Below are 118,638 nucleotides of genomic sequence, written 5' to 3' on the forward strand. Positions count from 1 at the left end.
TCTCCTAACCTCCTGACTAACTTTATCCACTTTTAACTATTTTTTTAGTCCTAATAAATATAAAAAAGATCTGCTCATTTTAAACCCTTCATCTCTTTACATGATATATTCCCCTAAATTTCTATCTCTAACATTCACCTTCTTTGTCTCTCTAACAGGGAGAGAGAGTGAGAGACACAGGAGAGAGAGAGTGTGAAAATAGGTAGAAAGAGATTTAGGAGAAAATCAGGTGAAAAGAGAGAAATGATGGTGTTTAGAAAGTTAGTTTGTTTGGCGCAAAAAGTTAGGTTTAAAAGAAATAAAGTTAGCTTAGGGGGTTAAAATATATAAAACTTAGAATTTTTATGATCCAAGATATATTTTGAAACCTTGGGCTTATTGAGATATAAAACATAAAAATAAAGGGTATGGAGATATTTTCCCAAGAAAATATACCTGCTCTATTGTTGGAGAATTAATACAAATGTTGGAGAATTAATGGAAAAGAAAAAGCAAAAAGAAAGAGAGAGAAAACGTACCGAGAGATTTTTGGATGTAGGAGGAATTAGTATTAGGGTGCGTGAATTAGAGAAATTGTAGAGAGTAAAGAAAGAAAGAGAGTGAGATTTTAGGAAAGGTGTGTGAGAGATTTTTGGAAAGAGTGAGAAAGATAGGAAAGGGGTTGAGTCTGATTTGAAGAAAGAGTAAGAGAGAAAAGATTGAGTTCATTGGAGAGCGAGAGAGAAATAGAGAGAGGCCGTTTGGAAAGAAAGAGAGACATATTTTAGAAAAGAGAGTGTACGTGAATTAGAGAAAATGTAGAACGTAAAGAAAGAGAGTGTGTGAATTAGAGAAAATGTAGAAAGTAAAGGAAGAGAGATTTTAAGAAAGAGGTGAGAGAGATAGGAAAGAGGGCGTGTGAGAGATTTGAGGAAAGAGTGAGAGAAAAAAATTTGAGTTCATTTCCATATTATTGAGAGAGAGCAAGGGAGAGACTGATTTAAGAAAAGAGGGAGATTTAATTTTGAGGAAGAGATTTAAAGAAAGAAAGAATGAGAGAGAGGCAGAGAGATATTATTGAGAGAAAATGAATTAAGGAAAAAAGAGAATGAGAGAGTGTTGGGATATATATATATATATATATATATATATTATTGAGAGAGAATGGGAGATAATGATTTAAGGAAAGAGAGATATTTTTTTTTAGGAGAGAGATTTAAAGAAAGAAGAGAGGGTGAGAGAAATATAACGTTGGGAAAGATAGGGAGAAAAAGAATGGAGAGAGAAAGATAGAAGATAATTATGGAAAAAAAAAAAAAAAGACATGTGACGCAAGGATAACAAACTATTCTTTTCGCTTAATATATAATAAATACAAAGAGGTTACAATTACTTCTAACCATTACATGTGAAATTCGATACCTTGAGTGTGTTACAAAGTTCGAAAAAATTAATTTTAAAATTTGAGCTTGATCAATAGAAAAAATACAACCATATAATTTCACATATAATAGTCACGACCTCTCTTAAATTGCATCTAAAAGTACTTAAAATCTTGCCCAAGGTAAAAGGTGAGAGAAATTAGTTACTTCTAGAGAAAAAAATAATAACGGAAAAAAAAATTAGAGAAAGGGATGGAAAAGTTAGGTCAATTGCATGGGGAATTTATTCACGTGGAAGGCGTCCCATCTCGATTTCACGAATCTTTCCATTTCCGACGAGTCAGAATTCTTGGCATCTTCCTTACGCTATCGCATATGATTCATATAACTATACAGAAGTGAGCTAAAATTACAAAAAAAAAAAGAAAAAAAGAAAAAGAAAAACAGGACTACATTTTTTTTGATGCAAATTACCTTCAATCTAACTTTTTTTTCAAAATATTCTTTTTATGCAAATACCTCCCAACTAAATAAATAAATAAAAAAAACCTAAACTACCCTCCCTTACTTTTATTTTACCAACGCCTGTCTCTCCTCTATCCCATCAAAATAGGGGCCCCGGCACCGTGCAAGTTTGGTCTGGCAATAGGGCTCCGATACTGTGTAAAATGAGGTCCGGCAGTAGGGTTTCGACACTGTGTAAAGTGCTGTCCGGCAGTATGGCTCTAGCATTGTGTAAAATGCGATTCGACAGTTGCACAGGGCGGTTCGGCAATTGCAAAAGGCGGTCCGACAGTTGCAAAGCGCAATCGGGCAGTACATTTTACTGGATTCCAGGACTCCGGCACTATGTAAAGTGTGGTTTGACAGTACTCAGTTTCGATCCGGTAGTTGTTTTAAGGAGGTTCAACACTTGTGGGCTCCAACAATGTCATAGTGCATCCTGCAATTTGCTACTGGGTCCAAAAGTCAACTTCAAATTTGGCCAAAATGATTTTTGTATATGAAAAAAGCATTTCCGTCTAAAAAAAGGAATTGTTTCTCTTGGGGATATTTGCATGTAAAGTTTATTTAGAAAAAAAAGTGAAAAAAAATTAAATGAGGTAAATTACATAAAAAGGATGATTTTGAGGTTTTTTGTAATTTTCCATGTAAGTAACCCCCTCTCTCTCCCCATTCATAGAACCCTTCTTTCTCTCATTTGATTCATCGAACCCTTCTCTTTCTCTCCCGTTTGATTCTAGGGGGGGCCAATGGACCCAAGAAGACATGGGACCCAATGGGTAGACCCAACCTCGGGTCCAAGTATAAATCCAAATTTTTAGACACGAAAGGTCGGGTTCACTCCTGGGTCCTGCTGGACCCAACCCGAATAATATGGTGTAAGTGGGTATTCCTAATTGTTGACAATAGGTTGATTATTTTAAAAATTTTCAGTTCTTACGTAAAATAGTAAGGAATGTTGGGATACAAGGGTATTCATAAAAGTTGTGCAATAGTATAAATGTTGCCAATAATACGGCATATAATGTAAAAAAAAAAAAGGCCAAAAAAAAGAAGAAGAAGTCTATAGTGATAGCCCACGTGTCTCACATAAACAATAAGTTGGCAATGGACCTATCCACACTCGGGAATAGACGGGTAGACATGACCTCGGGTATGGATATGAGTCCACATTTTGGATCCAAAAGATTGGGTCTGGTTCCAAAACCTGGACTTAAATACTATTCGGGTTGGGGTCCCAATCAAGATCCGGGACCCAACCCGTTGCCACCGTATTTGATTCGTATATCTCTCTCTCTCTCTCTCTTTTGGGATAAGTTGTACCACAGCCAAACATCCAGAGAGAAAAAATAATAAAAGAACTAAGAAATGGCAAAACCAACGACATTATTTACTATAAAAATTCTTCACTCCTCACTATACATGAAAGGATCAGCAATCACACCAAGCTCTTCAAATTGTAGGTCTTATTCCATAAGTCAAACCAAGCATCACTCTAGTAATTGAGAGAGAGAGAGAGAGAGAGAGAGAGAGAGAGAGTAGAAAACAGTTGGTTTTTAGTGAGAGAGACGAGAGTTAGTGCCTCAGTGGGTGGAATCGATTCTAGAGTGCGAAAAGAGGTAGGGTCTGGTTCACAGAAAGGAAAAGAATCAAGATGGTTTTGACAGAGAAAGAGCCACATTAAGATGGAGTCAAGCTAATATTAGATACATAAAAATTGGGAAATGGCTTAGAAAGAGAGAGGCAATCAAGCTGGTTTAGAGAGAGAGAGACACAGAATCAAGCTAGCTTTTGCAGAGTGCACAGCCAGTTAGGATGAACTGCGAGCTAAAATTGTAGAGAGAGAGAAGAAAACCACTTTTGGATGGATTTGGAGCTAAGATATGAGAGAGAGAGAGAGAGAGAGAGAGAGAGAAAGAGAGAGAGAGAGAGAAGCGAGCTAGTTTTGGATGGATTGGCACAGAGAATGAGATGTGTGAGAGACAGACACAGGGAGAGACAATCAAGCTAGTTTTGGATGGATTGGAGCTTAGATAAGAGAAAGAGAGAGATAGAGAGAGAGAGAGAGAGCGAGCGAGAGAGAGAGAGAGACTCAAGCAGATTGGTGCTAAGATGAAAGAGTGTGTGTGGTTTAGACTTTAGACGGAGAGAGAGAGAGATTCATCCAACCCCATTTCACCTCAACTTTCTCTCACTTCAAAGGAGCTCCGGTTCTTGACCACAATATCAAACATATGCACTGACTTGAACCTGCTAAAATCCCTTGGCAAAGAAATGAGGTGAGAAGAGCAAGCCTTATGAAACTGAATCTTATCAGGGTCCTCATACCACCTCTCCCACCCCAAGCCCCTGAGCTTGCTCTCCAAAAAGGCATATGAGGTTATGACCTCATCACTTGGGGTATAGACAAGGACCCTCCTCTTGGTGCAGGCAAGCTCGGACCCATCAATGGACTCGACTGCTGGGTTCGAGACGAGGCGAGCCACCCCATTCTTGAAGACCCAAACCCCTGACATTTTCGAACCCACTTGGCTCCTAAGAGAAGCTCGAGGTCTTCGGACCCACTTTTGGCTCGTGGTGCGCTAGCGTAGAAGAAGCTCAAGCCCTTCGAACCCACTTTTGGCTCGTGATGTGCAAGCTTAGAAGCTCAAGGGGCATATGGGCACTAGAGCCACCATTCCCATGGGTTTTTATAAGGTGGGTTTCTTGGGTTCTTTTCTTTCAACTTATATTTTATATTGTTTGGGTTCTTCTCTTTCTTGGGTTTGTATAAGGTGGGTCTCTTGGGTTCTTTTCTTTCAACTCATATGTTATATGGTTGCGCTTTGGATCATGAGACGGAAAAGTATGTAAAGAGATGTATATAAAGAGATTATTTATATTTGGTATAAATGAGAATGACTTTTGTGAGTTAGACTTCAAATCCGGTGGTTGTAATGGTGTTATTGAAAAAAAATATCTATAAAACTTCATAAGTCATTTTTTTTTTACATTTAATGGCTATGAGTAATTATAACTTTATTATAACCCACATAAATAGTCCCATAGTATACAATCCGGTAAAGGAAAAAAAAAGTGAAAGAGAGAGATTTTTTTTTTGTTATTTTTGTTTTTTTGGACTTTGGATAATGAAAAAGAAGATCGAGAGGGAGACGATTTTTTTTTTGTGGTTCTTTTATTTTTTGTGTTTTTTGAGCTTTGGATTATGAAAAAGGAGAGATAGAGAGAGGGGGGTAGGAAAGGTCCGGCCACATTGATGTTAACACACGCGGCACCAAAAGGGAGAAATCTCCAGGTGTTGGTTTTCTCCTCAAAGCACGAATCTTTTTCTCCTTTCTGGGGATTACTGTTCATACTTTTATGTTTTCGGGTGCGGTCTAAGTGAGACTGCGGGCTTATATTATTTTGTAAAGTTGCACCTCCAAACCCTGTGGAAAAATGATATTTTGGTGTAAGAAATCTTAGAGGTAGTATGAAATCTATTTTCGCCCTTGGTTATGGATTTTGAAACTCAAACCATAACCATTTGGCGGATCTATGAACATTTGGAATAGACTATCTAAAGAATATTTGACAAGTATTTTATTTTTTAAAACTGAAATCTGATATTTTTTTTTCTCTAGATCTATAATTTTTAAGGTTCTGTTGATCAGTTTGCAAGTACTTGGTGCCCGACTATATATTCTTTAGGTCAAAACTCCGGCCCCAAAACGATATTGCCCCCAAATTTGGTGGAGGTTTGGCCCAATTTAAAGGATTTTTTAGGTTTAGGTTTAGGTTCTTTTCGCTTGGCTGGAGTCCGAACTTCGAATTTCGCGAAATTTGGGCAATGATTCGGCAACTAGTTCACTCAAAAGAATGGCCCAAATGAATGTACAATTGGGCCTCAATTCTGGCCAAACAATAATATTCCCATCAAATTTAGTGGAGCATGGGATTGAGCGAAGCTAAATTTAGAGCTGATCTATTTTTCCGAATTCAACAGAAATTTGTTGAATTTTTAGGACCTAGAAGTAGGGCATTGTTTGAACATACTCATTATCACTAACAATTTAATGTTTCAATGAATTTAATTGTGATGATGCATATATTTGTTGTTTGACTGTGTGTATTGTATAGTCATATGAGATAAATTTATTAGCAATTTTATATATAAGTTTAACTTTTTGAAATGTTGTTTCTAATTTAGACAAAGTAATTTGTTGGAAAACATATTTTTTTAGCCAAAAGTAGCTAAAAATCGCCAAAAAAAAAAGTTATATAAGTTTAATAAAATTATATCTAATCTAAAGTACATACCAAACATCTAACAAAATAACAAAGAAATTCATCACATTATTTGTTGTTTGACTATACGTATTGTAAAGTTTATTAGCAGTTTTATTTTATAGGTTTATCTTTTTATAATGTTGTTTTTAATTTATACAAAATAATTTGTTGGAAAATATATTTTTTAGCTAAAAAGAGCTAAAAGTAGCTAAAAATCGCCCAAAAAAATTATATAATTTAAATAATATTATATATAATTTAAAATAGGTACCAAACAACTAATAAATAATAGAAAATTTTATCCAAATACCAACAAGAGATTAACTATTCAACACTTTACCCATTTGGAACTATTCCAATACAAAATCATGTATTTTGTTTTATGAGTATTTTGACGTTAAATCAAAAGATATAGGGACAATGACAAGAGATTAACTATTCAACATTTTACCCATTTGGAACTATTCCAATACAAAATCATGTATTTTGTTTTATGGGTATTTTGAAGTTAAATCAAAAGATATAGGTACAAGGACAAGAGATTAACTATTCAACATTTTACCCATTTGGAACTATTCCAATACAAAATCATGTATTTTGTTTTATGGGTATTTTGAAGTTAAATCAAAAGATATAAGTACAATGATAAATTGTTTATCTCTTATGGATAATTTAATAAAAAATTTAAAGCAATAATATCCAAAGTATATTAATTTCGGATAAGATAGTCTACTTTTGATAAAATGAATTATCTTTACTCATTCCTCATTAGCATAGTCTAAGATAACACCTCGGAACATGCAAAATATTGGCCATATTTTTCAAGGGATTGTCCACCCAAGAGGTCATTTATCTTTTGTACATGGAGGTCACAATCATTCTTGTCCCTTGACTTTCAAAATGGGTGGTTATAAGAATGTCATTGAATAGAGGCGAAGTTCCAAAAAAGAAATCTCGGACGTTTGACTTACCTCAAGTCATCCAATTTAACATCTAATGAGTGAGAATGATTGTGACTCCATGTATAAAAGATAAAGAAAAGTATATAATTAGACCATTAACATTTGGTACAAGGTGGTCGCAATTAATCTTGACCATTATATGTGAAATTGAGTGGCTGCATTTATTTCATTGACCCATTTCAAAGTTCAAAAGAAATTTTCTCGAATTTTGTGATGCACCCAAGCTATTAGATTTCACATCTAATGGTTATAAGTAATTATAACCTCCATATACCAAAGGAAAATCGTCTCATTGAATACAATCTCAAAAAATAAATGGTCTCTTTGTAGATAATCCCATTATTTAAAGAATAAGATGGTGATGGTTTAGGTTATATAGCCAAAATCACAAGATATGGTCAAATACCAATAATTTTAAAGTTTATAGTTGACGTGAAATGTTGTTTTTTGAAGGTTGAAAAAAAGAAAGAAAGAAAGAAAGGGTGATATAAGCCCCATTATTTTCATTGTTTTAAAAAACAATGGCTGAAAACAATTGCGATTGTTTTGAATTGTCACCACTATTTAGGGAAAAGTTTATATAGAGCCTAGGCCCTAAATAATCAAATTGGAGCCTACGTCAAAACTTTCATTAGAAGAGGTTGTTATGATACCCAAATATCATCAAATTGATCATCTCGACATCAAGATGTATGAATATGATAAATTTCAAGTTTTCTAAATAGTGCATTTTGTAATACATTTTTTTACCGTCAATTTTCAAGATTTTCAAGTTTTCATAGATTGCTCTATCTACACTATTTTTGAAGATTTAAATTTTATAACTAAAGATAAAATACAATTTAATTTTATCACAAAAATTTCAATTATTGAAACCATATTACTCGATACTATTTGAAGGTAGGCTCTAATTTGATTGTTTAGAGCCTCCTCTATACAAACCGCACCCTTATATTTATTAGGGAAATTTATCACAATGCATCTTACATTTGGACTATTTAATATTTTTCTAGGTGCATTTTGATAAATTTCAAAATTCATTTTGATGTGTCATTTAATGGGGGGAAAAGTTTATATAGAGCTGAGGCTCTAAACAATCAAATTAGAGCCCACACCAAAAATTTCACGAGAAAAGGTTGTTTTGATGCTCCTAAATATCCTCAAATTGATCATCTTGACATCGAGATACATGGACAAGAGAAAAAATGGATTTCAAGTTTTGGAAATAGTGCATCTTGTAACGTATTTTTGGACCGTCAATTTTCAAGATGTTTAAGTTCTCATAGATCTGTTCAATCTACACTATTTTTGAAGTTTTAAATTTTATAACTAAAGATGAGAATATATTTTAAGGGTATCACGAAGATTTCTAGTATTAAAACCACATTTTTCTATGCTATTTGAAGGTGCGCTTTACTTGGATTGTTTTGAACCTTGGCTCTATACAAACTGCACCCGAGTTATTTGAAATTTGATCAAATGGACAATATGAAATAAAAAATGTGGGTAAGATGTAAAATAGTTCAAATCATGGCATAGTTTAATAAATTTTCCTCTTTGTTATTACTCATGTCATATAATGATAGTTTTCAAAATATATTTTAAGACCTTTTTCTTTGGTAACGAGGCTACAATCACTCTAAATCGTTAGATTACAAATCCTAGGGCTGAGGATGTGTTGCAAAGATCGTGAATTTTTCTTTGGAACTTTGAGCTTTGTCGATGGCATATCCCCAACCATCAAATTTTAAATCTAACAACTATCGGTAATTGTGACTTTCTTGTACCAAAAATAAATGATCTTATTATATATTTTCTTTCATATAATATCCATTAACTTGTTATGTTTAATAAAATCATTTATTTTAAACCTTGACATATCAAGGACTACCATATCGTCTTGGTTGCGGACCCGATGTTACAAATCTATATATTAATTTTTAAAAAACTTCAATTTTTTTTTTTGTAGGTGAGTCGGTGGGAAAATACCCTTACCCTCGATAGAAATTGAGAAATTGAGTTTAAGACATAGCGTTGTAAATTGCCAAGCACTAACCAATTAAGCCTATGCCCTTCCTAGAAAACTTTAATATTCAACAATGAATGTTGTGAAATAATCCATGCATCTGGTTTTTATACATTAGATGATATAATTATTGGACTACGTCCCAATATATTGACCGTCCATTTACAATAAACAATTGAGACTGCATACTATTGCAAATAGATGGTGGATGTGACTGAAGAGAGACAGCCTGACAAATACTAGATGTTAAAAAATTTTCTTTTCAGTAGATGGTAGGTACATGGATTCGACGTATCCTCGTCTTTCTGCATCCCTTTCTTTCTTACACAAATGTCAAGAGATTCTTAGATTCATGATTTTGTTGTCTCACCTTCTTAATTATAAATTATGATAATATTCTTGCTTGGGATAAGTAATGTTATGATTATGTGTTCATGTAAGGAGATGTATTTGGTGTAGTCGCCGCTTTATACAACACATCAATTTTTACCGGAAAAGACAGTATCAATATAGGAAAATTTTCAAATTAATCATCTCTGCTTTGATGATCATGGATGTCAAAAAAAAAGTACCTCTAACCCTAGGCCCAACCCAACCTAGCCTAGCCCTGCCTTAGTCCCCTTAGGGCTGGCTCGGCCTTGGCAGTGGCAAAGAGGCCATGGTCCCTGTCAAGGCATGGCCGGGTCAGGCCAAAGAGCATTACCCTGGATTCTCATGGCCCTGGATTCTGCCTGGCCCGGCCTTACCCTTAAGCCATGATGGATGGGCGTTAGCCTTAGCTATGCCCTCGGGCCACATTTTGTAACCCATGCCTTAATTTTTTAGGGCTAGGCTGTACAATGTTGGGTGTCGGCGCCCATTGCTAGCCCTATTCAAACTCTAAAAATGATCTATTTTGAAACCTTTACCAGGTCATCAATTCTCACAAATCCACAAAATCTGCAGCATGTATCTTGGATTTCAAAAATCTATTATTAGGGTTTCCAGGCCGGATCTAGTTTTTGCCAACTGGATGGGTTTTTAGATGCAGCCACATCCTCATCAAAACTTCATCACATAAAGAAAAATAATTGGAAAATGGTTTGCTAGCCCAATCAAAATAAGTAAAGCCTCAACTCATAACTCATCGAAAATTATAATTCTAAGTGTTGGAAAGCCTTTACATCGATCATCTCGACTTGAACATTATAATTGTCGAGAAAAATATGATTTTATGCTTTAAAATTTTATTGCCAATGTACATTTTTTTAGTTTCAAATTCTATTGCCGATGTTGAAAATTGAGTTTGTAGGCATCATGGAGATTTTCATTGTTGAAAGTGCTTTTTGGATGAAGATTTAAGATGAGGTTTTATTTTGTTTTCTTAAAGCCTAGGTTTTATAAAAATTTCACCCAAAATCATTTGTAAAACAATAATTTTTTACAACATACATCCGTACCTCTTGTTCCTCAAGCTTCAACTCAGTGATAATTAGGTGGGAGAGTTCAAGACTCTAAATCTGTTAACAATAAAATAAACGACAAATTGACCTACCTTTTTCTTTTCTTTTCATGTCGGCACCTCAAATCTCCCATGAAAATGCAGCCGCACTGAAAAATAATGCAACTGCTGCAATTTAACTTAAAAATGAAGGTTTTACCTTTCTAGAAATCGAATCAATTGTACCTGTGATACGACACGTGCATGAAATTAACGAAGAAGAGACAACGACGAATTCTCGGCCGAATATTTCGCTGGACCCAACGAAATGTATTGCTAATTTGGGAATCAAACCGATCTCTCAATCGACACCGAGTTCAAAATTCTGATTTCTCATATGGGGGCCAATAGAAATCCCAATATTTATATTTATTGGGTGGGGTTTGTACAAGGTGCCCACCATATATTATACACGCAAGGTACACTTTTTAATTTCGTCGGAACGTGTGGCTTCGGTATCAGAAACTTTACGATGATTTGAAAATTCATGTTCAATTCTAATAATAAAATTTAAAATTTTAATAGATCTATAAACATTTGAAAATTACAAAAATAAATGATCTGAAAACTTTGTTACAAGATGCTATATTTTTAATACTTGAAATTGCTTTTCTCATTATATCCATACATCTCGAAGTTGGGTTGATCAATTGGAATGTAATCCATCTTGATAACTCTCTTTTCTACTTAATTTTTGATGTGCACCTTATTTCGATAATATAAAACTGCAATCATATATAGACTTTGTCCTTCATTGAAATATTGATATTTTATTTCTTTTTCTTTTTCTTTTTTAATGTTAAGGTTACTATCATTAATAAAACGATCATAGCTCCAAAAGTACAATAAGTAAAAAAAAAAGAAAAATACTCCCTACATCCAGCGATGATGAATAATAAGTACTGAACACATTATAAACCTATCGTCAAAAGGATCCTATATCAAACATTTGATCACAAATTTGGAATCAAGACATTAGACGCAGACAAAGAGGACAAGGAGCCTCCATATTTGGCTAAACAATCAGCTATATAATTGGCCTCTCAGTGGACATGGGAAAAAGAAATCTGAAACGTAAATATCATGGCTTTTTCGTCAAAAGACATGAAAAAACCACGAGATTCTTTGCTCTTGCTTACACCATTTTATAAAGCCACAAATTTTAAACTATGCTAGTTAAGCAGCAATAAACAACCTCCAAATCGATGCTCCTCGAAGACTTTTACAACCCGAACCGAACCGAACTGCTGACTCAGACACGAGTCGATCCCCATTGCAATCACCTCAAAAGCCAGGGAACTACCACAAAAGAAATACCATAGCGGTACACCATCATCGCCAAGTAGACATTTCGTTGAGGAACCGTTCGTTCATCGCTACTGTCCTTTCTTGAGAACCGACGGTTAGGATCTACATGTGGTGCATAGAATCTAGGTCACTAAGTCCCGTGTAGAAAGAACCAACGTGGTACGGCACAGACATTCTGAGACTAGCCACGTTTCGTTAGTAGAGGGGGTTTCTTGCTGTCCCAACCCTACTCTTTGCATATTTCACACTACGAGAATGCTGGGTCCCACGCCCTAAGAATCTCTCCCCCTCCTTTTGAGCACATGCATGGTGCCCCGGCGGGAGCACAAATTTATTATTATTATTATTAATGTTTTGGGTAAGTCATTTGGGGGAGAAGGCCCCTACCCATTTTTCATTAAATAAAAATAGAAAAAACACGCATTGTAGTGTTAGAGTCATATCATAGGGCAATTGAGCCAAATCATGAGTTAAAGACAGGAAAATGAAATATCTCGCTGTCTAGCATGCCAAATAATAGCAATAGAGAGAGAGATTCCTTTCTTGACAAGTGTATCTGCTACTATGTTGCCTCACGGTAGATGTGTGGGAAATGCCCCACCTACTCTATGAGAGTTTGTGACCGGCAGTTGGTTGCTACCGTGTGAAGTGCCCATAGAATCATGCACTGCCTTTGAATAGCATTTAGAAACAACGACATATCACTTCCAATTTGGAGAAAAAAACATTTGAGTTAAAGAGCCACAAATCAATGCTTACTTCGACATCATAAAATTCCGCATAATTGTTTGATGCAATGCCAAATGATGCAGTAAAAGCAGCAATGAAAGCACCATTGCTATTCCTAATATTTCTACCATCACATGCTATCCTCGAGTTCTCGAAAGAAGCCCCATCGACGTTAATCTTGAAATATTGGGGATGAGGGAGCGATCAAGTGACCGCGGTGGAGGCTTTGATTATTTGTCGACCAACATTGGAAAGACTTTTTCGATAAGTATACGATTACTTTTTTTTAAAAAAAAAATTGAGCTCCTAAATATTTGAAGGGAAATTTATCAAAATACACCTAATTTTTCAACAATCTAATAGTTTACCTTTTTTTCAACTATTTCAACTCATGGACATGTAGATTTTGACCAGTATTTTGAAAATAAGTCGAATGATCTTACATCTATTTTGATGTATTCCCCATATTCTAACCTGGAAAATAGAAATAGATGTCTCTATTTAATCTTAGAATGTCATTTTTATGGAAAATGTTTATACAAGGTGCCAACCTTATACTTTGGAAGTAAGATGCACCTGAAAATTCCATTGCAAAATGTTGTTTGGGTGCTGGAAAAACCTCCAATTGGTAATCTAAACTCAATGTGTATGGCTATGGAAAAAAAAGGATTTCAAGTTTTAAGAGTAATGAATTTTATAATACATTATTTGAACCGTTCATTTTCAAGATTTTGAATTGTTCATAGAGCTACTTGATCTGCACTATTTTTGAAACTTTAAATTTTATAACTAGGGGTGGAAATAGATTTTTAGGCCACGTAAAGTTTCAAGCACTAGAGCTGCATCCATTGAAGGTGCCCTTTACTTTATGTGTTTAAGGTAGATGTCTTATATAAACCTCACCCTATTTCTTTAGGAAAAAGTTTATATAGAGCCGATGCTCTAAACAATCAAATTAGAACCCACCTCAAAAATTTCACTAGAAGAGGATGTTTTGATGTTCAAATATCTTGAAACTGATGATCTTGACATCAAGATGCATGGACATGAGAAAAAAATGGATTTCAAGTTTTGAAAATAGTGCATCTTGTAATGCATTTTTGGGCCACCAATTTTCAAGATTTCCAAGTTTTCATAGATCTACTTGATCTATACTATTTTTTAAGCTTTAAATTTTATAATTAAAGATGAAAATATATTTTAAGGCTATCACAAAGATTTCCAATATAGAAACCATATTTCTTGATACTATTTGAAGGTGAGCTCTACTTTTATTGTTTGGAGCCTCGGTTTAAGGCACTGATAGTGGTAATGAAAAAAAATGGATACTTGTTTGGGATGTGAGGTCCACATCATTAAGGGTCCCAAAAATACTTCTAGATGATTTTACCCAAGGAAGTGAATTGACCATACATTCCGAAGGAGCATGTGATATTTTCAGGTATGGATATGAAAATAAATAAAAATTTCAAGTCTTGAAAATAGTACGTTTTATACAAATTATCTGGATCGTCTAATTTTTAAATTTCTAAAATTCCAAAAAAATACTATCTTTTTGGTTTTTTAAATTCTTTTTCTTTTTCTTTTAAATATCTCTCTCCCCTCCCTCCTCTCTAGGCCACAACCTCGCACACCCCCGGTAAAAAAAAAAAACAAAAAGAATGGAAAAAAAAAAAGCCCAAGAAATTCTCCTCACTCAAAAAGCCCTACGAACAAAAGCTAATGGACAAAAGCATAAATACCATTCCTTAGAATGATTTAAAGGGCCAAAAATCATGTATTTAGAGTATTCCCTTTCATAAGTAAACTAGAAATAGAAGCTCAAAGAATATGAATGCAAACCCAAGAATAAACACCAAAGGAATGATTGGTGTGAGGGAGACCCCAAAAGTAGCTAAGTCGACTTTGTTTTGGAAGTGGGTATCATTGTTAGGGCATTATGGAACATAAATTGATTAAATATTGAGATTTTGAGGGTTGAAAAATATTGAATATTATTGTTTGGGGGTTAAGAGAACGAGGAGATAGAAAGTTAATATTCGGATTAAGCTCGTATTAGTAAGGGAATTAGAATTAGATACCAAACCAAGCATTTTTAGGTAAGGAAATAAGGAGAGTCGAGGAAAAAAAAATTGCAAAAAAAGAAAGAGAATAGTAGGAAAAGGAGAGGAATTGGAGGGGTTATTCGCCTAAATGCATAGATAAAAAGGAAAAAGGGAGGGTCTCTTTATTGGTGGTGTTACTGTTGATGCATTCGCATTTTAGCGTACTCCTAAGAGAGCATACTGTACATTTACTTTCTTGAGCAAAAGACTTGCTTGGGAGGATCTTTTTGATATGAAATATAGAGATCTCTTTTAGAATCAACAGATGAGTATCTGATTTGTTTTAAAAAAAGGGGACTTTTTTTGTTTTTAAATGTTTATATATCTGATAATCCAAAAGTTGAGAGGCTTATGATCATTCTTCGGATTTTTGTTTTGGGTTGTCTACAAAGAGACTATTTAACTTTTGTGCATGGACGTTACAATTATTTTTGCCCCTTAAGTCTCAAAATGGGTAGTTTTAAGAATGTCATTCAGAGACACGAAGTTTTAAAAAACAATTTATTGAACTTCATGACTTACTCGAAGCTATCCAATTTGATATCTAAGGAGTGAGAATGATTGTGACCTCTATGTAAAAAAGATAAATGATCTATTTATTGATAATCCCTTTAGTTCTTCTTGATAAACATAGAATGTGACTCTTAATTTTATTTTTGCCTTTTTTTTTTAAGGCTGGTTTTTAGTTCTAGGAGGTTATATCCCCAAAATTAGGGTCATTAAAATACTCCAAGACAGGGTTTTGACATGACCATATGATCTTTTTGATTTTTCTAAAGGAAAGTATAATTTAATACTGTTTCTATGGTATAAGAATGTATTTATGATATCAAGTGGCTCGTGGTAAGGGTGGCAATCCGGTTTGCGTCAACCTGCCAACCATGGGTTGGGTCAGGGTACAAATAATTTGGACCCGACTCGGGTTAGGTTTGGGTCTGGGTCCAACTTGGACCCTTATTGGGTAGCTTAGGGTCCGGGTTGGGATTGACTTGACCTGATACAAAATATATAAAAAATATATTATAATACAAAAATCATTTTTTAATTTCTAGAATACAGTTCGCGTTAGGTTCGGGTTCAAATGACTGACCCGGGTCCTAATCCATGTGGGACCTTGTCGGGTCGGGTCCAAGTTCGGCCGACCATGACCTGACCCAATGACACCCATAGCTGGGCGATGTGCTATTGACCACACTAAGTAACCAAGTAACTTATTTTGAATTTTGTACGGCGAAGTGTACACAGCATCTGGATTTCACAGATGACATCTACGAGTAGGGCTGTGAACGGGCTGGGTTTTGGCCAACTAACCAGGCGTAAGACCAAAACTAAATTTAGGGTAGGACCCAGCTTAGCCCAGTCCAACTCGAAATCTTACCTATGACGCCCAAACCTTAAAAATCAAATTGGACCGGGTAGGGCCTTCTATAATTTAAGAAATTTTTTAATTTTAAAGCTTATGCAAAATTTTGGGCTGAGACCTGGCTAGCCCAGGCCCAAGAATTGGAGCCAACCCGATTCCTAGCCCCATACCCCTAGCGAGAGGTGGCGGTTAATTTTTTGTACCAAAGATAAATGAGCTTGTTAAATCCTTCCCTTAGAATTATGATGCATACACATCAACATTAAAGTTTGTGTGATTTTTGTACGGACAAAGTTAAATTTACATAATTTTCCTTTGGTCCATATTTTTGAAACTTTAAGGTAAGATCCTTTTTTTTTTTTTTTTTTTTTTCATTTTTTATTTATTTATTTTTATTTTTAATTTTTTTCTGGTCTGATATTGCAAACATCAAACTACACTTTCTATTAATTTTTTATTTTGTGCGCAAAAATATCAAAACGGCCCATTGTTATGGTAGTCCGATATAAGATATATCGAACCGACCTATTGCTATTATATGGTTGAATGGGGCTATCTAATATCTGAAACATGAGACCAATTTTGATGGGGCATTTGTCTGGGTAATTTTTGAGTCACTTGGAACTAAAATAAATCTCCAGTAGAGTTCCTCACAATTTAGTCTATTTTTTTTTTGACCAAGATTCAAAATTTTATTGAAATGTTGAAAGGAGATGTCTAATTTTTTTTGACCAAGATTCAAAATTTTATTAAAATGTTAAAAGGAGATTACATCATCAGAGATAACAAAAGAATCAAGCCCAACTCCCCTTTTTAGCCAGAGCATCAGCTATTCCATTGGCCTCTCGAAAGACATGAGAGAACGTAACAAATAAAGAAGCAGAGACATCCAAAATCTGTAGCCATAATAATCGAAGATCCCAAAGAACCGTTTGTTCCTTTCTACACCATCTAATAGTATTTAAAGAGTCACATTCAACAATACAATTGATAACCAGGTTATGGTGTTTGAAAAGCAACAGCCTTCTAAGTAAAGCACACATTTCTGCTCGGTTCGAAGTTGCCGTCCCAATTGGTCATGTATAGGAAAGTACCGTGTTTCCAAAACAGTCTTGAATAATTCCCCCAATACCAGCAGGACCTGGATTACCCATAAAACTACCATCGAAATTAATATTAAGGCAACCAAGAGGGGGAGCAAGCCATAAACTCGTTGGCCTGTACTTCCTTACTCCAAGAATAAAGAGACTAGAGAGATTGGCCATGACGTCCACCTTTGTAATACCCTAACCTTCCTTGGATACAGCTAAACAGGACCATATCGACAGTTTGTTTAGGTGAATCACCTTGTGGGGGGGTAGAGTTATACTTTCAAAGGTCCTTCTATTCCTCTCTTTCCACACTTCCCACATGAGCATTCCTACCGTAATCTTCCAAATAACTCTCCCAATTTTGGTAAAAAATGAAGAGAGAAACTCATAAACCGTCTGTGGAATTACTATGGAAATTCCTACTACCCCAAACAACCAATGCCAAATCTGAGAAGAGTATGAGCAGTGCAACAATAGATATGCAACAGATTCACCATCTTGTTTGCAAAGTAGACAAATATTAGGCATAATTTTACCATTCTTCATCAAATTGTCTACCGTTAAAATCTTGTGTTGTGCCGCTAACCATATAAAAATTTGAACTTTATGAGGAATAGGTCATTTCCATATCTGGACAATCTCAGGAATAGACCATATGTAACGATCATAGAAGAACAAATTATAGCAGGACTTAACTGAGAAAATACCACCACTCTCAATTTCCCAAACCAACTCATCTTCCGCATCATTTGAGATATAAACCTTGTCTAGCAACTCTATCAAAGCACACCATTGAGAGAATACCACATCATTTAGCCTGCGATATCTAAGATTGACATTCCAAGAAAAACTTTTACCTCGTCTTTCTACATCATCCCCAATGAGCAAATCTACTTCAGCAGCCACACGAAAAAGGTCAGGGAAGGCAATTTTCAGTGGGAACTCTCCAATCCACTTATGGTGCCAAAATAAAACATGTCTGCCATTTCCAACATTCCATTTAAAATATCCTGAGATCATAGGCCTACAGTTATAAATGGCTTTCCAGGTGAAAGAAATTTCCTTCCCTCTCCTACCACTAAGCCATACATTATGATTATCCATCCCATACTTTGATCGTAACACCATAAATCAAAGATGATCTTTGAATTGTGCACTGCACCACCACCATTTGCACAGAAGAGCCTCATTAAATTTTCTAATATTCTGAATCCTCAGGCCCCTTCTCATTTGGGAGTACACACCCGATCCCAACTAGCCAAGTGAAACTTTCTATGCTCTTCAGTCGATCCCCAAAGGAAATCTCTTATCATCTTCTTTAATCTTCTCCCAACCGAGGCAGGAATTTGGACCAAAGACATTTGGTATATTGAGAGATTTGCCAAGCAAGACCGCACCAATGTAGCCCTATCCCCAAGAGATAGGTATTTATGTTTTCATAAATCAAGTTTCACTTGCAGTCTCTCAATTACCTTATCCCAAACAGCAATAGGGAATTTAGAGTCAGAAATAAGTAGGCCCAAGTAAGATATAGGAAAGGATCCCACTTCACAGCCCACCACTCATGCCAGGCTCTCAGCCACACTTACACCACAATTAATGGTAACCAAAGAAGACTTGTGCAAGTTTACTTTGATCCCCACTACGACTTTGCAAATTTCTAAAAATGTGGTAATATTTTCCAATTGTGTGGCCTGCGTATCACAAAACACGAGCGTATCATCCGCATACTGAACATGAGATACTGTGATATCTGAATTTGTAAATTTGAATCCCGAGAAAGGCCCACTCCTTTCCACCTTACTCAACATGAGGTTAAAACACTCTGCATAAATGGTATAAAGAAAAGGCGATAGAGGATCACCTTGGCGAAGTTCCCTAGAGGCATTAAAAAAACCAATGGGACTTCCTTTGAACAGAATGGAGAAGTGTGCAGAAGAGAGACACCCATAAATCCAACTCCTCCATCTAGCACCAAATCCCATCAGCTTCATGATCTCTAACAAAATCCCTCATTCCACTCTATCATAAGCCTTTTCCGTATCTAACTTCAAAATAACCCCCTCCTTCTTACTCAGTACACGGAAGTGAATACATTCCTACGTAACCAACACATTATCTGTGATCTGCCGATCCTTAATAAAAGCTGACCATGACTTTGAAGTAAGGAACGGTAAAACTTCTTTGAGTCGCTCAACAAGTATTTTAGTAATGATTTTGTAGACACTCGTAAGCAAGCTGATAGGTCTCACATCAAAGAGTTCACTAATACTTGATTTTTTAAGAATTAAGGGAAAAAATGTGGAGTTAATACCTTTAAAGACCTAACTCCTAATAAAGAACTCTCGAACCATAACAAGAAGGTCACCTTTCAAAATTGGCCAAAACAGCAAATGAAACCCATCAAGACTAGGCGCATTATCACCAGTCAAAGCGAAAACAGCCTTTTTTAACTCTTCCATACATATAGGCTTCTCTAAAAGAATAGCTTGTTCCCCTTGCAACACCTTAAAGGAACATTAGAAAAATTAGGATTGAAAAACACCTTCCTAGAGAAAGCTTTTTTGAAATGATTCACAACTCGCTCTTCCATGGTTGGGCTGTCCTCAGGATCAATCTCAGGGATAGTCAATTGTCTAGACGAAGCAATGGCATGAAAAAAATTTGGTGTTAAGGTCACCATCTTTTAACCACTTATTCCTCGAACGTTGCTTCCAATAAATTTCTTTTACCCTCCTTAATTCCTCAAGCTCCTTCAATTTAACATTATGCTCAATAACCATAGCCTCAGTCATTTCACCCATATTTTGAATATTTTCTTCTAAATTCTCAATATGAGCTGAGACCACATCAATTTTCACCTTTATGTCCACCTTGTTAATATGCTTCCATTCTAACAACCCTTGCTTAACATTCAACAGTTTTTTATGAATCTAAAAGTCCATCTGGCCAACCACCACCGTATTTAGTCATGTTCTTTTTATTATCTCAGCGACCTCTTTTTCTGCCAGTCATCCCACCTCTAGTCTGAATGGCTTAGGCCCACCCCTTAGACTTCTCGTACTGAGAACAATGGGAACATGGTCCGAGGAAAGACGCACCATTGACTTCACAGAGGCAAGTGGAAAAGCTTCCAACCAACCTGCGGCCACAAGAAATCTGTCCAGTTTGGACATATCAAGATTCTGTACACTATTATTGGACCAAGTAAACTTAGTACCAATAATAGGTAAATCGAAAAGAGCATTATCTTCAATGAATTTGTTAAACTTCCTCATAAACAAATTTATTGGGTTGCCGACAAGATATTCATCAGGCCACCTAATAAGGTTAAAATCCCCCCCAAGAACAATTGGATACGGCACATATTGTACAATAGCATGCATATTATAAATAAAGCCATATTTTAAGGAAGAGGCATTTGGTCCATAAACATTCATAAAACCCCATAAAAACCTCAAATTAGAACCTCTAAACCCCAACAAAAAAAAATTGTCTCTAACAATGGTTTCAAAGGAAACAAGAACAGTTGGATCCCAAAGAATCTAGAGACCCCCAAAACTACCCACAGCATCAATACCAGCAAAAGAAATTGCCCCATGGCCCCAAACTTCCCTCACCCTCGCAATAGTTGGGCTAGAAAGTTTGGTCTCCTGTAAAACCTACATGATGGGTTTAAACTTAGAAACTAAAAGTAAAATATCTCTTTTCCTACTGAAGTCCCCCAACCCCCTCATATTCCAAGACAAAATATTCATTAAAAAGGAGAAGTGGAGGAAGAGGAACATGGCTCTGACGGACCACCACCATCGAAATGAGCATCTTCAAGCAATAAGATTTGAAAGTCCTCTTCATTAGTAGAGGAAGACGAGGAAGAGGACTCTGAATTAACGTCAATGTGGGTATCTTAATTCAGAGGTGGTTATAGATACCCACATTATTCCGGTTAGGAACGGGTCGGGTCTGGCTGGATCCAGACCTGGCCTCGACCTTTTAGGTAAAAAATTTGGACCCATACTCGAACCTGAGGTCGGGTGTATCTGTCGAGTCTCGGGTCTGGTCAGGTCCATTGCCAACACTTTAACATAATATTTAAATGTATATTTTTTATTATTTTGGGTCGGGTCCAACAGGGTTCAGTTGGGTCAAGCTCCAGGTTTGATAATTTCGGATCCGAGTCTAGATCCAGATCCCATAATGTTTTTGGGGTCCAGTTCCGAGTTTTTGTTTATGGTTGGCTTTGTTTGTAGTTGATATATGAAAATTTCAAATTTTATAATATATTTTTTTCTATGTTTTAGCTTTGTTCTAAATTGGTTTTTTTTTTATATATATATACTTTCAGGTCATCTCAAATTTTGATTGTCGAGTGGGTCACAAATTTACAATGTAACTGGGAAACAAGTTGATTTGGGAAGGAATCATGGGACATGCCCAAATCCTTTGGTGATCAAATGAAATTAATTTTAAAAGCGTCTACTCCTACGAAATTAATAGATTTAAGAAGTATTTGGCCAAGATAAAAGGAGATGTTGCACCTTGCACTCAAGTCTCATTACAGGTTAGGAATAAGATGTTGGGACTTCTTGAAGTGTTCAAAAACAAGAAAGCAGAGGGATAAAAAAAAAGAAAAAGGGTGCAGCTGGCATACGGATGTATCGACCTTCAAATTTTATCATGGTATATCATTTTGATGTAAAATGTTCTTAGGATTATCTTGAAATCTATTTTTATATCTAATTATAAAATTTTAAATTTCAAAAATAGTTAAAATCAAGTAGATCTATAAACATATGAAAATCTTGAAAATGGACAGTGTAGATAATATGTTGTAAAATGCATTATTTTTTAGACTTAAAATCTTTTTATTTTTCATGGTCATTCATCTCGATATCAAGATGATCAATCAAAGGGTTTTTCAACATTAAAACTACATTTTTCTGATGGATTTTTGAAGTACATCTGTAGTTCTACATTATAAGGTTACATCCTTATATAAACTTTTTCCAAAAAAACAAGGCATGAGGTCGGGAGAACAATACATATTTGGGAAGAGGAATATGAAAGAAGGGTTAGGCCAATGGTGGAAGTGGAGATTAGGCATACTACGCCGATCCCAATCCTGCGGTTGTGGCTCGATGAAGGGTCAAACAACAATTGATAGCCCATTAAAAAAGAATAAAAAATAAAGAGTAGATCAACATGTAAGTAGGTTGATTTTTCAAACGGTACCACTACCTTGAAGACCTTTCAATCCATGATGGAAGCAATAAGGCAATTTGGGCATGAATGTTCGGCTCCTACCCCACACGAGCTCAATGGACCTCTCGTTCGAAAAAATGTTGAACTGACTAATGAGCATTTCAAGACTCATAGGGCTGTAGGAGGTAGGCTTTTGGTTATCATAACAACTAATGGATGATCAGATCAAAGGGGTAGGGGTAGGAGCATTATGATAAATTGTCTAATAAGGACAATATTTTTTAGGTCAACTGATGCAATTGATAAAGCACATGATTCAAAATTCATTTTGAAGTTGGTTAAAAAGTGCATAGAGGTGGTGGAAGAGCATTTGAAATGCTTTTAAAAACCAAAGTAAAAGGAGGGGTTTTGAAAAGCTTTTAAAAATAGAGGAATAAATACTAGAGAAATAAAAGGAATAAAATACAAGAAATACCAGGGAACGCCTTCAGGCCTGGCATTTAGGGTTAGGGCCGATATCAGATGTCTTGTTCCTTTTCTTTCAAGGTTTTGTTGAGCCGGAAAGTTGATGTTGCACTCCGGGGAAATATTTGTGCGTAGAAATATTCTTCTAAGTTTTAGGGTTAGGAGGAATGTTATTTTCTGCTTGATTTTAGTTATGAGTTATACGTAGTGTTATATAGACATTTTGTAATTTTTTTTAGTGTCACATATCAACATGTATTTATATTTAAACATGTATAGGCACGAGCAGATATGCCGTCGACACTTGATAGCGATAAGATAACTTTATTGAGTACATATAAACAAATTTTATAAGAGTGTATGCACTTTTTTAACACCAGCGTAAGAGGCTTTAGTGGCAGAGCTGTAGTTAAAAAGCATGAGGTGACTAGGTCAAAATCTTGTTCATGAGTGATTTTTCTTTTTTTTTTGGGAAAACTTTATACAGGCTCTAAACAATCAAATTGAAGTTTTTCTTAAAAATTTCATTAGAAGAGGTTGTTTTGATGTCCAAATATCCTCAAATTGATTATCTCAGCATCAAGATGAATGCACATGAGGAAAAAATAAATGGATTTCAAGTTTTGGAAATAGTGTATTTTGTAACGCGTTTTTGGGTCGTCAATTTTCAATATTTTCAAGTTTTCATAGATCTCTTGATCTACACTACTTTTGAAGTTTTAACTTTATAAATAAAGATGAAAATATATTTAAGGCTATCACAAATATTTCTAGTATTGAAACCAAATTTTTCAACACTATTTGAAGGTAGGCTCTAATTTGATTGTTTAGAGCCTAGGATCTATACAAACCCCACCCTTCTTTTTTAAATTCAATTTTGTGCTTTTTATTATGGAAAATTGTTTCGTGTGGGCTGGACCGTATTTCTACAATATTCGGTTCAGAGGTATAAAGCATCCATCTTAAAAATGGACGCAAATAGGTGATTCATTTAAAAACAAGCAGTCCAAATGTTTTTTAAATACGATTATTATTTTTAGTTATCAAATTTTTATTTTTTTTCATATTCTTGATGTCCATGTTAAAGATTATATATTCTCTAAAATATAAGATCAAATTATATTTAAAAAATATATTTATTACCAAACCCGTGCTTCTACAATATGCAGGCTGGCTGCATAAAACTGTGTCCTTTTGTTATAACAAAAATACAAAATCCATCCTTTACCACCTGCAAGGCTTGAACCTAGGAAATCTTCTAGCGCTACCGAAAAGCCAGTTTGAGTTAATAGCAATAAGTTGGCATTCTTTTATAAACAAAAATGTTTTGTCAGGGCTACAACCCTTTACCTCAAACCTTCACGAAAAATTGCAGTCTTGGCTATGAAAAACCTTTAAATCTATCAACTCACCTTGGAAAACCTTCAAATCTATGGTTGTCAAAAGAAATAAGATTTCAATCTTAAAAATAGTATATAGTATATCACACTATCTAGACTGTTCATTTTTCCCTACAAATAAATATTCATGAATCCACAAGATCTATACCATTTTTTGAACTTCAAGATTGATTTCAAGTCTTAAAAATAGTATATACCATATCACACTATCTAGACCGTCCATTTTGCCATAAAAATAAATGTTAACGAATCCGATGTACACTATTTTTTGAACTTCAAATTTCATATTGATTTTAGAGCCATTATGGAGATTTTCGACACAAAACAAGCAGCTGATAAGATTTGCAGTGGATGTTGAAAATGGAGGAAGTTATATTATATGTATTATATTTTTCAACATATTGGCCACAGACGTGTTGAGAAGTAATGGCTTCATGTACTAGATACTCCAACACATACTATATTCTGAGACCCACATCCGTATCCATGTGGTTAGAGGGTTTAACGATTTGGTCACCCAAATGCTTTTCTCAGGCTTTTGCTAGAATGGGTAGGGAGATTAAGAGTTGGGGAAATACAACGCTAGGGTTTCGTCTGCAAAATGGTCCTCAAATTACAGAAAATCCTGTTTTTAATTTCTGCAATTTTTCATAAGGTTTGGTGCTTTGATGGGATACGGTGATTTCAGCATCCGTACGGACTCCGGTCTCAAATATTTTCTTCCTAAAAATAGGTTTTGGCGAATATATTTGGTGGTTGGACAGTAATATGTGATGTTAACTATGGTTTGGTGGTCCTATGGTTTATGAAGTTTAGGGTTGCAATTTTTTTGAAATCCTTTTAGCCAAAATTTGGGGAGGGGTGTCTACAAAACCTAATAAACCTAGAAAAGTCATTAAAAATTCGGCTTAGTGGTAGACATATCGGTTTTTGGTGAAGGAGATAAATGGTTCAAACCATCGAAGTTTGTCCCAAAAAGCAAGGTTTAGCTTTATTTTCAATAAACTTATATAAAACAAGAGAAAGTATAGAACAAGACCATTTACCTTTGATACAAAGTGATCACATTAATCTTGACAATTGAATGCGAAATTGGGTCCTTACAACAATTTGATGTGAAATTTGATAGCTTGAATATGTCACAAAATTCGAGAAAATTTCTTTTGAGGATAGAACTTGGTCACTTGAATAATTGCAGCCACCCGATTTCACATCTAATAGTTAAGATTATTGTGATTACCTTGTATCAAATGTAAATGATCTCATACTATACAATTCCTATAAACAATGTCTCTTGTCTCCAAATTTTTGATGCTATTATGGACTCTTGTCACATTATCTCTTTTAGGGTTAGAAAAGCATGGATTCCAAGACAAGATACCAAGAACTCCAAATATTTCTTACTCCCAAGCTAACCACCGGTGGCCATCGCTCTAGTAGCTACCTTTTTTAGCAAAAAGTCCACATCCCAATGGGTAGACTGAAAACATGAGTCCATCAAGAATTTTGGCTCTTAAATATTTCGTGAAAATAGAAACAACGACACTGAAACACATAAAACTAGGATACAAGAAACGGATTTACATTCTTTGTGTAATTATAAGTTATTTGGATCCTTAACATAATTTCACAGGCTATAGCTTTTTAAAACACCTCAAATCCAAGTGAAAAAACACAGTTTGTGTTAGAAAACTTGTAAATTGATCATCTCCACCTAGATGATCATGGACTTGAAAAGAAAGAGCATTTTAAGAGCTAAAATGGTCGATATTGCAGCATGTTTTTTGGATATTTAAATTCCATAATCAGGGGCAGAATTAGATTTGCAGATCATCACAAGGGTTTCCAACAAAGCAATTGTGACTTTCGACAAGGTTTCAGGGTGTGGACTAGCCAGATTTCGTAGATCCACAGCAAACCGCACTCTCCTTACAACTTTAGGTTTATTCAAAATTAAATTAAGGACATCAAGTGTGAATCAGATATATGAATTGTATGATCTTCTGGCTTTCAAGGAAACTATGGGAATAAGAATAAGCCAGGACATGTATCACACAGTCATTAAAACTCACCCCTTAAGAGCATTGGTTTGCTTAACATAGGCTGCACCATCACCAACAACAGGGATACTTAAATGTTTTTTTGCTTTGATAAGTTAGAGATGACACTAATGAATCTAAAGCAGCTAAAGAGCTATATAGAAGGTAATTACACCAAGAGCCAGGTTTCATGATGAATTAAGCCAAGAGCCAGGTTTCATGATGAAATTTTACAAACCCGGAGTTTTGCCTCTTGGCTTAAAGCTACAAGCGCAAGGGCGACCTCACTGAACTGCAAATTTCGAGTCCCTGATAACCGCCCTGAAAATAAAATTCACCAAACCAACAATCTTTACTGTATTGTTATATAGATAAACATATCTTTCACACAAGTTATGGGCAAATACTTCGATCATTCAACCATCAAGTGATAACGAAACCCCTGCACAATGCAAAATTTATCAATGCACACCCCTGGTCACATTCCTTGCATGCCCAATCTCCAATGCCGAGAGTCCGAAAGACCTCCTAACCACTCTCTCTAACAAACCAGAATCTGACATAAATATACCATCACTAAAGCTCACAACCCCAGGATTTTGGCAATTAAACACCGATATAGAAGTCGCAGGTCCAAACCCAGCATTTACACTGAAGTGCAACAGACCCCTTGGGTACACAAACACGTCCCCTTGCTTGAGAATTTGCTGAAAAACTTTGTTTTTGGCCACAAATCCAGCGATAATTATGCCGTCGATCACATAGAGCATCTCAGAGGCCCTAGGGTGAACATGGGGTGTAACCATTCCATAAATGGAATAATCTATCCTAGCTATCGATAAGCCCTGTGTGTTAAGCCCTGAGAAAACTTCAGCAGTTAAGAGATTTACTGAAGATCCAACATAATTATCAGTGTCTCCTGCTTCGTTAAGCTTAGAACTCTTGAAATCTGATGCTAAAACAGTGGTTGGAGCCTTGCAAAAATGGCCATTAATAAATATAGATTGGTTGGGCATCAATGTTGGGCAGAGGTCTTGAAGAGGATTTTGGTCTCCATTGCATGGTATAGTAATAAATTTCATACAAATGGAGATAGAGAGGAAGAAAGAGAAACAATGATTGAAGCCCCTCATCCTTTTCGAGCCGCTTTCAGATGTGTCATGCATCTAACCTGCCATTGATGGCTGATATATAGAAACATGAGGATTGCAAGAAAAGGAAAAAGGTTGATTGGCGTTTAATTCTGGTTTGGTCTGGATTATGTTGCAAGGCTCAGCTGTGTATTTCATATTTGGTTTTGTGTTGCGTTCAAGGGAGAAGTTGGATTTTTACTTACCATTATTGGTGGGAAAAGATTGATCACATTAATAATGGTCACATTGCAAAACAATAATATATTTCACAATATGGAGTATCAGCTGATATACATGGTCTGGGCTCCACATGACATGACATATAATGCTATTACAAAACCCAATTTGTAAAAGTGCAAATCGCTCAATGTGGCCAAATATCGGTGGCTTCTGGAAAATATTGACCATTACATATCGACATGATTGCCAATATGTATCTATTTTTTTTTACAAATCCAATATACCCAAAAAGAACAAATATCAATCCCATTAGACCTACATCGATTTCAAAAAAATATTCATTTTATCCTTTGCATTTCCATTATTTTCAACCCCAACTAGCCTATTGTTATATCTAATATATTCCTACGATCATCCGTTATACGGTTTTTTTAAAAAATAATTAATTCTTTTATGTTCCTGGTTTCTTAATTGAATACATCGTATATATATGGGGAGATTTTGACGTCAGCATAGCTGATAGCTACAATAAATGTCCAAAGGTCCAGGCTGAATCAAAGCCGATTAAATGGCCATGATTATATTTCATATTTAAATTTCAATTTTTTTATATACAAATCCAGATGACTTGAAATTTAAAACGTCTATTCTTTAAAACTAGGAAAATCTAACAAAACATAAAAAATAATTCATAAAATATAAATTGATCAAAATACCTCTGAAACTTTCATAGGTATTTCGGTCAATTTATTTTTTACGAATTAATTTTTTAATATTTTTATTAGGTATGCCCTGGTGAGAAAAATTCACGTGATTTGAATTTATAAAAGATATATTACGAAATGAGGTCGTAACCATCAGATCACGTTTACACAATTTTATCAGCCCATGGATTGACATGATAGTTAGTTTCTTATATATATATATATATATATATATATATATATATATATATATATATATATATATATATATATATATTTATTTATTTATTTATTTATATATATGGAAGATACTACAAAACGCATATAAGCGAAAATGACTAGTGATTTTGCCTATCCTCATCACCATCCAAAATTCATCGCACGACCACGATTGTCCAGTAGTGTTTCATTTTTCATTTTTTTTTCTACAAATCGTAATGACATGAAATTTGAAGTGTGTGTTCATAAAAAATAATCGAATCTACGAAAAAATATCAAAAAGATATTTTTCATAAAAAAAATTGGCCAAAATACCCCCAAAATGCTTCTAGGGTATTTTAGTCAATTTTTTTCGCGAATTATTTTTGTTATATTTTTATTAGGTGCGTTTCAGTAAGATGTACACACGCTTCAAATTTCAGATCATTCCGATTTGTAGAAAACAAATGAAAAATAAAAAACTACCAAACAGTTGTGACTGTACGATGAACTTTAGACAGTGATGATGGTAGGTGAAATCCGTATTCATTTTCACCTATAGGCGTTGGGAAGACTTTATATATATATATATATATATATATATATATATATATATATATATATATATATATATATATATATACATGGAAAACGTTGAGATTAACCCACTAATTATATGAGCCCAACAGCTAAGATTGAATCTAAACCGAATTGACATTCATAACTTCATTTCGTGTTTGAATTTTAATTTTTTTTCTACAAATCCAAATCACTTGAAATTTTAAGTGTGTGTTCTTCTCATCAACGCGCACCTAATAAAAATATAAAAAAAATTTATTTGCAAAAAAAAAAAAAAATACCCCGAAACTTTTTTGGTGTATTTTGATCAATTTAGTTTACGTAAATATTTTTTTGATATTTTTTTAAAATTCAACTATTTTTTATGAACACACTCCTAAAATTTCAAGTGATTTAGATTTGTAGAAAAAACAAATTAAAATTCAAACACTACCGAACATTCGTGATCATCAAATCGACCAGATTCGATCTGGACCGTTGGACTCATATGTTCATATAATCCCAGCTTTTTCATATATATATATATATATATATATATATATATATATATATATATATATATATATATATATATATATATATATATATATATATATATATATATATATATATAAAGTTGGTCAAAATGGATTTTGAACCATGACATTAACACACAGATACACATACATGTGCATTTGAAATATTTTTGTCTAACTTCTTGTTGCATTCCATAAGAGAATCGGTATGTTTGACTTGAACTTGAACTTGAAGTGGCTGCCATTTCAGGCCAAAATTTCAGATAGTCCACAAATCTCTAAATTTCTAAAAAAAAAAAAAAGAAGGAAGAGTTAGGCAAAATTAGTGCCCTTTCCTTAGTGAATCTCACCTGATTTTACAGAATTTTGAGATAAATCACAAGAATTACTATCGATGGTTCTAGCACCTTTTGAAGCCGGATGCTCATCAACCAGTGAAATTTCAGACGCATACTTCTTGACCTTGAGGGAAATTAGAATGCTCGATCCAATTCCTAGTAGGGGTAACATGTAAGATAATACCCGAGACTTTTGAGAAGTGATGGTGGTACCTATCGCTACATTGGCCAGGCTGCCTATTGATGTGTTTTGTAAGATCATTGGCAGGCAGCCCATAATGGTGGGTAAGAGGAAATCAATAAAGAAACGAACATTAGTGGCTGCCAATGCATAACTGATAACATATGAAGGAATCGGTGAAAAGCGAGCGAGGAGGACAAATCTCCACCCATCTTGAGCTACCCCATTAGTGAGAAGATGGAAGTATTTGCTACTACGAGCCCAGTCCATTGCAGAGGTTGAGCTTCTAAAGACAGTCCTGAAACAACACAGGGAGAACCCAAAAGACATCGTTCTGATTAAAATATATATATACAAGCCGAAGTTAGATATGTCATGGATTAACAAGTAAACATGAACCAATCAGACAGTGTTTGATTTGCACATTCAGTTTCTTTCATCAATATACTTGCACAAATAGACGGCAAGAAGCAAGATAGAAATTGTAAAAGAATTTAAGTAATGAACTCATATACTATGCTCACACGGAAGCAATATAGAGAATCTACTCCATCGCTCAAAACAGCTATTTTGGAGGACTTTTGTAGTCTAAAATTTTGGAAACCACATAATAATTACTAGATGATTAATTCTAAAAGAAAATATTTGAATTTTGAGTTTTGTGACACTTAGATCTGGTCCTTCCAAAATTGGACGTTTTTTATTCAATCGTGAGGCATTAGTTTTTTCTAGTACATAGAGTGTTTATTTCGGAAATTCATTTTGTTGAGATTATTCTATGGGTTCTAGAGATTAAATTGCCAAAATTTTAGATCTAAAAAGTATACCTAAAAAGGGAGCATAGTAGGAAATATTTTGGGTTAAGTGATATAGAAAGGGAAAGTATACAAATTAGATACTTTGTTTTACCTTTGATACAAAAAACTCACAATCACTCCTGATTCTAATGTGAAATCAATACCACTTGGGTCAGGGCGTACAGTATTTTGGTCCAGGCCGCCTAGGTGGGAGCCTTGGCGCCGGGTGGACCGTTTTTAAAACATTGGGAAAGGTTTCTATAAGCTATGTACGGAAATGACACATGTCAACCATCTGATGGCTTGGGGTGATTGTGACCTTGTGAACAAAAGGTAACAAAAAGTGTGAAAGAATCGACAAGGTGGCATGGTTCTTGAAAAGCATAATCTATGAAAGCCACAAGTTTTTTTATGGAACCAACATGGGTTTGATAAATATGCTGGCAATTTGATAAGCAGCCAAACTCTAAAGATATCCTAATAATGCCTCAAATTTCAAACTTAAAACCCTGTCTCTTATCTCTGTGATCAGCTTCAGGGGCTAGTGCCTCTCAAAATTCTCACTCTCTCTCTCTTTTCTTTTCTTTTCTTTTCTTTTTTCCAGCTAAGATCTGAAAATTTCTCTAGAGGTTGCTGTACTGGTGGTAGGTAAACCAATAATGCCTATAATAAAGGTTAGATTTGGGTTTTTAAAGGACCAGCAGTTTCTTTCATTATCCAAAACCAATGCAGGTATCAACTTTTATCGCACACCATTCGATTATAGAGCATATTAGCAAAGCCTGTTATCCGGAGTTCCATCCTTAAAAGCAAGAGTCTTCCCATCTGCATGTTAGCAACCCCTTGAAAATCTTAAGCTCATGGCCAAACATTGTCACCTCTAGCTTCAGCTTGTTTTGGGAAGGTTAATTATGTGAAGCTCCCAACCGTACATCCACTCATGTAGTACTGTGAATCTGGCAATGGTCTGATTTTTTGGGTAAAATAAAGCAATACAATAGGTTACTTAGGATGAAATGCAAAATACAGGAATCGAGCTTAGGCTCAAGTGATTAGCAGCAAATGTTTAACAGCGCTACATCTCAAGTTCGATTCCTACCACTGAACTACCCAAAAAAAATATGAAAATACCAAATATCAGCGAGAGAGATTTATAATGCACATCCTCCAACGTCAACTCCATCACTATCATGCAAAACTTCCATAGTTTTGGACTTTTGGGTGCTAGGCCGTGAATAGCATAGAAATATGCACAAACACAACCACCCATTGAAATATGAAGCTATGTACGACAATCAAAGCTAGTAAAGCCTGACCATGTGGAAAACTTGGTCTCATAACTCACTCAAGTTAAATTCACTTGGATAAATGTTAGGTCCACTAACTTCATTAGATGGCCCAGTTATCAACTATGGATCGAGAAGAAATCATATGCAGCAACTGCTTAGATACCCAAACTATACATTGACCAATGAGATGTCAGAGGCCCATCCGTTCCATCAAACGTTCCCAAGTTAATAAGTAGACTAGGAGAGGCAAATGTTTATGAACACTTGGCTCATTGCTCAGAGCAGGCATGTATATATTTGGCATGCTTGCCATAAAAAGATTCCATATGCTACAAGTATAGCCGTTTTTCTTTTTTCCCTTTTTTACTTTCAAGTAGCAGTCATGATACGCAAGTGGTGGAGTTAAATTGTGCTACTTAAGGATCAACATATTGAGGAAATGTAAGGCCAACGTCTAACCAACTGAGTAATACAGAATACTTTAGCAGCTCCTAGTCGTGGCTTTGTTGAAAACAATGGATTACTGCAAGATTTATCAATTGTTGAACCAATTAGGATCAGTATCACAATAAATTTGCAAGTTTAAAGAGCAAAGACCTAACATAAATTATCTAAGTAGCACAAGTAAAAATTCTGAGTACCACATAATTTGAAGTTTAATAGGCCCCTATTTCTTAAATTTATACTGTTCTGCCACTAAACAGGTTTAATTGCAGCGAACTCTGTGACAACAAGTGGAAGTGAAACACAATAAGTTCAAACAACCACTGAGTCAGCTCAGTAATCTCGATAAAAACTAGATTTCCCTATTCCCAATGATCCGAATACTAGGCTATAACATCTGGCGCCAAGAAAAAATTCCTTAAGTTGATTGCAAGATATGGGGCTTCAATGAATTTGAAGTGTATAGCAACCATTTTAAGTCAACCTTTTTTTCTCCCATCTTGGTATTCATTACATACCTTAGGGGTTTGAAACATATGCATTACGGAAAACTATTCGGTCCTCAACTAGAATCCCGCACTACTAATAGAGCAGCTTGGAGCATTCAAAATGCATTGATGTTATTGACTTGGAACAATGTAGTTGTTTCCTTAATATCATAGTAGAAAGCAATAAATTATCAAAAAAGTTATATTAGAAACCGATTATTATTTCCTATTGAATTTATTCATAAAACTAAAATTTTAATGATGGTGTTTCTAATACTCATGCTTCATAGATGATTACGTATTAAAAGTACTAATGCAACATCATTTAATCATCAAAAAAGGAGAAAAAAAAAAGTTTTACGTGATATAGAGCGACAATTTCATATATTGTTAATTTCTTCTTACCGAAGACTAAAAACAACCAATATTTTCCCCAGCACATTAAGACAAATAATTGCAAATTGAATGTCTGGCCAACGCTTATCCATGATACTGTTAAAAAATACAACTAAAAATTCAAAATTTGGCCCCAAATTAGATATAACCTAACCAGTTCCTGTACCGTGAATATCAAGCTATTTGCAGAAGAAATCTCTCATTTGAACGTTAAGTCAAAAAAATATAGGGTAATTTATCAAAATATCCATGGGAGATAAACTACTCAACATTTTAGACATTTATTGCTATTCCAACTCACGATCATGTGTCTCTTTATGGGTATTTTGAAATTAAATCAAACAATATGGATACAATGTTAAATTGTTCATTTCATATGAGTATTTTGATGATTTTATCAAAAATAAATGTTCATTTCTCTTTTTTCTTTTTTTTTTGAAGAATAATGCTCGTCATTTCTTGTTAATTCTAAAAAGAAATACCTCTGTAATCATCTTAATAGGCCTGATTTTCAAATAAAAGAAAAAAAATATAATACACATTTTCCATGAAATAAAATTGAAAGGGGAAAGGATAGAGATATAACCTTCCAATCCAGAAAGAGAGCGAAGCCCCAAGAACCTTAGCTGCGAAAACACAGAGAACAGCGGGTACAAATCCAAATAAGAGAGCAGCCCCAGCTTCGAAGAACACTGCATAGGGCAAGCACAAAGCTAGGGTAACTGTGTGAAGGAGGACATAGAAAGGCATGGCCCAAAGCCCTAATTTTTCAGAGAGTCCACGAAAACTATGCAGAATCGAATCCTTGTCAAAACCATATTCCTTATTGATTGTTTTGTAAACCACAAAAGCCGCAACAGCAACCGAAATCACAGCGAAACGCTTGAGGAAAGCCATTGCTTGAGTTCCAACTCCAGAAAAAATGCTGAGCTTCGATGAAATTCGGATTGTCGAGGAATATGGATTTAGATAGATAGATAGATAGATAGATAGATAAATAGATAAATAGATAGAGAGAGAGAAAGATGAAAGCTGAAATGGGGAGAAAGTGAAGGAATCAGAGAGAGATCAAAGCTGAAATGGGAGAAAGTGAAAGGGGAGGGAGAATCGGATTTATTGAGAGAGAAGGGAGGAGCAACAAAACAAAGGAGAGAGAGAGAGATATCAAATTTGAACTGGGAGAAGAGAGAGGAGGGAGAGAGAAATTCGGATTTGTAGAGTGGAAGAAGAGGAAGACCTCGGATTTGTAGGGAGAGAATAATGAGTTTTACAGGAGGATTTGTCAGGGCGGGGCGGGCGGGCCGGGGCGCGTCTTGATAACAATAAGATCATGGGTCGTTGATCAGTCTGGAACGCTAGTCCACCAAATGATAAAAACGGGGGGAGTTTATGGGATGTCGTTTGTATAAGATCGAGGCCTTAAACAATCAAAGTAAGGCGAATTTTCAATATTAGAAATCAATGTGATGATGTGAAAATTTATTTTTTTATCTCTAATTATAAATTTTAAAGCCACGTAAATAGTATCGATCGAGCCCTGCGATGACATTTAAAAATGTTACAAATTTAAGAGTATGAAGATGCATTATAAGATTTAAAATCCATTTTTTTCTGATGTTTGTGCATCTTTTTTCATATATAAACCTTACAATATTTTTGCAAATCTTATAAATTTAGAGTCTGAAGATGCATTATAAGATTTGAAATCCATTTTATGCATCTTTTCTCGTATATAAATCTTACCATATTTTGGTGTCTAAATTTGATTGTTTAGGGCCTCTCGCCAGTTATATAAACTTTTTTCATATATAAACCTTACCATATTTTGGCAACCTCATTCCCGATGAATCAAGGGATTGGACGGTCAATACGGGGACTGTGACGTGGTATCCAATGGAGAAATGATTTTCTTCACTACTGTTCAAGTCGCATGAGTCATATGATTGTTTCAGCGCCGATCATCAAGGGATCGGATGGTCGATATGGGGACTATGACGTGGTCTTTGGTGGTTGGCCAAGGCACCTCGCCTGAAAACTACGCATTCCATAAGCCAGCAAGACCACGAAATCCAAGAGAGCAAAACCCCTGCAACAAAAACTTCAAACCCCCGGTTGAAAAGAGAAGAGAGAGAAAGCCTCAAGCAGGAGAGAGAAAGCCATGAACACAAATCCCCCATTCTTACTCTCTCTAAAAAGGACCTCCACCTAGACAGAAAAAGCCCCCAAAACCTTAAAACCCTACTCTCTCATTCTACTAGACCACAAAACCCTAAAAACTAACTCCCTCTCTGTGCAAGTATGCTCAAATCCGCGGCCCACCAAGTTGCAGGGCACCAAGCCACCGAATCTCAGCTCGGCCCAGTGGTCGACGGCCATGGCCTCTTCTACAAACCCTTCCAGAACAACAACCGTGGCTCTGATGAAGCCAATTTCTATTTCTCTCTCTACTCAAACCCTGAGATCCCAAAGCAAATCCTCTCCTTTTTCCCTCTCTTCCATGGAACCAAGTTCTTGCCCGCATCGGACGGCTCAGGACCCCAGATCCACCTCGCGATGGAGGACCTCACCTTCCATCTGAATCGTCCATCGGTCCTGGACCTCAAGATCGGGTCCAGAACCTGGTTCCCCAAAGCTTCGGAGGATTATTTCAGGAAATGCTTGAGCAAAGACAGAGAGACAACTACTGCAAGTCTAGGGTTTAGGGTTTCGGGTTTCCAGGTGTTTTGGGGTGAAGAATTAGGGTTTTGGAAACCAGATAGAGATTGGGTCAGGGGGTTAACCGTTATAGGGGCTAAGATGGCTCTAGAAAGGTTCGTTTCTTCAAATTGTTCGGATCTGGATGCGAAGCCGGACTGTAAATTTGCTGGTTCAGTCTACGGTGGGGAAAATGGGGTTTTGAAGAAGCTTCTGGATCTGAAAGCTTGGTTTGAGGAGCAGGTTATCTACCATTTTTACTCGGCCTCGGTTCTGATAATGTACGAGAGAGATGGGGTTAATGGTGGGATTGTGAAGCTCATTGATTTCGCTCATGTCATTGATGGAGAAGGGGTCATTGATCACAATTTTTTGGGTGGTCTTTGCTCTCTGATAAAGTGTGTCTCTAATATTCTTGCTGCTTCGAAAGAGAATGTAAATTCCGATATAGGGTCAAAGCGGATTTGATGTCTCTTTCTGTACTTGTTGTTCTTTTGGTTACTTTGGTTCTGGATAGGGAACTGGGGCAGCAGTGCAGAGGAATTGACATCTCTATTTCTATATGTATCTCAATTCAGAGGAATTGACCTCTCTCTCTCTCTAATGGGGTCTTTTGATTAATATGGTTTAGAATTTGTGGAGCAGGAATGCAAATGGATTGACTTTTTCTTTCTCAATCTCTGTCTGGAGCAGGAATGCAAAGGGGTTAACTCTCTCTCTTTTGGAGATTTTTATTAGTCTTAGCTTGCGTTTGTGTCCTGGGATAGGAAGTCAAGGGAATTGACTCTCCCTCCTTCTCTCTCTCTCTCTCTCTTTCTTAAAGGGCTGCCAATGGAACTAGCACAGGTGTCGATTCGGGTCCGGGTTTAAAAATTAAACCCGTGGGGTCTGGGTCTTGATTTCGATCCCATACTATATATTAAGGTTCAGGTCCAATGAATTCGGGATGGGTTCCTGTACTCGATCCGGTATTTTGCCTAGCACTACTTACCCAATAAAAAATGATTCTTAATGACTTTTGCTTCAAGGGAGGGGTTTTATTGCATTGTGCCATTTAATTTTTATTTTCTTTCTTGACATATTTGTAGTGGGCCTAGATGATGGTGTATTTGCCATGTTTATTTATTATTTATTTATTTATTTTCAATCTGATTAAGATTGGGTCTAGGTGGTACCCATGTATCATGGCTTCACCCACTAAAAAAGAGTGGTCAATCGCATGCCCTCACGTGTAATATGTAATCTTTTGACTCCTTCAATGATATTGTAAAGAGTTTTCAACCCCTTTTTTTGATATTTTCCCTACAGTATTTCATTTCTTGTATGACATATAAGATTGAGTCATCATCACTATCATCAAAACTCTTTTTTTTTTTCCAATTAAGGAGGGTATACTATATGAATCATGATTTGTCATTTTGCTTTATCCAAAATCTTATATTCTGCTCTATCAAAGGCCATATGTTCATTGAGGCCATAAATTATGATATATTTTCTCATTATTTTTAGCCATATCTTTTTAGGTTTACCCTTTGCTACTTTTTAGCATTCTACTTGAACTATTTTGTACCTATTAACAAGTATTGTATTAGGTCTGTGTTGCATGGAGCCAACCTACCTAAGTTTATTGTCTCTCATTTTATCGTTTATTGGTGTCATACTTAAATTTTCGTATCAGCATTTATTTTGAATTGTATCCGTTCTTGTTTTGTCATTCATCCATGTTATACATTCATTCTTTGGGTATGTTGTTTCTTGACTGCCCAACATTCCGCCCCTTAAAGTAAAACTGGTATCACAGTTGTCCTATAGAATTGCCCTTCAGCTACATTGGTTTACAGTGGTCACATGAAACTCTAATTGTACAATTTCACATCATCTACCCAACTCTAATTCTATGTGCGAGATCTTCCTCAATCACTATATTTTTCTAGATTATCAGCCCAAGATATCAAAATGCGTTCTTTTTTGTATTTATTGTCTGTCAATATTAATTGCTTCCTCATCTCTATTTTTATTTCTTACTAAACTAGCATTTTATATACTCTGTCTTAGTCTGATCAATTTTAAAACTATTAGATTCTAGAGCATCACTCTAAAGTTCTAATTTTGTGGTGGCACTGTTTCGGGTCTCGTCAATTAAAACTATATTGTCTACGGACAATATACACCATGGTACTTCATCTTATAGGTCCCTAGCTAAATCATTCATAAATAAGATAAATATGTATGGTTCAATGCTGACCCTAATATAGAACTATTGTCAATGAAAACTTACTTGTCTTCACATTAGTTGTTCGCATATCTCTCACCAAGTTGATGTGGTGTTTGAATATATATATATATATATTAACATATACTAAAACTAAATCAAATCTCAAGGTACTCTATCGTAAGTTTTATCTAGATTAAAAAATACTATATGGATGTCTTTTCCTTTTGTCTTAAACTTTTCAATCAATTGCCTAAGTGGAAAAATATCTTTAGCTATTAACCTCCCTAGTACAAAACAGAATTGATTTTTTGATACATTAGTTCCGTGTTTATCTTATTCATTGTTCAATCACTCTCTCTGACAGCTTCTTTGTCGTTGCTCAATTACTCCCTCCCCTTCTTAGTGTGGCTTATAAGATCATTTTCCAAAATAAAATAGGACATGCATAAACGATATAAATCTTTAATAGACTTTGTAAGCGAAAGAACATTGTGCCTTAGACATTCAGACAAATTCAAAGCGTTTTTGGTCCCCTTGTTTTTTTTGCTAGAAGGCTGGAAGAGTTTAAACATTCTGCACTGCGTACAACCTTCTTTGTGGATTACAATTACTTATTGAATAGATATTGCACAAAGAATTAGACTGCAACAGTGCTTCATTGGATTTCATTTATTGCATGGATACCGCACAAAGAATGAGTTTGTAAGAATGGTTCTTTGAACTTGAGAAAAGAGAGAGAAACAAATGCACAATGGTGGAAAGGCCAATGCACCAAATTGGGTATAAATTAGATGATCAAAGAGCACTATCTATTTAATTTTTTGCATAAGATGTATCCGACAATTCTCCCACCATTAATGAACTTCACCAATGGTTTCAATGAATATTTTGTCTGAGAAGATTGTTTCGCTTCTACAGAGATGCTCCAACTTTGAAGAGTTTCGGCGAATCCATGCCCAAGTAACTGGAACTGGGTTCATTCAATGCTTTACCATTGTTGCTAAAATGATGGGATTTTGCAGTCTCATGAATAGGATGGATTATGCATTAGACGTATTTGAACAAGTTCATCAACCAAATGTATTTCTTTGGAACACATTGATCAGAGGTTATTCAATTAGCAACACCCCTCAAGTAGCCATAACTTTGTACAAACAGTTTCTTGATAAAGGCTTCTCCCCTGATAATTACACATTTCCCTTTGTGCTTAGAGCTTCTAGGGAGCTTGAGTTTCTCTCTATGGCACTTCAAACCCAGTGTCAAATTGTCAAGCATGGTTTCGAATGCGATGTCCATGTGCAAACTCAATTGCTCCAAGTGCTTGCAGCTTGTGGTTCTTTGGATTTGGCTGCCCAATGCTTTGATGAAATGCAAGAGAGAGATGAGGTTTCATGGATTGCCATGATTTGCGCCTATTGCTCAGAGAAAGGCGACATTAAAGAAGCTGAAAAGCTATTCAAAGAGATGCCCATGAGAGATAACATCACTTGGAATGCGATGATTGTTGGGTTTATCAGGTGGGGAGATCTAGAATCAGCACGAAAGCTTTTTAATCAGATGTGTTTTAAGGATGTGGTCTCATGGAGTGCGCTCATCAGTGGTTACACTCACAAAGGCTGCTACAAGGAGGCTCTTTCTCTCTTCAATCGCATGGTGTTTTCCTCTACCAAACCCAACCACATAACTCTTGTCAGTGCTATCTCTTCTTGTGCTCATTTGGGTTCACTCCAAGCAGGGATGTGGATTCATCAATACATAGTGAAGAATGGCATGTGCCTTGATGTATATATGGGAACAACTCTTATAGAAATGTATTCAAACTGTGGAGAAATTAAGAATGCATTGAGAGTTTTTTATTTAGTATCCGAACGAGATATATACTTATGGAATACAATGATAGAAGGTCTAGCAATGCATGGGCTAGGGGATAAGGTCTTGGAGGTGTTCTCAAAGATGTTAAAACAAGGAATTAGGCCTAATGAAATTTCCTTTGTGGGTATAATGACAGCTTGTAGCCACATGGGTCTTGTAAAACTTGGCCAAGGTTACTTTAACTGCATGATTTATAAGTATAGAATAAGGCCAAGAATTGAACACTATGGTTGCTTGGTAGATCTATTGGGTAGAGCTGGACTTTTGAATGAGGCCCAAGAGCTTGTTAAAACGATGCAGACGAAGCCTAATGCAGTTGTATGGGGAGCCCTACTTGGTGCATGCAAAATGAAGGGGAATGTTGAGTTGGGGGAGAAGGCTTTCAAAGAGCTTTTGGAGTTGGAACCTGAAAATAGTGGGAATTATGTGCTCATGTCGAACATATATGCGGCTGCAAATAGATGGGAGGATGTTGAGAGGGTAAGGAAGTTGATGGAGGATTTGGGGATAGAGAGGAGGCATGGGTGGAGTTCAATTGAGGTAGGGGGTGTTGTCCATGAGTTTGTTCAAGGAGGGAAGACATGGAAGGATGTTTATGATATGTTAGATGAGTTGGGGAGGCAGTTGAGATCTTATGCATCTGTAACAGAGGAAGTTCTCTGTGATCTGATGAATGAAGAGAGATTGGACCAAGTTTACTAATTTATTAACATGAAAACAACTTTGATTCATAAGACTATTGAGATCTGCTAGTTTGAGTCTCAATTGATTGGCACCTGATTTATGCTGATTTATCATGATTTCTGTTTAATTCTAGGTGTAGAAACTCGTCTTGGTACTCTGCCTTGATAGAGGTGAGTACATTGGCTGAGTCCGCCTGTGCTCAGCAGCAAAAATAAAATAAAATAAGCTCCAATTTTTTAAAAAATAGTTAAAAATAAGGAAAAAATGAAATCAGCAATAGGGAACTTTAGAAGGCTAAAATGATGAAAAAGATTAATAAAATATGGATTATTAAAAGTTTTGATTTAGATTTTGAATATTTCAGAAAAAATAAAAAAAAGGCAAAAGACATGAAAGTTCTCAAATCATCTTAAAAGCTACCAATATCTTCTAAAAACTTAATTCTAACTAAGATGGTGGTGTTTACCAATGTTTTGTCATTTTTTCTGTTTATTTAATATCTTTTCACCACATTTAGAAGGGTGGAGTGAGTTCCAATGGAGCTCGCCCAATTAGGCCTTGCCCGTAGGGAAAATCTGAGTAACTTGGCCAAGTCTAAGTGGACTCAGGCGAGTTTTGAAACACTAGTTTAACTAATTGGCTTGTAACAGTGTATCTCTGAAGACCTTTGTCTCCAGGAGAAATGTAGCTTGTAACAGAGTCTCTGAAGACCTTTGTCTCCAGGAGAAATGTAGCTTGTAACAGAGTTTCTGAAGACCTTTGTCTCCAGGAGAATTGTATTCTAGCAAAAATATACTGAGTTAAAGTGCATTTACCCAAAAAAGGATTAAGAGAAAGATAGTGTATATCTAATGGGGAGAGCATATATGAATAGCTATCTCTATGGACCACTTCATCATGATTCAGTGGTCTCACGATTTTGGGTTCAGTGGCTTTTCTATGATTTTTGTGCTTAATGGCTTTGTCTATGATTTTTTAGGCTTGATGCCTAAGCTTGTTTCTTCAATTTGGTTGTGCTTTAGGCTTTGGCATTACACTGAATCACTAGAAATGACTGTGAAGCCTAGATTCAATCTCCTAGATCTGGACAGCCGGTAAGTGTGCACATTTTTTCAAATTTTCGTTTTTCTTATAAATCATATCTACTTGAAAGTTTGGGTAGTAGTGTGAATGACCTTGGTACACCAAAATGAATATAAAGAACAATGTACTCTATATAATTAAATAGAAAAAATATTTTGGTAGAGCTGCAGTTCTATCAAAATAAGTAAACCCTCAACTAAAAGTTCACTAAAAACTGCATTTCTGGTGTTTGGAAAACCTTCAAAATGATCATCTCAGCCTTGACCATTACATTTGTTAAAAAAAAAAGATTTCAAGCCCCATAAATAGTGTATATGGTAAAAACATCATCTAGACCATCCATTTCGCCCTATTCACGGATCTATAAGATCTGTACTATTCTTTGAGTTTCGATTTTCATTGTCTGTATTGAAAATTAATTTTAGAACCACCATGGAGATTTTCGATACCCAAAGTGCTTTCAGGATGATGATTCAAGGTGAGGCTTTACTTTCTTTTTATAAAGCCTAGGCCTTATAGAAACTGTATCCTTTAAATAAAATGCACTCACCAGATGTGGCATCAGGTGGTTCTATATGGGCTGTCTAACTCACAACTATTATGTAGGATAGACAACTCACATAATCTCTTTGAAAATTACAGTACTGGTATCGGAAAATCTTCAAATCAATCATCTCGGCCTTGACCATTACAATTGTTTAAAAAAAAAGGAAAAAAAGAAGAGGATTTCAGGCCCTAAAAATAGCATATATTGTAACACATGATCTAGACTGTCCATTTCGCCTAAGTGTTCACGGATCTACAAGATCGATACTATTATTTGAGTTTCAATTTTCATTGTTACTGTTGAAAATTAATTTTAGAACAACCATAGAGATTTTCGATGCCCAAATTACTTTGAGGATGAGGATTCTAGGTGAAACTTTACTTTGTTTCATAAAACCCGGCCTTATAGAAACTTCATCCTTTAAATAAAATGCACCCACCAGTTCTGGGAGTCGGTTGGTTCTATATTGGCTGTCCAAGTCACAACTATTCTGTAGGCAAGACTACTCACAAAATCAATCAATCAATATCTCCCTCTCTCTCCACACACATAAACATACATATCAGGGCAACTTCGACCCTGATAGGTCTGGGCTAGAAATGAACTTTGAACCCATGCCTAGACATGAACTGCCTCGTCCAAATCTAGATCGGGTTGACCAAACCGATTTTCATCCCTAGGACTACACCTATATAGGTATGCCTTGCTGAGTGAATTGATGAATGGAGACCAACACATAGGAACCTCATGGAAACCATGTCAATCCATTGATGATAGAAATAACAAATATGGCAAGTAAAGTCCACGAGGACCTGATTTTTTATGATAAAAAACCAACATCGTACTTATAGCAAACAGGCACAAACCAAACAGAGGCATGAGACCCTATTGTAGAAAGTGAGAGGGAAGTAGAAGGCCGGCTGACTTTATTTTTAGGATAGGATACCAAACTCCAACCTTGGATGCCATCTACTTTTTGTTCTTTGCCAGATAGGCTGTGCTCAAGCCTGTTCCACCACGAAATCTGCACGTAAATGGGAATTGAGTGTTAAAATGTGGGTATGAGACGATCAATAGTGCATTATGTGTTTCAAAAATAATCAATTTGGATTAGAATTGTTTGATCTGAATTGAGATCGACAATTAATTGGGTTGATTCCTTATGAATTTGGGAATTAACCTGGTGAATCACATGGTTCTGTCAATGAACCGGTAATTTAATTGGGGAATCATCGATTCAATTGAAGATTACCCCCGCTTACTTTTTTTCTTTAAATCTTTTTTTGGCATAAAATGTGCTGCTGTTTCATATTTATTCCTTATTTCTCGCACATTTTTTCTTAATTTTATCTTTATTTGTAGGCCTTTTAGTATACTACAATATCTGCACTACTATTTTTTGAATCGAAATATGTTTCCTTTTTTTTAATAAAATGGGTAGGGGCCCGACACCCCTATTAATTCACCAAAAAAAAGGAAAAAGAAGAAGAATCAAAATCTGGTTTCAATGGAATAGGAAGATAAAAATTTGGTTTTTGCCCAATCTGCATTTTCGATCTTTCTCCATCATTTTTCATTGAAATTTGTGTGTTTTTTAATCGATTTCAAATCAAATAGCTGTTTTTATATCACAATTGGTATTAGATGTCAAAAAATAATAATCTTGAATTTTGTGTAACACCACAAGCCACCTAATTTGACATCCAATGGCTAGGAGTAAATGTAGCATCCTTTTAACAGAGATAGTCTTACAATATACAACCCCATAAATAAAAAGGTATGTCAGTTTTGTTTGGTTTTTTGGGACAAACTTCAAGGATTTGTAATTTTTGACCTTCCACATCCAAGCTGTTTATGCTTACACTTAGCCAAAGCTTAAGTGATTTGAGTTCATTGTACTGTTGGGAAAGGGGTAGGAATGGTGGTGGTAGCACCTCCACATCCTAGTCACCACCTTGTGGTTTTCACCACACTAACACCTTAAAAAAAACTAACTCGTAAACTATTTGAAAAACAGATAGGCGCCTGTTTCCCCATAATTACGCAAAAAAAAGTTCATAGTACTGTCCCATACCTTTTCTAGAGGAGGCACGACCCACCATGGAGCCAAATTTTCCTTCCTTTTCCATCTTTTGAACCATTTGTGAGATCTTGGAGTTCAAGTGTTCTTTGAGGAGAGGAATTGAAGCTCTGTTCTCCTCCCCCTTTTTCTCATTGATCACATTAAAGAAGTCCCCGAGAGGAAATGGCTTCACAGCAGGTTCATTGTATTCCCATAATGCATTGGCTGCTTGGATATTTAAATCTTGTGTGCAATGGTAAGCATCAAAATAGATATAAGCAGAGCGATTGTAGCATAGGCTGAATTTTTGGCCACAAACCTTTTCTCCACAAGTAAATGAACCCCTAAATGAACCGGATCCACAACAAGCTTTACTTCCATGTTTGAATCCTACAACATGAGAAAATAAGATGTTTAGGCCTTTTTCCTTTAAAAATTATGCGCAATGACACTGTTACTTTTTGTACAAAAAGGTCACTAACACTAAATGCTGTCAAATGTAAAATTAGATGCACGGCATTTTTCTACATGAAGTCAAAAAAAAATTTCTCTAGTAACCCACCCACCCACCAACTTCAGATCTAAAAGTTGGTGTGCTTGTGTCTAGGTTTTGTAAAAAAGAAAAACGATCTTATTTTATGCTTTTTGTTTTTATCATTCGAAGAAACTTAAAAAGAAAACAATTGACGATTATGTACTCCCATGGGTACATGCCCTATTGATAAAAACCCTACCTCAGTATTTTTTTAGGAACCCAATTTTTTGGGAGAATTATAAATATTTTCTTAAAATCAACTTTCTACACATCATACTCCCAATATTTTTTGTATCATATTCTAAACCCTAACACTATTTTTCGATGTATGAGTTTTGAGACATAATTGCCCTTTTTTTCTTTCTTTCACTTTTTTCTTTCAACCTCTCTTTACATGTCCTCTCTTTTTCTCTCTTCACTTGTTTCTCTCTCATTCACTCTCTCTCTTTACCTTTCCTTACTCTTTTTCTTTCTATCCTTCCTCACTTTTTTTTTTTCTATTTTTTTTAGGCGGTCTGGCACACTCTTTGCTGGATTGAAATTTTTTTACGGTCTACCACAAAAACATACAGGACAGCAAAAAAATTTTGATCCGGCAAAGAGTGTGCCGGATGGCATAAAAAAATGGAGAGAGAAAGAGTGAGGGAGGGTAGAGAGAGAAAGAGAGAAACAAGTACAGTGCGAAGATGGGTGAAGAGAGGTAGAAAAAGAAAAAAGATAGAAAAGGAGAAAAATGATAATTTTATCCTAAAACTCATTGACTTTTTTATTCGGGGGGAAATACAAAGAAAAATAGTATTGGGGTTTAGAATATAATTTAAAAAGAATTGGGAGGTAGGATGTATATAAAGTTTTTTTTGGAGGAGTTATCTATAATTTTCCCTTTTTCTTTTGAGTATTAATTTGTGGTTGTAACCTCCTCAACTTAGGGAACTTCAAAAAAATAATAGAAAGAAAAAAAAAAATCACTCGGTACTTAATATGTGCATGAGAAATATAACGTCCTAAGATTTATTGGGGCTTAAGATTGAGTGGATACCACCAGATTTTTGGATGGTCATATTTAATTAGTTGGAGACTCATAATCTAATTTCTTTTAACACTCTAGTATTGTGGATCTCAAAAATTTAGATTTAGAAAGGGGCGAGGTTTGTATAACGTTGCCTCTTTATACTATAAAAGTAAGGTGCACCTCTAAAATTTACTTCGAGATGTTGTCTTGGTGTCGAAAAGTTTATGATAGCATGAAAATCTATTTTCATCCAAGGTTATAAAATTCAAAATTTCAAAAATGGTACAGATTAAGCAGATAAATAAGCACTTGAAAATCTTGAAAATAGACAGTTCAGATAACTTGTTATAAGAGGTACTATTTTTTAGACTTGGAATTCTTTTTTGTTTTTATTTTCATACATCTCGAGGTCGAGATGATCAATTGGAAGGTTCTCCAACATCGGAAAACTATATTGTGTAGGGTTTTTAAGTTCACCAGACTTCAATAGTATAAGGTTGCAACCTTATATAAACTTTTTCTTTTAGAAAATACTCCAAATTAGGTCTTTGATCGGAGAGAACAATTTTAATCTAGACCATTCATTTTTAAAAAAATTAATTGTTTATAGATTTGCTCAATCTGCATTGTTTTTAAAGATTGAGTTTCATAGTTAGGTGTTGACAATAGATTTTCATCCCATCGGAAGGCTATCTGGCACAAAATCTGTATCTTTTGGCATAGTTTTGAGATGCGCCCTACTTCAATAGTATAAAATTGACACCTTATGCAAATCTCACTCTTGTTTTAATTCTTTTGTTAGGTACCTTCTCTATTGTTGTTGGGTGTACGTGGCCTTTAAAGGCCTTATGAGTGTGTAATGAAAAACATTTATTATAGTGGAACATAAACTCAGTGGAAGTATGGTCCTTCATGAACCATACTAAGCAAATGATATTTGCGGATACCAGACTGTACTTGATGATCTTGGCCAGTCGGTTGGAAAACCCAAGGTACCTAGGCATAAAGAATAAACCGATAAGGATTTTGGGTTAGCCCTTGATGTGATCGGAACTTATGCCTAGATGAGTGAGCCGAAGGACTGTGTGACCCTTATATGTGATGATAAGCCTACAGAGACGGGGGATAAATCCTCATCCATGTTCTATTACATGACATGCATATCGATAGATCGTTCGCGAAAGTCCACCTTTGGGTGAAGCATATGCATGTGCGAGAGAGCTATCCCTATGTATCATAGAGCTGTGGTTGCATCAGGTCGTGGTCACCTTGACTCGTCTCTAGGGGAGGACCTGTAATCCACAAACTAGGATTGCAACCCCTTGGCTCATCGGTCAGATTTTGGTGACTAGCTAATGAGCCCCTACTTGGACTGTGGGTCATGGGAAACACTGAGTCGGTTTGATAAAACAAGTGTGGTTTGTAGTCCACAGTTGAATGTAGAGTACCCCATGATCGTTGATCGAATTCTTGAACCATATAGACCAACTTCCCATCATATTAATTTAATTGTATTCATTTTATTATAGAAATTATTTTAGATTTATTATTTGAATTTTTATGAATATTTTAATATTTTATTTATGATTTTTAGAATTATTAAAATAAAGTTATTGATTTTACAAATTATATAAAATTCTAATAATGTTTAAATAAAATTTAAAATATGTATAAAATTTTCATGGGGGCCCGTAGTGCACATGGGCCGACCATGTGGCAAATGGGTGGGGACCTACATATGCCACATATGGGTGGCACGCCCCACCCATTGCTTCCTTTGTTATTTCTTTGATATCAAGTTTTGTAATTTTTGGAAAATCCATCTTATAAGCATATGGTCAAATATTGTTTGGGAAATATTGACCATATCTTATATTGATTATTGATAGAATATCTTGAATTGATATTTCTTGATATATTCTTATGGAATATATGAGATGGATAATGTAATTTTATTGAATGTATGACATATTTAATAGACTTAATTTATTTAAATATATTGATGGGAAAATGGTTTAAGGAAAGGAGGATAATGGTTCATGTACCTTCCATAATGTTGATGGCCCATCTATGAAATGGATGACTCAGATCTTTCGCCCTACAAGTCACCTTGATCAACAGTTCATATTCAATCTCAAGAAAGAAGCAAACTATAGGAAATCCTAAAAAAACTCTAGACCTAAATTTCACTATAAATAGGGGTGCCTTCCCCCATCTCAACACACCTCTCTCTCAGAACCTCTCTCTCTATCTCATACACACACTCTCTCTCTCCTCCCTAGGGGCCACACCCCTCTCTCTCCTCTCAAGCTTTCTCTCTCTAACCCTCTCTCTCTCCTAAGACCCATAGGGGGCACGCCCCAACCCTAGGTCTCATTCTCTCTTCCTATTGACGTAAAAATACTAAGGCTTGAGAAAATTAAGGTTTGAGCCTAATTATTTTGGAGTTAGGGTTTTGTAGAGATTTAATGGTGGTTACCTAGTACGGCCGAAATTAGCTTGCCCGGTTCGAGATTGAAGCTAAACCACTGATCCCACGCTATTGGATGTGGTGACTTGGTGTGGGGTGTAATAAACCCAGTTGAGGTAATCTCTGACATCTTCTCTTTTACTTACTTTGCTCTTTTATTTTATATTCTCAAGCATAATATTAAGTTATAAAAATGACATCAACTGGTTGAGTTTTATTTTTATTGTTGTCTTGTTTGAAATATTTATTTATTGTAAAAGACCATCTGTAAGTGATCTTTATGCCGAAATAAAAAGGGGTGATTATTATCATTAAAAAGAAAAAAAATTGTATTCCTCTTGGGAAGATCACATAGGTCTTTCTTTCAATTGTAAGGTTTTAAATGATATATATATATATTAGTGATCCTACGAGACCCTCCCACACCCATGTGTGTATGACTCTAAATGATCACCATTAAATTTGACATATATCTCTAAAAAAGTCAAGTCTCACACCCATGTGATAACTTTTCTAGAGATATGTGTCAAATTTAATGGTACGCATTTGAGATCCTACACATAGGTGTGGAGGGTCTCATAGGATCGTTACTCATATATATATATATATATATATATATATATATATATATATATATATATATATATATATATATATATATATAAAAGCTTATGTGAGCCAATGGGTTCACAAGAAAAAATGAGCCCAATGGCCCAAATTGAGTATGGGCTAATCTAACTATCACGGATTCCCGATAGTGTTTAAATTTTAATTTTTTTATATAAATTTAAATCACTTAAAATTTTATACGTGTATTGATAAAAAAAAATAGATAAATGTTTGAAAAATATTAAAAATATATTTTATATAAAAAATGACCAGAATACCCCCATAAAATTTTGGGGGTATTTTGGTCATTTTTAATTTTTCGGATTATTTTTTTTATATTTTTATATTTTTATTAGATGTGTCTTGATGAGAAGAATATCAATCTAAAATTTCAAGTGATTTGGATTTGTAAAAAAAACATTAAAATTCAAACACTCTCGATCGTCAGATCGACTCAAATTAAATCTGGACTAGTAGGCTTATACTATTACGTGAGCTAGTGGGCTCACCCCTAGCATCATCTTATATATATATATATATATATATATATATATATATATATATATATATATATATGGGATATTCTAAACTTCATAACCCTTCAAATTACAAAGGTTCAAGATAAAGAGAGTTTTGAAGGGTGGATTTATTAATTTTGTTGTCTATTTTTTTAAAAAAATTTATTTTTATGGGAAAAATTTGTAAATATTATTATAAGATAAATGATATTTTTGTCATCTTCATAAAGTGTAAAATTGAAATTTTAACTAAAGGACAAGAGCACTCTACAAATAAAGTTCTAAGACATAAACTTTCAAAATTTTAACTCTAGACAAACCCCCTATATATATATATATATATATATATATATATATATGGAAAAGTCTTCCCAATTCCTATAGGCGAAAATAAATATTGATTTCGCTTACCCTCATCACCGTTCAAATTTCATCGCGCGATCACGATTGTTCGTAGTATTTTATTTTTCATTTTGTTTTTACAAATTGGAATGACCTGAAATTTGAAGGGTATGTACATCTTACTGAGCCACATCTAATAAAAATATAAACAAAATTATCTGCGAAAAAAAATAGACCAAAATAAGTCCGAAACGTTTTGGTGTTATTTTGATCAATTTTTTCACGTAAAATATTTTTTTTATATTTTTTGAAGATTTTCCTATTTTTGATGAATACACATTCCAAATTTCAAGTCATTCTGCTTTCTCGAAAAAAAATGAAACACTAACAGATAATCGTGACCGCGCGATGAATTTTGGATAGTGATGGGGTTGGCAAAATCACTTAATGCTTTAGAGAGAGTATATAAAGTAAATTTGAAAGAAAAATTGGGTTGAAACAAATTTTTTTTTTTACAAAAGGAAAAGTTCATATAAGGTGCAAGCCTTATACCGTAGAAATGATGTACATTTAAAAAAAATCTACTGGAGAAGGTTGCTTTGATATTGGAAAGCCCTTCAATTCATTATCTGGACCTTGAGATTTATAGATATAAAAATAATATTTTAACTCTTAAAAATAGTTCATCTTCTAATACACTATATGGACCATTCATTTTCAAGATTTCAAGTGTTTACAAAGTTTTTCGACATTGAAACCATATCTTTTGGCATAGCTTTGCGGTGCACTTTACTTCAATATTATAAAATGGACACCTTATAAAAACCTCACCCTTTAGAAAATTGTGCATGTTTTATTATAATTGGTCGTGTGTTTGACACAATATTCTTATGTGAAAATGTATGGTATATTTTTGCTGGAGCATACTTCATATTAACTCAGGCAAAATAGCTACCTAGGAGTAGCTTTTTTTAATAAGAAATTTTAGAATCCACCTAGGAACTACTAGATGATTATTTTTTGAAATATTGGATTTTCAGTTAATTAATACTTAAATCTTGCCCTCCGAAAATTGAATGGTCCTTGTTCAATCTTGAGATGTTCAAATTTACAAGATCACTAGATGATATGCAATTTTTCTTTTATTTTCTTTTTAATTTGAAGTTGGTTGCTAAATTCAAGAGCTTAGATTCTCAAAATTTGCGATCCTAAAAATACTCCTAGTTTTAATTTTAAATGAACAGTGTGCTCCAGTGAGAGCTGCAAATCTTTTCGCTTCTTATGCATCATCTTCTTTTATTTTAATTTTAGGTGCATGTGGTCAACTTGGGAGCAGGTCTTGTGGGAAAAACCCAACATGATGGGAAATTTTATTTTCAAATTATGGGAACCACTTTAGAATCATTGGATCCATGATCTTAAAAGAAAAAGTTTAATTTGAATTCATAAACACGTAGATCCGATCATCTAAAAATTGGGTTGTCTTTGTTCATTGTTGAAGCCGGATTTTTGTATGGGGTTCTAACGAACATCCTCAAATTGTTGGGTCTAAGAAAACCCCAAGGACAGGGGTGGCAACGGGTCGGACCAGGATCTGGACCCGAATAGTATTCAGATCCAAATTTTAGACCCAGACCTGACCTTTCAAGACTGAAATTTGGACCCATACTTGGATCTGAGATCGGGTTTACCGGTCGGGTCCTGGGTCTCGGTGGGTCCATTGCCACTCCTACCCAAGGATGGTTTCTGCCCATGAGAATAAATATACTTTTTGCGTCTGCAGGAGCATATAATCACACAAAACCCATGGGCTATAGATCTGTGCACTGACAGTTCACCTAAATAGCACGAATGCCGCCTACCCATCACAGGACTACTGGGCAAGGCGACACACTCGATCCAAAAATTGGATGGTGTAGATCACCCCAGAGGATCGTTTTAACATAGATTGCTCAAACTATTCAGTAGAAATAATCTTCCGAGGTATCATAAGAGTAAGAAATTTACCATAACTTTGTGGGTTTGTGGTCCTGGGTTTCATAAACACTATTTGGTCGAAGAAGATGAATTTAATATGGAATGATGATTCTTCTAACACAGTCAAGGATGCCTCTGTCAAGTAGTTGTTAGCTTCAGAAAGCTCAGTGCCCAGAGGAAGGCAGTTGCCTCCATGAAGAGCTCTCATAGCAGGACTACATCCAATATTCTTTGGCATTGTTACGACAAATTTTCTGGCGCCAAGGTCATATAGGTCCTACCACAACAAAGGTGAGAAAAATTTGATTTGCATTGAGGAACTGGCGAGTTTGCTAATAAATATGTTTAGAGCAATGGTTTAAAAAACGGATCGGTGATCCGGATCGGGCTTCCAAAAAACCGATCCGGATCGGCAAATCGGTGATTCGGATCGGGAATCGGGTGAATCGGTCAGAATAAAGCTTAAAAAAAATTCGAAAAAATTATTAAAATTCATTATAAATATTGTTTTTTAGGAATTCAATAAAAAATGAGGGTACTCTATTAAGAATTTTCATGTTTTTGAATGAATATGCGAATATTGATATGTTTTTTCCCTGCATGAACCGCCATTCAGCATTTAATTTACAGTATTTCGTGCTCATCCCTACACTGTTGCTGTTGGGACTCGATATGTGAATAATATGGCTGAGATAGGGTGGCCTCAGAATCATCATCTCTCTCGTTTTCTCTTTGAATAATATGGATTAAAAAAAAAAAAAAACAAATTCTCAAAAAAATCGATCATGGATTAAAAAAAAAATCACAAATTTTCAAAAAATTCTATCATGGATTACAAAAAAAAATTCGATCATGGATTAAACAAAAAAAATCACAAATTTTCAAAAAATTCAATCATGGATTACATAAAATTCGATCATAGATTACATAAAATTCGATCATGGATTACATAAAATTCGATCATGGATTACAAAAAAAAACAAACAAAAAAAACAAACAAAAAAAAACAAAAAATTCAATCATAGATTACAAAAAAAGAAAAAAATAGTTTGATCATGGATTACAAAAAATTCAATCATGAATTACAAAAAACTCTATCATGGGTTACAAAAAAAGCAAAAAACAAAAAATTCAATCATGGATTACAAAAAAAAAAACAAACATTTCGATCATGGATTACAAAAAAAAAACAAACATTTCGATCATGTATTACAAAACATTCGATCATGGATTACAAAAAATTCTATCATGGGTTACAAAAAAAAAAAAAAAAACAAAAAAATCGATCATGGATTACAAGAAAAGAAAACAAACATTTCGATCATGGATTACAAAAAATTCTATTATGGGTTACAAAAAACCAAAAAATTCGATCATGGATTACAAAAAAACAAAAACAATTCGATCATGGATTACAAAAAAATCGATCAAGTATTACAAAAAAATCTATCATGGATTACAAAAAAAAAAAAAAGAAAAAAAAAATATTCCGTACGGAATCGCCGATTCACTGTTCGAACTCGCCGATTCCGTACAGTGAATCGACGATTCACTGTACAGAATTCGTCCGGTTCTCTCTAGAATCGGACGATATCCGATTTTTTGAGCGATCCGGTCCCTTTTCACGATTTTCGAGTCGAACCGGGCGAGTCTGGTTCGACTCGGCGTTTTTTAAAACGCTGGTTTAGAGCAATGGTTTAAAAAGCGGATCGGTGATCCGGATCAGGCATCTCAAAATCCGATCCAGATCGGCAAATCGACGATGCGGATTGGGAATCGGTTGAATCGGTCTGATTAAAGCTTCAAAAAAATCCAAACAAATGATTAAAATTCATTATAAATGTTGTTTTTTAGGAATCCAATAAGAAATGAGGGTACCACATTATTAACTTTCATTTTTCTCATCAATTTGTATATATTAAGATTCTATTTCCCTGTATAAACTTAAATATTAAATTTGCATCACATAAAAAAAAATCATAGAATTATCATGGATAAAATATATAATTATACATGGATTATTATAAAGTGTAGACTAATCAATGAAAGAATGGCCTTTAAAATCTCGTTTTGGCAAAAAACCCTAATCCGCTAAAAAAACTTAAATTATTATAGCCTAACTAACTATAATCTAAAATTATTACAACCAAACTAATTATAATATTATATACTGAAATTATAATTATTAATTTATATTTTATAATTACTTTATTAGACAAATAATAACAAATTGAAAATATTTTAGAATATTATCTAATTGAAAAGTGATTAAAAAATTATTAGAAGAGTCTTCCATATCATATGACTAAATTAAAAATAAAACCACCAATAATTTCTAATGTAATTATATTAAAAAATTCAAAATAACTTTACCCAAAAAAATGAAAAATAAAGATGCCAAAATTTAAAAAAAAAATCATATCGGCAATATGCACAATAGCTACAAAAAAATAAAAATAAAAATACAGAAATATTGTAATAAAACCCATCGAAAAAACTATTTAACTAATAAACATCAAAAAAATTTATATGGCTATTGTTTAATTTGACACACTAAATTAATGAGTACTATTAATTTATTTTTTAATTTTATATAGCCGTTTATTAGTGCTATTAATTTGACACGTTAAATTAAAATGCTACACATATGGACAATGGCTTGCAATAGTTAATGGCTTAGAAAAATTATATGGCCGTTTATTAGGTAATGGCTTGTGTGACGATGGCTTGAAGGCAAGTGGGAATTGTCCCACATCGGAAATATCAAGCGACTTCCAAGTTTATAAAAGATGTGAGGATGAGCTCTTCAACAGCGTGTGAGCGAACGGTACATGGGGTAACACGTGATTGTATGTGAATGTGGTGCTGCCGTCCAACAATGTCGAAAATTACCTTTATTTTTAAGACAAATATTCCAATTACCCTTGGAAACGTCATACATGCCGAGACATGACGTCACCATTCGATTTTATACAGTGATTCGGCCGGAATCGCCGATTCTCTTCTAGAAGTGGGCGATGTTCAAAAATATTGGGGCAACCTTGCACGTGCGCGCGTGTGAGTGCGTACGGACGAACTAGGGCACGTGTGTGAACCGGCTGAATCGGATGGGAACCGACAGTTCTACTCTAGAACCGCGGGCGGTTCCTGGTTTATGATGGAACTCGTACGGGCAGTGCCAGCTCCCGAGTCGACTCGTCGATTTTTAAAAAACTAGTTTAGAGATTTAATAATGATTTGATAACTGTGAGTGAGTTGACAACAACCATGTAAGTGATTGTGACTTAACAAATACGTCTCATGTTTGCTTATGATTTGTTTTGTTCGCTACTATTAGGCATTTGACCAAGTTGGAAAAAGTTGTAGGTCGTCATATATATATATATATATATATAAAAGATAAAAGTAACAAGTGTCAAAAATTCTCTAGTACATTAAATATATACACGATGTATAGGAGTAGTCTAACAAAACTTTATATAGTTATATTAGGGTGCTTACACTATAGAGCATTTTATAATTGTAGTCAACAAAATTTAGATACTTATATACCATTATTTTATAATAAAATATTTTTTTAATAAATGTATTTTTAATTATCATGAGAGGTGAGATGTGATATCACCCATATAGAGCATTAAATTTTATTGATTTTTTATTGAAATACTTATTCTCACTAGTTTTTGAAACCCCACGCATAAAAAAAAAAAAGAAAAAAAAAACATGATACATACCATAATCTCGAACGTTAAATTGCCAACTACAGCTCGAACATAAGTAGCCGGATTATAGTCTGCTATTAATGCTGAATAGTTGTTGATAAACACCTTGTAATCGTTAATTCCCACGCTTATGAAATAAACAGCATTTTTAATTAACTCATGAGCTTCTGATTGATCCAAGTTTGCTGTGAAGTTCTTTTTGAATGCCTTGAATTGCTCGATTTGCATATACATGCTCACAACCTGAAATTTTCAATTAACCTATAAATCTTGTGTTGGAAAAGGTCAATTAATATATATATATATAAAAGAAGGGAAAAGAGTTGGAATAATTAAAAATTGCCTAGTCGATTAAGAATCACCAGAGTCAAATCGGATTTATGACCCTAATGGTTCGGATGGAGCTGCCCAAAGAGGAGGTGAATCTCCTAAGCATAGGATCCTAGTAGTTATTTTCTGCCGAGCTGGTCTCAACACCGTCCAATCAATAGATCAACAATGATGGACGTGGAGTGGGACTTGACACTTGGATCAAGTCATCTCTATCGGGTCTACTCTAGTGCCATCACCGTTCACACATCTTGTGGAGAGTGATGGCACTTATGACCATTCGACCTCTATGGTCGTACAGATTATAGCATACTTCTACAAGTGTACCGTGACTTGCCCGTCTGTACTCAGGCTTGGGTGAGTTACTCGGCCTCACCATCCCTAAGTTCGATGAACAAATTAGGGATAAAAAAGTAAAAAAAATTTCTTAAAAAAGCTTAAAACATGCAAGATTGTTTTATAATATTTGTTAATATGTTTTGGATGTATTTGGTAAAATTTGGTGAGTTTATGTTGTCCTAATCATTATTTTTGTATTTTTTCTTCTTTAAAAATTTTAAAAGATGAAGTTTCTATAGGGCCTAGACTTTATAAAAACAAAATAAAAAACCTCACATTAAATCATTGTTTGAAAAGCATTTTGGCAACAGAAATCTTCATGATAGATCTAAATTAATATCTAACACTGATAATAAAATTTGAAACTAAAAAAATGGTACAGATCTTGCGGACTTATAGACATTTAATTTTATAGTGAAATGGACAGTCTAGATAATTTGTTGCAATATACACAATTTTAGATCTTAAAATGTTATTTTTTTTCACAACTAATATGTTCAAGCCGAAATGATCTATTTAAACGTTTTCCAATGCTTGAATTGTAATTTTTGTTGAATTATAAAGTGGGGCTTTGCTTATTTTGATAGCACTGCGACCCTATAAAACAATTTTCCATTTTTAAATTATGAAAAAGTATATAATGAGACCATTTACCTTTGATACAAGATGGTCACAATCAATCTTGACCATTAGATGTGAAATTGGGCTGCTATATTTATTTTATTGACTAGGCTCCAAAAGATTTTTTCTCGAACTCTGTAATACATTTAAGATATTATATTTCACTTCAAATGGTTATAAGTAATTGTGACCTCCCTATTTCACTTCATATGGTTATAAGTAATTGTGACCTCCCTATATCAAAAGTAAATGATCTCATTGTATACAATCCCTTAAAATATCCTAATCGGTTTTTTAAATATGTTTCTCTCTATATTTTTAAGCTTGCTATAACTTTTCTTAATTAGTTTTAGATTTTAATTTACTTTTACTACATATTAATTATCTTTCAAAGTACTTTTGTTTTTTTCAATTCTTTAGAGCCAAAGAGATGTAAACTCGACTCAACCAAGTTACATAGGTCGGACAAGGACCGAGTACCTTGGCGAGTCGTACAGTGCTTTCAATAATAATAAAGGGTGAGAGGATACCTCCCCTAGGTTAGTTTCATTGAGAACTCCCGCTCCTCCAGAGGCAAAGTTGGCTCCATATGAATGATCCGCATGCGGTTCAAGGTAAGGCCTGATCAACGGGATCTTCGCTTTTTTTGCTGAGAATTACATGGAACAGGAAATATGAGAGAGAGATGCATCAGCAGTCTCCTTAGCTAAGGAGGGCAGAAAGAGAATGGATCAAGAGTGATCAGGGGAGAGAGAGAGCTTTTATATTTTTGGGTAATTAAGTGAGGATGAGAGTCCTTGCCCGTTTTTTTTGAAATTGTTTGTGATGTTTGAATACGTTAAATGAGAATGAAAGCTTAAATCTTAGCTAGGGCACAAATGGTACTGCTACGAGGAACTAACCCCATTCTCAAGAGCGAGAGATTTGCATCAGCAATCTGCTCAGCTAGACAGGGGTCTCTAAAGCTTCCTCCGCAATTACAAGGGATATGAATTTATGTAAAGCTCCCTACACTTTCTTGAATTGTGTTTCTTTTTAAGGAAAGATTACGCCCGTGCAGGTAGTTTTTTTTTTTTTACGAAATACCCCAATTCTTTCCAAAAATTTATGTGGAGTTTTTATTTACTTTTTTTTTTTTTTTTAATTTTGTTTTTTTTAGTTTTACCCTAGGTAATTGTTGCATACATCACATCAGTTTTTTATTTTAGTTTTTCATTTTCTTGAACTATGGCATCGTCCAAAAGCTTCGAGGTCAATTAGGAAATGGTTTGATGTTTGAAATATCGCAGTGAACTCAAATGGGATTGTTCGATGTCCCAAACATCAAACCAACCACACCGTAATATATATGGTTTTGTGGTCAGCCCAATGTTTGAAATATTAGGCTAATTTCTGGAGTCTTTTGTTTTAAGCCCAATAGCTAGTTCGATATTTGGGACATCAGACCGACCCCATCAATCTGATAATATAATTGGGTCGGTTCGATATTTGAAATATCGAACCAGCTTTTAGATATCAAATAAAAGGTCCAGAAGCGAGATAGTGCCTTATAGAGGTGGGTGGGTCCAATGTTTGAGACATCAAACTACCTAACTTAAAGATAATCAACCCCCTAGCCTCCCAAATACCCCTACAATCCAAGAAAAAAAAAAAAAAAACTAGTTTGATGTTCCAAATATTGGATCAAGGACTAAACAGAAAAAAATAAAATAGAAAAGGGTAGGACCTACCCATAAATTCTGAAAAAAATGGAGCATTATGTAAAATGTATACCAATGAGGACGTAATTTTTCTTTGGTTTTTTAATGGAGTATAGGCCGATACATTTGTAAATGAGTTTTGTTAACAAATCGAAAGATTGCATTGATGAACATGAGAGAGATGATAAGTGAGGCGTGGCTCTCTCTCTCTCTCTCCATGCACACATGGAGAGACAAAAATACTCAATTTTATAGACTTTCATCTCCATAACATTTTCTATTTTAGAGAAATTTACAGATGGATTTTAAAAAATTGGTTATTACCATTATTGTCCACATATTGGGCCTCATTATGTTGAGGTCTGATTTTTGGGAGATTTTTTTTCTCATTTTATCCTCAGTTTGGAAATCTAACTTTTAGACCACCTATATGTATTGAAGTAGTTTGAAAGTCAAACTTTTGATTGCACTAAATATAACTTTGGGCTGTTTGAAAGTCTAACTTTCAAATGGTTTAAAACATTAAAAAAACTGTTCATTTGAGCGGTTTAAAAGACCAACTTTTGAATCACGTACATTATAAACTTTTTTCTAATATAAAATAAGCGCATTCGCTTATAGAATCATTTTCCATATCTTCAAATTATGTTGCTCATAAAAAAAACAATACCTTTTTGGATGTCCCAAAAAGAATGGAAGGAAGTGCTTAAGAGAAATAGGAAAAGGATTCGAGTTTTTGGGGATGTAAACAAAACTACAAGATCATGGGTCAGAGAAAAAAAAGAGTGCTCTTATACAAAGAGTAGAAAGACTATTTACCACAATAACTTCTTCAAAATTTAATACATTCATTCAGTCTCTTCAAAATATATTGGTAAAGTCATTTTCGCAAGCAATATAGTATCATAAATAAGGAGAACAAAAAGGAACACGAAGAAGTATATGAGTTTTCATGGTTTAAGAAAAATGAGTACCTTAGAAGGAGAAAAATAAGAACAAGAAGATCAGCACATGTGATTTTCCATGCTTTAAGAAAACCAGTAACTTAGATTTAATTCTAGAAACATCATTATGTTCATAACATTTTCATAGAGGGGACAATTACTGAAAAGTTAGTACTCATGTCAAATAACGATGAGAGGAAAACCAAAAGAAACGCATATAATGAAGAAGAAGAAAAGATTAGGCCAAAATGCGTACTTTAGATTTAATTCCAAAAATGTGACATTAACAAGAATGCTCTGTGTGGTGTGAAAGTGAAGAAGAAGAAGAAGAAGAAGAAGCAGCAGCAGCAGAAGAAGAGGAAATGATACCTATGTAGTCTGTCATGACAAAGCCATTGGAAAAACGGCCACTCGCGCCTGGGCGCATGTCTATGCCATAAGGAACATAATTAGCTTGATGTGCCTTAGTAGTTTGTATGTAATTGTTGGTGCCACTGTCAATAACTGAGTCCCCAAACACAAAAAGTATGTTTTTCTCTCCATTAACAACCACCCCACTCCAAGCCACTAAAACATACAGCATTCTACACAACCATATAAAAGCCTTCTCCATTCTAAATAGGCCAAAGCTTGTTTGCCTTACTAGCAAAAATAGATAGAAAAAGATCTCTCTTTTTAAGAGATTTTATTCAAAAGAGCTCACCTCGAGGCTCATATGGGAGCCATGCGAGATTATATAGAGCATTGATGGTCCTGAACTCCTGATAAGTGAGGATCCACTTGTGTGGTTGGATATCCTTTGTAGAAATCGGATGGTTCAGATTGAATTGCAATGGCATTGCATGGATGAGGGACCAAATTTTTTGGTTTGCTATGGGACAATAAAGATGGAGTATCTGATTCCTCCTTTAATGGCTGCATATTATCTTCTGGGTAAATGGATGGTTGTGATGGGGCCCATAGTTATCAAGAATGAACTGGAGCACCGGGCCGATGGGTCAGACTGCTGATGTGTGTTTTGTTTGGTTTGATCCAAAGGAAAAATCAGGATTTCATGAAAAATTAGTCAACACCAGTATTTGATTGGTCCGACCGTCTGTTTCCAGCCGAACAAAATTGGGCAATTTTGATATATTATATATTTTTAAATTATCATTCATATTTTTCTTTGTATTTTTAAAATCTATTATAATCAGTTTGATAGTGGTCTGTACCGATTTTGAATGGGCTAGACCTTGCACTAGTTCAATAGCTAATCCGATCTTGATAACACTAATGACAACAAGCATCGACAACTAAAGAATCTTACGAAATTTGACTTCTTGGCATGTCTCACTTATGAGTTTATTGTAACTCCTACTGTGATGTAGTGTGTATATAAGTATGTGATTTACTAGTGAGACACCGAATGACATATTAGTGTGTTGGGGGCTGGGAACAAAGTTCACAAAGAAAAATGTTTACAAAACAAGAAACGAAAAAATTATAGTATGGTCCTTTTGATCATAGAGTAGTTATGGATTCAATCATCAAAATCGCCCAATCAACGGATGGATAGTGATGGAAAGAAGAGTGAGAGCAAGCATTTGGGTAATTTTAGGGTCGTTTGGCAATCAAGAAATTTCGGTGCCAAAATTGAGACTTCACGATTTCTATAGCAATTGCTAGTTTGGCACAATGAAAACGTCGAGGGAGATGTCTGCATTTCTCCAAAATGAGAAATGCTGACTTTCACTCCCCGAGAAGCTGCAAATTTCTAAAAAATGAGAAGCTCAAAATCTCATTTGCACTCACCCTTTTTTAGTGTCTCAATTTTATTTTTCCAATAATTAAGATCAAATTTTAAGGTGCATGAGCCACATTAGGCCGTATCAATAAAAATATAAAAAATAATTTATAAAAAATAAAATGATCAAGATACCTCTAAAAATTTCAGTAAGTATTTCCATCATTATTTATTTATAACTTTTACAAGTACGTGACTGTGAAAAATATTGATGCCCAAATTTTAAATCAACCCAAAGTATATTTGAGAGAGAGGGAGTGGGGTTTCCACGGTATCAGTCAAGCTGGACTGTATTGTTTTTAGGTGACTTAGACCATAAAGATTACTTGGAATTCCGATCAACAATTAGCTGAGATTGATGCATGTGGTGAACCACAGTTTTTTTATGCGATTTAGACCATCTATTTTGTTCTTTCTACCATGGATGAGCTATAAATTCCGGAGTTTCGAGTACCTAGTAATGGAAAAGAGCTACATATCGGTAATTTGTCTCGAATTTTGAGTGCCTACCCATCAGTTCCCCTGTGTATAACTGCCCATTGGAACACCAAACCATAAAATAGACATTAGTTAAAAGATGCACAAAATTAGAAGTACATCAACATTTACCAAGGTAAAATGAAAATATGATGAGGGAACATATTATACATTAACTCCCTCAGGCAAAAGAACTATTTTGGAGAATTTTTTCAATCTTAAAATTTCGGATCAACCTAACAATCACTTGATGATTATTTTCAAAACAATCGAAACCAAACTTTTAAATATTTAGACATCACTGTCATAAATTTAGATGATCATTGTTCAATCTCATGATGTTATTTTATATGAGACGTATAAAATATGCTCATGGGGAAGCATGAAATCATTTGGGAAATATGAGAAGTACAGTATGTAATATTATATGTGAAGAAAATCGTAAAGTTAAGTTGAATGCCTCCGACTTCAGGCCCACCTGAAAAAATAGGAAGCCTTGGGCTACTTGATTAACCTCCTTGATGTAATTAAAATGAAAAAAAAAAGATTTTATTTGATGATTTTCTTTCCTGCTTTGTTTAAATATGGTTTTCAACAAAGTAAAATTCTAGTTGTGGACATCAAAAGTTATATAAAACTTATGATACAAAACACAGAATGAAATAATCTATAATCATAACAACCATATGAAAAGTATAACGCAAATAGAAATAATGAAAATATAGACCAAACAAAAAAAAAAACTTTCGTGGCCTATTTGTGTTTAAGAAGAATAATAGAGAAATAAGGGAAAATAAAAAAATGGAATTATTAAGGAAATCTATTGTTTGAAAAACCAGCAATCCGGATTGGGAATCATCGATACATATTTTTTTTGCTTTTTCTTTTAGCTTATCAGATACTTTCTTAGGTCTCCCTAATGTTTTTTTCTAGCTTATCTTATATTTTCTTTTCATCTTTTAATATTTTTCTGAATGGCCAATTTGGACCATTTCGGCGATCTGACATGGAATTATTGGTCAGATGATCCACCCTACCAATTGAGTTTTCAAAGACCGATGAAAACATTTATTATTGAAAATACATATTTTGCCCATATTATGGAAAAGAGATTTTACATACCTGACATTAAGCTTGTGCTATTCTCAACTTCAAAAATATATGTTGGGAATTTACATTACAGGTCATTTGAGTTCTCTTGCATGAAACAATGGGGAAGAAGATTCAAAATGACTATTCTGTCCCTCATTTTTCTTTTTTTTATATTTGAATTTTCGATGAATATGGTCAACTCAGCTTTCCCATTACTTTTCACTGTGTATTATATACCAACAGTTTGGAAAAGAAGAATAAAGGAAAAGGAGCAATAAAACATGTTTTATTCTTTGTTGGAAAGGAATAATATTTAGTAAGCGGCAATGTCCTCCTTCCATGCAGGAGAACAACGAATAAATCTTGGAAAGAAAGGGAAAAGCGTTGAGATTCTAAAAGCTGCTATTTTTTTTACCCAGATTCTAAAAGATTGCCCAGATTTGTCCATGATTGATAAAGTGGTGGTCCCTTGGTTTTCAACATACTACTAAAATGGGAAAGGGATGAAAAACTTAAGTGTAGCACACCCACATTTTAGTCATCACGTTGTGATTTCTATTCCCAAGTTTATGTTTGACGAGTCGAACTCTGACTCATCCGGGTTACTCTCGATAGTCTGCAATAAAAACCGTGAAAATTGGCCGAATCTCATTGGTTACCAAGGTTTTATTTTTCAATTTTTTTTAAGACTCAGCCAAGTCTCTGAGGAAGTCATGCGACTCGAGTTGCTTGACTTGGGCTCGGGATTCTAGAGAGTCCCTTTAAAACACTGTCTTGATTCCAATCTGGTCTAGAGGATGGAGCCATTGGTGTTGGATCCATTGGCTTGGCCTTGAAGATTGAACATAGACAATAGACAATGAACATAGAAAAGATATTCTAGGTTAACCTTTAAGATAAGATCTTCTGAATTTGCAGAAGATATTACTTGATGAATCACTTGTCTTAAATATAAAAACGAAAGAGAACAAAATAATAAAAATAAATTTTAATATTGTCTTAATTAAGGATTTTTCTTTTTCAAAGGATATATTTCCATATCTTCAACAAAGATATGAAAATATATTCCTTGAGAAGATTGAGATCTCCAACAACAAGAACCTTGCTTAATGCCATATTAGTGCCAAATGTTGAAGATATGGACATATATCTCTTGAGATTTACATATCTCAAGGGATATATTTTCAGATCTTCAACAAAGATATGGAAATATATTTCTTGAGAATGCACAAATCTCCAACGACAAGAACCTTGCTTAAAACCATAAATTTATCTATCACCTACAAAATTGATAAAAGAAAATTTCTAAAACCCTAGAATTGGAGGCATCATTGCAAAGTACAAGCCCTAATGAGATACTATATCATAGGTCAACTTTGTCTTTCATGGTAAGTGGAACATGTGTAAATTTTTCACTTCTTAAGTCGTGCGCCGTACATATCTCCAGGAATATATTTCCATATCTTCAACTAAGATATGGAAATATATTCCTCGAGATATGTTCAAATCTTCAACACCAAGAACATTGCTTAATGCCATAGATAAAGAGCTTATCTATCACCTACAAAATGGATATAAGAGAAATTTCTAATAACCCAATATTGGACCATTAGGTATCATTGCAAAATATTGGCCCTAGTGAGGTACTATATCATATGGCAACTAAGTCTTCCATGGTAAGTGTTTCACTACCCAAGCGATTTGCACTGAGAGCATATATATATATATATATATATTCAACAAAGATATGAAAATATATTCCATGGTAAGTGTTTCACTACTCGGCCATTGGGCATATATCATTGTAAGATACTGGACCTAATGAGATATTATATCATATGGCTATGAGTCTTCGGTAAATTTTTCACTTCCTCAGTCATGCGCCACCCATCGAGCCTATCCATAACCTACAAAATAGATATAAGAGAAATTCTAATATTAGGCCATGGGGCATATATCCTTGTAAGATACTGGACCTAATGAGATATTATATCATATGGCTATGAGTCTTCCTTCCATGATAAGTTTCACATGGGTAAAATTTTCACTTCCTCAGTCATGTGCCACCGAGACTAAGTCCTACCCCAGCAAAGGCTAGTTCAGCCTTCCACAAGCCACACAAGAGTAACGAGCAAAATGCATACAAGGGTCAGATCCAAATCAATAGAAAAGGGCCATGACACACTCTTATTCCATTTTGTACACTTGTATAGCATACAATCATAGATCCCCCATATGATTCCTCAAAAGAGGTTTATACAGCCCCACAAACTCATCCACCATGGCAATGATCATTAAGGAGGCTTGCACCACATTCAGCGTCCACCACCCATGCTGTGACAGTTAAATAACCCACTGCAAACATGCTCAATGCATGCCCACATGGCTCATAACGCATTACAAATCCCACTACGCACCCATGCACACCAATTGAAACCTTTATGGTAAGGTACAACGATTATTAATACCCACTCGCCCACTATATGTACACTTCATCTCTCACATAGTTCATGGCTGTCACGAAAGCCCCCACTACATATGCACCTCATCTCTCACATTACTCATAGCTGTCACAAAAGCCCATGTCTGGGGCAGTTACATAATTCAAATACGCACTCAGAACCATTGCGTACTGCCTTTATGCATGTTTCTGGACTAAAAAACTGGCTTGCTAGGAGAGAGAACTAACTTTATCAAAGCAGCACAAGTCCACTTAGGACTTACATGTCCTTCACTATTTGTTTTGTCGCTTAAGGGAACCCCACGCACCATTTGGCCCACATGCATGACTCTAAGGAAAAGGGTCTGTCAATAAGAAAGACAACGAAGAAGGTTGTTAAGTTTTTATAGGAGTTCCTTAATATTCTTCAATGTTTAATTTGCTCCAGATGAGAATGTCTAGCTAATTTGTATTTTTTATTTTAAATTTTCTTTCAGGTACGTAAATCGTGGCACTCAAACTTGGGATGTAATGCTGTAAATGTGAACACCCTAATCCATCAAGCCTGTGGTTGAATTCCCTGTAGATCAAGTAGATCTATGAAAACTTGAAAATCTTGAAAATTGACAGTTCAAAAATGCGTTACAAGATGCACTATTTCCAAATTTTGAAATCAATTTTTTTCTCATGTCCATACATCTTGATGTCGAGATGATCAATTGGAGGATATTTAAGCATCCAAACCACCACTTCTAGTGAAATTTTTGAGGTGGGCTCTAATTTAATTGGTTAGAGCCTTGGCTCTATATGAACTTTTTCCTTTATGAAATGGTTGTGATGGTTAACAGAATTGATTTACGAAAAGTTTTGGTAGTTATGTTCCAAAACTGAAAAGGCATTTGAGCTCTTTATACAAAGGGGTTATATACTAAGACCATTTATTTTTGGTACAAACAGAGGGCACCGTCACTTTTATCTATTGGATGTGAAATCCAATGGATGAAAATATATTACAACATTCGAGAAATTTTGTTTTGAAATTTGTGTCCAAATACCGATTTCAAATCTAATAGTTAATGATGATTGTGACGTCCTTGCAGTAAAAGTAAATGGTCTCCTCCTTGTATATATTTCCTTATGTAAATGAGTCAAATTCTTATTCTAATCATGGATTTGGATGACATCTTCTCTCTATTTTATTACTCAATTTTCTCTCGTGTCAATCTTTAGTGCTTTGTAGTTCTTGTTGTTCATGTGTAATCGAACATGTGAGAATTTATTTTCGGTCATTTGTTTCATTGTATCCCAGTGACAAATTTAACTAGGGACCTTTATGCACTAATTTTTATCAATATCAGCCAAATGTTATCTTAAAATTACATCATGGATTTTAACTTAAAAATGTGAAGATCTTTCTCCAACTCACATTATTTGTTTATGATCATATCACTCAAATTGCACCATAATGACTGGGAGAGACCTATCAATAGCATACTCAATCAAACGGATTCTTGCTTCCCTTTACCTCTACTTAGGTCAACTTCAGCTCTTTAAACTTTTCAAGAGTTTGCTAAGCTCAACTCAATTTATAATCCAATTGATGGCATGACAATGCCACAACTCAATTTATAATCCAATTGATGATTTCATGCCATAATTGATAAATTTAATTCAGTTTTTACGAACCCTACAAGAAGAAAACTTCCTGTATGTTTCTAGGGGGTGTTGTATATCTATCCTAATGAGTCATTTATCCAATCATTGCATTTGATATTAGATCCCAAAGAGTAGGAAGAGTTATTTGGAAAGTCGATTTTACGATCTAATATTAGATTAGACTTGTTGCAAATACAAAAAGAATCTAGTTGAGTTCCATACATATGAAATATTAACTCTTTTGGTAGACCAAATGAAATTATGGTTCTGTATAGCTAGCGGGTCCCATGGCCATAGACGAGGAGCAAAAAGGAGAGCAAATTGGATCTAACATTAAAATATTTTAATCAAATTTTTTTTTGAAGGAAGGATCAATTGTATAGGATTCTTAGGTTTCCTACCTCATACAGAGAAAGTATCCATTTCTTTGTTCGAAATACTTCAACTTAGCACATGCAAGATATGGGCCAATATCGATTCTTTCGAGAGGCCACAATTACTGCAAGCTAGCATATTAATGACCAAGAAGACATTGGATGAAATAGCATAGCCTCTACTCATGTCCTAGCTCGTCTAAGAGCTAAGTTTGCCTCTATGGTCAATTTCTTGCCTTCAACTCTACTCAGGTTAGCTTTAGTTATTTCAAGAGTCTCCTCATGTATGAAGGAAAAATAAGTTTAATTTAATGGAGATAATTATCACTTATTTGGATAATCATCAATATTATTACTTGCTCTGATGAGCTAACAAAATCAAGCTGGCCACCTCTTTTTTGTACGCTAATAAATTTGGAGAGTGACCTTGCTTCACAAATGTTTAATATAAAGGACTAGATGCGTGTAAATCACCATACAATTCTTGGAAAGCCAAAGTGTGGAAGCTAAAATATATTATAAATAGCCTTCAAGAATAGTAAATAAACATCATAAGAACCTTTATTCTTTAAATATGTAAAACATAGGCAAACATATGAGACTCAAACAAAGGTCATTAGGTAGTAAAGGAGAGAGGAAAACCCTAAAAGACTATTATAAGTAGGCAACTAGCACCAACTTGAGGCCTTGGACCTTTATATTCGCACCGAAGAGGATTTGCTCAAACGCTAGCCACCAAGGACCCTGCACACAAATTAGAATTTCATTTTCACGATATATTTCCTAAGGGATAAAATACTATAAGGTTATTATTTTTACTTCAAGGTCGGTTATCAAGATGTGAAGTCTACCAGCCTGGATGTGTCACAAAGTTTGAATTTCTTTTTTTCTTGGGTTGCAATCAATATTCTAATCCTAGCCACCCTATTTCATATGCTGCCGCCTTAGTTGATTGTGATCTCTTTGTATCAAAGATGAACAATCTGATTGTATCAAAGATTGTAGACAATTAGACTGCTCAGCTTTTATTTAAGAATGTCACAATCTCCTCTAGCTAGAAGTATGTCATTTTTTTGCACAAAGACTAAGTTTGACTACATCTAGTTTGACCGGAGAAAACATGTTTTGGCCTTATTATTCTCATGATCATCACTATCAACTGTTACTGTTTTTACTATCATTGTTTCAACTATTTTATTGTTCTTTAAATAAAAACATCCAATGGGGAAATCAGATTGATTTTAACTAAATTAGACCCCTCACCAATCCAGTGACCGGTCTGATCTTGATAACAGTGCTTTACAAATTTGGTAATGTTACGTACCTCATTAGGACGAGGACTAAGACGAGGCGTGTTCCACAATAGCAGCAATTTTGGCCTTCCTTTTCCTCTCATGGCTGACATGTGAAACTGAAACCTCCCTATTGAAAAATTCTTTTAGAGCAAGAGGCTTCACAGATGAGTCATTTCCTTCCCATAGTGCTATGGCTGCTTGCTTGTTTATACCTTGTGAAACATGATAAGCGTCGAAATACACATATGCAGAGCGGTTAATACAAAGTTCATATGATTCAGCATTGAGCTTTCCTCCACATGTGTCCCACCGTCGATCTGGACCAGATCCACAGCATGCTATGTCTCCATATTTAAATCCTACTCATTGATAAAAGGGAGATTATCAAAATACACCTAACTTATCAATTATTTAATATTTTATATATTTACAACTATTCTGATTCATGCATTTGAAATTTTTTAAAAAAGGTAAAACATTAAATAACTTATAGTCTTGGTACATCTCGATAAATTTCCTATGATAAAAGAGTTTGTCTACAAAAATACTATTTATCTTTTGTACAAAGAAGTCACAGCTATTCCCACCCATTAGATGTCAAATGTGAGGGTTTGGGGTAAGCAACAAAGTCGGAAATTTTTTTTTTTGAAACTTTGTGTCTATTCAATGCCACAATTACTACCACCCATTTTGAAATTTAAGAGACCCATTTTGAAATTTAAGAGACAAGATTGATTGTGACCTTTTTGTACGAAAGATAAATGGTTTTTTTGTAGACAATCCCTTGATAAAATCAAATGTAATTGGCCTGTTTTATACCGATTTTGTTGTTTCAATTCAAAGATAAAAACCAAACAATGGTGTATGCTATGCTATTGTTTGGGTTTCCTACAACTTCCTAGCACTCCAACTGTTTCATATCAACGAGCGGTTAGGGTGCATCGTTCCACCTCGCGAACCAGTAAAACCGAAGAGTAAGAGTGTTCGGAACTATAGGAAACTCAAAACATACTATAGAATGCCCTAAAGTAGAGTTTTAAACACATATGGGTTGGGCGGGCCGACCTACCGATTCTGATTTGGATAGCTAATCTAGATCGGGAAAATCGATGATGTAGCAAAATAAGAAGGAAAACAAAAAAAAGAAAGGACAACGGGTTTTAGGGTTGAAATTTTTTGAACAAATTTTGGATAATAGTACAAAAGGCAAGAAAAAGAGAAAATTATAAGGATTTTAGGGTGGGATAGGGCCAGTTTCTAATTTTTCCGGGAACCGGCGTCGTGACCACAGATCCGTGATCTGGGTAAGTAATTTTGTAATCACTACTTTCCATTCTATGAGAACTTATACCATATTTTGTTGGGTCTTGGATCCTGGGTGCAACAAACTCCATTTGATTAAAGATGATGTAATTGAAGTCCTCTAATTTGGTGGCTTGGGCAGTCAAGATCTTCTCCATAATCTCATTATGGAGTTCAGTAATATTAGTAGCCAACTTGTAGCAATCGCCTTCAGCTAGTTGACGCATGCCAGGAGTGCATCCTAGATCCTTTGGTAGTGCTACTAAAAATTTTTTGGCTCCATTATCATATAGTACCTGTCAAAAATTAAAGAAATTGAAAGCATGCACTTCGTCAAAAAAAAAAAAAAAAAATTAAAAGTATGTACATTGGGCATCCAAACAATCAAGGTAACTTATTTCAAATTTTCATGATAAGACTAGTATTTCATTTCATCTCTCTCTCTGGGAAAGAAGAATTACATGGAAGGTTCCTTTTTTGGGTCCGTAGTTTTATGAAATTAGCTCAAAACTTACTCAGAAATCGAGGTTCTAGGGCTGGTAGAAACTCTTGATGACTTTACCCAAGTAGATTTAATTATTGTCCATGAAAGGATGTGGGATATATCTACGGACTTTACCCTGTCGGAGGTCAAATCTGATACTTTGGTGTATCACAAAGTTAAAAAATTTATATTTAAATTTTTTAAATTATTCAATGACACACCACGAATTGTCTGATTTCAAATCTAACAATGAAGGATAATGTGATATCCTTGCACTAAAAGTGGATGGCCTTATTGTATATTTTTACATACTAAATACATCAATTCATGGGAAAGTATAGAATGAGATCATTTACCTTTGATACAAGGTGGTCGCATTAATATCGACCATTGGATATAAAATTGGGTGGCTGCAATTATTTCATTGACCAAGCTCAAATTTCAAAAGAAATTTTCTACAACTTTGTGACACGTTCAAGATACCAAATTTCACATCAAATGATTGTAAGGAATTGTGATCACCTTGTATAAAAGGTAAATAGTCTCATTGTATACAATCCCTTAATTGATACCCTACCAAGCCATTAGATGTGAAAAAATGATGGTGAAAAAAATTGAACGGGCCATTGGGCAAAGGAACAATATCCTCAGCCATTGGTCTCATCTAATGGCTTGAGAGGGAAAATATTTAAGCAGAAAAAAATGTAGGACTCTTATCGTATATAATTTACTTAAGCAGAAAAAATGTAGGACTCTTATTGTATATAATCTCATTAAAAAAAGAAAAAAATAAAAGAAAATACACACATAGAAGAGGCCAAGAAAAGAAGGAAGAAAACCAAGAGACTTACTTGAATTTCTGCAGTTAAATTGCTTGTTACAAGTTCAACATATTCTTTAGCATCATATATTTGTGTTCGAGCCTCATATTGGTTGACAAATGCCTTATAATCGTTAATTCCAACACTAATGAAATAAACAGCTTCAGCGATTAATTTTTTTGCTTTGGAATTCCCCAATTCTCTTCGAAGTTTCTCTTGGAGCAAGATGAATTGACCAACTTGTGTTCTCAAACTCAAAACCTGCAATTTTCACCACATTATAATTTGGTTATTTGAAGCACTCAATACTCCTAATCTGTATCAAGAAAAGAAGATTTAATCATTATTATCGTCATTATCATCATAACCGTTTTCGAATTATTTAGAGTCGACTACACAAATCGTGGTCTCACCATTCTGCTCTATCAAGGGCCATAAGAGCAGTGAGGCCATAAGTGTCCATATCAATAACAGAAGATTATTATTGGTATGATTGGAAATTGGGCATAAACATTTTCTGTTTTTGTGGTAGTTCAGTACGATTTCAACTTGAGACATGGTACAACATTCGACAACACCTTAACCAATCCAGATCAAAATCGATTTGTAAAATATATAATTTATTTTAGGATGATAAAATGCAAGAATCCTTAACACCATGAGATTGAAAGATGACATCATCCACTCACTTCCTCCGGTGAACCCCCATATAAGAGTATTTTTAGAAACCCAATATTAAGCGCCATAAACATTACATATTCTCCCGGAAAGTGTAACACTCTAATATTAAATAGAGATCGTCCACTTTTTTTTATGGTAAAATCTGGTCTTTGGGAGCTTAAAAGTCTAATTTTTTAAATAAAAAAATTCTCATCTGGTGATTTTAAAGGGAATTAAAAAAATTTGGATAAAAAAATTTCTCCCAAGTACCTCTTTTTCCTGTCGTAGTATAAGATTCTCCCGTTTTGATATTATATTTGAACAGAACATTCAAAAACAAATAAATAAACGAAGATTGAAAACGTACCTCCTCATCATTTGTCTCCCTAAGAGCCCCTGATCCTCCGGATGCGAAGTTGGCTCCATATGAAAAATTGGCGTTTGGTTCCAAGTATGGTGGAATGAAAGGCAGATTTGCAAATTCAGCTGAAATTAACTTGAAAGAGAAAATGAGCGATGCTATTGAGGCTCAATTATGTAAAACTAGCTATTACATATGCTATTATAGCTCATAAATGGATTGGAAGGACTCTTAAATCGAAAACGAGCTTTAGGAACTTGCAAAACTGCAAATCAATTATCTTGACCTTGACAATCTTGGATCTTGAAAAAAAATGGGTTTTAAATCCTAAAAATGATCTATATTATAAAACATTTACTGCACTATCCATTTTAAGATATACATCAACTCTGGAACTTCGAGTTCTAGGTGAAAATATGTTTTGGCCATTACAAGTCTCCAATGCTGGACTCACATTTCCCAAATGGGGTCTCGAGATACAACTTTACTTTTACCAAATATCATAAAGTCGGCCTTAAAAATGCGTACTCTTTAACTTTCATGGGCAATCTTTTTCTGGAGATCCAAACGGGCCTGAAAAAAATAGCCATGAAGAAGAAGGAGATCAATTATAATGAGAAGAAGAAGAAAGAGGAGATACCAATGTAGTCTGGTATAAGTAGGCCATCACAAAGTCGACCAGTTGAGCCACAGGAGGTTTCTATGCCATAAGGATAATAATTAGCCTGAAACTCCTTACTTGAAATTATGTAATTATTGGTGCCAACATCATTAACTTCATCACCAAATATGAAAAACATCACATTTTCTCCATTAACAACCCCTCCACCCCAAACAATTAAAGCATAAAACACTCCACCAAACCACATAGAAACCTTGCCCATTAAAGTGAAAATTTAAGCTTTAGAAAAAATTTAGTGAAGAGAAGCACAGGTTTTACTCTTTCAGTAAGAGGGAGCTCACTTCAAGGCTAGGCCATGCGGGACCATATATAGAGATCCAGGGTGGTCCTAACATGAAAAAGCATGAACGTTGTAAAAAGAAAGGGGAAAAAAAAAGGATACAGTAATTGTGCGATATCCTTTGGAGTTTGTACATATCTTGGACGGCTCAGATTCAGTAGATGATTGGTCGTGGGGCCCACCACTTCTTTTTATTGGTTGTTTGAGGCCAGGGATGGGACAATAAAGATGGAGAATCGGGTTCCGATCAATGGCTGGGATTATGTCCCGGAAAACGGCCGGTTATGATGGAGACCACCTGGAATCTCATGATGTGTGACTTGTGGTACATGCATTTTAGTAGCTAAGTTAACTATATTCTCATGGAAGCATACCGGCACCGACATTGTACATTTACTCCCTCGGTGAAAGAACCACTTTGGAGGGCTTTTTTGGTTTAAAATTTTGGGCTCTAAGTATTACTAGATGATTATTTTCAAAATTTAAAAATTTAAAATAACTTTAAGTTTTTTAAACACTTATATCTAACCATTCAAAAATTGGGTGGGTCTCTCTTCAGCAGGGGGATGTTATTTTTTCATGCACATACAAAGTGTGAGTTTAATTTATTTATTTATTATTTATTTGAGGTTTGTTGCTACGTAGAAGAGGTTTCATCCCCAAAACAAGGGATCCTAAAGATACGTAGTTAGGGTTTTATCCAAGGACGTAAGTGGATAGTATGATCCAAAAGAGCATGAAATAATTTGGTCTTTTGAAATATTGAATTAAAAAATGGATGTTTTTATTAACGTTTCATTTTAACTCATTCGATATCAGTTTTATAGCTCTTTAATGCTCACTATACTTTTTTGTTATTATATTCTATTTTTCTTTTTGAGAAAACCCCGATACTATTATAGAAATCTTATTTTTCATAATTCCTAATTTGGCTACTCATAATTAACATATAAAAGAAATTTTTATATAATTTTGTTGAAGTTTTTTCTTTTTGCTTCCTCCTATTTATTCTCCATATTATAATAGCTTTTGAATGAGATTTGGATAAAATATAAACAAAGATGGATAGAATTTTTTGTAACTTTTATGTAAAGTGTGAATCGTGTACAATAGAAGTGAGATGCACCGCAAACTTTATTGGAAAATAAAAGGTTGTTTTAATACTAAAAAACGCTCAAATTGATTATTGCGACTTTGTGACGGACATATATGAAAAAAGGACATATATGAAAAAAAGATTTCAAAGTTATCGATGTACTTGATGGAGATCGAAATTCCAACAGTCTCCATCACTTTAAATTAGACAAGCGAATGAGTATGTGCTCCTGCGGAAGCATGTGAGACATTGGCTCCCACATGTAAAAATCCTTTGTAGTGTATTTTTAGGACCCTGGGATGTAAGCTTCCCAAACCTAAAAGAACTCTTAGATCTAAGTTTTAGGGAACTAAAAGTTGATTTTCTTGTTTTTTATTTTTATGTGTCTTTTGGAAAAGGTCATTAGGTGAAATCATAGTGGATGCCAAAAATTCATATTGAAAAAAAAAAAAAAAATCTACCTTTCTCACGCCTTATATGTGGACCTGCAGGATCATACCAAGGGATATTTACTATCGGGACATTCAATTTTTACAAAAAGGGGTGCATACCCTTTTACAAAATAGGATACCTATCTCTTGCCGATGTTATAGGATGTCTTGAAAGCCCCAAATGACTATTTTGCCCCTAGATTTTATTTTATTTACAATTTTTCTTATGTTTTTTCACTTTTTTATGTAGATGGACCATTGAGCTATCCCCATCAATATCACGTGGAAGAAACATCTTTCCACGCCATGCATGTCAAGGTGGAATAAAGTAAGCAAAATTCCTAACATTTGGGTGGGGGAAGAGAGAAGAAAGAAAAATTCCTAACATTTGGAGAGAGAGAGAGAAAAGAAAACAAAATTCCTAACATTTTGAAAGCTCAGCAGTTCCCTTTGTGCAAAGGACTGTTCATGTTTATCACCCTGCAGCCATTATTGAAGAAATGGTGGTCCATAATGGTCCCACATTTTTTGATTTAGCCCTTGAGACTCACTAGTTGAGGGGATGGAGCTCGTGGAGAGAAAAGCATTAGCTAGTAGTTCATTTGAATGTTAATTTGTACCTGAATGGAATTCTAGATCCACCTCTTTGCATAGAACCTATTCTTATATACAGTAATTGGTACTCAGGTCCAATTGAGCATATACTTTACAATTTTGCCATCCCTTCTAACACCATTCACTTAGGGGTACACAATGCTAAGACCCATGCTTGTGTGAAATGTGTTTGCATTATTGGTTTTGAGCAGCGGTTTAAAAAATGGATCGGAGCCTCGGATCAAGCACCCCAAAAATTAATTTAGATCGGTGAATCGGTGTTTTGGATCGGGAATCGACTGAATCGATCAGATTCAGCCTCAAAACAAATTCAACAAAATTATTAAAAATCATTATAAATGTTGTTTTTTAGGAATCCAATAAGAAATGAGGGTACTACATTAATAACTTTTATTTTTTTGCATTAATATGCGAATATTGAAATGTTTTTTTCCTATATGAAGATTCTCATCAAACATTTATTAAAACCTAACTAAATACAATATTATACATTGAAATTAGAATTATTGGTTTGTATTTTATTATTTTATCATCATTTTACTATACAAATAAAAATAAATTTAAAATTTGTCTTATAATATCATATAATTTAAAAATCTAATTTACAACTATAACAAAAAATAATACATTGTATAATTTATAATGTAAATAAATTAATAAATAAAATATAAGATTTGATTATCATTGTAATTAGTATAATTATTAAGTACAATATTATAATAAACGTGATCCAAAAAACAAGGTATGGCCCTCATAAAAAATAAAAAAATTCTCTAAGTACTTAGAAACTCAAAATCATTTTTTTTTTATTCTTTATTTTTATAAATATTGACAGACTGTAAAGTAGAACGCAATATTTTAGATCCAAAAGTACTCTAGAAGTAAGCTTTTTCACCTTAGGGATTAAATATACATTATGATCCTTGAAAATTAAAAACCTCTTCCTAAACTATTAAAAAAAATAAATAAATTCAAGGCTAAGGTCAAACCATTTTAAGTAAGCAGTTCCTGACCAAACTACCTTCCAAAGAATAGAGATTAAAGTAAGCATTTCCAGACCCAACTAACTGCTTTTGTTTCCGTTTCTCTTTTTCCTTTTTCTTGTTTGTTTCTAATGTTGATTACTGTGGAAACTGCACGAAGGAGAAGGAATGGATAATGGCACCCATAAAGGTAACACATGCCCCATCGAAATTACAGAACAATAAGTTTTTAACTTCATCAAGCTGTAGATTGGTTGTATAGTTGACATCTAATGCAATGAAGTTTCCATACTCGGTATCGGGCATCTTAATTTCACTGAATTCTAGTGTCAACGACTATGAAATGTTGTTCAGTTATCGGCCTAATTATGATGATCACAAAAAATAAGCATTTGTAATCGTTAAAAAGGTGAGCCAATTCCTATTATGATCATTCATGAGAAGAGAAAAAAAAAATTTGATATGAAATTGGTTTTCTTCCATTTTTGTAGTTTAGAGAGAGAAAGGAATATGTTTACACAATATTCAGAAATAGTTACCGGGTGGTGCTCCCGTTCCGGATTCTCCCTCCGGCATTCCGGAGCCGGGATCTCGCTCGGAACCCTTTCACATCTTTTTGGGATCTCGCTTCAATTTTTAGGATTCTCGATCCTATTCACAACGGAGCTCGCTCCCGATGCTTCAGGGATCTCGCTCCCTCTACTTCAGGGATCTCGCTCGCATTCAAACGGATCTCGCTCCCGCTAAAGCATGGATCTTGATCCCATACACAACGGATTTCGCTCCCTCTACTTCACAGGTCTTGCTTGCATTGTCTCACAGAACGCGTTCCGTAACATTGTAGATGTGGTTCCTTAACAAATTAGATCCCCACTCCCAGAATTTTAAGATTGCGATCTCGACGTTCTCGGAAAATAAATTGCATGTTGAGTTGTCGAGTGTGCCCGCACCCATGATCCATCATGGTCTACCCTATCATACCACTGACAATAGAAAATAGATTGCAAGTTGAGTTGTTGAGTGTGCGCGCGCTCATGATCCATCAGGGTCTACCCTACCATACCAACCTTGAAATTTATTATTTCCAATTTCCTATTTCTTTGGGTGTGGTTTCTATAAGGTTGCAACTTTAAACAATCCAATTAAGAATCAAATTTTATCATGTCATGTAATTTTGGTGTAAAAAATTCTTAGGATTATCTGAAAATCTATTTTCATATCTAATTAAATACTTTTAAACTCCAAAAATGGTTAAAATCATGTAAATCTATAAATATATGAAAATTCTTAAAATGGACGGTGTAGATAATATGTTGCAAGATGCACAATTTCTGGCACTCAAATTTTTTATTTTTTTTTCATGCACTCATACATCTTGATGTCGAGATGATCGATTAGAGACGTTTTCAACATTAAAAAAAACCTTTTCCGATGGATTTTTGGGGTGTATCCGTAGTTCTACATTTTATGGTTGCAACCTTATATAAACATTTTCCTAATATATAATTCTCAAATGAGTTCCCAAATTTGGATATATATATATATATATATATATATATATATATATATATATATATATATATATATATATATATATATATATATATATATATATATATATATATATATATATATATATATATTACCTTTATTTCTATGACAATAATTTTTTTGAAATTTTGAATAAATTTATTTTACCATTTTATAACTTTCTAAAAGAAACTTCTTAAATAAAAATAATATTTAAATATAAAAATTAATATTTTTAGTAAAATTTTCATATAGTTATTTCCACCAAAAAATGATGCATTTCCCGAATTTAAGCCTAACAGTAACCATATATGTTTAGGTTGTATCCAAATGGTACCCAAATCCTAGACAATATATTTTCATGTATACAAATGCCAATGTAAAGCTCATTTTCGTAGCATGTATGTGAATTTGAACAATACTAACATTAAACGTTCATAGCATTAGAAGATTTTATTTCATACTAGATTAATGGGATTAAATTAATCGATGGACATCTAGGATTGGTTGTGCATGTATCTAGCCACATGGGCCATTGATAGATAGAACAATGGTTTTTAGATTTAACCAAATTGAGATCGCATTTGTATGGAAACGGGCTGTGGTGCTTAGTTGGTCCATGAATCCATGTGTAATGGAATTTGGTTCTTCATACAAGTGAAGTTTTGCGATGGGGCCGCAGACAACCATTGTGCGAATGCGATCCTACAATGAATGGAGCTCGATCTTAGCCAAATAGGATCATGGTACTGTTTAGATGGGGGCGAGACTCAACATCAAATGGGATCATGTTCTTGTTGTCGACGGGAGCGAGATCCTAATAAACATGGGGGTGCGATCCCATGTTACATGTAACACGTTCCTGTCAAATAGAGATCTCGATCCCAATGTATCAATATCTAGCTCCCTATTCAAACGGGATCTCGCTTCCTAATCAGACGGGATCTCGCTCCCTAATCAAACGGGATCTTGTTCCGTAAATACATGGAGTGTGTTCCCGTTAAATAGGGATCTCGATCCCAATGTATCAGAATCTCGCTCCCTGTTCAAACGGGATTTCGATCTGTAACTTCTACCCTCACCAAAACTCGCTCTCCGAGCTCTGGAGCTTCGGGCAGTCATTGATCTAACGCTCTTGCTCCTGCTCCTGCTCCGGGTAATTATGATTCAGATCTTGATGACAATCAAAACACAATGTCCAAATAAACTCTCATAGTACCTCGGCAACTACTCACTAATACAATGATCCCAAGATTTTTCAGAGAGAGAAAACTCACTTTTGAGGGTCTATGAAAGGCGTCGACTTATAATCTCATGTTGTGATATTCATCCTACTCACTAATACAATGATCCCAAGATTTTTCAGAGAGAGAAAACTCACTTTTGAGGGGTCTATGAAAGGCGTCGACTTATAATCTCATGTTGTGATATTCATCTCTATTAGCAGAGCCTTGGTCATTCTTTCCTCTCCATTTTGCCCATGTGCTCAAAACATTTTTTCATAGATTTTGAGCTTAAAACTTCATCCTGCTAACTCTTGGTGTGAAGTTTTTGCATTAGATTGGGTTCCTTGTCTGCCTTTTTTTTAAGTAATCAATTTAAATTTATGTTCAAAATTTGAAAAAAGTGTAAATCTAGTAAATCTATAAACTCTCAAAAATCTTAAGACAACATCGGATGCAAACTTCCCAATCTAGCAACAAACCTAAAGGAAAAAAAAAAACAGAAAAATCATCTGCACCCTATAGCTAGAGAAAAAAACGACGGTAAGATTGTCTTTCAGTTTTTGAAAGATCAGATGTAAGTGTTTAAGAGCAATTTAATTTTTAAAAAGACTCATCTGCCGTTCCATAGTTGATCTCAAAATTTCGAACCCTCGCTAAGTAACTCTTTGCCTGAGGGAGTAAATATAGTGTGCTGCAGTGGGAGCAAATTGTGAGCATCGGACAGAGAAAGCAATGAAGCACTTCGGTTTTATTATTGAAATATCGAGGACGACAAAACAAGACATAAATTACAGTAGTTCAAAATCAAAACATAGGTATACATAGGGATATAACACTTATTAATGGAGAAAAACATGAACATGAAAAATCCACGAAGATAAAATTAGAGAGCCCACAAATATTATTTAAACTTACACACCAGGGTCAACCTCAGGTGTCAGGTTCTTCTATCTCTTGCCATATGAGTCTTCTAAGAAATGGCCACCCCACTTCCTGCACATAAATATGGAATTATATTTGATAATGTAGGATTGAATGCAAATGATCCCATAACAATGAAATGGAAAAATGAAAGAAGTTTAAAGAACGAGGGTGATTATGACTTCTTTGTACAAATGATCTCTTTGTAGACAATTTCTATATCATAAGATTATTTACTTTTGGTATAAAAGGACCGAAATTAGCTTTATTGTTCCATTTGAAATTGGAGAGCTAGGGGAGTGTCATTTCTCAACCCAAAGTCTGAGAATTATTTTTTATATTTTTTGGATTTTGCGTCCATTTTATGGGATACGCCTTCCGCCCAATTTTCATGTCTTGGGGTCGGGGATGATTGTAACCTTTTTATACTAATGATAAATGATCTAATGATATGCTTTCACTAATATTATTGACGAATTGGTTGTGGAGTATCTAATACTATTTCTTAATTGGATGTTAATGTTCAGTTAATGATTTTATGCAATATTGCAATGGTATTTCATCCAAAATCTTGCCATTCATTTAAGGGTGCGTATAGCATACTCCCCTCGAGCACCACAAAGACTTGCTCGAGATATAGAGCAACTTGTGAGGGTCCTCTTTTTATTTTAATTTATTTATTTATTCTTTTTTACAATAGTACCTAGGTAGAGGAGGTTATATCTCCAAAATTCAGGTCCTGAAAAGACACCCAAATAAACCAAAACAGTCACTGGCCAAGGAGTGGATAATCTTTTGGCATTGTTTAATAAACTCAGATTTGCCACTTTGCCACATACCGCTGCTTTAAATCCCGATAATTTCTGATTTAGATCGTTAATTTAGATGTAAATCAGTCAGGACTGAACCATTTCTGGGATGGTATGGGTCCTAGCTTGGTGTCCTCCAAAACACCCCTATATATTCTTTTGTTTTATTTTTAAGTTTGTCTAATGTTTCTTTAAGCCCCCTCTAAATCCCTACCCTATAAACTCTTATTTAAATTTTATTTATTTTTAATAATTTTTTGATCATCGATTTAGACTGATTTAGAACAAATTCGGATCGCCGATTTAATGATCCGACATGGCTCGGTAAGTGAACAATCGGCCCCACCGATTTGAATTTTGAAACATTGTTGCAAACCATAATTTCAGATAATCGATTAACTTATGGATTTGGGATGAGGCAGTATTCATTTTCCCTTTTCTTCCAAGATGCAGTTTTGGAAGTTCTCCAATATCAGTGTTGAAGAAATTCTGGAGAGGTTGAGGCCGGACACAACTTACATTCCCATCCCACAGTTTGTAGGCTGCAAGCCTGTGTATGCCCTCTGTGTAATGGAAGGAGTCAAACCACACATGCATCACTCTTTCCACCACATGTGTATTCCCCTCCATTTTGCCCGCTTCCACAACAAGCATCGTGGCCGCTGTCGAACCCTAAGGAGCATAAGAAAATCAATGAACATGAATTTGCTAGTTATTGTAAGTTTTTCGACATCAGAACTACATTTTTCGATAAATTTTATTAGAGCACCTTACATACCCTATATAATATAAAATGAGCACTTTATAAAAACCTCACCTTATGAAAGGTAGGAAGTATATAATAAGACTATTTACTTTTGGTACAAAAAGGTTAGAATCATCTTTGGTCATTAAATATAAAATTAGGTAGGAAGTACATAATAAGACTATCTCCTTTAGATACAAAAAAATTAGAATCACCTTTAGCCATTAAACATAAAATTGGGCTAGAAGAACGTAATTGTGCTCAAAATTTGCAAGAAAATTTTTGAACTATATGCTGAAAAATGACAGTCGCTTAGTTGCACGGTTTTAACTATGAGGTAAGTGGGGATTGAGAGGTTTTTGCACCAACCCTTAAAAGCATTGTTGTCTATTCTTGTGCTTCGGCCGAGTCAGGAGAAGACTTCAAACTTCTTCTTGTTTTAATTTAATTTAAATAAATTGATGTTTATATATAAAATTAATAGAAATAATGGAAAAAATTAAAATTAAAATTTTCAAAAATATTTAAAAATATATTTTATATAGATATTTCTTTGTTTCAGCCTAAGAGGCCGAAGCTTCAACTGTATCTACTTGAAACCTGAATCGGATCAAAGCAGTTTAAAGCGACCCAATTCTGAGCGAAACGACAGCTCCAAGCTTCACTTCTAGACGTAAAATCCAAAAGCTTCAGCCACTTTGCCCGAAGCGAATTCGTGAATTTGACGATAACACTTAAAAGTATAATGGACAACGTTAGAATGAGTTATTAAGCAATATTATTAAGTAAAATAGTCTATTCTAAAATTAGCCTTTTTATTTTTAATGTTTATTAACTGTAGACCATCAAATTAGGAAAGCGCAAATATTATTTACCATGTCATAGGAGTGAGAAGCTCGTGATGATCAAAGAAGATGTACTGAAAGGCCGATAATGTGTTTGCTAAGCTAATTAAGAGGTCCTCGAGAGCAATATTGTGATAATACACAAAATGAGAGGCAACTGCCGAACACCTGCCACCTGTGTGTGATCGCATGCCTGGTGTACAGCCTAGAGGCTTTAGAGATGGAAATACAAATTTTCTAGCCCCACGTTTATACAGTTCCTGCAACAGTAAAATACAACAGGTAGCATAAGCACCAAAATAGAGTTGCAGAGAGAGAGGGAGAGATTTAGTGGAACAATGATACCTGAGAGAGAACGAAGAAGAATCACGGATACACTACGTACTAAAATGACTACGATTCCTGAAACCAACCATCCATATCCGTTTAGCGGTGGCAATAGACCCTACCAGATCTGGGATCCGATGGGTAGACTTGATCTCGCATCTAAGTAGGGGTCCAAATTTTGAACCCAAAAAGACGTGTCTGGGTCCAAAACTTGGCTTCAAATATTATTCAAGTCTGGGTTTGGGTCCAATCGGATCTAATCTGACTAGGACCAGAACCTGCATTCGAATAATATCGATATATGTTACGTTGGAATTCTTAAATGTTGCCAATAAGTTTATTTTTTTAATAATTTTCAGTTATTATATAAAACATTAAGGAATGTAGGTATATATGAGTTTTCATAAATGTTGTGCTATGTTGAAAATGTTGTCAATAATATAGATATATAATGGTAAAAAAAAAAAAGAGCAAAAAAACAAAAAAAACGAAGCTCAAAGTAATACGGTGGTAATGGACTTGACGAGACCCAAGATCCAATTGTTAACGTCCACCTTAGCAATAAACCATCTGGAGCAATTGTAAAATTTGTCGTCTCACCGATGGGTGGGGGGGAGAATAGGATTAATTGTTAAGGTCCATCTTAGCAATAAACCATCTGGAGCAACGTAAACAAAGTAAAGAACAACTAATACATTAAAGTGACAACTTTGTTAATATATTGGTTAAGCTAATCACCTTGGTGGTTTTCGATGTTGTTAAACCGTTTTAATGGTATTTTCCTTGTCTTATTGATATAGATTAAGAAAGTTGTTTCATGCGTGCTGGACCGCATGACTACATATGCGGTCCAAAAAATTTAAAGCATCCATCTTAAAGATGGATGTGAGTAAGTGTTCCATCTAAACACAATGGAAACTAAGGTCCAAAAGTTTTCTTACTATAATTATTATTTCTAGTTTTTAAAATTTACTTATTTTTTCATATTCATGATCTCCATGTTGGAGATTACATATCCTTAAAAATTAAGTCCAAAAATCCATCCCAAAAATCAATTTATTAATAGGGCCCGCATTTCTACATATGCGGGCTTGGCCGCATAGAAACCGGGTCCTATAGATTATTGGTTTTGAGTCACGAAGTCAATAGAACTAAACAAAATAGTAGCACTATTGCATATCACGAGTAGGGCTTAGAATGGGTCGGATCGTGTCAGGATCTAGTTAGATCTAGATCCAGTTCTAAATCCAAAAAATATACTCAAGATCCAGATCTAGATCCAAAAAGTATACATGGGATCCTGATCTGGATCGAGATCCAAAACAATTATGATATAAAACAATATTTATATACATGTATACATTTATAAAATAGTATATAATAGTTGAATAACTGGGTAGGATATGGATGGACTTGTGCTCGGAGCCAATATAAGTTACTATTCGGGTCCAAATTTTGGATTCGAATCTGACCTGTGGGATCCAAATATTGCATTCATACCCGGATCTAGATAGGATCCAAAATTCGAGTTTCAGATCCACATGAGGTTAATTCTCAGCCCTAATTACAAAGACAGCCCCTACTCCCTAGTGTAGAAAATGATTATAGAGCATCCAAAGCATTGCGCGATAAGAGGGACCTATAAAATTATAAAAATGGACACTCTTGGTTCTCCATAATGAGAAACACATGTATCATGATGATATGATACCCTTGAAAGAAAGACTAATGTGATCTTGTTGGGATTTTTTTTTTTTTTTTTTTCTTCTTTTCACCCTTTTTTTTTTCTTTTTCCTTTCTTTTGGCAAAGATCACTTACAAGTAGTTTTATTACAATAACTCTTGCTTCAAAGAAAATAAAACTAATAAATCCAAAATCTTAAAAACCTTGATGCCATAAAACCAATTTTCTTTTAAACAAATAAAATATTCACAATTCTTTGGTTTAGGAATATAAAAATAATATAATTAAATATGACAAGAAACAAAAAGAGAATGTCGGAGATTATCTCAACCGGGCTTAGTACACCCCACACCAAGTTTTCTCCTTCCGATGGTACTCAAGATCTATGATCGGTCTCTTGATTCTTCTACATATGCCTATCACTGACAGATGGATCTCGATCTAAAACCAACTACATAAGCCTTAAATATCTTAGCCTTGCTCATGCCCCTTTGGCTTGATCTTTTGAGCGATGAGAGATAGCTCAAAGATAGAGGGAGAGATCTACTAGCATCTGATCCTCCCCTTTGTTACCCAAAAATCAAACCACCACAAGCTAACCTTAGCATGAGCTTGCCAGCTAGAAATTACGAGAGAAAGATGACTCGGGTGTGCCCCTTTAGATAAACTTGGGAGAGATAGATGATAAACCTTTAGAAAAACTTGGGAGAGATACATGCTAAAACTTGGGGCGAGCATCAAAATTGGGACGTGCCTCCCCTTTAGTGGGAGAGAGAACTATGAAAACCTTGGGAGAGATAGATGATAAAACTTGGGGCGCGCCTCAAAATTGGAGAGTGCCTCCCCTTTAGTGGGAAAGAGAAAATGGAGCGTGGAAGAGAGAAATTGGAGCGTGCCTCCCCTTTAGTGGGAGAGATAACTAAATTTGGGTAGGGAGAGATAATTCTTAAAGAGAGGAGAGAATATGAATGTAATTTTATGAAAGGGAGACATCTTTTTATAAATTTTCTATGCCTAAGGGTTTGCCTCAATTTGTAGGGTTAAATATTGAGCGTCGATCTAAGGAGACTTGTGGGATGAGAGATTTGAGTCATCCATCTCTTTGATCCACCATCAAGATTCAAAGAGATGAACTAAAACCTTATCCTCTCTTTCCTATATTTATTCCCATCAAATTTTTAAATAAAAAAAGTATAAATCTTATTCTGTATTTTAATATATCTCATCTTTATTTATTAGATCAAGCAATCTTGATTCAAAGCTTTATTAAATCTTTCAAATATTCAACATTATTGGCTATCCCCAAAAGATAAGCCACATTATTGGCTATCCCCAAAAGATAAGCCAACAAAAAAGGATAAGCATTCTTCCCAAGAAGAATACGTGAATGGGCGGGGAGTACCACCCTTTTGGTGGCCACGTGTGGGCCCCACCTAATCCAAATGTTTTTAAATTTTGGGCCCATATTTTATAGAAGTCTCATATATTTTTAGAAAATATTTTATTTCATATTTAGAAATTTTAAATCTTATATTTGATTTAAAACATTGAAAAACTAATTTCTCTTAATTTATAAATCCAAATAAAAAAATAAAATATCATAAGATTTACAAAAAAAATCTAATAAATATTATAAAAATCATATATCATAAAATTAATTAAAACTTTAATTTTAATGGGAATCAGATCCTCTAGATCTAGGAATTATCAATACATGGGAGTACTCCATGTTCAACTGCGAATTATGATCCGCCTAACTTTCTTAAACTGACCCAGCAGTTCCCATGACCCACAGTTCACTGCATGGGCTCATGATTGGACCACCAAAGTTTATGGATTTCAGGTTCTCCCTAGAGACAAAAAATCATGGTCCTCGACCATGATGCAACCATGACTCTATGGTGCATAAAGGTAATCTCTCGCACATGTACACGTTTCACCTTCATTAACGAATTTTAAAACGGTTATCTATGTACATGTCGTGTGATGATATAACGAAGATGTTTTAGCACTGTCTCTAAAGGCTATTCATCACACGCAAGGGCCACACAGTCCCTTGGCTCTCATCTGGGCATACTCCGACCTCATCAAGGGCTAACCCACTAAACCTATCTCGGTAGATACATATGCCCAGGTACCTTAGGTTTGTTCAAACTCGGCTGGCCTAGCACGTCGAGCCTAGTCCGAGTATCGACAAATCGCATTTGTCTAGTATGGTCCACAAGAGGACCACAGTTTCACTAAGTTTATGCTCATACAAACCTCATAAGGCACATAAGCCCAACAACCCCTTGGTGGCCAAGACATCGATAACCGTGGTTCTAGGGGTGCAAGTAGCCCGGCCAGAGGCGGCGGACCTAGCATTGCCGGCTAGGCGGGCCTTACGAAGAGCCAAACACGGAGTAATACCTTCAAGGTCCGTCCGGTCGGTGCTGCCTAGTTCACCTCTACTGTGTCAATGTTGTTTCGGAAAAATAATAATGGTCGTGATCTCGCAATTGGATCGAAGCCGTTACTATGCAGTTTTTGTTTACAGTAATGGATTGAAGCCGTTACAAAGTGCTTTAGGCAACTATCATCATATCGTAGGAGAAAATTATATAAGGAGACAACCAGAAACACCTCAAAAGCCCACTTGAAAAGATTCTTTTGATATTGAGAAACCTCCGATTGATAATCTCAACCTCAAGATATCTGGATATTTATAAATAAAAAAAAGATTTTTATTTCTAAAAATAATGTATCTTGTAACGTATTATTTTGACCATCTATTTTCAAGGGTTTAAAGTTTTTATAGATATGCTCCATTTCAACATATTAAAACTTTAAACTTCGTAAATAGGGGTGGAAATATATTTTTATGCTATTATAAGGGTTTTCGGCACCAGAACTGTATTGTTCGATAGACTTTGAAGATATTGATTATTTATGGCCGACTTCTTTTAGAAACCACATCCTTGTTTATTAAAATTCTTTGTTCATTGAAGGAATTAGGGTGCTTAATGAGAGATACTATTTTATTGTTGTAAGATTTTGTTATTATAATCTAGGGTTGTAAGGATCATTTTCCCTATTAGTAGAGCTTTGGTCATTCACTCCTCTCCACTTATGTGCTAAACGCATTGGTCCATGGATTTTGGGCTTAATAATTCAGCTTGCCAACTTTTGGGTTATATGATCCTGGTATGCCTTTTTTTAATTAATTTATTTATAAAAATGTAGACAATTAGACCATTTATTTTTTATATGGGGAAGTCACAATTATCATTGATCATTAGATTTGAAATTGAGCGGTTGAAGATATGTCGTTGCTTAGACACAAAATCCAATATAAAACTTTTCAAATATTGTAACATACTTTTTATCTATTAGATTTCACATTTAATGGCTAAAATTGATTGTGACTGCCTTGTACTAAAAATAAATGATCTCATAATATACAATCCCTTTATTTATTTATTCTGGTGTATGTCATGCTTAAACCTTGATATTATGTTGGGTTAACGAATAATATGTGCTCAATTGGATGCGTATCCAATGCATAAAGCAATGAATATAATAAAAAAGCGTCAGCAATGACAAAGAAGCCCAAAGATTACGTGCTCCAAAAAGAGCATATTATTTACTCACTCAAAGTAGGAATACTTTTATGGCCCATGTTTTGGAGATGTAAATTCCTCAATCGAGAAAATGGACAAAAAGTCGTATGAACTCTACATGAGCCTGAAAAATTATGTCGTAAGATTAAATAGGGTCATCCAATTTTTATGGGGTCGGATTTAAGTGTTTACGAACTTAAAATTTAAATAATTTTAAAAAAAATTCTCATCTCGCAATTCTAAAATAGACCTCAAAATCTCAAATGAAAAATAGCTCTTTAGCCCAAGGGAATAAGCTCCGTGCACTCAGGGAGTAAAAGAAAGAAAGAAAAAATCAATAAAACACAATTTGTATTACTAAAATATCGATATGATAAATATAATCAAGAAGACACTCATTATAATAGTTCAAATTCAATAAGTCAGGTTGTGCACCCACCACCCTGACCCTAGTGTCTTGAGTCCATTTCTAACACTTATTGAGGACTCGCAATGCCACAAAGATTATTTCAACTTAGACACCCAGAATTGACCACATTCCTAAACCCTTGCTAAGGGAATAACATGAACAAAGTCCCATAAAGATAAAAGATAGGCAAAAACTAGAAAGTTCACAAATATTATCTAAATTTAAGCACCCGGAATCAACCTCAGCTGTCCCGTTCTTCTCTCTCTAGCCATCAGACATCGTTTAAGATATGGCCAACCCAGTTTCTGGGAATAAATTCAAAATTAAAAATGTAAGATATTCATAATGTGTGATTAAATGCAAATGATATGTGAATAATAAGATGATAAAATGAGAGAAGTCTCTCATCATTGTTCATCTTTAGATGATATTAGCTTGAGATGTATATTATAAGACCATTTACTTTTGGTATGAAACTAATATCTTTAGTTGATATTAGTTTGAGATGTATATTATAAGACCATTTATTTTTGGTACAAAAAGGGGGAAATTAGCTCTCATTATTGATTGTGAAATTGGGACGTGAAAAGTGTATAGTTCTCTTTTAAACTTCGAGATTTTTCATAGAGGTAATTGTAACCTTTTTTAAAAAAAATTACTGAATTATATATTTTCACTATTTCCATTGGTAAAATTCGATGCGGAGCTAATGCCCAATATTATTTCCTAATACGATGGTTCCGATTTGTAATAAACAATTGTCTGAGAGCGCTTATAGCATCCTCTACTAGAGCACCCAAACATATATCCTTTTGACAAAATAGCTACTAAGGATGCTTTTTTAGTATGAAATTTTGGTATATACTCTACAATCATCAAAAGAAATAAATTAGACTTTTAAGTCCCTAATATGTAAAAATGTAGATTATATTTTGGGAAAGGGGCTGGTTTGTGATGGTAACACCCCACATTCTAATGACTACGTTGTAGTTTTCATTCTCATTGACACTACCCCACTAACATCTTAAAAAGAAATTAACTTTCTCACTCAATTACCCCAAAACAAAAAAAATCCCTAATCAGACCACCCAAAAAGACAAATGTTTCAGTTCCACTATTACTCTTTTAGTTGCACACACGCGTGTGAGCACACACACAGACGCACACATTTTTGTGACACCACTCATAAAATAAATGCGGCTGCTATTCTTTGTCGTCATATCTAAATGGAGCACTTGACATCAGTCATTGGTGGTACACATTAGCCTTAGAGCTTTCGATCTCGATAAGATTAAGTAGTGTATACCATATTTTATTTTATTTACTTTGTAAATCATTCCATAAATTTGGGTCTTATCCATATTTTATTGGGATGTTTTGGTCATTTTTTAAAGAAAAAAAAAAACTTTTCCATATTTTTGTTAGATGTACATGAAGTTAAAAACATTGATAAATGTGACATTGTAATTAAGGCTATCTCATCCATTAATCCATTCCATTTATTTAGATTGAATGGCTAAGGACATCACTCACACATACTTTATATATAAGCAAGTGGCAATACATATTATAAGTCCTCAGCATATTTTATATATATGAGCAAGTGGAATATAAACCCTGGACATAATCCTAAACAAAGCTTTTCCTGACAAAGTGAATTTGTGCTATGCTCATACTCTAGTCATTGTTAGATACATGTCTGAACCAAAGTCAAAATTATGGATTTGGTAAGTTTATCGAGAGTTTCTTTGTTTCATGTCTATAGCGAAGTTAATAAATTGGAGGATGCTCTGGCCAAAAAAGGGCGCCTCACACTCTTCTTTGGTGGTATCTGGTGATGTAATTTCTCTATTATGATTCCATGATTGTAATGTTATGGTTTAGCAATAAAAGTTTGGAATATTATAAGTGGAAAAAAAAAAAAAAAATTTACATACCAATTTAGGAGGAGGAAATACTGATTTTCCCGTTCCTTCCAAGGTACACTTTTGGAGCCTCTTCATTGAAGAAATTCTTGAGAGCTTGAGGCCTCACACAACACTTATTCCCATCCTATGTGTGTAAAACCCTAAAGGATCATCATTAAATGTGTGTAGAACCCTAAAAGATCACCATTAAATATGGCATGGATTTATAGAAAGTCAAATCTCACACCCATGTAATAACTTTTCTAGAGATTCGTGTCAACTTTAATGGTGATCATTTGGGGTCCTACACATATGGGTAGGGGAGGGTCCTGTAGGATCAATACTCATATATATATATATATATATATATATATATATATATATATATATATATATATATATATATATATATATATATATATATATATATATATATATATATATATATATATATATATATATATATAGGAAAAGATCTTGTCAGCCCACGGGCTGATAGCTACCGTGTCAGCCAATGACCCAGATTGAATCTGGGTCGATCTGACGGTCGCGATCTCATTTCGTGTTTGAATTTTCATTTGTTTTCTACAAATAGTATTTATTCTTCAAAAATAGGAGAATCCAATAAAAATAAAAAAATAATAATTCGCATAATATAAATTGACTAAAATACAGCCAAAAAGTTTTGAAGGTATTTTGGTCAATTTATATTTTACGAATTATTTTTTTAATATTTGTATTAGGTGCGACTTGATGAAAAAAATGAATGTCTAAAATTTCAAGTGATTTGGATATGTGAAAAAAAAATTAAAATTCAAATACGAAATGAAGTCGTGACCGTCAGAACGGCCCAGATTGAATTTGGGAGATTGGCGTACAATATAACAGTCTGCCCATGCCCATGCTAAGAGAATCCACTCCTATATATAAATAAAAGATTACTAATAGTACGGGGTTAGGTAAATTCACCATTAATATGGTGTATTCTAGAATAACCACACAAACACCTACATAAATACATAATTCGGACCGAATAAAACCCCCTAACCATGTTCATGTTTCTTTCATGCAAAAGATGATATGATGTTTAAAATACATTATTTATTTATGAGAAAAAAAAAAAAAAAAACAATTGGCATCAATTTATGAGAAGGGATATCATGCTTCTTAGGAAGCATACTGCAGAATAACCTCTGGGGTGCCTCAATCGTTGCATGAAATTTTGTTGCTTGATTGTGCATATAGTGTTCTTGTATGTTTGTTAAGTTAATCCCCACCATCCAAAAGCTGTTTAAACTTCGGAATCTCCATGTTTTTCTTTGGATTTGAATGATAATTCTCTCTCTCTCTCTCTCTGAAATTGTGTGACAAAATAAATCAAGTGGCAAAAAATCAAACTGGGGCAGCCTAGAACCCTAAGAAAGAACAAAGGTCCCTCCATGCAAAGAAAAATGTGAGTTTTATGTGCGTGTGTGCGCTATTACTCAGGATGGTGTGTGTTTATGCATGTTTGTAGAGATAGAGAGAGAGAGTACATATGTTTTATTTGCAGATTAACATTGTTAACACCAGGGATAAGCTTAAGTTTGAAGACTTTGATCCATCTCACCAGGCATCAAGTAACGAAACCTATCGACCTTTTATTAGGTAAAAGATAATGTAATAGCTAAAAGCAATTTGGCAAATAGCTTTATATTATGTGTACCTCACAGAAGGGGAGATGAAAGAGCTGTTCATGCACAAGCAAATACGAAAAGCAATAGTAAAAATTTCAAGAAATGTTGGAGTGGTCGAATGCTAAATATTAGCTAGAAAAAACTTAAGTATCGCACTCGCAGTTCGAATCTCGCCAGAAATTGCCATTCCTTCACCAGAATAATATCAAATTGATCATCTCAAAGGTGACAAGTATGACTTTAGGAAAATGGATATCTAGCTCTAGGAAATAGATTATTTTATGATTATGTTTTGGAGCATCAAATTTCATGATCAAGGTCAGAAATAGATTTTCAGACTATAATACAAGTATTGTATGCTGGAACTGCACTTTCTGACAAGGTTTTGAGGTGCAGTTTACCTAGGCTTTGAGTTAACCATAACCGTATGATGGGGTGGTTGAAAATGCACATTAGCAATTAAAATATCCCAAATTGAAATAAAAAAATTACAAATAAAATTTACGAAGAGAATTCGGAAGTTCAAAGATAAAACAATAAATTGAAAAAGTAAGACCTATAAAATCTGGTGTGATCCTCCCATCCGAGAAACGGCCTGTGGGCTCTGCAAAGAAGGAATTTTCACCATAAGGTAGGAAATTGGCTTGGTGATTCTTGCTTGTATGTATATAATTGTTTGTACCAGCATCAACAAGTGAGTCCCCAAAAATAAAAAACTTGACACTCTGCCCATTAACCACTGAGCCCTCCAAAACGATGAAAAAAAATAGAATTAACCCCAAACCCCTCATAAAATCCATCCCCATTTCAAATAAAAAGAAGAAAAGTCCCTATTTGAAGAGGAACCGATCCCCAGACAATTTATAGAGAGAGTGGTGGTCCCGCAGGCATCCGTCCGCGTGGATATAAAAATTGTGATCTTACGGTTGTAATGGTCATAGAAGAAGCGGACGGCTAAGATTGAGTTTTGTTGCAATATTGGCCCCGACTGTTATTTTTCTTAAGAGGATGGCTATACCTTGCTGGAAGATGGTGGAATAAAGCATCCATCTCTCATTTGGACGGCTGGCGAGTAGCATCACCAAGATGGACGGTTGTAAATATAATGTGGGTTTAGGCAAATTGATCATGACCATTGGTTAATGTGATTGATAAGAATCAATCTAACTTGATATGATCCTTTTAACATCGTATAATATCGTTTTAAAGGGTAGGTGAGATTCTTACTCATTAGATGTCAAATTGGATGGTTTGGGGTGAGTCATGAACTCCGATAATTTTTTTTTTGGAATTTTGTATCTATTCAATGATACACTTACAACCACCTGATTTGAAATTTAAACAACAACAATGATTTTGACCTTCATATATAAAAATAAGTGATCTCTTCGTAGACAATCTCTTTGAATAATGAGAAAGGTTTTTATAAGGTTGCGGCCTCATGCAGTTGGTTACGACGGCACCTTAAACCACACTGAAAAAGGAAGTTTCGAGGCTACAAACATAATTTCGCCCATGATTGTGGAATTCGAAGCGTCGATATATAGCAAGCATTTGGTGGATATATAGCAAGAATTAGGGTCTTAAATGATTCTTATAACATTTTATGATATTTACTATTATAATCTCAGGTTGTGAGATTCATCTTCTCTATTAGCAGAGCCTTGGTCCTCTCTCCACTTTGCCTATGTGCTCAAACTCATTTTTACGTAGATTTTGAGCTTAAAACTTCAGCCTGCTAACTCTTGGAGTGCACCTTGTTTAGGTTTTTGCACTATATTGGATTCTTTGTCTGCCTTTTTTAATTAGTCAATTTATTTAGGAAAAAAGTTTACATAAGGTTCCAAACTTAGAATGTAGAATGAAAAATGCACCTTTATTTTTTTAATATTGAAAAATCCTTTAATTGATCATCTCGACATCGAAATGTTTGAATATGAAAAAAAGAAAAGATTTTGAGTACCAATAATAGTGCATCTTGCAACACATTATCTAGACCGTCCATTTTCAACATTTTCATACGTTTATAGATCTACTTGATTTTAACCATTTTTAAAGTTTAAAATTTTATAATTAACTATGAAAGTAGATTTTGAGATAATCCTATGAATACTTTACACCAAAATTACATGTTATGATAAAATTTGGAGGTGCACCTTAATTGGATTGTTTAACCTTGCAACCTTATAGAAACCACACCCTTTATTTATTTGATATGCATCGAAAGAAACATGTATCAACCATGAGAAAGAACCCAAACGATTATGTTCTAGTGAGAGCATATTATTCACCCACTTAGTACCGCATCAAATGCAAACTTCCCAATTTAGTAACCAACTTGAAAAAAATAAAAAATTAAAAAAAAAATTCCCGCACCCTATTGCAAGGAAAAAGAAAAAACATTGTAAGACTGTCTTTCAGTTTTTGAAAGGTCATATCTAGGTGTTTATGAGCAATTTACTTTTTAAAAATACTTACCTTGCATTCTATAGTTGATCTCAAATTTTCAAATACAAAAGATCTTGCTAAGTAACTCCTTGCCTGAGGGAATAAGTATAGTGTGCACCAGTGGGAATACATTGTGCGCATTGGACAGAGAAAACAATGAAGCACTTCGGTTTTATTATTGGAATATGGAGGATTACATACATAATCAAGACACAAATTACAATACTTCAAAATGGATTACATACATAATCAAGACACAAATTACAATACTTTAAACTCAAAACATAGGTATACATAGAGACACAACACTTATTAATGGAGAAAAACATGAACAAGAAAAATCCATGAAGATAAAATAAGAAAGCCCACAAAGATTATTTAAACTTAAACACCAGGAATCAACCTCAGGCGTCAGGTTCCTCTCTCTCTTGCCATCTGACTCTTTTAAGAAGCCATCCTACTTCCTGCACATAAATTTGGAATTACATATATAATATTTTGATAATGTGGGATTGAATGCAAATGATTCCATAACAATGAAATGGCAAAAATGAAAGAAGTCAAATCATACGTTTTGTGAGAGTGAGAGAGAGAGAGGCTTTCTCTTTATCTTTGAAAGATACTAGTCTGGTCGTATATACTTTAGAGATTGTATATTATGATACCATTTATCTTTAGTACAACAAGGTCATAATTAATTCTAGTCATTAGATGTCTAATTAGATGGCATGGGATATGTCATGAAGTTCAATAATGCTTTTATTGAGCTTTGAATTTGGTCACAAGTATACTCACAACCATTTGATTTGAAATTTGATGGGCAAGAATGGTTGTGACTTCCTTGCACTAAATAAATGGTCTCTTTGTATATTTTTCTTATATTATAAGGTCATTTACTTCTTCTTTTTTGGGTGAGTCAGTGAGGAGAAAAAAGTGGTAACAGTGGGGATTTGGGCCCCAACCTTTTGGTGAGAATGGCATCGGAAACCTCACCATGAGGTTCGGTTTGGCAATTGTCAAGTTCCCAGGCATTTCTAAAAAAGTGGTAAAGTCAGTGAGGATTTGAGCCCCTACCCTTTAGTGAGAATGTAGTTAGAGACAGCTCGACAATACTATCGCCAACGTCTCAAGCCATTCTCAAGGTCATGAACTTTTGGTATAAAAGGACCAAATTTAGCTTTGTTCTATATGAAATTGGGGAGCTTGGAGTGTCATTTTTCACCCCAAAGTTCGAGAATTATTTTGTAACTTCAAGATTTTGTGTGCATTCAATGGTGTACTTCTTCCGCCCAATTTTCATTTCCAGGGGGCAGGGGGTGATTGTAAGCTATTCGTACTAACGATAAATGATCTAACGATATACTTTCCCTAATATTATTGATGAATTTAGCTGTGGAGCTACTACCCAATATTATTTTAATTGGATGTTTATGTTCTTTTAATGATTTTGTGTAATATTGCAATGGTATTTCACCCAAAACCCATGTCATTCATTTAAGAGTGAGTATAGCATACTCCCCTCGAGCACCATAAACACTTACTCGAGATATAGATAAACACTTACTCGAGATATAGAGTAACTTATGAGGGACTTTTTATTTTAATTTATTTATTCGTTTTTAGAATAGTATCTAGGTAGAGGAGGTTATATCTCCAAAATTGAGGTATGGATATGGGTCCTAGCCTGGTTTCCCCCTGAAACATGGCTATGTATTCTTTTGTTTTGTTTTTTAGTTTATTTTATGCTTCTTTAAGCCCCCTCTTAAGTCCCTATCCTAAAAACACCTTTTTTAATTTTATTTATTAGTAATATGTTTTGGATCATCAATTTAGACTGATCTAAACCCAATCTTGATTGTCGATATAATGATCCGTAATGGCTCGATGAGTGAACAATCCGCCCCACCGATTCGAATCTCGAAACGCTGATGCAAACCATAATTTCAGAGAATCTAGTGACATACCGATTTCGGATAAGGCAATACTCATTATCCCTTTTCTTCCAAGATGCACTTTTGGAACCTTTCCAGTGGCCATGTTGAAGAAATTCTTGAGAGCTTGAGGCCTAACATAACTCACATTCCCATCCCACATACTGTAGGCCGCAAGCCTGTGTATGCGTTCTGTATAATGGAAGGAGTCAAACCAGACAAATGTAGATGCATCTTGGCAAAGCTCATAAGTGGTAGCATTACTCTTTCCACCACATGTGTATTCCCCTTGATTTTGCCCGCTTCCACAACAAGCATCGTCGCCACTATCGAACCCTAAGAAGCATAGGAAAAACAAGAAACATGATAATTTACTACTCATAGGAAAAATATCAATAAAATGATCAAATTATGATGTGCAAGGTCGACCACGTGTTAGAGGTTTGGATCGGGTCTTGGTCGACCCTGACTCGATTTGGTTTTAGATATGCCTAAACCCGATTGGGATTTGTGTTGAATATGGATTTGTAAGCCATTGTAACGTTTCCGACGTCACAACTACATCTTTCGATAAATTCTAGAAGTGCACCTTACTTGTAGAGTATAAGTGAGCACCTTATACAAGCTCCACCCTATTAAAGATAGGATGCATATAATAAAAATATTTACTTTTGATAAAAAAAAGGTTAGAATCACATAAAAAAACATTTCAAACCCAAATCTGACTGAAGCGGCCCGAATTCGACTAAAGCGGTAGCATCAGGCTTTATTTTTTTTCGATCTAGGCCTACAATAAAAAAGGCTTTAGCCTCTTCAGCCCAAGCGAAGCGAATTTGATTACACCGCTTGAAAGCATAATCATTAATGTTAGAATGAGCTATGAAGTTTTTTTATTTTGAGGGTTTATCAACTATAGGAAATAGTAAACATTTTTTACCATGCATATCTGGCTTTTGCATCATAGGATTCAGAAACTCGTGATGATCAAAGAAGATGTACTGGAAGGCCGATAATGTGTTAGCTAAGCTGATTAAGAGGTCCTCGAGAGCATTATTGTGATAAACCACAAAATGAGAGGCAGCTGCCAAACACCTGCCACCGGTGTGTGATCGCATGCCTGGTGTACAGCCTAGAGGCTTCAGAGATGGAAATACAAATTTTCTTGCCCCACGTTTATAAAGTTCCTGCAAGAGTAAAATACAACAGGAGCATAAGCACCAAAATAGAGAGAGAGAGAGAGGTAACAATGAGGTCTAAGCACCAAAATAGAGTTGATGAGAGAGAAAGAGAAGAACAATGATGTCTGAGAGAGAAGAGGGAAGAAGACCAACTATCCACCTTCTGTTTAGGGCTGGCAATGTGCCCGACCAAACCCGAGACCTAACAGGTAGACTCGACCTCAGGTTTGAGTATGGGTTCAAACTTTGGACCCAAAGGTTGGCTCCAGGTCCAAAACCTTCACCCGAATACTATTTGGGTCTGTGTCCAGCTCCCGGACCTGACCCAAATAATATGGGTATATGTTATGTGGGTATTCATAGACGTTGCCAATACATTTGTTTCTTAAGCATTTCCAGTTATTATATAAAACACTAAGGAATGTGGGTATTCATAAATGTTGTAGAATACCGTATAAAACGAAGCTCAAAGCTAGATATGCATGGTAAAAAATAAATAAATACCTGATAGATCAAAGTCTTTGGTCTAGTCAAGTGACTAGACCCGATAGATCTGAGTATGGGATCAAATTTTGAATTCAAAAGGTTGGGTTCGGGTCCAAAACCTAGACCCAATTACTGTTTGGGTCCGAAGCCAGCCGGATCTTACCCATACCCGACTTTTGCTCCCCCCCTACGCCGATTCCACTATAGCAGCTCGCTTTTGTTGTCCTTTGCTATGTGTGGATGGTGGATGGTCGTAGCATAACTCTTAAAGATGCATAGAGACATAGTTTGAGTACAATGAGATTGTTTTCTTTGTGTACACAAAGGTCACTTGCACCTCAAGCTCTCAAATATGAAATTGGACATCTTTTGAATATGTTGTTTCCCAAATTCTAAGACAAATTATATGAGAGTTTGGGCATGGAAAAAGGTAAACAATCTTATTATATACTTTTCCCACTATGGCACATGGGATAGGGAAAATCCATCTAAATTTATTTATAAAATATTTCTGGCCAGTGACTGTATTGGGCCCTTTGAAACATTTTACAATCACCACCGTATTTACGTTACCATTTTTTGGATGTTAAATACCATTGGATGGGTGACCAATGGATATGCACATTTACTATATATTATTGCAGAGGCATCAAAACGTTACAAAAAAAAAAAAAAAATAGAAAAAAAAGAAAAGAAAAGAGGAAGCCATTTTTGTCCCATGAATCATAGTTTTTATAACGACACAGTTTCTATCAGTCCATGTAGAAATGGGTCATCTCTTAAAAATTTATTTTTGAGATGGATTGCTTGACTTAATTTTTAAGGACATGTAATCTTTAACATGGAGATAATGAATATGAAAAATAAATAAATTTTAAAAATTAAAAATAATAATTATATTAAGAAAACATTTAGACCATAGTCTTAATTATTTTTAGATGGACCACCGCCGCTGCATGAAACAAGTTTCCTTTGTAAAAGCCTAAGTTAAGTAAAAGGATGGGTTTCTATGAGTCACCGGACTCATTTGTACATAAGCGGGCCCCCTTTAAAATTTACCTTAACACGGATTTTTTATTCAAAATTTCAGAGATTCATCATTTAGGCCAAACTGATCACATATATATATATTTTTTAAAATGTTTTTTTTCTTTTTATTTTTTTAATATTTTTGACACGGGCCATATGTGATTTGACCTCTAGCGCTTACCACAATGTCCATCTTAAATATGGATATTGAAGAGTCCACGGGCTCTTACACCAGCTCATATAACACTTTTCTTATGTAAATTAATAAAAATAAAAAAGGGAATAGAAAACATACTAGAATTTGTCTTATCAAATTGCTTGTCACAATTCTGACATATTCCTCTTTGCAATGGGATAATTGGGCTTCATAGTCCATGACAAACACCTTGTAATCATTGAGACCAGCGCTTATGTAATAAACAGCATTTGAGAGGACTTGGTTCGCTTTTGAATCCCCCAAATTTCTTCTTAACCTCCCAGTGAGATTGATGTATTGCTCAATCTGCGTATCCATATCCACAACCTGAAAATTATTGGGTAATGTTAATTTCGAACTCTTGACTTATTTGAAAAAATAAATCCAAAGAATAAAAGCTGAAAAGACCAAATGCTCCCACAGGTGGAAAATATACATTTTCTTCCTCAAGCAAGGAGCATTTCAAGGACTCCAATTTTAGGGATGTGACCTACTCAAAACAGTATCTAGCCTAAAAAAGTGAATAAAAATTGAAATATTCAATGCATTCTTTAAAATGGATATAAATGTAAAATATAAAATATTGGGGATACTTTTTAAATTTCAAAAGATATAGGATATTTACAATAGCTTCCCCTAAATTTTTTTAAATGTATAGAATATTTTATTCCATAATAAATTGTATTATAGTATATGCTTAAGGCTAGGTGTTTATGGTGGAGGACCCTTTCCTCATTTGAATTACACAAAAAAAATACCATACATTGTATTGTAATTTATGCTTTTAAGTATCAAAAGTTGTGCACTACTTCTAAAAATACTCCATAATTGTATACTAGAACACCATTTACTTTCCACAAAAAATTTATATAAGGTTGGAACCTTAAAATATAGAATTAACGATGCACATCAAAAATCCATCAGAAAAGGTTGTTTTAATGTTGAAAAATTCTACAATTGATCTTCTCGACGTCGAGATGTATGAATATAAATAAATTAAAAAATCTTAAAAATAGTGTATCTTGCAATACATTATCTACATCGTCCCTTATAAAGATTTTCATATGTGTACAGATCTACTTGATTTTAACCATTTTTGAAGTTTAAAATTTTATAATTAGATATAAAAATAGATTTTTAAAAAATCTTAATATTTTTTACACCAAAATTATATGTTATGATAAAATTTGGAGGTGCGCCCTAATTGAATTGTTTAAGGTTGCAACCATATAGAAACCACACTTTTACTTTTTGATACAAGGTAATCACAATCATCCGTAGCATGTGCAAATGGTAGCATAGCGAGTAATATTTTGCTGGCAAATTTTTGTGTCCGGAAAATAGTGAAAATAAATGGATACCAAAATCCTATTCGGAAGAATATTATGGGTAAATTAGGAAAGCCTTAAAAAGAAGGAAAATAAGGGATTGAAATCACTAAAAGGTACCTGCCCTTGGTTTGTGGTCTGAAGAGCTCCAGCTCCAGCTGAGGCAAAGTTGGCTCCAAAAGAATGATTAGCTCCTGGTTCTAAGTATGGTGGGATAAGAGGCAAGTTCGCCAGTTTGGCTGTAATTAACATCAAATCAAAATTTTAGAGAGAGAGAGAGATTCATAGTTAGTCCTGCTAATCATTCTTATCTCAAATACTTATAATGTAACTTCTTCATATGATAATGTATTTCAATCTTTTAGGGAAAGAGTTTTTCAATAAATCTGAATTGAGTACATAATAGTAAAAATTTGGCAACCTACGTGACTACTTGGCCGATTCCTACAATTTGGGATCTGGATTCAGCAATTGGCAGTAGCCAGAACTCGCCGATTCTTTATTCATAAAAAAGTTTAAAAAGCTAATACAAATATTTTTTTTTAAAGGCAAGCTTTCTATACTTCTCCTACAACATAAAACTTATATGCTTCCCCTTATCCAACCATTCATTCTGAATGAAAGGCTAAGATTGTCTCAATCACAATGTCAGGTCTTTACACTATTTTATTTTTAATTTTTTATATAAAATATTTTGATACTAAATTTTGGGTGTCCAATTATCTATTAAACTTACACTTGTAAAAAAATATAAAATAAATATTCCCAAGAAAATAAAATGACCAAAATACCTCTCAAAGTTTCAAGGGGTATTTTGGTCATTATAGTTTATTGAAAATTATTTTTAATATTTTTATAGGTGTGCTCCAATGAGAAGATGATACATACAAAATTTCATATTCATACAATTTGTATTAAAAACATTAAAAGTAAAATGCTCTGAGGCATCGGATCTAGGATCAAACGGTGAGCGGCTCACTCGATCAAAATTGGACAGCTGGATGGTAGGGGAAGCATAGATCTTCTATGTTTTAAGAGAAGTACAGAAACTTTTCATCAGGTTTGGACCAGTTATATTTACAAAAATTACATTTTGGTTTTATGTTGAAATCTTTTTGTATTTTTTATTTTTAAAATTAAATTTTTAACGGAAATCCAATATTGGGAACAAGTGTTTCTTCATATATAGTTATCTATCTATCTATCTATCTATATATATATCTATCTATCTCTCAATATGTTTATATGGGTCTACTTCTATAAGTGTATTCATATACGGGTCTCTCAGTGTGTTCATCTATGGATGTTTGCGGGAAAGAAAGAAAAAAGAAAATAAGAAATCTGAAGAAGCATAGAGCCCTAAGAAAGTAGAAAGGACCTTAAAGTTCGAACAAAAAAAATAAAATAAAATACAAAGGCTCTTCCCCACAAAGGAAAGGGAGACTTCCTGCAGGTGTGTGTGCAGCGACGCGTGTTTTTTGTGCAGATTTGTATGTGCATGTGTGTTAATGAGTGTAAAGTTTAAAAGAAAGAGAAAAACAAAACCTAGGTAGTATGGAGCTCCAACAAAGAACAGAGTGCCTTCCTTTCAGTGGAAAGGATAGGCTTTATTTGTGAGTAAATGCGATACTTGTGTGTGTATTCATCTGTATGTCTCACTCTCCATTTGTGTCGATGTTCAGGGTCTCTCTCGTGCGCATGCGTTTGCATGTTTGGTAGTTAAGAAAGCTAGTCTCTTGGAGAATCTCTCGTAAATTAGAAGCTTGAGAAAAAGAAAAAAAAAAATTAGCAAACTCGTGGCTTGAAGTTGAGAACCCCTGTTTGATAACCGTTCTATAAAAACCGGAAAAAACTCGGGCTTGAGCTTAGGGAAAGAGAGAGAGCTTAAGGAAAAGAAAGATCAAGAGAAAATAGCGATCTTGAGGTTGCAAAGAATAAAAAAAATGGATGAAGAATGCCTTCCTCGTTTTCCAAGAAGTTGGTAGCTCTTTTCCCAAGAAATGGGAATGAGTGGAGAAATGCGGGTAGATGCATGGCTCCACGTTTCTAGGCCTTTCTTTATTCCTAAAGAAAGGAAAATGTGGTAACTGAAAAAAAATATCGTTTTCTCATGTTGTCCCCAAAAATGGGGAAGAGAGTAGAAATGCGGGTAGATGTATGGCTCCACTTTTTTAAGCTTTTCTTTATTCCTAAACAAAGGAAACTGTGGTGATTGAGAAATCATGTCATTTTCTCGCGTTTTCCCAAAAAATGGGAAAGAGTGAAGAAATGCGGGTAGATATATGACTCCACTTTTCTAGGCTTTTTCTTATTCCTAAACAAAAGAAAGTGTGGTAATTGAGAAAACATGTTATTTTCTCACGTTTTCTCTGTTATCAAAAGAGTCTTATTGGGCTCCTTCTCTCTCCTATGTACATACATGCCTCTCGCTCTCTCTCGTGTACATGCATGCCTCTCTCTATATCATGTGTATGTCGACATTCATTTACAAGGCCTAACCTGGACCTAAAAAAGTGGGGCTTTGGCCACAAACTGTGGCTAGAGGGCCAAGCTAGGGCCATTGCGGTTCGACTTGATTTTTTCGTTATTATTATTATTATTATTATTATTTATTTTGGCTTGTTTCAGCCCGGCCCAGTTAAGAAGACTGGGGCTAGGTCAGGTCAGAGCGAGGCCAACGAGCCCCCTGCCACCGGGCCAAGGATGGCCTGGCCCCTTGCCACGCTTATTCATCTATATGGGTCTTTTTCTCATTTAGTGAGATGTGGGAGTGTGTGACATAATAAATGAAATTGATCTCTCTTAGCAAAATAAATAAAGGGTGCGATTTGCATAAAGCGTCAACTTTAAACAATCTAAGTAAGGTATGCCTCCAAATGTGAGAAACTAATTGCGTAATACTTGATGAGTGTGTGACAAAATAAATAAGGTCTCTCTCGAGACTTGGGTCAGGTCCAAATCAAATGCACCTAAAAACATAGACCACTGTAAAAAAAAAAAAAAACTCACAAAAAGGAAGGGACTTTTGAAGAAAAAGACCGTTGTAATAAAAAAATAAAAGTTAGTACCATACGCAGAGAATTCGAAAAGTTCAAAAAAGAGAATGAAGAAAGGAAACCTATGAAATCTGGTGAAATTCTCCCATCCGAGAAACGGCCTGTGGGCTTTGCAAAGAAGGAATTTTCACCATAAGGGAGGAAATTAGCTTGGTGATTCTTGCTTGTATTTATGTAATTGTTGGTACCAGCATCAACAAGTGAGTCCCCAAAAATAAAAAAATTCACGCTCTGCCCATTAACCACTAAACCCTCCAAAACCATAAAAAAATATAGAATTAACCCACAACCCCACATAAAATCCATCCCCTTTTCAAATAAAAAGAAGAAAACCCTAGGGACCAAAGCTTAGAATCTTGGGGCTTAAGTCTCTATATGGAGGGACCCTATGATGATGCTTGTAAAGAGGAACCGATCCTCATACTATTTATAGCAAGACCTGTAGGCATTCCCTGAAATAGAAAGTGGATCTCACGGTTTGTAGTCATCATATAAGAAATGGACGGCTCAGATATAGCGGCACAAAATAGGCCTGACTGTCATTTTCTTGATGGGTATGCCATGTTGGAAGTTGGTGATGGGGGACAAGGTTTCCACCTTCTCATTTGGACAGTAGGGGAGTCTCCTAACCATGATGGACGGTGGCAACTAATTTGCTGGTTTAGGCCAATAGATCTTGGCCGTTGGAATGGGTGTTTGATATGAATCAATCTATCTTGAGAGAAGCTGATCACACTTGCCTTCCAAGGACATTGTCTTTTAGGGTAGGTGAGATTCGAATAAGGGTGGTCTTTCAATATTCACAAGTAGGTGAGTATTGTAACTCTTTCTTAATATGAAAATGATAAGTCTATCTTACTTATATAAATTTTACCCAAAAAATATATGGTACTGAAAAATACACCTATAGATGGGTTATTTCAAAATGGAGATTATATACTATACGAATATTTACTTTGGAAAAAGTTTAAATAAGTGCGAGGCTCTAAACAATCAAATTAACGTACACCTCAAAAATTCATTAAAAAATATTGTTTTTATGTTGAGAAACCCTTAATTCGATCATCTCAACATAAAGATGTATGGATATGAGAAAAAAGAAATTTCAAGTATTGAAAATAATGCATCTGGTGATATATTAGCTAGACTATCAAGTTTCAAGATTTTCAAGTGTTCATATATTTGCTCGATCTACACTATTTTTTTACTTTAAATTTTATTATAAGAGATAAAAATAAATTTTCAAGCCATCATAAATATTTTTAATAGTAAAACAACATATTTTGGTACTATTTAAAGGTGCACTCTATTTTGATTATTTAGAGCCTCAGCCTTATACAAACCACGCCCAATTACTTTTAGTATAAGAAGGTCATGTTCATCCATAATTGTCACGCTTGAAATTGTGTGCTAGGGAAGTGTAACAATGTCCCAGAAAAAAAAAAAATATTACAATTTGAGCACGGTTAGTAGTAAATTTCAGGTTGTCAAATTTTGTTCCCTCACGGATGGGTGGGGAAGAGAATAGGATTACTTGTTAAGGTCCATCCCAACTAGGCCATGCCAACCCGTATTAGGAGTGGGGGAAGGGATAAAAAAGAAGATAGATTATTTTTTTTGAATTTTTTTTCTAAAAAAGAAGATAGATCATTTAGATATCCAGTTATTTTTTTTGGGTAATTTAGTCGATAAGACATGCCCCTACCAGTTTTTTAAAATAATTTTAGGAGTTATTTTTTTGAAGGTGTTAGTGAGGTGGTGTCAGTAGAAATAAAAACCACGACGTAGTGACTAAAGTGTGGTGGTGCTACCACCACGATCCAGCCCCTTTCTCAATTATTAATTATTACTAGCTATCATATTCTCTAAAAATTTGCAATCTCTATTTAATTTTGGAAAAGTAATGCATTAAATATCCATCTTTAATCTGGAATCTTGAATATGAAAGAGTAATTTCATAGTTTGTTATACTTAAGTGGCCCTAGGCAAATGATGTAATTACTCCTTGTTGTTGGTTTGGATTCAAAGTTTTGAACATGTTTTACCTTAAAATCCCTGGTTTTTTTTGTTAGAAATAAAACGAGCATGGGTCTTCACACCATTTAGCTTGCTCGAGCCAACTGATGAAAGGACCGTCGCTTGTTTTGCGTTTCAAATATGGAACAAATATTTTTTTATTAAAATCTCCTGCTCCAAATTTGAAATCACGAACGAGTAGGGTATTTAAATAATTTGCCCACTTTTGTCATCGGCTAAACTACCAAAATACTCCTGCTTGTTTATAATTTGAAACCTAAGCATGAAAATCTAAAGCTTTTTTTAAAAGTACTAGACGAGTTACTCTATCAAAATAAACACATTAAAGTAACAACTAATCATTAAAGTGGCAACTTTGTTGATAAATTGGTTAAGCTAATCACCTTGTTGATTTTCGATGTGGTTATATCATTTTAATGGTATTTTCTCCATCTTATTGATATAGATTATTGGTTTTGAGTCACAAAGTCCATGGACCTAAAGAAAATGGTAGCACTAGTGCATATCACAAGTAGTGGGGTCCGGATCTAATTGGATCTGGATTCTGGATCCGGATTTAAATTTAGAAAATATTCATAGGATTCGGATCCAGATACTATTGGATTCAAAATACTCAGATACAGATACAGATCTAAATCTGAAAAGTATTACATGGGATGCAGATCTGGATCTGGATGTAATCGGATCCGAAAAAATTATGATATAAAATAATATATACAAAAAAATACTATATATATATATATATATAATATTTTAATAACTAGATCGGACCCATATCATATCCATGTCTGCCCAGATCCAAAATTGAACTATTCAAATCCAAATTTTGGATTTGGATATGACCCGTCGCATCTAAATATTGAATCCATACCTGGATCTGGATAAGATCCGAAATTCCGATTTCAGATCCAAACTGGGTAAAAAAATTGATTATAAAGCATCCAATATCACATCACACCATTAAAACATTGAAAGGGAGCATTGCACGATAACGACCTATAAAACTATAAAAATGGACACTCTTGGTCCTCCCTAATAAGTAGCACATGTAACAAGATGGTATGGTCAAGGCATCGATGACCTTGTTTCTAAGGGTGAAAGCAGGCCGCCCCTAGGCAGCAGGCATGGTCGGCCCAGGCCAGGCAGGCCCTATAAATACTCCAGACCTAGAGGGATACCTTCCAGGCCCATTGGGCCGGTGCTGCCCAGTTTCACCTCTACTTACTTCCATGCTGTTTCGTAAACATAATTACGGTCATGATCTTGCAAAGGACCGAAGCCATTACTTTGCGGTATTTGTTTAGTACAGTGATTTAAAACTCGGCAAGTTGAAACGGATTCACCCGGTTCGACATTCAAATCGGTCATCCCGTATCGATTCTTTTAAAAAGAGTAGACTCGACCGGTTCTAGAGGAGAATCGCCAAGTCTCTGGATTAATTTTGTTTAAAAATCGGGATAACAAAGGTCTCTTTTGTAAGGAAAGCCATATACTACATGCTACATCGCGCTGCCCACTTTTCTAAACACGATAACGAGTGAGGTACTGAGGAGGTATTTATTCACCTCAAACTTCTTTTACTTCTTCAATATGGGATTTGAACACGGTAATACAATGTTGAGACGGTTATTCAATATAGACAATTATTAAGGAAAGCGAAACACTTGGTGACGTGGTGGTGCAATTGGTTATCACTTAGGATTTCGTCTTAGACGTTCAAGTTCGAACCTGGGCACTATCGAGTGTCAAATTTTTGTTTTCAAAAAAAAAAAAAACAAAGAAGAAAATAATGTTGTCAAAAAAAAGAAAAGGAACAAAAATAAGAATAAAAGATGCACTATCTAGCGTCTTATTTTTGTTTTAAAAAAAATAAAAAAGAAGAAAATAATGTTGTCAAAAAAAATAAAAAGAAAAAAAATAAAATTTAAAAGGTCATACTTTTTTTTCAAAAAAAATAAAAAGAAGAAAATAATTTTATCAAAAAAATGAAAGGAAAAAACTCAAAAATAAAAGTAAATCTTGTCAAAAAAACATAAAAGGTAAGACAACGTCTTCTTATTTTTCTTGCCCAAAAAAAATGTAATATAACAAGTATTTTTTTATCAAAAAATAAAATAAAAGGTATAAAAAAATAAGAGGTACCTTGTAGCATCATTTTTTTATTTTTCTTATCAATAAATAAATAAAAGGTAATACAACAAGTAAAGAAAAAGGTAATACAACATCTTCTTATTTTTCTTGTCAAAAATAAAAATAAAAGGTAATACAACAAATATCATATTTTTCTTGTTAAAAATAAATAAATTGTAATACAACAAGTATTTCCTGTCAAAAAAATAAAAGGTATTTTTTAATACAACAAGTATTTCTTAATACAACCTAGGAATAACTAGTCAAATTATATTTTTTATTTCTATAACATGGTGATCTGTAACATAAATTTAGGAATATTAATTTAAAGATATGGTTCATATAATGAGGCCCTTTGAAATATATATATATATATATATATATATATATATATCTTTCTCTCTCTCTCTCTCTCTCTCTCTCTCTCTCTCTCTCTCTCTCTCTCTCTCCTAACAATCTCTTTCACTAAATTTATTCTAGAAACCTAAAAAATTAAATGTTTGAAAAATTAAAGTGTTATTTCGAAAATTGGTACGCATTATAATAATTTCTACATTGATAACTAAATCTTTTATTTTATTTATTAATTTATTTGCATTATAAATCATATAATGTATTATTTTTCTTATAGTTGTCAATAATACATTTTAAATTAGATGATAATATAAGATATTTTGAATTTGTTACTATTTGTGTAATAAATAACTATAAAATGTAAACAAACAATTTCAATTTCAGTATATAATATTATAGTTAGTTAGATTGTAATAATTTTGGATTATAGTTTGTTAGGTTATGAGAATTTGGGTTTTTTTTTAGCAGATTAGGGTTTCCGCTAATTCGAGATTTTAGTGGTCATTTTTTCATCGATTTAATCCATTCGTTATTGTAGTCCATATATGATTATATATTTTATCCATGATAATTTTATGATTTTTCTTTTGTGTGATGTAAATTTAATGGTTAACATAAGTTTATATAGGGAAAGAACATCTCAATTTTCGTAAATTGATGAAAAAAAATGAAAGTTAATAATGTAGTATCTCATTTTCTTATTGGATTCCTAAAAAACAAATATTTATAATGAATTTTAATAACTTTTTGGATATCTATTTAAGGCTTAATCTTACCGATTCGGCCGATTCCCGATTTGAATCACCGATTCACCAATCCGGATGGGTATTTTGGGTGCCCGGGGCACCGATCCGTTTTTTAAATCAATGGTTTAGAATAATATGATTGTGATTAGACATAGTGCTTTAGGCAATTATCATCTGACCATTGGGGGGAGGAGTTTATAAAAGGCGACAAACTTATTCTATAATAGTAAGACACACCTCAAAATCCCACTAGAAAAGGATGTTTTGATACTGAAAAACCTCCAATTGATCATCTCAACCACAAGTTATTTGGATATAAAAAATAAAATATTTTTAATCTTAAAATAGTGCATCTTGTAACATATTATTTTGACCATTTATTTTTAAGATTGTAAAATGTTTATAGATATTCTCCATTTCAACATATTAAAGCTTTAAATTTGATAAGTAGGGGTGGAAATATATTTTTATGCAATTACATGGGTGGTTCAGCACCCGAACTGTATCTTTCGGTAGGCTTTGAAAGTACGTCTTTGATTATTTATGGTTGACTTCTTTTAAAACCACACCTTTGTTTATCAATATCCATTGTTCATTTCCGTGTCCACTTACACTACCCCACTAACACCTTCAAAAAAAACTAACTCTTAAACTATTTGAAAAAACAGGTAGGGGTTGTCTTCCCCACTGAATTACCCCAAAAAAATACATTCTTCATTGAAAAACTTAGGGTGCTCAATAATAGATATTATTATATTGTTGTAAGATATTTGTTATTATAATCTTATATATTTGTTATTATAATCTCAGGTTGTAAGGTTCATTTTCTCTGTTAGTAGAGCTTTGGTCATTCTCTCCTCTCCACTTATATGCTAAACGCATAGTCCATGGATTTTGGGCTTAATAGTTCTGCTTGCCAACTTTTGGGAATGCACCTTGCTTAGGTTTTGGCTCCTGTTCGGCCTTTTTTAATTTATTTATTTATTTATTTTGGTGTATGTCATTGCTTAAACCTTGATAGTATGTTGGTTTAAAGAATAATAGGGATTGTATATTATAAGACCGTTCATTTTTTGTTCAAGAAGGCCACAACTTTTTTTAGCCATTGGATGTGAATTCTAACATATTAAAATGTATCACAAAATTCAAAAAAATTTATTTTAGACATTGTGCTGAATTTGCGACATAAAAATAATTGTGATCTTATTGTAACAAAAGTAAATAATCTCATCATGTAAATTTTCAAAATAATATATGCTCAATTCAATGCTATCCAATGCATAAAGCAATGAATCGAAACAAACAAGCATCAGCAATGATAAAGAAGCCAACAGATTATATGTTCCAGCAGGAGGATATTATTCACTTACTCAAAGTTGGAATACTTTTATGGCCCATGTTTTGGAGATGTAAATATGGCCCATGTTTTGGAGATGCTAACTCCTCAATCAAGCAAAGTATCTAAAGGAAAATAAAAAGAAAATCGTATGCACTCTACTTGAGCTTGAAAATTAATGTTGAGGTCATCCAATTTTTCAGAGTTCGGATTTATGAACTTAAAATTTAAATATTTTTTTTTAAAATGCTCTTCTTGGAATTCTAAAATCAATCTCGAAATTTCAAATAAAAAAAATCATAAGTAGCACTTTAGCCCAAGAGAGTAAGTTTAGTGACCTCAAGTGGGAGTAAACAATAAAAAATAAAAAAATAAAAAAATTCAACAAAACAAAATTTATATTACTAAAATATCAACGAGGATAAATGAAATCATGGAAAAACTCATTATAATAGTTCAAACTCAAGACAGCAAGTTGTGCATTCACCACCCTGACCGCCAGTGGCTTGAGTCCATTTCTAATACTTATTGAGGGCTCGAAAAGCCGCAAAGATTATTTAAACTTAGACACTCAAAATTGAGCCCATTCCTAACCCTTACTAAGAAAAAAAACATGAACAAGAAAGTTCCATAAAAGGTAGAAGATAGGCTAAAACTAGAAAGTGCACAACAATTATTTAAACTTCAAAACCCCGAATCATCCTCAGCCATCCGGTTCTTCTCTCTCTAACCATCGTTTAAGAAATGGCTACCCCAATTCCTGCACATAAACTTAAAATAAAAAATGTAAGACATTAATAATGTGTGATTAAATGCAAATGATGCCCTAATAATAAGATGAAATAATGAAAGAGAATAAATTATTGCCTTTACATTCTTAAGGAAGAAATTATTTATTTCAAATGAGAGAAGTCTCTCACAATTGTTTGTCTTTTGGATGATATTAATTTGAGATGTAAAATATAAGACCAATTACTTTTGATACAAAAAGGTGGATATTATCTCTCGTTATTTATTGTGAAAATGAGACGTGCAAAGTGTTTTATTTCTATGAAGTTCATTTTTTCTTCTTTTCAATTTTGGGTGCAATTAATGGCATATCCCAACCGTCCAATTTTCACATATGGAGGTAGAGGTGACTGTAATATTGCTTGTTTTTACAAAAATATTTAAAATGCAGAATTAAAGTTCACCTCAAAAATCCATCATAAAAAATTGTTTGGATATTGGAAAATATTTTAATTGATTATCTCGACATCGAGATGTATGAATATGAAAGGAAAAAAAAGATTTCGAGCCCGCGAAATAGTATATCTTGCAACATATTATCTAGACCGTATATTTTTAAGATTTTCATGTGTTTTTAGATCTACTTGATTTGAACTATTTTTATAATTTAAAATTTTATAATTAGATGTGAAAATTGATTCTCAAATCATCCTAGGAATTTTTTATATCAAAATTACATTTATGATTTAATTTAGAGTTAGGCCTTAATTGGATTGTTTAATGTCGAAATCATTTCCACTCATTAGATATCAAATTAGATGGCTTGGGGTGAGTCACGAAGTCCGAGAATTATTATTTTTGGAACTTTAGGTCTATTCAATGACACTCTTACGACCAACCATTTTGGAATTTTAAAAACAAGAATGATTGTGATCCCCATATACAAAAAATAAATAATCTCTCTGTAGACAATGCCACATAATAAAAAACCTCAACATATTTTATATACGAGCAAGTGGCTATGCATCTAAATCCTGAGCATAATCTTAAACAAAGTTTTTCCTAACAAAGTGAATGAGTGATTTTCTTTTTGGGTGAGTCAGTAGGGGAGCAGGCAACGCAAAATATATCTCAAAGTTTTACAATCCTACTATAGAAAACTTGTGTGAAATTAAGAAATAAAAGAAGAATTGGAATTTCACATACCGATTTGGGAGTCAATATTCATTTTTTCCCTTTCCTTCCAAGATGCACTTTTGAAACGTCTTCATTGCTTGTATTGAAGAAATTCTTGAGAGCTTGCGGCCGCACACAACTCTTATTCCCCTCCCACATTTTGTAGGCTGCAAGCCTATGTATATCTTCTGTGTAATGGTACGAGTCAAACCACACATATGCAGATGCGTCTTCGCAAAGCTCATAAGTGGCAGCCCCACTCTTTCCACCACATGTGTATTCCCCTCGATTTTGCCCGCTGCCACAACAAGCATCATGGCCACTATCGAAACCTAAGGAGCAAATGATAAATAAGGGAAATGAGAATTGAATTTTCAAGGGAAAATATCATTGAAATAGTCAAGCTACATTAAAAAATTAACGGAAAATATGAGAAGACCATGTATCTATGCTCCCTTGGCAGCATCGATGAAAAATAAAAAATAATATTTTTTTTTTCTAAGACTTGGAAAATATGTTATTTAGATTTTAAAAATTTTTTTTTTAATAAATATATTTTTTATTTTATTTTTATATTTTTCTAGGACTTAAAAAATATGTTATATGGATTTTTAATTTTTTTTAGGGTTATTCTTGTCTTTTTAACTTGTAGAGATTTAAGGAATATACTTGAAAATTTACTTCTTTTTTTTTTCTTTTTTTCTTTTTTTTTATGATAGATGTGTATAGAGATTAGCATGGTTGAGTTGTTTAGGATATGTTGCACTTATTTTTTATATAGATAAGGGAGAGATAGAGTTTAGTTTGCAATTTTTATTTATTATTATTTATAAGTTTATATTTAAAGGGAAGATGTCTCTTCTTTGTAGAGGGAGTGATTGGAGACTAACGAAAGAGTTTGATCTTATAATAAGATCTTAGGGTGGACTCCTTTGCAGACCTAGAAAGAGGATATAAGATCTTTATTTTATTTTTTATGTTTCAAGTTTATTATTTTTCTCTCTGCATTATTTGGTATCAGAGTCTTAAGATCCATATTGGTCACAAACAATTACTGATCTAGTTATGGAGCGCGTAGATCAAATATTTCAGCGATTAGATCAAAAATTTGAGAGACTCAATAAAGACTTGATAGAACGTATCGATAAAATAATATAACAAAGTCTACCAGATTTATTTAATAGATTCCAACATGAGGAACAAGAATATGAAGAGGTAGACCTCGATACAAAAGACCATTTCAATAACCCAAACGTGCAAGAAATTTTGAAAATCAATTGAAAAGAAGATATGTGTACTGTAGTATTTGAAATCAACCATGTGAGTCTGAAAGATATATTAAAATTAAACTTGAGATCCCAATGTTCGACTTCAAGTTGCACACAAAGTATTTGATGACTTGGTTTATTGAAGACAAAGTACCCAGAATGAATGATGGGACTGCATCATCACCTATTGAGAAGTTTATGCTCAACAAACTTGAGGTTGAGCTTCTCCTGGCCCCGGGAGAATGATACAAATAAGAATAATGATTTTTAATTTTTATATTTTTCTAAAATTTAGAAAATATATTATTTGAAATTTTAGTTGTCTTTAGGGTTATTCTTATATGTTTAAGTTGTAGAGTTTTAAGGGATAAAATTAAAAGTTTAATTCTTCTTAAAAAAACATGGATATGGTTAAAGAATAACATGGTTGAGTTCGTTAGAATATATTACACTTGTTTTAATCGATAAGGGAGCGATAAAGTTTAGTTTGTTATTTTTATTTTATATATTTTTATTATTCCTTACACTCTTGAGGGTAACTAGTTGTTGGACTTTAACCTCCAATCATCAAGCATCTATTGGAGTCCATTTGTAGTAAAAATGATACCTCCTTGAAAGGGTAAAATGAATGGTGAAAAACAGTTTCAAAACATGCCATGTTTAATATTTTCTTTTTCAAGATCTATGACCACTAAGTCAAGATTATCGACCCTAAATTTCCAATTTCGCATTTAAGAGCCTGTAGTAATTGTGACTTTCTAATACTAAATATAAATAATCTAATAACCTGAAATCCTTCTCATAATGTGAAAACGATATCAAAATATGTAAGAGTAAGCATTTTTTACCATGTTGATCTGGTTTTTCCATCATGGGAGTTAGAAACTCGTGATGATCAAAGAAGACATACTGGAAGCCCGATAATTTGGAGGTCAAGCTAATTAAAAGGTTCTCGAGAGCATCATTGTGATGAGTTACAAAAGAAGAAGCGGTTGCCAAACACCTGCCACCCATGTGCGATCGCATACCTGGTGTACAACCAAGAGGCTTGAGGGATGTAAATACAAATTTTCGAGCCCCCCCACGTTTATATAATTTCTGAAAAGTACACTACGTGTAAGCACAAAAAATGGAGCTGTAAAGAGAAAGAAATAAATTTAATGGCACAACAATGCAGAAGAGAAAAAGAAAGGAGATATATGGAAACACTTCATAGTTCATACTAACATTGCTAAGGGTACTCAGACCAACCATCCATTGTCTCTACCACTTTAGTATCTCACATCAACTCTCCTTGATTAAGTGATTGGTTTGAGTTTCACAAACTATACTTATGTGCAGCAAAGTATACAGACTCTTAACGCTATATTGTTTGAAGATAATACATGGTGTAAAGATTTGAGATTGTATACAATAGGACTATCATCTTTTTGTACATGATGGTCACATGCATCTCAAAGTCTATGATAAATTGTTGAGGATTGGGAAGATGGTCATTGGAATATTATGCACTTCTTGATTTCACATCTATGGTTAAAGCTGATTATGATCTTTTTGTATCAAAGATAAATGATCTTATTCTATATGTTCCCTCTATTGTACATGGGATAGAGAAAATACACCTCTGCTAAACAATTGTTTGTATTAATCACCACCATACAATTTTTAATCACTAAAAAATTGTTTGTCCACTAACTACACTGGCCCCTTTAAAGCATTCATGTTAATCACCACCTCAGTGGAAATGGTGGATGTGTCCATTTTGAACCGCATACTACAAGTGCATAGCACATGCATCCAACAAAACGGGAGAAAAAAACTATTTTTATCACATGGACTATGAGTAATGCTCCAATACTTATTTCTCAAAAGACTATTGTTTCTATTATTCATCACCACACAATTTTTAATCACTTAAGAATTGTTTGTCCACTAACTACACTGAGCCCTTTAAAGCATTCATGTTAATCACCACCATACAACAGTGGAAGTGGTGGATGTGTCCATTTTGTACCGTATACCATCAGTGCATAGTACTTGCATCCAAAAAAAAAACTATTTTTATGGCACGGACTTTGAGTAACAGTCCAATTCTTATTTCTCAAAAGGCTATGGTGTGTATATAAATTAGCAACCTTACTTGTAGAAGCAAGATTGTGGTGTTGTATTATGTTCATTTTAGCTGAATAGTTTAGATTTAACATGTCGTTTAAGACAGTTTCAAACGATAATATATGTTTTAAAATAGTATCAAATCTACATCATTCAAATAAAATCGACAATGTCAATTACTCTAATCTTACTTCTACAAAAAAGGTTGCGCCACTGCACATTTATATAAACCTTTACTTCTTAAAAACCAAACTTCTACAAAAAAAAAAAAACAATGGAATATAAAACTTACATGAATTTGTGTAGATAAATTGCCAATGACATTTCTAACAAATTCGTCTTTGCAATAGGATAACTGGTCTTCATAATCCATGACAAACACCTTATAATCGTTGAGCCCAGCGGTCATGTAATAAACAGCATTTGAGAGGACTTGATTGGCTTTTGCGTCCCCCAAATTTCTTTTAAACTTCTCGCTGAGATTGAAGTATTGCTCAATTTGCATGTCCATCGTCACGACCTGAAAAATTTCAACAAATTTTAATTTGAAAAGTCATTTTCACTTAAAAAAAAAAAAAAAAAAATCTCCGAGGGGGGTAAAATGAACTGTATTATTGCCAAAAAAAATGATATAAAATGTAAGATGGCAAAAATAATCCCGTGATGTCCATTTTTTTAAAAAAACTAACACAAAAAAAATGCCCCACACATTAAATTTTTAGATATGAAGAAGAGGAATTTATCAAATAGTAATGATCCTATGAGACCCTCCCACACCCATGTGTATAGGACCTTAAAGGATCACCTTTCTAGAGATCTGTGTCAAATTTAATCTTTTTAGATATCTGTGTCAAATTTAATGGTGATCCTTTAAAGTCCTATACACATAAGTGTGGGAGGGTCTCATAGGATCATTACTATTTATCAAAGATATGAACAATTTATGAATTTATTCATATCTTTCGATTCAATTTTAGAATACCCACAAAAAAATACATAATCTTATGTTGGATTAATCGCAAATAGTTAAAATGTTGAACAATTTATTTCATATGGATATTTGGATAAATTCCCTTACAAAGAATATTTAACATAGTTAGCAAGACCAGATCGGACTAGCCATGGTTCAAGATGATTTGAACTGAATAAATTGGTATATTTTGTAGGAAAGTCTGAAAAATAAAGGATTTAAATGAATAAAAGATACCTCGCCTCTGTTTGTTTTGTTAAGAATTCCAGCACCAGCTGAGGCAAAATTAGCTCCATGAGAGTGATCCGCGCCTGGTTCTAAGTATGGTGGGATGAGGGGCAACTTCGCGAGTTTGGCTGTAAATGACATGAAATGAAGATTTTGAGAGAGAGAGAGAGAGAGAGAGAGAGGGGAATGAGGGTGTAAGCAATGTTAGAGAGAGAGAGAGAGAGAGGAGTGGGGTTAGAAGTAATGTTCTGTAACCCGCCTCTAGACTCAAATCTTGGCCTTAGGTGGGCAACTCTTCCGAGTCCGACTGGACTTGGATGAGTAGTATCGCCCAAAGGCTCTAAAAAGTCAAAAATAAATTAAAAAGTTTAAAAAGAAAATAAAAATTGTAAATTAAAACAAAATCAAAAGGAACCTAAAAAGTTCAAAAAATCTCAGGAAAAAGTATAAAAAATATGGGTATAGAATAATTGATATATGGGCAGATAATTTTAGAAAATTTAAGAAAAAAAGGAAAATATAGAAAGCAAGCATGGGACTAGAAAAACTCAAATTAAATGCAAAAGACATCTAAATTATATACATAGTTTATATATATATATATATATATATATATATATAGAGAGAGAGAGAAAAAGGGCAGTGAAGGTTGCAACCTTAAACAATTCTATTAAATAGAGAGAGAGAAAGGGCAGGGAAGGTTGCAACTTTAAACAATTCTAATAAGGCGCACCACCAAATGTTATCACAACATGTACTTTTGGTGTAAAATGTTTTTAGGATTATCCAAAAATCTATTTTCATATTTAATTATAAAATTTTAAAATCCAAAAATGATTAAAATCAAGTAGATCTATAAACATATAAAAATATTGAAAATGGATGGTCTAGAGAATGTGTTACAAGATGTACTATTCTCGGGACTCAAATCATTTTTTTTCATACTCATACATCTCGATATCGAGATAATCAATTAGAGGATTTTTCAGCATTAAAACAATATTTTCCAATGGATATTTGCTCTCTCTCTCTCTCTTATATATATATATATATATATATATATATATATATATATATATATATATATATATATATATATATATATATATATATATATATATATATATATATATATATATATATATATATATATATATATATATAAAGAGAGAGAGAGGAGGAAATGACCTTGTCAAACCTTTCTACACCCATGTGTGTAGGACTCCAAAAGATCACCATTAAATTTGGCACAGATCTCTAGAAAAGTCAAGTCTCACACTCATGTGATAACTTTTCTAGAGATCTGTGCCAAATTTAATGGTGATCTTTTGGGATCCTACACACATGGGTGTAGGAGGGTTTCATAGGATCATTACTCATATATATATAATTTTTGTTTGTTTTTTTTTAGGGACCACCACTTGGCATGCATCTTTAATATGAATGATGTTTGATGTGTGAGACGTAAATGTGGGATTACGTCCCACATCAAATAAAATATTTTTCCTATATATATGTAAGGTTACTAGTAGTGCCATGTATGGTAAAATTCTAAATACACCATT

General features: G+C 34.2%; 8 protein-coding genes and 1 pseudogene across 12 annotated transcripts in view; 2 read left to right on the forward strand and 7 right to left on the reverse strand.

The window, feature by feature from the left end:
- Positions 1 to 3,234: 3,234 nt before the first annotated feature.
- On the reverse strand, positions 3,235 to 4,674 carry LOC18434577 (flowering-promoting factor 1-like protein 1). The gene has a single exon (XM_020667386.2). The coding sequence runs from the start codon at positions 4,379 to 4,381 to the stop codon at positions 4,046 to 4,048; it is 336 nt and encodes a 111-aa protein (XP_020523045.1). The 5' UTR covers positions 4,382 to 4,674; the 3' UTR covers positions 3,235 to 4,045.
- Positions 4,675 to 26,473: 21,799 nt separating this feature from the next.
- On the reverse strand, positions 26,474 to 27,532 carry LOC18434576 (RmlC-like cupins superfamily protein). The gene has a single exon (XM_020667412.2). It carries the CDS (start codon positions 27,468 to 27,470, stop codon positions 26,766 to 26,768), a length of 705 nt encoding a protein of 234 aa, XP_020523071.1. The 5' UTR covers positions 27,471 to 27,532; the 3' UTR covers positions 26,474 to 26,765.
- Positions 27,533 to 29,780: 2,248 nt separating this feature from the next.
- Positions 29,781 to 34,918, reverse strand: LOC18434575 (SNARE associated Golgi protein family). Its single transcript, XM_006844643.4, has 2 exons — positions 34,133 to 34,918; positions 29,781 to 30,430 (listed from the first exon to the last, which is right to left on the reverse strand). Exons 1-2 carry the CDS (start codon positions 34,441 to 34,443, stop codon positions 29,950 to 29,952), a joined length of 792 nt encoding a protein of 263 aa, XP_006844706.1. The 5' UTR covers positions 34,444 to 34,918; the 3' UTR covers positions 29,781 to 29,949.
- On the forward strand, positions 34,918 to 36,917 carry IPK2BETA (inositol polyphosphate kinase 2 beta). The gene has a single exon (XM_006844642.4). It carries the CDS (start codon positions 35,845 to 35,847, stop codon positions 36,706 to 36,708), a length of 864 nt encoding a protein of 287 aa, XP_006844705.1. The 5' UTR covers positions 34,918 to 35,844; the 3' UTR covers positions 36,709 to 36,917.
- Positions 36,918 to 39,325: 2,408 nt separating this feature from the next.
- On the forward strand, positions 39,326 to 41,029 carry LOC105420687 (pentatricopeptide repeat-containing protein At5g15300 pseudogene; annotated as a pseudogene).
- Positions 41,030 to 43,386: 2,357 nt separating this feature from the next.
- LOC18434573 (GDSL esterase/lipase 5) lies at positions 43,387 to 60,530 on the reverse strand. Of its 3 annotated transcripts, XM_011625189.3 has the most exons (6): positions 60,192 to 60,530; positions 57,709 to 57,827; positions 55,901 to 56,131; positions 52,197 to 52,443; positions 44,716 to 45,093; positions 43,387 to 43,665 (listed from the first exon to the last, which is right to left on the reverse strand). In XM_011625189.3, the coding sequence occupies exons 1-6, from the start codon at positions 60,433 to 60,435 to the stop codon at positions 43,643 to 43,645; spliced, it is 1,242 nt and encodes a 413-aa protein (XP_011623491.1). In that variant the 5' UTR covers positions 60,436 to 60,530; the 3' UTR covers positions 43,387 to 43,642. The 3 variants fall into 3 exon arrangements, 2 of the variants coding, with proteins under 2 accessions (XP_011623491.1, XP_020522940.1); XR_016058048.1 differs by lacking the exon at positions 52,197 to 52,443 and having other exon boundaries at positions 60,192 to 60,529; XM_020667281.2 differs by lacking the exon at positions 55,901 to 56,131 and having other exon boundaries at positions 60,192 to 60,529.
- Positions 60,531 to 68,145: 7,615 nt separating this feature from the next.
- On the reverse strand, positions 68,146 to 73,552 carry LOC18434572 (GDSL esterase/lipase 1). Its single transcript, XM_011625188.3, has 6 exons — positions 73,211 to 73,552; positions 72,577 to 72,695; positions 71,580 to 71,810; positions 70,294 to 70,540; positions 68,972 to 69,301; positions 68,146 to 68,391 (listed from the first exon to the last, which is right to left on the reverse strand). Exons 1-5 carry the CDS (start codon positions 73,452 to 73,454, stop codon positions 68,988 to 68,990), a joined length of 1,155 nt encoding a protein of 384 aa, XP_011623490.1. The 5' UTR covers positions 73,455 to 73,552; the 3' UTR covers positions 68,146 to 68,391; positions 68,972 to 68,987.
- A 21,378-nt stretch (positions 73,553 to 94,930) lies between these two features.
- On the reverse strand, positions 94,931 to 104,387 carry LOC18434571 (GDSL esterase/lipase 5). 2 transcript variants are annotated; one of them, XM_006844639.4, is made up of 6 exons: positions 104,050 to 104,387; positions 101,052 to 101,170; positions 99,703 to 99,930; positions 97,652 to 97,898; positions 96,748 to 97,050; positions 94,931 to 95,247 (listed from the first exon to the last, which is right to left on the reverse strand). In XM_006844639.4, the coding sequence occupies exons 1-6, from the start codon at positions 104,291 to 104,293 to the stop codon at positions 95,228 to 95,230; spliced, it is 1,161 nt and encodes a 386-aa protein (XP_006844702.2). In that variant the 5' UTR covers positions 104,294 to 104,387; the 3' UTR covers positions 94,931 to 95,227. The 2 variants fall into 2 exon arrangements, with proteins under 2 accessions (XP_006844702.2, XP_088726185.1); XM_088870059.1 differs by lacking the exon at positions 96,748 to 97,050.
- Positions 104,388 to 111,167: 6,780 nt separating this feature from the next.
- The window catches only part of LOC18434570 (GDSL lipase), a 9,485-nt gene continuing 2,014 nt past the window's right edge, over positions 111,168 to 118,638 (reverse strand). Inside the window, exons 2-6 of one of the 2 annotated variants that reach the window (XM_088870061.1) lie at positions 117,083 to 117,201; positions 116,168 to 116,395; positions 114,612 to 114,861; positions 112,526 to 112,827; positions 111,168 to 111,350 (exon numbers count right to left, since the gene is read on the reverse strand). In XM_088870061.1, the coding sequence (XP_088726187.1) occupies positions 112,544 to 112,827; positions 114,612 to 114,861; positions 116,168 to 116,395; positions 117,083 to 117,201 (881 nt within the window). In that variant the 3' untranslated portion in view covers positions 111,168 to 111,350; positions 112,526 to 112,543. Of the gene's footprint in view, positions 111,362 to 112,525; positions 112,828 to 114,611; positions 114,862 to 116,167; positions 116,396 to 117,082; positions 117,202 to 118,638 lie in introns of both variants that reach the window. The other variant, XM_088870060.1, reaches the window with a different exon arrangement.

The sequence above is a fragment of the Amborella trichopoda genome, chromosome 6 (genome assembly GCF_054954075.1).
Source record: "Amborella trichopoda isolate Santa Cruz 75 chromosome 6, AtrichopodaSantaCruz75HAP2 v2.0, whole genome shotgun sequence".
Classification (NCBI taxonomy): Eukaryota; Viridiplantae; Streptophyta; class Magnoliopsida; order Amborellales; family Amborellaceae; genus Amborella; species Amborella trichopoda.

What these genes read in the sequence shown, in the direction of transcription:
- LOC18434572 (XM_011625188.3), bottom strand. Translation starts at nt 73,454, where the DNA reads ATGGGCAAGGTTTCTATGTGGTTTGGTGGAGTGTTTTATGCTTTAATT. An exon ending in ACTTATACCAGACTACATTG is followed by an intron (nt 72,696 to 73,210) that starts GTATCTCCTCTT and finishes AGTTAATTTCAG; the next exon opens with CTGAATTTGCAAATCTGCCT. An exon ending in GGGAGACAAATGATGAGGAG is followed by an intron (nt 71,811 to 72,576) that starts GTACGTTTTCAA and finishes TGAAAATTGCAG; the next exon opens with GTTTTGAGTTTGAGAACACA.
- LOC18434576 (XM_020667412.2), bottom strand. Translation starts at nt 27,470, where the DNA reads ATGCATGACACATCTGAAAGCGGCTCGAAAAGGATGAGGGGCTTCAAT.
- LOC18434571 (XM_006844639.4), bottom strand. Translation starts at nt 104,293, where the DNA reads ATGGATTTTATGTGGGGTTGTGGGTTAATTCTATATTTTTTTATGGTT. An exon ending in AGACCACAAACCAAGGGCAG is followed by an intron (nt 99,931 to 101,051) that starts GTACCTTTTAGT and finishes AATAATTTTCAG; the next exon opens with GTTGTGGATATGGATACGCA. An exon ending in ATTTGATAAGACAAATTCTA is followed by an intron (nt 97,899 to 99,702) that starts GTATGTTTTCTA and finishes TTACTCTTGCAG; the next exon opens with GAACTTTATAAACGTGGGGC.
- IPK2BETA (XM_006844642.4), top strand. Translation starts at nt 35,845, where the DNA reads ATGCTCAAATCCGCGGCCCACCAAGTTGCAGGGCACCAAGCCACCGAA.
- LOC18434575 (XM_006844643.4), bottom strand. Translation starts at nt 34,443, where the DNA reads ATGGCTTTCCTCAAGCGTTTCGCTGTGATTTCGGTTGCTGTTGCGGCT. An exon ending in CTCTCTTTCTGGATTGGAAG is followed by an intron (nt 30,431 to 34,132) that starts GTTATATCTCTA and finishes GTGTTGTTTCAG; the next exon opens with GACTGTCTTTAGAAGCTCAA.
- LOC18434577 (XM_020667386.2), bottom strand. Translation starts at nt 4,381, where the DNA reads ATGTCAGGGGTTTGGGTCTTCAAGAATGGGGTGGCTCGCCTCGTCTCG.
- LOC18434573 (XM_011625189.3), bottom strand. Translation starts at nt 60,435, where the DNA reads ATGGAGAAGGCTTTTATATGGTTGTGTAGAATGCTGTATGTTTTAGTG. An exon ending in TGTCATGACAGACTACATAG is followed by an intron (nt 57,828 to 60,191) that starts GTATCATTTCCT and finishes TGTAATTCTCAG; the next exon opens with CAAAAAAAGCGAAGATCCCG. An exon ending in ATTTAACGTTCGAGATTATG is followed by an intron (nt 52,444 to 55,900) that starts GTATGTATCATG and finishes TTGTTGTGGTAG; the next exon opens with GACCTATATGACCTTGGCGC.